Source organism: Pongo abelii, chromosome 18 (assembly GCF_028885655.2).
Source record: "Pongo abelii isolate AG06213 chromosome 18, NHGRI_mPonAbe1-v2.0_pri, whole genome shotgun sequence".
Classification (NCBI taxonomy): domain Eukaryota; kingdom Metazoa; phylum Chordata; class Mammalia; order Primates; family Hominidae; genus Pongo; species Pongo abelii.
The window spans coordinates 66,309,193-66,446,757 of record NC_072003.2 but is presented as its reverse complement, the minus strand read 5'-3'; the positions used below and the strand labels follow the sequence as shown (position 1 = coordinate 66,446,757).

The window sequence follows — 137,565 nt, the reverse complement described above, 5'->3', positions numbered from 1 at the left end:
TCTCCATGAAATCCTGTGCGTTCATCCCAAGATGACCACATCACTGACCCTAGGAAGTGGTGGCCAGTGACCCTGGGGTGCCACTCCGAGTGGGCAACCTGGCCTGAGGTGAGGGCTTGATATGGTTTGGATGTTTCGTCCCCTCCAAATCTCATGTTAAAATGTGAAAGAAAATAAAACAGTGATGATAATAGGACCCACCTCATAGCATTGAAGTGAGGGTAGATGTTTGCATGTGTGTGTGAGTGTGTGTGTGTGTGTGTGAAAACATGAGGCTTGGGACTGGGTGTGGTGGCTCATACCTGTAATCCCAGTGCTTTAGGAGGATGGGGCAGGAGGATCGCTTGAGCCCAGGAGTTTGAGACCAGCCTGGGCAACACAGGGAGACACGTCTCTAGAAAAAATAAAAAAATTAGCCAGGTGTGATGGTGCATGCCTGTGGTCCCAGCTACTTGGGAGGCTGAGGTGAGAGGATCACTTGAGCCCAGGTTGTCGAGACTGCAGTGAGCTGTGATAATGCCACTGCACTCTAGGCTAGGCTATAGAGCAAGATAAAGAAAGAGAGAAAGAGAGAGAGAAGAAAGAAAGGAGAGAGAGAAAGAAAAAGAGAGAGAAAGAAAAAGAGAGAAAGAAACAAAAAGAGAGAAAAAGAAAAATAGATAAAGAGAGAGAGAGAAAGAAAGAAAGAGACAGAGGGAGGGAGGGGAGGGGAGAGGAGGGGAGGGGCTTGGAGTCAGAACTCATGGAAGCCTGAGGAGAGGAGAGGCTGGGAACCAGAACTGATGGAAGCCTGCTCTTGACCGGGGCGGGGATCTGCAGGGCATCTGTCTCTCTGCTGGCTTAGGAGGCTCCCACCCCAAGGGAGGGCAGGACTCACTTCTGGGCCTCAGTGAGTCCATGGCTGGCTGGGAGTAGGCGGTGGGAGGCTGGATAGATATTTGCTGGCCCAGTGAAGGACAGAGTGAGGGTTGTGCCTAAACACGATGCCAGATCCTCTTCCGGGAAACCAGCTGGCACCCAGAGCTGAAGAGACAGGCTTTAGGATGAAATTTCCCTTCTGCCAAAAATAACTAGTGCCAGCTGGGCATTGTGGCACAAGTCTGTAGTCCCAGCTACTCAGGAGGCTGAGGCAGGAGGATTGCTTGAGCCCAGGAGCTTGAGGCCAGGTTGGGCAACATAGCAAGACTCTGTCTCTAAAAAAAAAAATCAGTAAAAAACCATTGCAGCTTCCTGAATCTTCCCTGGCAGCCTGGGGTGGGGTCTCCTTTTCAGAGCTGCCTCCAGAACTTTGTCCTTCCCTATTCCACCTTCTTCTTGTTGCCATCACAGCCCTGCCACTCCCCAGCCACACCTCCTTGATCATTTGCTGAAGATTTTAGCACCTGGCTCTGGCATGCTTTCCACCTTCAACACTCACATCAAGGCACCTGGATCTCTTCTCTGCCCGCAATCTTACCTTCCATCTTCAGGTATAGATGCTGTCAGGAGAGCTCTCCATCTGCTCCCAAGGCCAAGTTTCCCAACTCCCTGCAGCTAGGTCTGCCCTCCCTCCTAGCATTGTGGATGGGTCTACCAGGGCCAGGACTAGGGTGAGACAGGCCAGCAAGGCGCCCAGGGCATAAAACTTAAAGAGTCACTCACCCCCGGGGTCATACCAGTAGAGGGTCGGCACCTGAGAATGAATGCCTTCTAAATTTTACACTTGCTTGTCTTGCTCTAGTCCCAGCTCTGGGACCTACCCATGGACACTAGACCCTGGTCCCCTCCCACGTCCTCAGGGCTGTCTCTTCGGTAGTGGCATCCCTCCCATCAGCTGCAAACACAGCTTCTGTGTAAATGCCACCATCAAAGCCTGCCTTGACCCACTTTGCCTGCTAGCTATTGCTCCATTCTTCTGTTTTTTCCCCTTCCTTCCTTCCTTCCTCTATTCCTCTTTCTCTTTCTTTCTTTCTTTTTCTTTGTTTCTCTCCTTCTTTCTTTCTTTTCTTTCTTTCTCTTTCTTTTCTTTCTTTTTATTTCCTCTCTTTTCTTTATCTCTCTTTCTTTTCTTTCTCTCTTTCTTCTTTCTTTCTTTCCCTCCCCCCTACTTCCTTCCTTCCTTCCTCTCTTTCTTTCTTCTTCTTCTTTTTTGTTTTTTTGGAGACAGGGCATGATCTTGGCTCACTGCAGCCTCGATCTCCTGGGTTTAAGTGATCCTCTCACCTTGGCCTCCCAAGTAGCTGGGATTACAGGTGCACGCGTGCCATCATGCCTGGTTATTTTTTTACTTTTTGTATTTTTTGTAGAGATGGGATCTCCCTATGTTGTCCAGGCTGGTCTCGAACTCCTGGGCTCAAGCAATCCTCCTCCCTCCACCTCCCAAAGTGCCAGGATTACAGGCATGAGCCACCATGCATGGCCCTTCTGTTCTTATTTCTAGGAAAGCTAGTCATCCACCTTTGCTGTCTCCAGTTTCTCTCCTTCCAGTCTCCACCAGAAGTTGCTCTTGACCTTCACCCAAGAGCACGGCCTGTTGTTGATTCAATGTCTCCCATCCAACTCACTGTGGCCCCAGCCATCCTCCCAGCCTCCTGCCTTGGTAGATGCTAACTCTGCCCTTAATTCTCATGTTCTAATTAATACCTGGGCTGTGGGTGCTAAGAGGTCCCCAGCTCCTCCCAGCTCAGGGTCCAGTGACAAACTCCTTTACATTAACAGGTCAACTTCTTCCAAATCCCTGGGCTGCTGTCCATGACTACTGGGGTGGACGTGCCCATGTATTCCACCATTTACTGTGCTATGGTTCAGAGGTCTTGGCATTGATGATGACTGAGGGAATCATAAAAATGTGAAATGAAGGCCAGGCATGGTGGCTCACACCTGTAATCCCAGCACTTTGGGAGGCTGAGGCAGAAGGATCACTTGAGCTCAGGAGCTCGAGACCAGCCTGGGTAACATAGCGAGACCCTATCTCTACAGAATTTTTTTTTTTTAATCGCTGGGCTGGTGTTGCACGCCTTTAGTTGCAGCTACTCAGGAGGCTGAGGTGGGAGGATTGCCTGAGCCCTGGAAGTCAAGGCTGCAGTGAGCCATGATCGTGCCACTGCACTCCAGCCTGGGTAATAAAGGGAGACTCTGTCTCAAGAAAAAGAAGTGAAAGGAAAAGAAGAGTCATCTCGGAAGCACATTTCTCTATGTATGAGGAAATGTTACATATATAGTAAATGTAGAGAGGTAGAGAAACACAGAGAGAGATAAAGAGTCAAAAGCAGAGGCTAAAAGTCCAAGGAACCAATTGCAATGAGATGCCACTAAACACCCATTAACAAAAATCAGGGTCAGGTGTGATGGCTCAGACCTGTAATCCTAGCAATTTGGGAGGCCCAGGCAAGAGGATAGCTTGAGCCCAGGATTTTGAGATTAGCCTGGGCAACATAATGAGATCCCATCTCTACATTTTTTTTTTTTTTTTGAGACGGAGTCTCGCTCTGTCGCCAGGCTGGAGTGTAGTGGTGCAATCTTAGCTCACTGCAACCTCCACCTCCTGGGTTCAAGCAATTCTCCTGCCTCAGCCTCCAGAGTAGCTGGGACTACAGGTGCACACCACCACGCCCAGCTAATTTGTGTATTTTTAGTAGAGATGGGGTTTCACCATGTTGGCCAGGATGGTCTCGATCTCCTGACCTCATGATCTGCCTGCCTCAGGCTGCCAAAGTGCTGGGATTACAGGCATGAACCACCACACCTGGCCACAGAATTTTTAAAAATGCCTGTATTGCTAGCTACTCAGGAGGCTGAAGTAAGAGGATTCCTTGAGCCCGGGAGTTCAAGGTTACAGAGAGCTATGATCATGCCACTGCACTCTAGCCTTGGTGACAGAGAGACACTGAGTCTAAAAAAACAAAACACAAAACCTGAAAAAATCAGATTTAAGGCCCATAAGACCAAGTTTTGGTGAGGATAAAAGGCATCTGGAACCCTCACAGATGGCTGGTAAGGTTGCAAAAAGGATATAGTCATTTTGGAAAACAGTTTGGCATTTTATTTTTTTAAAAAATCAGCCTAGGTGACAGAGCAAGACTCCGTCATGAAAAAAAAAATCTATTTATTTATCGTGTAGTGTAGATATTTATTTATTTATTTATTTATTTATTTATTTATTTATTTATTTATTTTGAGAGTCTTGCTCTGTCGCCCAGGTTGGAGTGCAGTGGTGCAATCTCAGCTCATTGCAACCTGTGCCTTCTAGGTTCAAGCAATTCCCGTGCCTCAGCCTCTGAAGAAGCTGGGATTCAGGCATACGCCACCATGCCTGGCTAATTTTTGTATTTTTAGTAGAGATGGGGTTTTACCATGTTGGCCAGGCTGGTCTCGAACTCCTGACTTCAGGTGATCCACCTGCCTCAGCCTCCCAAAGTGCTAGGATTACGGCGTGAGCCACCCTGCCCAGCCTAGCGTAGATCTTTAAATAAGGGGCGTTTTCTTTAAAAGTGAAACACACCCTCACCATATGACCCAGAATAGCATTATATGGTGAGTGTCCACTCTCAGCTATCTACCCCAAAGAAATGAAAGACTTGTCTGAAAATGTTCACAGCAACTTTATAAAAATACCCCAAAAATGGAAGTCACTCAAATGTGCACTCACTGATTGTAGGGAAAAGAAAGAGAGATCAGACTGTTACTGTGTCTGTGTAGAAAGGGAAGATACAAGAAATTTCATTTTGACCTGTACCCTGAACAATTGCTTTGCCCTGAGATGCTGTTAATCTGTAACTTTGCCCCAGCCACTTTGCCCCAACCTCTTTGCCCCAACCTTGAGCTCACAAAAACATGTGTTGTATGGAATCAAGGTTTAAGGGATCTAGGGCTGTGCAGGATGTGCCTTGTTAACAAAATGTTTACAGGCAGTATGCTTGGTAAAAGTCATCGCCATTCTCTAGTCTCAATAAACCAGGGGCACAATGCACTGGGAAAAGCCTCTGGGACCTCTGCCTTGGAAAGCCGCGTATTGTCCAAGGTTTCTCCCCATGTGATAGTCTGAAATATGGTCTCGTGGGATGAGACAGACCTGACCATCCCCCAGCCCGACACCCGTAAAGGGTCTGTGCTGAGGAGGATTAGTAAAAGAGGAAGGCCTCTTGTAGTTGAGATAGAGGAAGGCCTCTGTCTCCTGCCTGCCCCTGGGAACGGAATGTCTTGGTATAAAACCCGATTGTACATTTGTTCAATTCTGAGATAGGAAAAAAATCGCCCTGTGGTGGGAGGCCAGACACGTTGGCAGCAATGCTGCTTGGTTATTTTTTACTCCACTGAGATGTTTGGGCAGAGAGAAACATAAATCTGGCCTACGTGCACATCCAGGCATAGTACCTCCCCTTGAACTTAATTATGACACAAATTCTTTTGCTCACATGTTTTCTTGCTGACCTTCTCCCCACTATCACCCTGCTCTTCTGCCGCATTCCTCTTGCTGAGATAGTGAAAATAATAATCAATAAAAACTGAGGGAACTCAGAGACCGGTGCCGGTGCAGGTCCTCCGTATGCTAAGCGTCGGTCTCCTGGGCCCACTTTTCTTTCTCTATACTTTGTCTTTGTGTCTTATTTCTTTTCTCAGTCTCTCGTCCCACCTGATGAAATATACCCACAGGTGTGGAGGGGCAGGCCACCCCTACACTGATGAATTAATAAAATTGCGTATATTGGCGAGGCACACTGGCTCACTTCTACAATCCCAGCACTTTGGGAGGCTGAGGCAGGAGGATTGTTTAAGCCCAGGAGTTCAAGACCAGCCTGAGCAACATAGCAAGACCCTGTCTCTAAAGAAAAAGAAAGGGGTTATATTTATACATGGAATACCAGTCCACAATAAAAGAAAAGAACTACTGGTTGAATTTCAAAAGCACAATTGACAGAAGCCAATCGCAAGTTATTTCATTTATATAATTAGTACTATCATATTAATTTATAATTTGTATTATTTCATTTGTATTCTAGAAAACGCAAACTATAGCAACGGAAAGCAATTTGATGGTTGCTTAGGAGCATGGATCAGGACGATTGACTGCAAAAGGGCTTGAGGGAATTTTGGAGTGATAGAAATATTGTAAAACTCCACGTGGTGGTGTTTGCATGTCTTATACATTTACTCAAAGTGATCAAACTGTACACTGAAAATGGGTGAGTTTAGGCCAAGCATAGTGGTTCACATCTGCCTGTAATCCTACCAGTTTGGGAGGCCTAGATGGAAAGATCATTTGATCCTAGGAGCCGGAGACCAGCTGGGTAACCTAGTGAGACTTCGCCTCTACCAAAAATAAAAAAAAAAAAAAATTAAGTTCTCCAGCCGTGGTGGCGTGTGCCTGTGGTCCTGGCTACTTGGGAGGCTGAGGTGGGGGATGGCTTGAGCCCAGGAGGTGGACGCTGCCGTGAGTTGCGATTGTGCCACTGCATTCCAGCCTGGGTGACAGAACGAGACCTTGTCTAAAGCAAAAAAAAAAGGGTGGGGGGAGCTAAATTTAATTGTAGGTTATTTCACTATAAAGCTGTCAAAAAATAACTATTAAGTCTAAACAGTAATCCTGGTAATGTATATTGGGAAAGTATATTGTACCTCTGCAGAATTGAAAAACATACAGAGACAGGCATGCAGCCGGTGTTCAATAAACGCTTTCAGAATGTAGTGGAAACGTTATGCACCAGTGTTTATTGAAAGGAAAGTCTCCCTACCCTCTCAAGTTCGTCAGCCCAGGTTTAACATTATCCTTGTCTGCCACCTGGTGGCCCAAATGGGCAAAGTGGGTGTCCTGGTCTTTCACTCCAAACTTCAAAAGGCCGTAGTTGGGCTTAAAGGCTGTGGCTGGAAAGAAGGGAGACTTTCCCCCTGGAAAACCGGTGCCCTGAGAGGCAAGTTGGTCAGAGGTAGGGGTATAAGGGGATTATTAGGGTCTATGGGACTAGAATACAGCCTCTTAATGACAGAGAGAATATACTTGGGTGAAACCAAGAGGCCGATTGACCACAATGGGCCACCTTTGCACACTGAGATAAAATATGAGAAGGATTTTTGCGGAGACAGGAAGGAGAAAAGTTTAGGGACAACAATGAGGTAAGTGGGAAAAGAATCATGGGGACACACATGGTGAGTTCGGGGATGCTCAGGGGGTTGAAAGGTTGGCAGGGGAGTTCTGAAAGGCAAGAGAACATCTCCCTGGGTGGAGAGGCTCCTGGGAGCCAGAGGACAGGAATCTCTTTTCTTAGATATGCCTGGACCTTTGGACCCTCAATCCCACTTCCAGGGCACACCTGACAGGTAAACATCTTCCTGAGTGTGCTACGATCCTGTGAGTAGGGGCCTTACAGTGTCTGTAGAATCACTGAGAAGAAGAGCACCCTTCAGGAGACGGGCCACTGAGGAAGCGGCTTGGCTTTCCTGGCCACTGTGCAGGAGGCCCAGGCTCAGGGGCCTATGGACAAGCCCAGTCTTGCTTCTTACAAAAATGGGGTGAGTCACCTCTGCAGGACACAGATAGGCGGGGAGGTAGCTTGTTTTTTTTTTTTGTTTGTTTTTGTTTTGTTTTTTTAGATAGAGTCTTGCTCTGTCACCCAGGCTGGAGTACAGTGGCACAATCTCAGCTCACTACAATCTCCGCCTCCAGGGTTCAAGCAATTCTCCTGGCTCAGCCTCCCAAGTAGCTGGGATTACAAGGATGTGCCACCACGCTTGGCTAATTTTTGTGTTTAGTAAAGACAGGTTTCACCGTGTTGGCCAGGCTGGTCTCAAAATGCTGACCTCAGGTGATCCACCTGGCTTGGCCTCCCAAAGTGCTGGGATTACAGGCATGAACCACCGCACCTGGCCTGTAAAGGTGGCTTGTTTTAAATGCCAATGATAGATGACATTTAGTGGGACAAAAGGGGAGTATAAGAACTTTTACATTTTCAGTAGTTGGTGACCTTGGTAGCTGAAATCTGGGAGCTCTAAGTGCTATGGTTTAAATGTTTGTATTGCCTCAAAAATTTGTATGGTGAAACCTCATCCCCAATGTGATGGTGTTAAGAGGTGGCGACTTCAGGAGGTGAAGGGGATTAGTGTCCTTACAAAGGAGGCCAGAGGGAGCTTGTTTTCTCTTTCCTCCAGGGGAGCACACAATGAGAGGCTGCCATCTATTAACCAGAGAAAAGTCCTTGCCAGACACCAAATCTGCTGACACCTTGATCCTGGACTTCTAAGCCTCCAGAACTGTAAATAATACATTTCTGTCAAATGAAGGCACCCAGTTTATAATATCAATCTGTAGATTTTTTTTTTAAGTTTTATATCAGTATAGGAAACTTTTTTTTTTGAGACAGGGTCTTGCTGTATTGCCCAGGCTGGAGTGTAGTGGCACAATCATGAGTCACTGCAGCTCTGACCTCTCAGGCTCAAGTGATCTGTCCACCTCAGCCCACTGAGTAACTGAGACTACAGGTGCGTGCCACCACATCCAGTCAATTTTTGAATTTTTTTTGTAGAGATGGCGTTTCTCCAAGCTGCCTAGGCTAGTGTCAAAGTCCTGGGCTCAAGTTCAGGAGGCCCACCTCGGCATCCAAAAGTGCTGGGATTACGGGCATGAGCCACCGTGCCTGGCCTAAACTGGTAGTATTTTTTTATTTATTTATTTTTTGAGACAGACTCTTGCTCTGTCACCCAGACTGGAGTGCAGTAGTGCGATCTTGGCTCACTGCAACCTCTGCTTCCTGGGTTCAAGTGATTCTTGTGTCTCAGCCTCCGGAATATGTAGGATTATAGGTGTGCACCACCAAGCCTGCCTAATTTTTGTATTTTTAGTAGAGACAGGGGTTCACCATGTTGGCCAGGCTGGTCTCAAACTCTGGGCCAGCTACTCAGCTACTCAGGAGACTAAGGCAGAAGGAATTCGACGCTGCATGAGCTATGATCCCGCCCTTGCACTCTAGTCTAGGCAACAAAGCAAGACCCAGTCTCCAGAAAAAACATAGTGTGACTGCTGTGGGGATCAGGGAGGGAGGATGTGATTGAAAATCGCCTAACAGAGAAAGTCAGTCCTCTTAATAGATAAAGAATTTTTACAAACAAAGAATATGTCACCTATACAACAGAAAAAGTAGCATAAGAATATGTTCAGAATAAGCAATACAAATCAGTGTCTTTCAAATAAACAAAGACATCTTTAACTCATTCATAGTAAGAGAAATGCACATTGAATTCTCACTGTGATGTCAACCACTCATTTTGTGGTATCACAACAAGCAAGACAATCAGATGTTACATATTTTCTATCAGAAGTATGCAGCACCACAGGTGAAGTAGCCCTCCAAAAAACAAAACAAAATAAAACCTAAAACCCAAATCTGATTTTGCTTCTAGAATATAAATACAAGTTTACAGGGCAGACAGGGGACAGAAGAACAGTTAAAAGACACCACTGGGATGCAATCAGCAAAACCTAAATGGTGGGATCCTCTCCAGAACAAATAAACTGGTTTCTTCAACATGCAACAAAATTTAGAAAGAAAATTAAAGGAGGCAGATGGTAAATCTGAAGACTGAAAGAGATTCAAGAAACACATAAAAATGACAGATAATAATAAGTGTTGGTAAGGATGCAGAAAACTTGGAAATTTCATACATTGCCAGGGGAAGGTAAAATGGTGCAGCTGCTTTGGAAAACAGTCTGGCAGTTTTTCAGGGGATTAAACATGGAGTTGCCATATGACTCAGCAATTCCACTCGTAACTATAAAGCCAAGACAATTGGCGGGCCTTGGAGGCTCCCGCCTGTAATCCAAGCACTTTAAGAGGTCAAGGTGGGTGGATCACCTGAGGCCAGGAGTTCGAAACCAGCCTGGCCGACGTGGTGAAACCCTATCTCTACTAAAAATACAAAAATTAGCCAGGCGTGGTGGCATATGCCTGTAATTCTAGCTACTTGGGAGCTGAGGCATGAGGATCCCTTGAACCCAAGAGGCAGAGGTTGCAGTGAGCCTGGGCGACAGAGTGAGACTCCATCTCAAAAAAAAAAAAAAGAAAAAAGAAAAAAGAAACGTCTACTTATTTGCAAAGTATGAACCTTATTTGAATCCTGATTTTAAAAAAAACACTTGTATTAATACAAATATCATTTATAAATACTAAAGAACACGACCATATATTTGATTAAATTGAGAACATATTATGTTGTGGAAATACACACATACATATATATGTTCCTTTTCTTTTAGTAGGACATGATGAAAAATTTACAGATGATATGATGTCTGGAATTTGTTTCAAATAATGATGCAAGAGAGAGGTGGCCATCCAGAAAACACCAGGTTATATTCAACCTGAGAAAGCTGATTTACAACAGAAACAAAAACAAGATCTTCGTCATTGCTGATGGTGGACAATGGGTATGTTGGATTTGTTATACTACTGTTTATACCTCAGACTTGGCTCATCCCTTTGTGCTGTGCAGCCCTTGAGCAGCCTTGACCCTCTCTGTGCCTCAGGGAGGTTCACCTGCTGTTCTTATTCCCGCCAGCTCCCACCTGCCTGGCACTTTCCCTTTTGGAATCTCAGGTTCTGCCTCTGTAGGATTTGGGAAATCTGAGCCCAGTTCCATAATAAAAAGTCAGAAAACAGGTCAGGTGCAGTGGGTGACTTTGGTAATCCCAGCACTTTGGGAGGCCGAGGTGGGTGGATCACTTGAGGTTAGGAGTTGGAGACCAGCCTGGCCAACATGGTGAAAGCCTGTCTCTACCAAAATATATAATATATTTGTCAGACACACATATATTTATAATATAATATAATATACATGTAAAATATTGGACTCCATCTGTTGCCCAGGCTGGAGTGCAGTGGTGTGATTACAGCTCACTGCAGCCTCCACCTCATGGGCTTGAGATCCCCCCACCTCAGCCTCCCAGGTAGTTGGGAATACAGGTGTGGGCCACCGTGCCTGAGTCCTTTTTTTTTTTTTTTTTTTTTTTTTGTAGAGACAATTGTTGTTGTCCAAGCTGGTTTCTAACTCCTAGCCTCGTGTGATCCTCCCATCTCTGCCTCTCACAGTGCTGGGATAACAGGTGTGAGCCACTGTGCCTGGTCCAAAATATTTCAAAAGGTAGCCATCTGTGAGTCCAGGCAGATCTTCCTGCTGGGCTCCTGGTGAATTCTAGAATGTGATCAAGGGCAGGCATGCGAGGAAGCCCTGCAGGAGTGCACCATGGGGCGGGGGGAATATGGACTCCACCTGGGCAGATTAAATTGGGAAAGGGCGGGAGAGGCAGTCAGATCATACACTTAGGAGAGTTTCAGGTGAGAGGACCAAAGGCCAAAAACAGTCCCGGAGCTTTGAAAAGGGCCTGGAGAAGCCTGGCAGGCACACAGAGCCTTCACTTTTGCCCTGGAAGCCAAGTTGTGCTCTTGCCCAGGATGAGGTAAATGGCGTGAGGGACACCACGAGCTCTTTGGCTCTTTTTTCTGGAGACAGATTTTTGCTTTTTCACCCAGGCTGGAGTGCAACAGTGTAATGAAGGCTCACTGCAGCCTCAAACTTCCGTGCTAAAGTGATTCTCCCACCTCAGCCTCCCAAGTAGCTGGGACTACGGGTCACAGGCCACCACAGCCCACTGATTTCCTTTAATTTTTTTGTACACTCTGAGTCTCACTATGTTGTCCAGGCTGGCCTCCAACTCCTGGGCTCAAGCGATTCTCCCCCTTGGCCTTCCAAAATGCTGGGAATGAGGAGTGAGCCAATCGCACTGCGGCCTCTTAGATCTGCTTTAGGATTTGGAGCCTGGGGGCTTCTGTTCCCCAAGGACCACTAACCTTGTCTGAGGCCCCTTTGGAGGGCTCAGCGCGCCCCCCTGGCCAAGGACGCCACACGCTGAGAGCCAGATGCTGCCAGAAGCTATTATTGTTATTACCGGCCGGCAGCACCGGCTACAGCCACAATCATAGGAGGGAAATGGACTGAATCCCGGCACTCCTAATCTCTCACCCACTCCGACCCCAGGCTGCCTACCCGGCCTGGCATGTCCCGGCGCTCCTGGGGCCCCTGTACTCCGCTGGTTCCTCGCCTTGGTGTACCCCAGCCCGACCCTTTCTATGCTTCTAGGAGCCCACCCTGGGCGGTGGGGAGGCGTCGCGTGGAGCTCAGGAGTTCCACGCTGTCATCTCCACCAGCTCCTACCTCCCAGGCGCCTGCCCTCCCGCACTGTCAGGTTCTGCCTCCGCAGCATTTGGCAGATCTGAGCCCGGTCCCTGTCACCCCTCCGCGGGAGCCTCATCGTGGCCCTGGAGGAGAAGCAGCAGGAGCCCACAGGCCACCGCGCTCAGCCGCACGTGAAGTCGGTGCAGCCGCATAGTCGGCTCGCTGGTCTCGGTTCTCTGCCGACGGTCACGCTGCTGTTCACCCAGAGGCTGCCCCGGGTCGGTCCAGCCTCGGAGTTTGGACTGGGCAGGGAGTGGGCGGGGTGCGCTGGCTTGGGCCGGGGAAAGGTGGGTGTGGTAGGAGAGCAGGACTGAGCAGTCATAGGTGGGTGGGGATCTAGTGGCAGGCAGGCCCGGGCACGGCCACTTCCCTTCTGCCCGGGCCCCTTTGGCATCCTCAGAAGGGGCTGCGCGGCTTCTGTAGTCCTCTGCGATTCAGAGAATCCTCTCCTCAAACCTGTCGTTGTCCACAGGCCCGATGAGCGTGCTGGGGGATCCATAGGAGGGAGCAATAAACTAGAATTGGAGAACCCAGGAGGGCTTCTCTGAGGAGGTGCATGTTCAGGATCCCCACAGATGGAGAAATGGGAAGGAACTTGATCAGGGTGAAGGAACCGCTTGAGCAAAGGAAGGGAGGCGTGACGGCCCCCTTTATTCTGGAAGTTCCTCCTTGCTTTCAGGACTCAGTTTCCTGGGTCCCCCTTCACGGCCCCTCATCCCCTTACAGTCCAGGGTCTGAGGGTCTCCGTGGTCCCCTCCCTACTCAGTTACGCCCTTCTTTTGAAACGTACATGTGACCACTGCACTTCTTAAGGACTGGCCCCCCTTTGCCTCGTGGCTTTCAGTTTCCTCACCTCCCGCGGAGACCACGGCCATGGTCATTTATCCTCTTGACGAACATTTCAAGAGCACCTGCCGCTCCGAGCGATGGGGACCCCGGCACTCCCGGGCCTATGGTGCAGCAGGGGAGGCAGGCGCGTCACCGGGAGGTCCCGAGACACTGGGAGCCCTGCCAGGCCAGAGGCGACCAACTGGTCTGGGCACCGGAGTGTACTATGGTCCTGTAACTATGGGCCTTACAGTGTCTGAAGCCCGGAGGTGGAGGCTGCAGTGATCTGTGATTGCGCTACTGCATTCTAGCCTAGGTGACAGGACGAGACCTTGTCTCAAAAAAAAAGGGGGAGCAGGGGGTAAATTTAATTGTAAGTTATTTCACCATAAAGCTGTTAAAAAAATAACTATTAAGTCTAAACAGTAATCCTGGGAACTGACTTTGGGAAGGTGTATTGTACACCTGCAGAACTGAAAAACATACAGAGGCATGCATGCAGCTGGTGCTCAATAAACGCTTTCAGAATGTAGTGGGAACATTATGCACCAATCAATGTTCATTGAGAGGAAAGTCTCCTCCCTCTCTCAAGTTCAAGTCATTCCAGGCTTAATATTATCCTTGTTTGCCACCTGATGGCCAAAATGGGCAATGTGGGTGTCCTGGTCTTTCACCCCAAACTTCAAAAGGCTCTGTAATTGGACTTAAGGGCCCTGGCTGGAAAGAAGGGAGACTTTCCCCCTGGACAACCGGTGCCCTGAGAGGCAAGTTGATCAGCAGTAGGGGCATAAGGGGATTATTAGGGTTTATGGGACAGAAATATAGCCTCTTAATGACAGAGAGAATATACTGTGGTGAAACCAAGAGGCCGATTGAACACAATTGGCCACCTTTGCACACTGAGATAAAATACGAGGTTTTTTACAGAGCTGGGAAGGAGAAAAGTCTAGGGACAACAATGAGGTAAGTAGGAAAAGTGATCATGTGGACACATATGGTGAATTTGGGGATGCTCAGGGGGTTGAAAGGTTGGCAGGGAAATTCTGAAACATGAGGGGACGTTTCCCTGGAAGGAGAGGCCCCTGGCAAGCAGCGGACAGGAATCTTTTAGCAGGTGTGCTAATATCCTGTGAGTAGGGGCCTTACAGTGTCTGCAGAACCACTGAGAAGAAGAGCAACCTTCAGGAGACGGGCCACTGAAGAAGCAGCTTGGCTTTCCCGGCCACTGTGCAGGCGGCCCAGGCTCAGGGGCCTATGAACAAGCCCGGTCTTGCTTCTGAAAAAGTGGGGTGAGTCACCTCTGCAGGACATCGATAGTTGGGTGGGTGGCTTCTTTTATTTTTTATTTTTGAGATAATGTCTCGTGCTGTCGCCCAGGCTGGAGTATAGTGCTGTGATCTCAGCTCACTGCAACCTCCGCCTCCCGGGATCAAGTCATTCTCCTGCCTCAGCCTCCTGAGTAGCTGGGAGTACAGTCGTCTGCCACCACGCCTGGCTAATTTTTGTATTTTAGTAGAGATGGGGTTTCACCATGTTGGCCAGGCTGGTCTTGAACTCCTGACCTCAGATGATACCCCACTTTGGCCTCCCAAAAGTACTGGGATTACAGGTGTGAGCCACCGCACCTGGCCTGAGATTGCCATCTATTAACCAGAGAACAAGTCCTTGCCAGACACCAAATCTGCTGGCACCTTGATCCTCGATGTCCAAGCCTTGAGAACTGTAAGCAATACATTTCTGTCATTATAAGGCACCCAGTTTATAATATTAACCTGTAGTATTTTAAGTTTTATATCAGTATTGGAAACCCTATTTTTTTGAGGCAGGGTCTTGCTGTGTTGCCCAGGCTGGAGTGTAGTGGTGCAATCACGACTCACTGCAGCCTTGACCTCCCAGGCTCAGTGATTCGCCTGCCTCAGCCTCCTGAGTAAGTGAGACTATAGGTGTGTGCCACCACATCAAAATAATTTTTCTATTTTTTTGTAGAGAGGACATTTTTCCATGCTGCCTAGGTTGGTCTGGAACTCCTGGGCTCAAGCTCAGGAGTCCCACCTTGGCCTCCAGTAGTGCTGGGATTACAGGCATGAGCCACTGCATCCGGCCTAACCGGTAATATTTATTTATTTGTTATTTGTTTATTTGTTTATTTACTTATTTTTGAGGCAGGGTCTCTCTCTGTCGCCCGGACTGGAGTGTAGTGGTGCAATCTCGGCTCACTGCAACTTGTGCCTCCTGGGTTCATGTGATACTAGTATCTCAGCCTCCCGAGTAGCTGATATTCTTTCTAGGTGTGCACCACAGAGCCTGGCTAATTTTTGTATTTTTAGTACAGACAGTGTTTCACCATGTTGCCAGGCTGGTCTCAAACTCCTGGGGTCAAGTGATCCGCCCACTTCGGCCTCCCAAAGTGTTGGCATGATGGGTGTGGGCCACTGCACCCGGTCTAATCGGTAGTATTTTTACTATAGCAACTGAATGGACTAAGACACTACGAATTTCGGTAACCAGGTTTCCTATTGGCCACTCACAGATTTTTTTTGTTTTTTGTTTTTGTTTCTTTGTTTGTTTGTTTGAGACTGAGTCTTGTTCTGTGGCCCAGGCAGGAGTGCAGTGGCACAATCTCATCTCACTGCAACCTCTGCCTCCCGGGTTCAAGGGATTCTCCTGTCTCAGCCCCCCTAGTAGCTGGGACTACAGGCGCGTGCCACTGTGCCAGGCTAATTTTTTGTACTTTCAGGAGAGACGGGGTTTCACCATGTTAGCCAGGATGGTCTCGATCTCCTGATGTGGTGATCCGCTACGCTGGCCTCCCAAAATGCTGGGATGACAGGCGTGAGCCACCGTGCCCGGCCTGGCCACTCACAGATGTAAGAGCACTTAGGGCTTGTGGAGAGGCAGACAGAGGCTTTTTTTATAATTTGTTTTTATTCCTTCAGACCTCTCAGGGATGAGTGGACATAGGCTTCTGACACTTAGGTGTGGGCAACATTCTTTGAAGCACCTCCCTCAAAGTGGAAAAGGCCTGGGGGCTCAGAGGAGAGAAGAGAGAAGGCAGGGAGAAGGTGGAGGTGAGGAAGGGAGGAGGGGGCCCAGGGCTCAGTGGGGTGTTGGGGAGGGTGGGATTCCACTGGGGTCTGCCCATCCACAGCTCAGTGGGGGGATCTATCGAGTGTGTCTAGCAAGAGAGGACCCATGGCAGGCTTGGTAACTAACATCATGCAGTAGCTTCTTCTATTCTCTCATTTTTTTGGAAATGGAGTTTCACTCTTGTTGCCCAGGCTGGAGTACAGTGGCACAATCTGAGCTTACTGCAACCTCTGCCTCCCAGGTTCAAGTGATTCTCCTGCCTCAGCCTCCTGAGTAGCTGGGATCACAGGTGGGCACCACCACTGTGCCCATCTGATTTTTGTATTTTTCATAGAGATGGGGTTTCACCGTGTTGGGCAGACTGGTCTCAAACTCCTGTCCTCAGGTGTTCTGCTCACCTTCACCTCCCAAAAGTGCTGGGATTACGGGCGTGAGCCACAGTGCCTGGCCGATTATTCTCTTTTTATTTTTATTTTTCTCATAGTTTTTTCCTTATATGTTGTTGTTTTTTTTTTCTTTTTAAAAATCTTTTTTATTTATCACTGACTTGAAGCTCAAAACTTTCCTATTTAGTTTCTAATAACATACTCTCTTTCTCTCTCTCTCTCTTTTTTTTTTTTTTGAGAAGGGGTCTCACTGTATTGCCCTGGCTGGTCTCAAACCTCAGGCCTCAAGCCATCCTCGCATCTCAGCCTTCCCAATAGCTGGGATTACAGGTATGAGCCCTCGTGCCTGAGTAAGTTCTTAATAAATGCTTTCTCAATGGATGGATGCAAGAATGAATGAATCGCTAAGTGAATGAAGGAATCAACTTCTTTCTCCTTAGTGGGTGTGTGTGGGCACAGCAGGCTGACCCTCGCCTGTCAGCGAGCCCACCCCCTCCTCCCCGGCACAGGGAGCTACAGCTCTGTGTGTCTCTCTTCAGGCTCCTTGAGCTCCTGGATCTCCTGGGGCCGCGCCTTCTTCCAGAACTGGAGCCTGTGGGCCTTCAGAGCCCGGCCCACCGCAGACTGTAGGTTCAGCTGCAGGTATTGCTCCTCCTGGTCAAACAGCGGCCAGTGTGGCAGACCCTTGCCGTTGGGGTTCCTGTAGACATGCCGTCCCAGCAGGGCGGTATGAGCGTCACTCTGAGCCCCTGGACCCCAGACCTGAGCACCCTGAATCTGGTCAGGCAAGGCAGCCAAGCACACCAGGTGGGCTTGGGGAATAAGCAGGGAGGCTTCCAGAAACAGGAAATAAGCTCCCTATGGCTAGTGTCATCACCAGTGGGGGCGGGGCAGCCAGCTCTGATGAGTCCCTCTCTCTGAGAGGGAGGCCCTGACGGTGGCACAGCACTGGCGCCCACCCTCCAGATAGACCAGAGAGATAGAGCGTGTCCACTGCCCCACGGCACCCCCACCCTGTCCGAGTGGGTCCCGGAGCTGGGGAAGGAGCTATCATGTGATGAAGGATGAGGATGTGCTCATGAGGTCACCCGAGACTAGGAGAGCACTGGATGGGCACAAGTCCCCCAATCGGGGAGGCTGAGGCAGGGGTGTGCTGTCTCACCCGTTTCGCGCAAAGTTGGCCCAGTACTTCATCATCTTCCTGCTTAGCTGCTCCTCCTCCTCAGTGAGTTTAACTGCCGAGAGGAAGAGGACATGTGTCTTCATCAGGATGTCCCACCTCAGCATCCCAGGTGGAGCTTGTCCTTGGCCCCCGAGACCTCGGTCCCCAGTCCTGCTTCTCTGCTTTTTCTTCCACTGCCCTCAGTAGCCAACCCTCCCCTTTTCCAAACTTTCCCCTCAGCTCTGGCTCTGGCTGACTCCATCCTGGGCTCCTTTGTGGCTCTGAAGGCCCCTTCTTCCTTCTGTCTCTGGGAGTCATTGAAGAAACAAACATGTCCCTGAAACACCTGTTCTGCACCAGGCCAGACACCCATGGATGGGGAGAGGCAGAGGGAGCACAGTTCACAGTCTGAAGAGTCGTGAATTCTAATCCTGGTGCAGATTTTGGAGCTATAAAACCTTGGACACCTGATCTCATCCTCTCTCTGAGCCTCAGTTTCCTTATCTTGGCAATGAGGACAATCAATCATCCCTCAGAGACCCAGCCAGAATCCCAGCCCACCTCCCGAGAAAGGAAGAAGACTCACTGTAGTTGCCCCCGAAGAAACTTCTGAAAACAAAAGGAATCTCATCACCATGGTCTGCCTTCACGTGCGGCGGCCTGATGTTCTTGACCCAGCTCGGCTGATGCTGGAACTCGTAGAAGTACACAGGGGCCCGGGAACCTGTGGGGTGGACAGCCCATGACACGGTGGCCCCTCCCCTGAAGACTTCTTGCCTCACCCATGGTGATAAGATACCTAGGTCCAAAGCTGGCTGGAATCTGGACAATGGGGTGGGGAGCCCCAGGCTGGGGCAGGAGCAGAGGAAGGGACTTGCGATTCTTTGCTGTGTCATCTTGGGCAAGTCACTGAAGGTCCCTAACTTCAATTTCCTCATGTGTGAAATAGGGGAAATGTCGGATTCTTGGGCTAGCCATGAGGATTTACTGCAATGATGGACGTCAAGTGTCCCTGGAGCCCAATAAACATGAGTGCGGACCCGGACAGCAGCAGGTCTCACCTGGGACCCACAGCCCTGAGCTGTACCCTGCCAGACAGGCTTTGGTCCAAATATACTCACGCTGAAAATGTGCTACTTGGAGTGCGGGGATCACGAACATGGAGTCCGCCATCATCTCCTGGAACTGGGCTTGGAGGGTCTGGGGATCCCCATTGTCCCCAATGTACTCCTCCATCAGCAGGTCACCAAATGTAGGAGGCAACATCTACCCCAGGTGGATCAGGAAGAGGCAGGTTAGACTGAATGCCAGAGGCAGGGAGGAGGTGGCCTCGGGCTTGGGGATGGCACAGGAAGAGGGAGCAAAGGCGAGGCTCTGAGGTGACCCCACCCCTAAACACACACACACCCAGGCCTTTGCTCATGGGGGTCACTACATAGGCAGGGTATCTGGGGGTTGGATTTCCTCTGCCTCAGGACAGGAGAGGAGCCCTTCTCCATTGGCGAGGGACCCCAGGAGCCTTACCATGAGCGTTAACATTTTCTGCAGAGCAGCCTGGGAGCCCTCTCTGTCCATTTCCTTCTGGGTATCATAGATCCTCATGACCTGGGTGGCCGGGAGAGAGTCTGTAGCTGGGGATGGGATGAGCCTAGAGCTCTGAAGCCCTAAACACCCCCCACTACCAGATGGGCTCCCCACGCACTTGAGGGCTTGGATTTGGCCTCACCTTGGGGATGATCCAGCCAAATTCATCGCTGTTGACACCAATGATGCTGGGGACAGGTTGAAAGTCGGCAGAAGCCAGCAGCTCCTGGGGGTGCCTGGGCAGGAAGATCCCATCCACCACTCCGGGGATTATCTTGAAAGGCTGAGGGGAAATGCAAGGTCAGGGAACAAGGTCAGGTCCCAGACATCTTCCGATGCTCTCTGAGTACCTTCCACTCCTTCCCGGTTTATCCCCGGATGCTCATATCCACCCCAGGAGGTCAATGCCTGGCTCAGACATGCAACAACCTTCAGTCCCCATCCAGGGCTATGAGACCCAGGCATGCAGATGAGGTAATGTGCTCAGGGAATATGAGGGGCATGCAGGCCTGCCAGCCCCATGCCTATTGCACCCCTTCCTCTACACCCACATCCGTTTAGACCGACCTTGTTAATTGCAAGAATCTCCTCTTTACTCTTGCCCCGCAGGCAGCCCACCAGGGCCTCAGAGTCAACGTGGTCACAGGCAGACAGATTGGCCACTACCTGCAAAGGGACCAGGCAGGGGCTGGCTCATCCTTCCCGGTAGAGGAGAGGAGTTTGCCCAAGGCCCTGGCCAAGGACAGGGGCACCCCAAATCTCACAGGGTACTGCGTATGAGTTCCTGCAGTTCTGACACTGTTCCAACTCGGAAGTCCCAGACAGAGGGGCCATCCCAACTGCCTAGAATATTCTCCTCATGGTGGCGATCCCTAGGGTGACAACTTTGCACAGAGGTCACAGAACAAGCTCGGCCTCTGCAATGGCAGAAGGGTGGGCATTCTGACCCTGGAGCCCCGCAGCAATTCCAAGGTAGGCGGCAGCTCCTGGGGCATGCTCCCGATGGCCCTTGTCATCCCCGTTTAACAGACAGAGGCTCTGAGGGGTATGAGGGGAGGGAGCAGGCCTAGGCCTCTGCAGCTGAGGGCACTCACCATGGAGATGACATCAGCCGAGCTGGCAATGAGGCCGGGCAGGAGGGCCACGCCACTCTCCATGATGGCTCCATGGAACAGTCCTTGGGATATGGGGGACACAACAAGCGAAGACACACTCGTGCCACCCGCAGACTCGCCAAAAATGGTGACACGGTCAGGGTTGCCTCCAAAGTGGGCGATATTCTGCCGGACCCAGCGTAGTGCAGCCACTTGGTCCAGGTAGCCCCAGTTGCCGGTTGCATGCTTGTCTCCAGTGCTGAGAAGTAGCAGAGACAGGGATCACAGGGCTGTCCTGGTGCCGCTCAGCCCCCATTGCCCAGCCCAGCCCTAGTCTCACCTGAAGAAGCCCAGGACACCCAGGCGGTACTGGATGATGACCACCACCACGTCCTCCAAGGCGGCCAGCATGGAACCATCATACATGGAAGCCATGCCAAAAACGAGCCCACCACCGTGGATCCACACCATCACCTGGGGAAATCAAGGCAGCTACCATGATGCTCCCACCCAGCCAGAACCCCACCAGGGCCACTACCTAGACCAACCAGTGCTTTGCCTCTGTCTACCTCCCCATTAGATCTCGAGCACAAATTCATTACATGGGCAAATGGTTAGGCACCCAAGATCTATCAGGAAGACCAGGCCTCCCAATCTTTGCAATCGAACCCCCCTGTATCAAAGCCTGGGTTCATTAGCCCCAGAAAACTCACCAAAGTGGAAGGAAAAGGGGAGTCTCCCTGATGGCTCCACATGAACATTAACCAAAAATGTCCTTAGCCTGAACCACAGAGTGAGACCCCGTCTCAACAGAAAATGTTTTAAAAATTAGCCAGGCATGGTGGAATAGGCCAGTAGTCCCAGCTACTCGGGAGGTTAACCTGGGAGGATCACCCCGGATTTCGAGGTTACAGAGAGGTATGTTCCTGCCACTGCATTCTAGCCTGGGCAACAGAGCATGATGCCATCTCTAAGAAAAAAAGTTTTTGTGTGTGCCCATTCTCATAGGCCCAACAGATTATCCATGGCTGGGGTTCTTGGTCACCTCAAGGTGCAGCCCTTGGGCACTTGAGTGGATCTCCTGGCATGAGTTGGCTGAGTGAGTCCTGGGTCCAGCCCAGAGCCACAGCCTTTGACCTCTGGGAGCAGCCAGAACTCTGTGATCCCACGTCCAGGGGCCAGCTGCCCAGTCTGGGTAAAGAGCATTTCTTGGACCTGATAGTGAGAAGTTTCTCAGCATGGTCCACTCTGCAGCAGGGCTTGAGCTAATATTGTCCTTTCTAGCTTCTTGCAGAAGAACTGTTCTCCAACCCCCAGTGAACTGTGTCCTGACACCCACCGGCAGGTTAGAGCCTTCATGGCTATGGGCCGGCGTGTAGATGCTGAGGTACAGGCAGTCCTCGGACATGGGGATGGAAGGGAAGGTCACATTGAACTGGCTAAGAAACTCTGACTCCACTGCGGTGAGGTCCTGCAGACACCTGGTAACCAGGGCAAATAATCAGTCCAGGGGCCGGGCTGTGGCCAAAACCAGACCCTGGGTTCAGATGTGCTCCCAGCCACCCTCAGCCCCTTCCCACAATACCCTGTGCACACGTGATCCCTCTCAAAAATCCCTTCCCACCAAGTTACAGGCCACAGGCTCTGGGGAAGCTGGGATGGAGCTTGGACTTCCAGGGAGGCCTCAAGGTTATTGAGGACCTTGGGTACCATTCTTTCCGATGCTGGAAACTTTGACTCTTAGGGGTTTCTATGAGAACCATTGGCTTCATGTGTTGACATTCACCACTATATTGCTGTACCCCCTCAGGCGTGGGACAGGGGAGTAGCCCACATATGTGTGCTACATGAGTGAATGGATGTTAATTTCTCATGAGAAGGGCAGTGGGATGTCCCTCATCCCAAGTCTCAACTCTCAAAAACTCATCATTCCACATGGCCTCCAGTTGGAAACATATACATATACATATACGTGTCTCTTGGCCAATGGCTCCTGACCCTGTCAGTGGACACAGTGACTGTGGAGAGTGCGGGTCCCCAGAAAGCTACCACTACTGTTCTCTTCAGCTATTTGCAGCATCTGCCACTACAGTTAGGGGCTCCTACAAGGTTCATAGAGCCAACCTGAACCATTTCCAGAGACACCTGCCACTGGTGGCAGAGAAAGCTTGGCACAGAATCTGGGGAGATATGTGTCTCTGCCCGTCCCTTCACCACCTGGAGCCAATGTCTTCTGAATGCCAAGCCTTCAGCCAGGAGTCTGAAAAGTTATTCTGCCCTCCCGAGCCTCAGCATGCTGATCAGAAAAATGCACATGGGTATCCATGAAACCCAGAAGGAAAACTGGCTGTGGGGGTTTAGATGAAATGATAACTGCAGCCTAGCTGAGTTCAGAGCACCCCAACCCGTGCCCCAGTGTCTGGAGTTCCCTGGACTCCTGGGAGAGCTTACATGGCCGGATGGGTGGTTCCATCCCTCACACCACTCCAAGATTCAGGGGGCTCAGGAGGTGCAAATCGCAGCAGACCTAGAGGTGGCTTGGCAAAGGGAATTCCCAGGAAGGTTTGGACTGCGGCATCGGTGCCCTTCACGTGGACAAGACTCCCCAGCACTTGCCCTGCGTGTGTGGTCCGGATGGGACTGGCAGAGTCCTGGCCTGTGGGCAGAGAGACAGACATCACAGTTGGGTTTGACCAATCCACTGCCCTCCCAGACTGTTGGTATTGCTGCTTCCTTGCCATTGTCAGCTCAGCTCAAGGGACCCTGATCTATAAACATGGGCTTTACAGACTTCCTGCCTGTAACACTCCCTTCCCGCTCTGGCTTCCTGGGCCTGTCTCCATCCCACCAGGCTGAGGCTCCTTGGGGCCCGGCATCATCATTCAGCCCTAGGACCTTCAAACAAAGGGTCACATGCCCTTGATGGTACTAGAGTGTCCTTCAACTGTGTGCCAGGTCATGTGACAGTAGGATGATGGTGGGAATTGGGCAGACAAGGTTCCTGTCCTCAGGGATGCCCAAGGTGGCAAGAAATGACATAAAGAAAGCATCCTCGAAACCGTGAGTGATGTTGGTGAAAAGCAGTGCAAGAGAAAAGTATGGCTGTGGCTGGGATATAAAAAGCACAGCGGCTGGCTTGGGAACCATAGTGGGACTCTGTCTCTGCAAAAACATCAAGGAAATAAATTGGTGGAGTATGGTGGCGCATGCTTGTAGTCCCAGCTATTTGGCAAACTGAGGTCAGAGGATTGCTTGAGCCTGGGAGGTTGAGGCTACTTTGAGCCGTATCGTGTCACTGCACTCCAGCATGGGTGACACAGTGAGAACCTGCCTCAAAAAAAAAAAAAAAGCACAGCCTATCTTCTGTGGGGATGAGGGAGGGAGGAAGGGATAGAAAGTCACCAAACAGAGAAAGTCAGTCCTCTTAATAGATAAAGAATTTCTACAAACAAAGAATATGCCAGAGACACAAAAGGAAAAGCAGCATAGGAATATGTTAGCAATAAGCGATACAAATCAGTGTCTCTCCAATAAACAAAGAGATCTTTACCTCATTCATAGTAAAAGAAATGCACATTAGGCTGGGCGGGGTGGCTCACGCCTGTAATCCCAGCACTTTCAGAGGCCGAGGTGGGAGGATCACAAGGTCAGGAGATCGAGACCAACCTGGCTAACATGGTGAAACCCTGTCTCTACTAAAAATACAAAAAAATTAGCAGGGCGTGGTGGCAGGCGCCTGTAGTCCCAGCTACTGGGGAGGCTGAGGCAGGAGAATGGCGTGAACCCGGGAGGCGGAGCTTGCAGTGAGCCGAGATTGTGCTGCTGCACTCTGCACTCCAGCCTGGGCGACAGAACAAGACTCCATCTCAAAAAAAAAAAAAAAAAAAAAAAGAAATGCACATTGAATTCTCACTGTGATGTCAACCACTCATTTTGTGGTATCACAAAAAGCAGGACAATCAGACATTACATATTTTCTATCAGAAGTACACAGCACCACATGTGAAGTAGTCCTCCAAAAAACAAAACAAAGCAAAACAAAACAAAACCTAAAACCCAAATCTGATTATGCTTCTAGAATATAAATACAAGTTTACATGGTAGACAGGGGACAGAAGAACAGTTAAAAGACACCACTGGGATACAATCAACAAAACCTGAATGTTGGGATCCTCTCCAGAACAAATAAACTGGTTTCTTTAACACAAAACAAAATTTAGAAAGAAAATAAAAGGGAAGCAGAGGGAATATCTGAAGATTGAAAGAGATTCAAGAAACAAATAAAAATGACAGATAATAATAAATATTGGTAAGGATGTGGAAAACCTGGAACTTTCATACATTGCCAGTGGGAAGGTAAAATGGGGCAGCTGCTTTGGAAAACAGTCTGGCAGTTTTTCAGGGGATTAAACATAGGGCTGCCATATGACTCAGCAATTCCACTCCTAAGTATAAAGCCCAGAGAACTGGCAGGACATGGAGGCTCATGCCTGTAATCCCAACACTTTGGGAGGTCGAGGTGGGTGGATCACCTGAGGCCAGGAGTTCGAAACCAGCGTGGTCAACATGGAGAAACCCTGTCTCTACTAAAAATACAAAAATTAGCCATTCATGGTGGCATGTGCCTGTAATTCTAGCTACTTGGGAGGCTGAGGCATGAGGATCCCTTGAACCCGGGAGGTGGAGGATGCAGTGAGCTGGGCGCAGAGTGAGGCTGTGTCTCAAAAAAAAAAAAAAATCTACCAATTTGCAAAGTATGAACCTTATTTAAATCCTGATTTTTAAAAAAAAAAAAACACTTGGCAGGCACGGTTTCTCACGCCTGTAACCCCAGCACTTTGGGAGGCCGAGGTGGACGGATCACGAGGTCAGGAGATCGAGACCATCCTGGCTAAAACAGTGAAACCCCGTCTCTACTAAAAATACAAAAAAAATTAGCCAGGCGTGGTGGCGGACACCTGTAGTCCCAGCTACTCGGGGGGCTGAGGCAGGAGAATGGCATGAACCCAGGAGGCGGAGCTTGCAGTGAGCTGAGATCATGCCACTGCACTCCAGCCTGGGCGACAGAGAGAGACTCCGTCTCAAAAAAAAAACACAAAAAAACAAAACAAAACAAACAAAACAAAAAATACACTTGCATTAATAAAAGTATCATTTATAAATATTAAGGAACATTTGACTATATATTTTATTAAATTGAGAACATATTACATTGTGGAAATACACACATATATATATATGTTCCTTTTCTTTAGTAGGACATGATGAAAAATTTACAGATGATATGATGTCTGGGATTTGTTTCAAATAATGATGCAAGAGAGAGGTGGCCATCCAGAAAACACCAGGTTATATTCAACATGAGAAAGCTGATTTAAAACAAAAACAAAAACAAGATCTTCGTCATTGCTGAAGGTGGACAATGGGTAAATTGGATTTGTTATACTACTGTTTCTACCTCAGACTTGGCTTATCCCTTGGTGCTGTGCATCCCTCGAGCAGCCTTGACCCTCTCTGTGCCTCAGGGAGATTCACCTGCTATTGTTATTCGCATCGGCTCCCACCTGCCTCGCACCTTGCCTTTTGGAATCTCAGATTCTGCTTCTGTAGGGTTTGGGAAATCTGAGCCCAGCTCCATAATAAAAAGTCAAAAAACAGACCAGGTGCAGTGGCGGACGTCTGAAATCCCAGCACTTTGGGAGACTGAGGCAGGTGGATCACTTGAGGTTAGGAGTTCGAGACTAGCCTGGCCAACATGGTGAAACCCTGTCTCTACCAAAAGATACAACAATTAGCTGGGCATGGTGGCACGTGCCTGTAGACTCAGCTATTTGGGAGGCTGAGGCATGAGAATCTCTTGAACCTGGGAAGCAGAGGTTGCAGTAATTCGACATGGCACCGTGCACTCCCGCCTGGGCAACAGAGTGAGACCCTGTTCCAAGAAAAAAAAAAAGTCAAAAAATGAAAGCAGCCTAAGGGAGCTAATGCCACCCTACACCTGTCAGTTCAACATGGATCAATATGTTTGATGCCACCTGGTGATGTTTACAGGCACCAGAGAGGACATTTTAACAATGTCTCCAAGTCAAAGGCCCACTCGTCTCCCCAGTAACATGCTCCTACACACGATTCCTTGCTGGAGGGGATGTCTATCCCAGTAATTCCCTGTGGCCACTGGCCACTGATGCCTGATGTTTGTTACAGCAAAGGACATCACCTGCTGAAATGTCCCTGATTAGAGACCTGGTACATCAACTTCATGGAATAAAGAGATTCATTACTTGCTTCATCTTGGAGAGAAGCTCTTCCATTAATCAGTATGAAGAAGCTCTGCCATGTAAGGGTGTGTGGAGGCCAGGCCCCTTTGTATTAGAAAGTGGAAAAGCCTGGCCCCAGAAAGTGGATGAGTTTATGACTGTTTGGATGAAAATCAAGGACAAGTGCACACATCTATTCTTGTGTAAACTGCTGGGCATTGTGTGTACTGCAGTGTCAACAAGCAGTTTCCAGTGTGGGCCATGGGGACTTTGATGGCCACTGAGGAGACGCCAAGACTTGTTAGGACAAAAGAGGATGGCACACATCACCTGTACCCTCCTGTGGCTTGTCAATTATTTTTTCTGAATGTGGGTCCAACCCAAAATTTTGTATATATATAATATTTTGTATATATATAATATTTTGTGTATATATAATTTTTGTGTATATATAATAATTTACATATATAACTATATAAATTATTATATATCAATATAAAAATTATATATAATATAATTTTTGTATATATAAAATATTTATTTGTATTATATAATTTGTATTATATAATTATATAATAAATATTATATATTTATTTGTATTATATATTGTATATAATAATTATATATATTTGTGTATATATAATATTTTGTATATATAATATTTTTGTATATGTGTAATTTTTTGTATATATATAATTTATATATATAAATTATATATGAATATATAAATTATATATAATATAATTTTTTGTATATATATAATATTTATTTGTCAGACAAGGTCTCCGTCTGTTGCCCAGGCTGGAGTGTAGTGATGTGGTAACAGCTCACTGCAGCCTCCACCTCCTGGGCTTGAGATCCTCCCGCCTCAGCCTTCCGAGTAGCTGGGAGTACAGGTGTGTGCCACCACGCCTGAGTCCTGTTTTTTTTTTTTTTTTTTGGTAGAGACAAGTCTTGTTGCCCAAGCTGGTCTGTAACTCCTAGCCTCAAGCGATCCTCCTATCTCTGCCTCTCAAAGTGCTGGGATAACAGGTGTGAGCCACTGTGCCTGGCCCAAATTATTTTGAAAGGTAGCCATCTGTGAGGCCAGGCAGATCTTCCTGCTGGGCTCCTGGTGAATTCTAGAATGTGGTCAAGGGCAGGCACGGGAGGAAGCCCTGCAGGAGTGCACCATGGGGCGGGGGTATGGACTCCACCTGGGCAGATTAAATTGGGAAAGGGTCGGGAGAGGCAGTCAGATCATACACTTAGGAGAGTTTCAGGTGAGAGGACCAAAGGCCGAAACACTCCCCCAGCTTCTGATAAGGGCCTGGAGAAGCCTGGCAGGCACACAGAGCCATCACCTTTGCCCTGGAAGCCAAGATGTGCCCTTGCCCAGGATGAGGTAAATGGCGTGAGGGACACCACGAGCTCTTTGGCTCTTGTTTCTGGAGACAGATTTTTGCTTTTTCACCCAGGCTGGAGTGCAATACTGTGATGAAGGCTCACTGCAGCCTCAACCTCCCCTGCTAAAGTGATCCTCCCACCTCAGCCTCCCAAGTAGCTTGGACTACAGGTCACAGGCCACCACAGCCCACTAATTTCTTTTAATATTTTGTACACTCCGAGTCTCATTATGTTGCCCAGGCTGGCCTCCAACTCCTGGGCTCGAGGAATTCTCCCCCTCGGCCTTCCAAAGTGGCAGGTTTACAGGCATGAGTCAATCGCACCCAGCCACTGTGTCCTTATGGATCCGCTTCAAAGTTGGCGCCTGGGGGCTTTGTTCCCCAAGGACCACTGTCCTTATCTGAGGCCCCTTTGGAGGGGTCAGGGCGCCCCCCTGGCCAAAGACGCCACACACTCAGAGCCAGATGCTGCGAGAAGCTATTATTGTTATTACCGGCCGGCAGCACTGGCTGCAGCCACAATCACAAGAGGGAAATGGACTGAATCCCCGCACCCCCAATCCCTCACCCACTCCGGCCCAAGGCTGCCGACCCGGCCTGGCATGTCCCGGCGCTCCTGGGGCCCCTGTACTCCGCTGGTTCCTCGCCGTGGTGTCCCGCAGCCCGACCCTTTCTGTGCTTCTAGGAGCCCACCTTGGGCGGCGGGGAGGCGTCGCGTGGGTCTCAGAGTTCCACGCTGTCATCTCCATCAGCTCCTACCTCTCAAGTGCCTTCCCTCCCATACTATCAGGTCCTGCCTCCGCAGCATTCGGCAGATCTGAGCCCGGTCCCTGTCGCCCCTCCGCGGGAACCTCACCCTGGCCCCGGACAAGAAGCAACAGGAGCCCAAAAGCCACCGCGCTCAGCCGCGCGCGAAGTCGGTGCAGCCGCATGGTCGGCTCGCTGGTCTCGGTTCTCTGCGGGTGGACACGCTGCTGTTCACCCAGAGGCTGCCCCGGGTCGGTCCAGCCGTGGATCAGTGCCTTGCCCAGCCTTGGAGTTTGGACTGGGCAGGGAGTGGGCGGGGTGCGCTGGCTTGGGCAGGGAAAGGTGGGTCTGGCAGGAGAGCAGGACTGAGCAGTCATAGGTGGATGGGGATCTAGTGACAGGCAGGCCCGGGCACGGCCACTTCCCTTCTGCCCGGGCCCCTTTGGCATCCGCGGAAAGGGTTGTGCGGCTTCTGTAGCCCCTCCGCGATCCAGGGAATCCTCTCCTCAAACCTGTCCTTGTCCACAGGCCCGATGAGCGTGCTGGGGGATCGATAGGAGGGGGCAATAAACTAGAATTTGAGAACTCAGGAGGGCTTCTCTGAGGAGGTGCACGTTCAGGATCCCCATAGATGGAGAAATGAGAAAGAACTTGATCGGGATGAAAGAACTTCTTGAGCAAAGGCAGGGAGGCGTGATGGCGCCCCTCATTCTGGAAGCTCCTCCTTGCTTTCAGGACTCAGTTTCCTGGGTTCCCCTTTACAGCCCCTCATCCCCTTACAGTCCAGGGTCTGAGGGTCTCCGCGGTCCCCTCCCTACTCAGTCACGCCCTTCTTTTGAAACGTACACGTGACCGCGGCACTTCTTAAGGAGCGCCCCCCTTTGCCTCGGTGGCTTTCAGTTTCCTCACCTCCCGCGGAGACCACGGCCATGGTCATTTATCCACTTGACGAACATTTCACGAGCACCTGCTGCTCCGAGCGATGGGGACCCGACACTCCCGGGCCTCTGTTGCAGCAGGGGAGGCACGCGCGTCACCGGGAGGTCCCGAGACACTGGCAGCCCTGCCAGGCAAGAGGCGACCAACCGGCCTGGGTACTGGAGTGTGCTATGGCCATGTAACTATGGGCCGTAGTGTCTGAAGCCCAGAGGTGGAGGCTGCAGTGATCTGTGATGGCACCACTGCATTCTAGCCTGGGTGACAGAACGAGACCTTGTCTCAAAAAAAAAAAAAAAAAAAGTGGAGGCAGGGGATAAATTTAATTGTAAGTTATTCCACCAGAAAGCCGTTAAAACTATAACTATTGAGTCTAAACAGTAATTCTGAAAGCCGATTTTGGGAAAGTATATTGTACGTCTGCAGAACTGAAAAACAGACAGAGACATGCATGCAGCTGGTGCTCAATAAACGCTTTCAGAATGTAGTGGGAACATTATGCACCAATCAATGTTAATTGAAAGGAAAGTCGGCCTCACGCAAGTTCGTCAGTCCCGGCTTAATATTATCCTTGACTGCCACCTGGTGGTCAATGTGGGCAATGTAGGTGTCCTGGTCTTCGTCCCAAACTTCATAGGGCTCTGTGGTTGGGCTTAAAGGATGTGGATGGAAAGAAGGGAGACATCCCCCCTGGAAAACTGGTGCCCTGAAAGGCAAGTTGGTCAGAGGTAGGGGCGTAAGGGGATTCTTAGGGTCTATGGGACAGGAATACAGCCTCTTAATGACAGAGAGAATATACTTGGGTGAAACCAAGAGGCCGATTAAACGCAATTGGCCACTTTTGCACACTGAGATAAAATATGAGTTTTTTTGCAGAGCGGGGAAGGAGAAAGTTTAGGGACAACAATGAAGTAAGTAGGAAAAGTAATCATGTGGGCACACATGGTGAGTTTGGGGATGCTCAGGGAGTTGAAAGGTTGGCAGGGGAATTCTGAAGTCGAGAGGACATCTCCCTGGATGGAGAGGCCCCTGGGAGCCAGGGGACAGGAATCTCTTAGCAGGTGTGCTAATATCCTGTGAGTAGGGGCCTTACAGTGTCTGCAGAACCACTGAGAAGAAGAGCACCCTTCAGGAGACGGGCCACTGAGGAAGCAGCTTGGCTTTCCTGGCCACTGTGCAGGCGGCCCAGGCTCAGGGGCCTATGGACAAGCCCGGTCTTGTTGCTTACAAAAATGGGTGAGTCACCTCTGCAGGACATTGATACATTGATAATTGTATGCAGTTGGCTGCATTGTTGTTTTTTTTTTTTTTTTTGAGATGGTGACTCGAACTGTCACCCAGGCTGGAGTGTAGTGCTGTGATCTCAGCTCACTGCAACCCCCTCCTCCCGGGATCAAGCCATTCTCCTACCTCAGCCTCCTGAGTAGCTGGAATTACAGTGGCCTGCCACCATGCCTGCCTAATTTTTGTATTTTTTGGTAGAGCAGGGGTTTCACCGTGTTGGCCAGGCTGGTCTTGAACTCCTGACCTCAGGTCTTCCCCCCACCTTGGCCTCTCAAAAGTGCTGGGATTACAGGTGTGAGCCACCGCACCAGGCATGAGGTTGCCATCTACTAACCAGAGAACAAGTCCTTGCCAGACACCAAATCTGCTGGCACCTTCATCCTGGATGTCCAAGCCTTGAGAACTGTAAGCAATACATTTTTGTCTTTATAAGGCATCCAGTTTATAATAGCAACCTGTAGTATTTTGTTTAAATTTTATATCGGTATAGGAAACCCTGTTTTTTGAGACAGGGTCTTGCTGTGTTGCCCAGGCTGGAGTGTAGTGGTGCAATCACAACTCACTGCGGCCTTGACCTCCCAGGCTCAGTGATTTGCCCGCCTCAGCCTCTTGAGTAACTGAGACTACAGGTGTGTGCCACAACATGAGACTAATTTTTGTATTTTTTTGTAGAGATGGCATTTCCCCATGCTGCCTAGGCTGGTCTGGAACTCCTGGGCTCAAGCTCAGGAGGCCCACCCCAGCCTCCAAAAGTGCTGGGATTATGGGCATGAGCCACCGCACCCGACCTAACTGGTAATATTTATTTATTTTATTTATTTTTGAGGCTGGGTCTCGCCCCGCCACCCAGACTGGAGTGCAGTGGTGCAATCTCGGCTCACTGCGACCTCTGACTCCTGGGTTCAAGTGATTCTCATGTCTCAGCCTCTCAGGTAGCTGACATTCTAAGTGTGCACCACAAAGCCTGGCTAATTTTTGTATTTTTAGTAGAGACAGCGTTTCACCATGTTGGCCAGGCTGGTCTCAAACTCCTGGACTCAACTGATCCGCCTACCTCGGCCTCCCAAAGTGCTGGGATTATAGGTGTGGGCCATTGCATCTAGCCTAGCCTAGCCAGTAGTATTTTTGCTATAGCACCTGAATGGACTAAGACACTAGGCATTCCGGTATCCAGGTTTGCTATTGGCCACTCACAGATACAAGAGCACTTAGGGCTTGTGGAGAGGCAGACAGAGGCTTTTCTTAGAATTTATTTTTATTTTTTCAGACCTCTCAGAGATGAACGGACATAGGCTTCTGATACTCAGGTGTGGGCAACATTCTGCAAAGGACCTCCTCAAAGTGGGAAAAGCCTGGGGGCTCAGGGAAGAGAGAAGGCAGGGAGAAGGTGGAGGTGAGGAAGGGAGGAGGGGGCCCAGGGCTCAGTGCGGTGTTGGGGAGGGTGGGATTCCACTCGGGGTTGCCCATCCACAGCTCAGTGGGGGATCTATCGAGTATGTCTAACGAGAGAGCCCATGGCAGGCTTGGTAACTAACATCATGCAGTAGCTTCTTCTATTCCCTCTCTTTTTTTTTTTTTTTTTTTTTTTCTGAAACGGAGTCTTGCTCTTGTTGCCAAGGCTGGAGTGCAGTGACCCAGTCTTGGCTTACTGCAACCTCTGCCTCCCGGGTTCAAGTGATTCTCCTACCTCAGCCTCCTGAGTAGCTGGGATTACAGGTGGGCACCACCGTGCACATCTAATTTTTGTGTTCTTCGCAGAGATGCTGTTTTACCATGTTGGCCAGGCTGGTCTCAAACTCCTGTCCTCAGGTGATCTGCTCACCTTGACCTCCCAAAAGTGCTGGGATCACGGGCATGAGCCACAGTGCCTGGCCTATTATTATCTTTTTATTTTTATTTTTCTCATACTTTTTTCTTTATTTTATTTTATTTTTTTTTTGCTTTTTAAAAATCTTTTTTACTTATCACTGACTTGAAGCTCAAAACTTTCCTATTTAGTTTCTAATCACACACATACTCTCTCTCTCTCTTTTTTTTTTTTTTTTTTTGAGAAGGTATCTCACTGCATTGCCCTGGCTGGTCTCAAACCTCAGGCCTCAAGCCATCCTCCCATCTCAGCCTTCCCAATAGCTGGGATTACAGGTATGGGCCATCATGCCTGAGTAAGTTCTTCATAAATGCTTTCTGAATGGATGGATGCAAGAATGAATGAATGGCTAAGTGAATGAAGGAATCAACTTCTTTCTCCTTAGTGGGTGTGTGTGGGCACAGCAGGCTGACCTCGCCTGTCAGTGAGCCCACCCCCTTCTCCCCGGCACAGGGAACTACAGCTCTGTGTGTCTCTCTTCAGGCTCCTTGAGCTCCTGGATCTTCTGGGGCAGTGGCTTCTGGTTTGGGGCAGTGTCCAAAACAAGACCCTGGGTTCAGGTGTGCTCCCAGCCACCCTCAGCCCCTTCCCATAATATCCTGCTCACACATGATCCCTCTCAAAAATCTCTTCCCACCAAGTTACAGGCCACAGGCTCTGGGGAAGCTGGGATGGAGCTTGGACTTCCAGGGAGGCCTCGAGGTTATTGAGGACCTTGGGTATCATTCCTCCCAACGCTGGAAACCTTGACTCTTAGGGGTTTCTATGAGAACCATTGGCTTCATGTGTTGATATTCACCACTATATCGCCGTACCCCCACAGGCCTGGAACAGGGGAGTAGCCCACATATGTGTGCTACATGAGTGAATGGATGTTAATTTCTCATGAGAAGGGCAGTGGGATGTCCCTCATCCCAAGTCTCAACTCCCAAAAACTCATCATTCCCACATGGCCTCCAGTTGGAAACATATACATATATATGTCTCTTGGCCAGTGGCTCCTGGTCCTGTCGGTGGACACAGTGACTATGGAGAGTGCGGGTCCCCAGAAAGCTACGACTACTGTTCTCTTCAGCTATTTGCAACATCTGCCACTAGAGTTAGGAGCTCCTACAAGGTTCATAGAGCCAACCCGAACCTTTCCCAGGGACACCTGCCACTGGTGGCAGAGAAGGCTCGGCATAACCAGAATCTGGGGAGATATGTGTCTCCGCCCCTCCCTTCAGCACCTGGAGCCAATGTCTTCTGAATGCCAAGCCCTCAGCCAGGAGTTTGAGAAGTTATTCTGCCCTCCTGAGCCTCGGCACGCTCATCGGAAAAATGCACATGGGAATCCATGAAACTCAGAAGGAAAACTGGCTGTGGGGGTTTAGATGAAATGATAACTTCAGCCTAGCTGAGCTCAGAGCACCCTCACCTCTGCCCCAGGGCCTGGAGTTCCCTGGACCCCTGGGAGAGCTTACACAGCCGGATGGGTGGTTCCATCCCTCACACCATTCCAAGATTCAGGGGGCTCAGGGGGTACAAATCATAGTGGACCTAGAGGTGGCTTGGCAAATGGAATTCACAGGAAGGTTTGGACCCCAGCATTGGCGCCCTTCACGTGGACAAGACTCCCCGGGACTGGCAGAGTCCTGGCCTGTGGGCAGAGAGACAGACATCACGGTTGGGTCTGTCCAATCAGCTGCCCTCCCAGACTGTTGGTATTGCCGCCTCCTTACCATCCTCACCTCAGCTCAAGGGACCCTGATCTATAAACATGGGCTTTACAAACTTCCTGCCTGTAACACTCCCTTCCCCCTCTGGCTTCCTGGGACTGTCTCCATCCCACCAGGCTGAGGCTCCCTGGGGCCCGGCATCATCATTCAACCCTAGGACCTTCAAACAAAGGGTCACATGCCCTTGATGGGACTAGAGTGTCCTTTCAACTGTGTGCCAGGTCATGTGACAGTAGGATGATGGTGGGAATTGGGCAGGCAGGTTTCCTGTCCTCAGGGATGTCATGCCCAAGGTGGCAAGAAATGACATAAAGAAAGCATCATCCAAACCGTGAGTGATGTTGGTGAAAAGAGCTACAAGAGAGAAGTATGGCTGTGGCTGGGACATAAAAAAGCACAGCGGCTGGCCTGGGGACCATAGTGGGACTCTATCTCTGCAAAAAAATCAAGAAAATAAATTGATGTGGTGTGGTGGCACATGTCTGTATTCCCAGCATGATCTCGGCTCACTGCAACCTCTGCCTCCTGGGCTCAGGTGATTCTCCCACCGTAGCCGCCTGAGCAGCTGGGATTACAGGTGCATGCCACCACACCCAGCTAATTTTTGTATTTTGTGTAGAGACAGGGTTTCACCATGTTGGCCAGGCTGGTCTCAAACTCGTGAGCTCACGTGATCTGCCCGCCTTGGCCTGCCAAAGTGCTGGGAATACAGGCATGAGCCACCACTCCCGGCCACATATTTTCCATATTTATTTATGTATTTATTTTTTGAGATGGAGTTTCACTCATGTTGCCTAGGCCGGAATGCAATAGCATGATCTTGGCTCACTGCAATCTCCACTTCTTGGGTTCAAGCGATTCTCCTGCCTCAGCCTCCTGAGTAGCTGGAAATTCATGTGCTCACCACCACAGCCAGCTAATTTTTCTAATTTTAGTAGCATGTTTACTATGTTAGCCAGAATAATCTCGAACTCCTGACTTCAGGTGATCCACCTGCCTCAGCCTCCCAAAGTGGTATTTTCCATATTTAAAAAAAAACATTAGTTGACGGTTCAGTCAGTGTGAGGTTTAAAGGAGCAGGGATGGAAGGACAGGGTGGGCAGGACCAGGAAAGCAGGGACTACCAGCAGCTCCACCTGGCCTGGACCACATCTCTCTCTGTTGACTGCCTGCCTATCCTCACAGCCTCATTCTGCCAGGTTCTCTTATAGGCTGTGGCCACATCAACAGGAGTATGGATATTAGGCTTTGGGAGGTGAGGAAGCTGGTTGTTTTGCTGCCCAGCATCTGACAAAGTTCAGAAGGCACAGGACAAAGTTCAGAATGCACAGGACAAGCTGTTGGGCGGAGGACAGGGGAAGGGGGCAGTGGGGAAGACAGACAAGACTGTGAATCCACCTGCTAGGCCTAGGGGCCAGTCACACATAGATTCCCCCACTCAGCTATGCAGCTCCTTGGCCACATCTGTGTGGGCCTCAAGGATGAGTTCTGCCAACCTCTGGCTCTGCTTCTGCCACCTGTGCCTGGGGAAGCAACAACCTTTCACCCAGCCCATATGGGAAGCAGTCGTGCCAGGCCAGGTACCGTGATGAGGTGCCCAGGACACATGCGTGCCCCATCTGATGCTCACATGGGGCACAGGGGATGTTGAGTGGGCAGCCACGTCAGCCAGGTAGTCCTGGTACAGTATCATCTTTTCTGAGAATCAGCCTTTTCTCAGAAAGCCTGGGTGTTACTTGCCTGAGTCTCTTAGCAGAGTTTTCATTCAGGTAGTCCTGGTACAGCATCATCTTTTCCGAGAATCAGTCTTTTCTCAGAAAGCCTGGATGTTATTTGCCTGAGTCTCTTAGTAGAATTTTCTTGAGAACATGCCTATGTATCTTGGTTGAGCAAAGGGAAGGAACTAGTGCTGGGGAATGAGCATTGATCTGAGTCTGACTGATGTAGGCCCCAGTAGGCCAGGCGCGGTGGCTCACGCCTGTAATCCCAGCACTTTGGGAGGCCAAGGTGGTGGATCACCTGAGGTCAGGAGTTCAAGATCAGCCTGCCTAACATGGTGAAACCTCATCTCTACTAAAAATACAAAAATTAACTCGGTGTGGTAGCACACGCCTGTAATCCCAGCAACTTGGGAGGCTGAGGCAGGAGAATCATTTGAACCGGAGGGGTGGAGGATGCAGGTTGAGATCGCACCACTACACTCCAGCCTGGATGACAGAACCAGACTCCATCTCAAAAAACAAAAAACAAAAAAACCAGATGTAGGTTCCAAGCTCACTTAGTCTCTTACTATCCATGTGTCCCAGGAGACCTTTCTGAGCTTTAATTGTCCCATCTGTAAAACAGAGCTAACAATGACTAATTGTGAGGGTTGTTGTCAGGATTAAACAAATTGCGGTTAAGTGGGCGGGACTGCATGGGGCACACCACAGCGTGGTAGAGATTGTGATGTCTGTGTAATTCCCCGTATCTGTGGCTTTTTTATTGCTTAAAGAGGAAAGTTGTAATTATAAAACACAGAATAAATGTGTTTTTTTCCTTTTTTAAAAAACCTTAACTTAAAACAGCAATTTATAAAAGATTTAAAGCAAAAATTGACCAAGGCAATTTATAAAAGAATGTGCATAAAGTGTATTATTGGGCCTGTAACATGTAGAAATTTAATATATTCGCCAATGACAACACAAAGGAGGTGGGTGGAAGTAAGCTGCATTGGGGTAACAAAATGAAAACCATAAAATAACAATCATACAATGTATTTTTGGGTTTGTAACATTAATAGATATAATACATATAACAATGATACCACAAAAGGGTGAAAAGTGAATAGGGATATATAGGAATAATGTTTCTATATCTCACTGGAATGAAGCTAGTAGAGATAGGGCCAGGCACTGTGGCTCACACCTATGACCCCAACACTTTGGGAGGCCAAGGTGGGTGGATTGCTTGAGCCCAGGAGTTCAAGACCAGCCTTGGCAGCATGGTGAAACCTTGTCTGTACTAAAAATAGAAAAAACAATTAGCTGGGGGTGGTGGTGCACACCTGTAGTCCCAGCTACTTGGGAGGCTGAGGTGGGAGGATCACCTGAGCCCAGGAGATGGAGGTGGCAGTGAGCCGAGATCATGCCACTGCACTCCAGCCTGGGCAACAGAGTGAAACCCTGTCTCAAAACAAGACAAAAGAAAACAAAACAAAACAAAAAACCTCTGAAGCTGATTCTCTTTAGGTAAAATGAATATGGTAAACCCTAAAACAACCACTAAAAACAACAATGATGACAACAAAACTAAAAATATACAGTGATATTAATTATTAAAGAAATTTAAATACTTCACTAGAAAATATTTACTTAAAACAAAGAAAGCAGTAAAGGATAAATAGAAGACAAAAAAGACATAAGACACATGGAAAACAAGAAGTAAAATGCCAGCAGTAAATCCAACTATGTCAGGAATAACATTAAATGTGAGTGGATTAAACAATCCAGTCAAAAGGCAGAGACTGTAAGATGGGATTTTTAAAAAAATTTTGTTTATTCATTTTTTGGAGACAAAGTCTTGGTCTGTCACACAGGCTGGAAGTGCAGTGGCACGAGCTTGGTTCACTGCAACCTTCGCATCCTGGGTTCAAGTGATTCTCCTGCCTCAGCCTCCCGAGTAGCTGGGATTGCAGGCATGTGATACAACACCCAGCTAATTTTTTTTTTTGTTTGGCATTTTTAGTAGAGATGGGGTTTCACCATATTGGCTAGGCTGGTCTTCAACTCCTGACCTTAAGTGATCCACCAGCCTTGGCCTCCCAAAGTGCTGGGATTACAGGCGTGAGCCACCACACTCAGCCCAGATTGGATTTTTTAAAAAGTCCCCTATATGCTGTCTACAGGAGACAGACTTTAGAGTCAAAGATACAAATCAATTGAAAAGAAGAGAATGGGAAAACGTATATCATGGACACAGTAACCACAAGAAAATTGGAGTGGCTACACTAGTACCAGGTAATGTAGACTTTTAAAATATTACTAGAGATAAAGAAGGGTATTTTATATTGATAAAAATGTCAATCTATCAAGAAAACATGCAATTATAAACATATATGTACCAGATAACAGAGCACTAAAATATATGAAGCAAAAAGTGACAGAAGTGGCCAGGCATGGTGGCTCATGTCTGTAATCCCAGCACTTTGAGATGCCAAGGCAGGAGGATCACTTGAGCTCAGGAGTTTGAGACCAGCCTGGGCCACATAGTGCGATCCCTTCTCTACAAAAAATAAAAGGAAATTAGCCGGGTGTGGTGGCATATGTCTGTGGTCCCACTTCAAGCAAAACAATCTTGAAAAGGAACAAAGTAGAAGAACTCACACGTCCCTACTTCAAAACTTATGAGGAAGAAATGCTATGAAGAGAGTGTGGTACTGGGCAGGGCGCGGTGGCTCACGCCTGTAATCCCAGCACTTTGGGAGGCCGAGGCGGGCGGATCACGAGGTCAGGAGACCGAGACCATTCCTGGCTAACACGGTGAAACCCCATCTCTACTAAAAATACAAAAAAAAAAAAAAAAACCCTTATATCAAAGCATGTACAAAAATTAACTCAATATGAATCAAAGTCCTAAATGTAAGAGGTAAAACTATAAAACTCTTAGAGGACATAGAGGTAAATCTTCATGGTTTAGTGACGTATTCTTAGATGTGATACCAAAAGCATGAGAAACAACAACAAAAATAGGTAATTCGGACTTCATCAAATTGAAAAACTTTTGTGTTGCAAAGGCCACTATGGAAAAATGGAAAAGACAACCCACAGAATGAGAGAAAAGATTTGCAAATTATGTGGGCTTGTATGTGGAATATATAAAGGTCTCTTACAATTCAACAACAAAAAGACAACTTAACTTTTTAAATGGGCAGAGGATTTGAGTAAACCTTTCTCCCAGGAATATAAAAAGAGCCAGCAAGAACATGAAAAGATGCTCGACATCATTAGCCATCAGGGAAATGCAAATCAAACCAATATTAGCCACTACTACTTCATACCTACTAGGATGGCTAGAATTAAAGAGTCAGATAATAAGGCCAGGCATGGTGGCTCACGCCTGTAATCACAGCACTTTGGGAGGCTGAGGCAGGTGGATCACTTGAGGTCAGGAGTTGGAGACCAGCCTGGCCAACATGGTGAAACCCCGTCTCTTCTAAAATTACAAAAATTAGCTGCGTGTGGTGGTGGGCGCCTGTAATCCCAGATACTTGGGAGGCTGATGCAGAAGAATTGCTTGAGTCTCAGAGGCAGAGTTTGCAGTGAGCCAAGACCATGCCATTGCACTCCAGCCTGGGTGATAGAGCAAGACTCTACCTCAAAAAAAAAAAAAAAAAAGTCAGACAATAAATTTTGGCAAAGAAGTGAAGAAATCAAAACCCTTATAGATCGCTGATGGGAATATAAAATGGTATAGAAAACAGTGGTTTTAGAAAACAGTTTGGCAGTTCCTCAAATGATGAAACATAGAGTTACCATATAACCCAACAATTCCATTCCTAAGTATACAGTTGACCCTTGAACAATGTGGGTGTTAGGGGCATTGACTGCCATGCAGTTGAAAATCTGCATGTAACTTTTGACACGCAATAAACTTTACTAATAGCATACTGTTGTCTGGAAGCCTTACTGATAACATAGTTGTCGATTAACACGTTTTTTGTTTGTTTTTTATTTTTGACACCCAGGCTAGAATGCAGTGGCGCGATCTCGGCTTCACTGCAACCTCCGCCTCCCAGGTTCAAGCAATTTTTCTGCCTCAGCCTCCTGAGTAGCTGGGATTACAGGTGCCCGCCACCATGCACAGCTAATTTTTGTATTTTTAGTAGAGACGGGGTTTCACCACGTTGGCCAGGTTGGTCTCGAACTCCTGACCTCAAGTGATCTGCCTGCCTCAGCCTCCCAAAGTGCTGGGATAATGGGCGTGAGCCACCATGCCTGGCCTAATTTCTTTAATGATTTATTTCACTGTGTATTTTTAGTTTTGTTTTTGTCATCATTGTTTTAAATGTTTGTTTTAGGGCTTACCATACACATTTTACCTAATCAGAATAAGCTTCAGTTTTGTTTTCTGTTTTTTTGTTTTAGACAGGAAGGAAGGAGAGAGAGAGCGAGAAAGAAAAAGAAAAGAAAGGAAGGAAGGAAGGGGAAAGAAAGAATAGAAAAGAAAAGAAAGGGAGAGAAAGAAGAAAATACAAAGACTCCAGCCTAGGTGACAGAGCAAGACCTTGTCACAAAAAAGACGGAAAGAGAGAGAGAGAGAGAAGAAAACACAAAGGAAAAGAAAGGGGTCGGGGGAATTTTACGGAAGGACTGACTCCTGACAGAGCGCTAAGCTACAAAGGGTCTTGGAAGGGACAGATGAACTAGTTATCCTGCAAAACCCAGCTCGTGTCCTTCCAGGGTGCCTTGGAGGCCAGGAGTGATCTGCTGAAGCCCCTCAGTCCTGTAAAAGGACAGGATCTCACTCTGTCGCCCAGGCTGGAGTGCAATGACACCATCACAGCTCACTGCAGCCCTGACCTCCTGGGTTCAAGGATCCTCCCACTTCACCCTCCCAAGTAGCTGGGATCACAGGCATGAGCCACTATGCCTGGCTAATTTTTTTGTAGAGACAGGGGTCTCACTATGTTGCCTAGGCTGGTCTCAAACTCCTGGGCTCAAGCAATCCTTCCACGTTGGCCTCCCAAAGTGTTGGGATTGCAGGCATGAGCCACTGTGCTTGGCCCAATGCTGTCTCTTACCTAGAATTCTGGCCCCACTCCCCAGCCCCACTCCCCAGGCTCAGGCCAAGACCCAGGTATGCCTCCAGCTAGCCACATGGGGACCGAGGTGCAGCCCTGTACTAACGTCAGTCATAGGGCACGATGAGGGTCCGGGAGGTGGGCCAGGGCCAGGAGCCTGGCTGTGTTGTGGTCTGGGGGTCACAGAGAAACAGACAGGGCCTGACCAGGACAAGCCCTAGGCATATGGCAAGTCAGATTGCTTCCAGGCCTTCCTTGGGGTGGCAACTTTAGGTGGCTCCCACCCCAGGGGATGGTCCTGGCCAAGGCTGGGCACTGACTCCTGGGGCTTGTCCTGTGTCATCACAGTGGTGCCTCAGGAGGTGGGAGCAGGTGGAGGTGAGGGGCTCTGGCTGCTCACCTGGTCAGCCTTATTACTCTGAGACCCCGTGGTGATTCTGGGTCTGCTCTGAGGGTTACCTGGTCTACTGGGAGGCCTGGGGGTTTCATCGCCTCCTACGGCTGCTCATCTCCTCCCAGAGTTGATATGTCCTGGATCAGGATCTTCTCTTCCTTGGGCCCTCGGATGGTGCTCGAGGGTAATAAGGTCTAGAGGCCCACCCTCCTTGGGTAGGGAAGCTCAACATGGCCCTTCCCTCCGCAGGCTCCCGTGCACCTGCACACTCCTCTGCACCTGCACACCTGGTTGGTAGGGACTGAGGCCCTGCAGTCTGGCTGGAGTAGCACTGTGCACGCTGACAAACTCCAGGAGCCACAGTCCAGGCCCAAAAGTCAGAGGGAACTCACGAAGGCATCTGAGGGAGAGCAGGGCTGGCCCCTGTCATTTCCCTGCGGGCTGTCCAGCCCCAGTCTGAAGCCACTGCCTTGCAAAACCCCTCCTCTGGACCTCCCTTGCTGGCCTAACTAGAATCGCAGTCCCCCCACCTAAGTCAGCCCACTACACCCCAACTCCAGCACCTGGAAAGCCCACCCTAGACACGAGGGCACATTCTGGAGGGGAAGGACTTGCAGTTTGAAGGCCAGTAAACTTGGGTGTGAGTCCTGGCTTTGTACTCACTCTGTGTGGCCTCAGGCACGGTACTGCCCCTCTCTGATTCTAATTTCCTCATCTGAAAGGTGGGGTCCTCTCAGAACCCCAGAGGAACACCCAGAGGCCTGCGGGAGAGGCCGGGTATGAGTAAGCTTGGGCTCAGAGGAGAGCTCAGTGGGTGGCTGGGAGAAGCCTGGACCTCACCCCGACCTGCATCACCAGCGATTGACTTGTTTCCTGGGGACCTGGTCAAGGTCCGAAGAGTGGGAAGGGGCCAGCTTGGGGGCAGCAGGGAGGGGCAACCTCACCTGAAGAGAGGCTCTAGTGGCAATGATGCCCCAAAGTGTGGGAGGTCTGGGGGTGATGGGAAGGAAGGCAGGCAGGCTAGGGCAAGGAAAGAAGGCCAAGGAAAGAAGGTGCCACTACAAGAACCAGAGCTGGCGTTCCCCTGCCAAGTTCTTTCCTGTTCTTGCAATAGCCTTCCCAGAGCCTGGGCAGACCAGACTGGAAACTGGGGTGGAGATGGGGGGGCGGGTGCAGAAGTGGAGATGGGGGGTGGCTAAAACCCAGGAGGTGGGGCTATAGACAGACTGGGGAGGAGCTTGAACCTGGCTTCCCTGAAGTCCCCAGGGAGGGACACAGACTCTATATGACACTCAACCTGCCATTCAGAGCCTCCCAGGGGTCCACCTGCCAATTCTTTCGGGCAGCTACAGGCCCAGAAGTTATTTATTTACTTAGAGACAGAGTCTCACTCTGTTGCCCAGCCTGGAGTGTTGTGGCTCAATCAGCTCACTGTAACCTCAAACTCCTGGGCTCAAGCCAGCCTCCTGCCTCACACTACTATAGGTGTGAGACACAACATCTGGCTAATTTTTAAAACTTTTTGTACAGATGGGGCCTTGCTATGTTGCCCAGGCTCATCTTAAATTCCTGGCCTCAAGTGATCCTCCAACCTCGGCTTCCCAAAGTGCTGGGGTTACAGGCGTGAGCAACTGCACCTAGTCCCAGAAGTTATTTTAAGGTGGAAGAGACTCATGCCAATATTATGATGCCCCCTGACATACCCCAATTCTTCCATGTTTGAGTTGTAGTCGAGGAGCCATATGATTTTTTTGGACATTGCGAGCGGAGTGTTTATACCTGTGCCAGGGAGCACTTATTTAGCACTGGCTGTGTGTCAAGCACGACTCTAGGTGCTTTATGCTAATGATGTTTCAGTACTCACAGCCAGACCTAGGAAGGGAGTCACTAACTTTCCTCTCATTTTACAGATGAGAAAACTGAGGAACAAAGAGGAGACACAGCTTACTCAAAGATACACATCTGTGGTCGAGTGCAGTGGCTCATGCCTGTAATCCCAGCACTTTGGGAGGCCGAGGTGGGTGGATCTCTTGGGGCCAAGAGTTCGAGACCAGCCTGGCCAACATGGTGAAACCTCGTCTCTACTAAAAATACAAAAAATAGCCGGGTGTGGTGGTGCGTGCCTGTAATCCCAGCTACTTGGGAGGCTGAGAATCATTTAACCCTGGAGACAGAGGTTGCAGTGAACCAAGATCGCACCACTGCACCCTGGCCTGGGTGAGAGAGTGAGACTCTATCTCAACAAAAATAAAAAATAGAAATAAAATAAAGAAAAGACACACACCCAGTAAATGGTGGAACTCGTAAGAACCCTATCCGTGAGCGTGTGTGTGAGACCATCGGGTTGTGTGAGTAACCAAGGTTGGCCTTGGATAGATACTGGAAGCATCTGCTAGGACCTCATCCTGTGGTGGGGTCCAGGTGTGCACGTCTGATCCTGCAGCGCCCCCTGGTGCTCACACTCCTACACTGTTCACTTGGCCGTTCCTGTGGCCCTACCAGTGGGAGGCTCCCGGGTCCACCAGTCCCTGTCCTGCAGGGCCACGCCTGTCTGAGTCTTTGGCTTGCTCCCTTCAGCTCTGCATGGCTGCTGGGTCCTAGGGCATGGAGGGGCCCTCAGGGAGCCTCAGAGAAGAGAGAATAGAGAGGTATGAGGCCTGGAATCCCCTCTGTCTGGCAGGTCATATCCCCCGGCCCCTGGGGCGGTACCATTCTCCTCCCTCCCCGGGTGAAGGATGCCCTTGGCGGAGAGGGCTGGAGCTAGGACAGGGTCTGAGGCCTCAGCAGCCGGCTTGCCCACCCTCTCCAGGGCCTGCTGGTGTTGGCGATACCCAACCTGGTAACACCCCCACACCCCCATGGCTGCCCTGTGGGGGCCACCGTCAGGTCCGGAGGAAGAGGCCTCTTTGTACATCCATGGTGGCCCACGGCAGACCCCTGATTTCCGGGTCTGCTCCTGCTTGCCTTAAGGCTGCCCTAGCGGGGCTTCTTTTCCCTGACCTCTGTGTCTGGTCAGTCGCCCGGTCTTGTCTGCGGACTCTAAATCTAGAGCCCACCAGTGCCTCTCCATCCACCTGGCAGCCCACCCTGGTGCCCTCCGTGTTCTCGCTGCTCTCCTGCTCCTCTCCCCTCTCCCAGCCACCCTCCTCCATACAACAGGGCTTCCATGAGTTTCAAGTCCATGCCGCTCCCCACCGACGCAGCCCACAAGTCCTCTCATGTCTGCTCTTTGCTGACCTCTCCAGCCCTGCAGAGCGGCGATTCCTCCACACATTGCATCCTTCAGGCCTCTGCTCCTGTTGTTCCCTCTGCCAGGCACGCCCTTCCCCCGCTCCCCACCCTTCCAGTCTTCTACGCTGGTCTACACAGTTGAGTAACCTCTGTTTATTCCTTGGGTCTCAGCTGAGCTGTCCCTCCTTCCCTGTCTCCCAAGTCTGGGCTGGTCTACGTCTCTGTGTCCACACAGCCCTTCGTGTCCCAGTTACACACTGTATTATTGGGGCCTCTTTTGTTTTGTTTTGTTTTTGAGACAGGCTCTCACTCTGTCACCCAGGCTGGAGTGCAGTGGCATGATCTCGGCTCACTGCAACCTCTGCCTCCCGGGTTCATGTGATTCTCCTGGCTCAGCCTATCTAGTAGCTGGGACTACAGGTGCACACTAGCACGCCTGGCTAATTTCTGTATTTTTAGTACAGACAAGCTTTCGCCATGTTGGCCAGGCTGGTCTCGAACTCCTGACCTCAGGTGATCCGCCTGCCTCGGCTTCCCAAAGTGCTGGGATTACAGGCCTGAGCCACCGTGCCCAGCCAGGGCCTGTCTACTTGTCAAGCTCTACCAGCTTGTGGGGATGAACTTCCCTTTTGGAAGGAAAGGGATGAGAATAGCAGGACTTCAGTGGCACGTGGAGAACTTGGACTTGTCCTAAGGGAGACAGGGAGTCAACAGGAGCTTTCAAGCAGGGGAATGACATGACTCACAGCCCTTCTGGCTTGCTGTCTCTCCTTCCTCCCCAAAATGGACTTCCCAGAACAGAGCTGGTTCCAGTTGGAAATGAAAATGCTGGCCGGGCGCGGTGGCTCACGCCTGTAATCCCAGCACTTTGGGAGGCCGAGGTGGGTGGATCATCTGAAGTCAGGAGATCGAGACCAGCCTGGCCAACATGGTGAAATCCTGTCTCTACTAAAAATACAAAAAATTTAGCTGGGCATGATGGTGGGAGCCTGTTATCCCAGCTACTCGGGAGGCTGATGCAGGAGAATTGCTTGGACCTGGGAGGTGGAGGTTGCAGTGGGCTGAGACCGTGTCATTGCACTCCAGCCTGGGCAACAAGAGTGAAACTCCGTCTCAAAAAAAAAGACAGAAAGAAAGGAAGAAAGAAAAAAGAAAATGAAAATGCTTTTCACACACCCATCAGCAGCCAGCAGCTCAGTCTGACTGAGGAAGGGCATTTGTGCGCATCCTTCCTGGAGCTGGTAGGATGGCATAATGGAGGCAGGGAAGACTCTGGGATATGTATTGAAATCCAGGTGTTGGCTGGGCACAGTGGGTCACACCTGCAATCCCAGTGTTTTGGAAGGCCGAGCCGGGAAGATCATTTGAGGCCAGGAGTTTGAGGCCAGTCTCGGCAACATGGTGAGACCATGTCCCTACAAAAACGAAAAAAATTATCCAGGCATGGCGACACTCGCTTGCAGTCCCCACTACTTGGGAGGCTGAGGTGGGAGAATCGCTTGATCGAGTTCGAGGCTGCAGTGAGTTCGAGGAGTTCAAGGCTGCAGAGAGCTACAATCGTGCCACTGCAGTCCAGCATGCACAGCAGAGTGGACCCTGTCTCTAAAACTAAAACAAAAACAAACCCAGATGTTTTAAGGTAGTGGTACATTGATCCTCAAAGCAAGAAATGTTTACTTCTGTGTCTGGAATTGGTGGGTTCTTGGTCTTAGGGACTTCAAGAATGAAGCCGCGGACCCTCGCGGTGAGTGTTACAGTTCTTAAAGGCGGCATGTCTGGAGTTGATTCCTTCTGATGTTCAGATGTGTTCGGAGTTTCTTCCTTCTGGTGGGTTCGTGGTCTCGCTGGCTCAGGAGTGAAGCTGCAGATCTTCGCAGTGAGTGTTACAGACCTTCGCAGTGAGTGTTACAGCTCATAAAGGCAGTGTGGACCCAAAGAGTCCACACTGAGCAGTAGCAAGATTTATTGCAAAGAGCAAAAGAACAAAGCTTCCACAGTGTGGGAGGGGACCCGAGGGGGTTGCCACTGCTGGTTGGGGCGGCCTGCTTTTATTCTCTTATCTGGCCCCACCCACATCCTGCTGATTGTTCTATTTTACAGAGAGCCGAGTGGTCTGTTTTGATAGGGTGCTGATTGGTGCGTTTACAATCCCTGAGCTAGACACAAAGGTTCTCCACATCCCCACTAGATTAGCTAGATACAGAGTGTGGACACAAAGGTTCTCCAAGTCCCCACCAGAATAGCTAGATACAGAGTGTCAATTGGTGCATTCACAAACCCTGAGCTAGACACAGGGTGCTGATTGGTGTGTTTACAAACCTTGAGCTAGATACAGAGTGCCAATTGGTGTATTTACAATCCCTTAGCTAGACATAAAGGTTCTCCAAGTCCCCACCAGACTCAGGAGCCCAGCTGGCTTCACCCAGTGGATCCCACAGCAGGGCAGCAGGTGGGGCTGCCTGCCAGTCCTGCACTGTGTGCCCGCACTCCTCAGCCCTTCGGTGGTCAATGGGACTGGGGACTGTGGAGCAGGGGTTGGTGCTCATCGGGGAGGCTCGGGCCACACAGGAGCCCACGGGGGGGTGTGGGGAAGCTCAGGCATGGCGGGCTACAGGTCCCGAGCCCTGCCCCGCAGGGAGGCAGCTAAGGCCCGGCAAGAAGCCGAGCACAGCAGCTGCTGGCCCAGGTGCTAAGCTCCTCACTGCCTGAGGCCGGCGGGCTGGCCAGCCGCTCCAAGTGTCGGGCCCGCTGAGCCCATGCCCACCCGGAACTGGCACTGTCCCTCAAGCGCCCCGTGCAGCCCTGGTTCCCGCCCGTGCCTCTCCCTCCACACCTCCCTGCAAGCTGAGGGAGCCGGCTCCGGCCTTGGCCAGCCCAGAAAGGGGCTCCCACAGTGCAGCGGTGGGTTGAAGGGCTCCTCAAGTGCTGCCAAAGTGGGAGCCCAGGCAGAGGAGGCACCGAGAGTGAGGGAGGGCTGTGAGGGCTACCAGCACACTGTCACCTCTCACTTCCACTCTGAAAACCTCTTGGTGCTTTTCACCTTTTGCAGCCTGAGTGGGTGGGTCTCCTCTTTTCTCTGTGACAATAGCCCGACTGCTGCCCTGGTCCAGATGCTCTCCCCTGGCCTGTTCTGCTGTGTCTTGGTGGGTGCTCTTGGAGCTGTGCTAAGCTCCCCGGAAACTGGTCTCCCCAAGCCAGGAAGGGAGGGAGGACCCGGCACTGGGGCTGGGAGCTGGCATCCAGCATCCTGAGGATCAGGGCTGGAATTGGTGAGGGTCAGGTCTGGGTGACACTCATGGCCCTGATGGATTCTGTTGTCTTGTGCAGGGGCCAGGACTGGGCAGCAGAGAGGAGGAGACCCCTCCTGCCCTAGTCTGAGGCCTTAGTCAGGGGCTAAGGTCTGGTCTAGGCTGGATCCCCTGGCGCCCCAGGACTTCTCCCATCCCAGGTCTCTGCCATTGGCAGGCACCCTTCTGGCCAGGGTGGACGATGTCTGTGGGGGCCTGAGTATGGCTTTGGCACCTGAAGGCTCTGGGTTCAAGTTCAGCAGCTGCCATTCCCATACTCTGTGTTTCACTCACTCACTCAGCAAACACCCCCTAGCTCCAGGTCCCGCCTGATCCTGGTGTGGGTGACAGAGTGGGGTTAGGCTAATCCCCACTTTCAGAGAGCTCCTCTGAGGGGGAGGCAGACACAGACACAGTGCTAGCCTCGGGTGGATTGTGCTCTAATGGATGCAGACTCGGGGCCGCACAGCCCAGAGAAAGCAGGGAAGGCTTCCTGGGGGAGTGAGTCCTCCAGGAAGCTAGAGGAATGTGCTAGAACCTACCACGATGAAAGCAGGAAAGGCACTTCAGGGAAAGGGAAGAACTTGTACAATGGCCCAGAGGTGGGAGGCAGCCTTGTGACGTTTCGAAAGAGCATAATGCCAGTCACAGAGCGGCCGACGCTTTAAGGAACATGACTCCATGTAGGACTGGTTGAGATTAAAGTCTCAGCAGCGGGAGAGGCGGGCTGCCCTGCTGGGAATCTGCCACCACTTGAAGAATGGTTTGCCCCAGCCAAGAAGGTTCAGGCCCGGCCTCAGAGGTCCTCCTGGGCCTTCCTGTTCTTCTGCTTCTGCTGCCACTGTTGTATCTTGCTGGGGAGCGTCTCTGACCAGAACTGCATCCGGGTCTCCCTGAACTTCTGTCCGGCCCGTGGCACTGGGTTGATCTCCAGATATTGTTCCGCCTGGTTGAATCGGGGCCAAGGAGGCAGACCCTTGCTATTGGGGTCCCTGGGTGGGAGGAATGAATGAGGACCAAGGCTTCCCGTGCTGTCCCCCAGAGGGGCCAACCTGAGCATCCCAGGCCCAAAGCCAGCTATGCCGTGTCACTCACTCACCCTGTCCGGGCAAAGTGGGTCCACTGGGCCATCATGGTGAGGCTTAGCTGCTTTTCCTCTTCTGTGGCCTCTGGAAAGGCTGGAAAGGTGAGAGGGACAGAACTGAATGAGAGTCAGGTGGGACCTGGAAGGGACCCAAGGATCCTCAGTGCTGACTGGAGACCTGTGTTCCCGCAAGCCCTGCCCAGGCCCCTTGGAGTCTGGCAGCCTAGGGATCACATGTCTGTCTGTCTGTCCTCACCCAGGCGGGAGCTCTCGTCCATGAGGAAGGGACCTCCGAACACAAAAGCACCCTCAGCCGCATGATCAGCCTTCACCCAGGCAGGTTTGATCTTCGCAAAAGAACTGGGTCGATGCTGGAACTCATAGAAAAAGACAGGGCTTCCAGAATCTACGAAAAAAGGATGGGATGCGAGTTAGGCACTCATAGCCTGATTCGATGCTGCCTTTGGCAGCACATGCTCGTAATAACACCAGTTTCCATGATGATGATGATGATGATGATGATGATAAAATGACTAGCTGCAAACATTTACTGAGCGCTTGCTAGGTGTCAGGCACAATTCTGCGTGCTTTGTGTCATCATTTTAATTTAATTTAATATTTTTATTTTAATCTTTGAAATGGTCTCGCTGTCGACCGGGCTGGAGTGCAGTGGTATGATCATAGCTCACTGCAGCCTGAGACTCCTGCGCTCAAGTGATCTTCCCACTTCAGCTTCCCAAGTATCTGGGACTACAGGTGGGTACTACCATGCCCGGCTAATTTTTAAAAAATTTGTGTAGAGATTGGGGTCAATATGTTGCCCAGGCTGGTCTTGAACTCCTGGGCTCAAGCGATCCTCCCGCTTCTCCCAAAGTACTGGGATCACAAGCTTGAGCCACCCACCGCGCCTGACCAGTGTCATCATTTATTGAATCCCCATCACAATAGATTAGATTCTGTATTAATAGAATTAATAGATTAGATTCTATTATTATTTCCATTTTACAAAGGAGGAAACTGAGGCACAGAAGGGGTAGGTATCTTGCCCAAGATCACAAAGTTTAAAACTTAGAACTGTTCCCGGTCTGCGTCAGGGATTAGCTACTAGGCTTGAAGGAAGCAGGACTTTCCCCCAAGAAGTGCTGAAAGAGGATGAAATCACCCAATTGAGTGAATCCCTGAGAATTATTGATAGGCCCTGCTGGGTGACCTTTGGCGAGTCATTGTACCTCTCTGAGCCTGGGTTTTTCTCCTCTGCATAGTTTCCTGCTGGAGACACCTCTCATTACTATGACACTGCATCCCAGAGAAAGATGGGTTTTGGGGGGGGCAGTGGGGTGTGGGGTGCAAGGCATCGGGGGAACCAGCACCCTATCATGCCATGTCACCTGTGATGACCCCGCTCCTGGGCCCAAGTGGGAGGGGTTGGGCAGGTGGCCAGGGATAGGCTTACCTCGAAGGTATCTTGAAAAACTGAAGGTGGGAATGTTGATGAATACGTCACCCATGAATTCCTGGAACGCCAGGAATTTGGCTTGTGCGTCCGAGTTGCTGCCTAGGTATTCATCTATGACGGTGGGCATCATCTCAGGGGGCACATCCTGGGGCAAGAGGCCAGGCTCAGGCCTGCTCAGGGTGCACAGCTGTGGCAGACCCTCCCAGGAAGCCCCAAACTCTCCAGCATAGCTTCCCTCATGTCCCAGGGCTCATGGTCCAGGGGGCAGCCAGCTGCCTCTCTGCCTCCCTGGGAGTTTGGCATAAGCTCAGGTTTGGAGTCAAATCTTAGCTCTGCAACCACTGCTTGGCTGTGTGATCTCAGACAGGTGGCTAAACCTCTCTGAAAGTCAGTCTCTGCCTGGCAGCCTATGTGAACTCCCCAGCAAAGGGTCTGGCCTGGAAGCAGGTGCTCGGTTGAAGTTAACCGGGAAGTAAGTGAGAGCAGAAATGATAGGGGCTCCCCTCAGCTCCAGAGGGCAGTGATGAGATTGTGTGAATGGGCAGGGTTCTGGGGCTTCCAAAGAAGGGAAATGGACAAAGATTGAACAGCCCCTGGTATTGAGATCCCAGGTAGACTCTTCAAATGCAACGTCTAGTCTCCTTACGACAGCCCAGGAGAGTGGGCAGTATCATCCCCATGTGTAGATGAAGAGATGGGCTTAGAGGGGATAGGATAACTGGGCAAGTGCCCAGGGCTGGGATTTGGCCCCAGGTCTATCTAGCTCCACGTCTGACAGCTGAGGCTCTGGGGTCAGAAAGAACTGGCTTAAACTCTGCCTCTGCTCCTTCCCCACCATGACACCTCAAGCCTCAGTTTCCTCATGTGTAAAATGGGGCTGGTGAAAATTCCTCTGTAAAGAGTTGCAGTGCCGGGCGCGGTGGCTCCATGCCTGCAATCCCAGCACTTTGGGAGGCCGAGGCGGGTGAATCACCTGAGGTCAGGAGTGTGAGACCAGCCTGGCCAACATGGTGAAACCCTGTCTCTACTAAATACAAAAATTAGCCGGGCATGGTGGCAGGAGCCTGTAATCCCAGCTACTCGGGAGGCTGAGGCAGGAGAATCGCTTGAATGAGGAAGGTGGATGTTGCAGTGAACCGAAATCGGGCCACTGCACTCCAGCCTCGGCGACAGAGCAAGACTCTGCCTCAAAAAAAAAAGAAAAGAAAAGAAAAGAAAAAAGAGTTTCAGTGAGGATTGAAGGAGATGAATCCCTCACCCGGCGCTCAGTACACCATAGTCCCTGGCACGTAATATGTGCTCATTAACGGGCAGTTTCACCTTGACGATGATGGTGATAATGGTTTTCCTTTCAGAACCACACTGGCTCATATCTAAGGAGATTCCGGAGTGGAAGTAAAATTGATCAGTTAGACAAAGGGCTTGGTGGTAGGTGGGTAGCTGTGGGTGTCGGAAGGTAGGGGCAGAGACTGTGCTGTTGGATGGGATACCCACTAGCCTCCTCCCTCCTGCTTCTTGTCTCACCAGACTGGTCAAGACGGGTGTTGAGATGGCCAGCATGTCCTCCCGGCTCATCTGCTCCATTGTATCCAGGAGACCCCAGCCCTGTGTGGACACCAAGGCCCTCTCAGTGGAGCCTGACCACTGGCTCACCCCGACTCCCAGTCCTGGGCAAGAGAGTGTTCACAGCCCTGAGGCCAGAAACTCATCATGGAGCACTTGGCCAAAATGGGGCCGAAAAGTCCACAGACCCAAGAAGATAAACCTCAAATTGGTGGGAGGTGGTGGGTGTGGGTGGGGACAGCAGCCCCAAATACAACAGGCAAGTGGTTAAAGGCGACTGTAGAGAATGAAAGAATTTCTTCAACATTTTTTTTTTTGAGACAGAGACTCGCTCCGTTGCCCAGGCTGGAGTGCAGTGGCGCAATCTCAGCTCACTGCAACCTCCACCTCCCGGGTTCAAGCTATTCTCCTGCCTCAGCCTCCCGAGTAGCTGGCACTGCAGACATGCACCACCATGCCTGGCTAATTTTTGTATTTTTAGTAGAGGTGGGGTTTTGCCATATTGGCCAGGCTGGTCTCAAACTCCTGGCCTCGAGTGATACACCTGCCTTGGCCTCCCAAAGTGCTGGGATTAAAGGCATGAGCCACCGGGCCCAGCCTGAGTCACCCAACTTCTAAGAAACATTCTCAGCAACAAGTCCTCGGCACAGCCTTCCACGCCAGGCAGATCTCCCCAGGTCCTGGGGCACAGCCAGGTTGGGGTTCCCTTGGTTTCACTCATACAACTGTAAGTTGATGGTGTGGGGTTAAGGCTGCCTTCCAGAGTCTAGGGCATTGACCTGAAAACTTTTACAAGCTTTGTCTTTTGTGAGACAGTGTCTCACTCTGTCACCCAGGCTGGAGTATAGTGGCACAGTCTCAGCTCACTGCAGCCTCTGCCTCCTGGGTTCAAGTGATTCTCATGCCTCAGCCTCCTGAGTAGCTGGGATTACAGGCATGCACCACCACGCCCAGCTAATTTTTGTATTTTTAGTACAGATGGGGTTTCACCATGTTGGCTAGGCTGGTCTCGAACACCTGACTTCAAGTGAGGCACCCACCTCAGCCTCCCAAAGTGCTGGGATTACAGGCATGAGCCACTGCACCCGGCTTAAGCTATGTCTTTGAGTGTCAAGATTGCATGAGCCTCTCTCTCACATACCAAGGGACCAATATTAGGGGATTGATTCCAAAGGGCTAAGTCAGAGGACAAAAGCTATGGACACGAAGACATTCCCTGCGCTATTAGCCTCAGTGGTAAAAACTAGAAGTTGCCAGGGCTGGTTGCGGCCTCATGCCTGTAATCCCAGCACTTCGGGAGGCCAAGGCTGGTGGATCACCTGAGTTCAGGAGTTCTAGATCAGCCTGACCAACATGGAGAAACCCCATCTCTACTGAAAAGAAATACAAAAATTAGCCAGGCATGGTGGCAGATGCCTGTAATCCCAGCTACTCAGGAGGCTGAGGCAGGAGAATCACTTGAACCCGGGCGGCAGAGGTTGCGGTGCGGTGAGCTAAGATTGCGCCATTGCACTCCAGCCTGGGCAACAAGAGCGAAACTCGGCCTCAAAAACAAAACAAAAAAACTAGAAGTTGCCCAAATGCCAAGATGAAAGAACAATGTAATGAGACCCTCCATTTGTGGAAGATTTGCAGCCATTAAAAGTGGTTGCTGGCTGGGTGCTATGGCTCATGCCTGTAATCCCAGCACTGTGGGAGGTCGAGGCAGGAGGATTGCTTCAGGCCAGGTGCTCTAGACCAGCTTGGGCAACAGAGGGAGACCTGCCTATACACGGGAAAAAAAAAAAAGTTAGCAGAGTGTGGTGGCACAGAGCTGAGGCCCCAGCTACTCAGGAAGCTGGGAGGATTGCTCAGGCCTGAGAGGTTGTGGCAGTAGTGAGTCATGATGGCGCTGCTGCACTGCAGCCTGGATGATGGATCGAGACTCTGTCTCAAAAAACAAAAAAACACACAAACAACAACAACAAAAAAACCGATTGCTTTGTCTTAGGGTGTGCAATGGGCCAAGATGAAAAAAAAAAAGAAAAGTGAAAAAAACGATTGCCGTGAAGATGGATAGAAGAATAAGAATGACAGAAACAAGATGCTTGGGATGAAAGCACAGTGCTGACACTCTTGTGGGAAGTTCTATGCACCTGGAAAGGACTGGAAGGCACTTGGCTCATGAGGTCCCCGGTGGCTTGATATCTAAAACCTGAGAGTCTTAGTCAACTGCTCTGGCACAGAGTCACACTAACCAGTCTCATAGAGCCTGAGGTATAAAACAGACGCCAAGGCAGGAATATGCTGCCCAGATCAGCACTGCCCAGAAGGCCAGTTTGTGCAAAAGCCTGGTTCCCCAAAAGAAAACATTTGCTTTATTGAAGTGGCCCACGCCTGTAATCCCAACACTTCGGAAGGCCAAAGCAGGCGAATTACTGGAGGTCGGGAGTTCGAGACCAGCCTGGCCAATGTGGTGAAACCTCATCTCTATAAAAATACAAAAATTAGCCGGGTGTGGTGGCATGTGCCTGTAATCCCAGCTGCTTGGGAGGCTGAGGCAGGAGAAACTCTTGAACCCAGGAGGTGGAGTTTGCAGTGAGCTGAGATCGCACCACTGCACTCCAGCGTGGGTGACAGAGGGAGACTCTGTCTAAAAAAAAACAACAAGCAAAATCAGAAAACAAAACAAAACAACAACAACAACACAACAAAACAAAGCTGGGTGACCTTGGGCAAGTCCCTCAAACCTTTCTGGGCCTCTGCTTTCTCACTTATCAAATGGGAGTACCAGGAGTACTCAGTTCACAAGGCTGTAGTGTTGATGTTGGGGTGGGAGGTACTGACTGGGGCAGGGCCTTGAAGGGCACAGGGGCAGGAGCAACTCACCCTGGGGATGAGCCAGCTGAACTCATGGTTGTTGACACCCATGAGGAAGGGCACCGAGTGGAAGGGCTTCTCCTTCAGGAGTTCCTTGGGGCTTTTGGGGAAGACAGTGCCATCAACGGTGAGAGGATAGATAGTACTTTTCTGCAGGAGAAAGCAATGCAGGAGGCTCCCAAGTTAGGGCCAAGCCTCAAAGGCTAGGACCCCAGGAGCCACTAAGCCGCAGACCTGAGTGGCTGAGCCTGGAGGGAAGGTGAAGAGATGGAGATCACCAGGGCTAAGGGGGTCGGGGGAACCGGGAGATCAGGGCAACGGATGCTTCCAGTTTCTTTCCTAGAAGACAGGCCTGCTGTGGGGATGGAGATGGCCCTCCATTTCTGTCTCCAAGCCCTCAGCCCCTTCCCCTCATGAGCTGCTGTCCCCAGCCCCACCTGGGAGTAGACTGCCCCTCTGCTCCTGCAAGGGATGGATAGAACCCCTTCTGTGCCATTGCCCGGCGCCATCCCCAAAAGGGTGGCCGTACCAGCTTCTTGCTAAGGACCAGCTCTTCTCCTTCCTTCTGCCGAAGGCACTGCACCATCTCAGCCGGGGAGCTGGAGCTGCAGGCCAAGGTGTTTGTGATTTTCTGGGGACAAATGAAAGAGTCATGCCTCCCTCTCAGCCACACAGCCCCACCTTGCAGCCCTCTGCCTCCCACAGAGAGGGTGCATCTGTAGGACAGCTGGACGTGATGTCACAGATGGGCCCCGAGACTGGTCATAGACGTGCCACCACTCCTGAGAAGCCTGCCCTGCCCGTCAGCTTGGGTGGTCCCAAGGGCCCCCTTGCGTCCCCTATTATACCATAATTTTATTATCTAGGGGAATGGGGGCGCTGAGTCCTCATTGCCCTCTAAGAATAGTGTCATTATCTTTTATTTATTTATTTTTTTGAGACGGACTCTCACTCTGTCACCCTGGCTGGAGTGCAGTCGTGTGATCTCAGCTCACTGAAAGCTCTGCCTCCCAGGTTCACGCCATTCTCCTGCCTCAGCCTCCTGAGTAGCTGAGACTACAGGCACCTGCCACCACGCCCAGCTAATTTTTTGTATTTTTAGTAGAGATGGGGTTTCACAATGTTAGCCAGGATCTCCTCGATCTCCTGAACTTGTGATCCGCCCGCCTCAGCCTTGCGCTGTGTTTTTCTTTGGAGACAGGGGATGATCTCAAGTCTGAGGTCGAGAAAATCTCTCCTGGCCACGGGGAGAGGATGGATTGGGGAGGTTGAGAGGTGGATGCTGTTGTCCATACAAGAGTCAGCATGCCCACACAGAGGTTCCAGAATCGTCTTGTACCCAGTGGTTACAATGCCCAGCCCACTCTGCCTTGGCCACCATCTGGGGCCAGGTGAGGGAAATGACCCAGCCTTCCAAATCCTGCTCACATTTGCCCCCTCTCCCACCGATGGCTCTATCCCTATTCCATCCTGTCTCTTTCTCCTGGACTCTGCCCTGGTCATTTCACTGGCCTCTTGAGCTTCAGGACGGCTCCCTCCAACCCACCTTCTACTCCAAGTAGCTCAACCTTGTCATTGCCCAACTTCTTCCTGCCCTCTGGATAAAGTCCAGATTCCCAGGCATGGCCCCCACTTCTCCAGCGCCTTCACTTCCTGCCCTGTTCCCTAACCTGCGAGCTTGCTGCTGCAGGACCTGTCACTCTCTCCCACACCTGCAGCCTTTGCAGATGCAGTTCCCACTGTGACTTCCCTCCCCTGGATTCTCTTCACAAGGCCTTACAATGAAGATCTAGGGTGGGGATCTGGAGCCTGAATGGAGAGCTCTCAGGCAGCAGGTGGCTGGCAATGGAGACTCCCTTCACCATGCTGCCCGGGGCAGAGAGGGGTGCTCCTGAAGACCTCACCCTGGAGAAAGGGCCAACGATGATATGCTTCAGGGTGGCCTCCTTCAGGAAGCCCTCCCTGACTGCCAACATGCTGGAATGCAGCAGTTGTTTCCTCTGATGCTCCTTCGTCTTATTGGGCTCCTCTTTGTTAACAGGGAGCTCCCTGCCAGCAACCCCCGCTACTCTGAGACCCCAGGGCCAGCACAGAGTGGGGTATGGGAGGCACACATAGAGTAAGAGAGGGAAGGAAATGCAGACCTGAGCTAGGGGCCAGGGGTGAGACTCGATGATCCCTGGGGTGGTGATGACCCCACTCTGTGTGATGGCTCTGTGGAACAGCCCTGCAGCCATCGGGGACAGGACCTGGGTGCATTGGAGAGAGTAGGTGGCTGTCAGAGGAGGGCAGAGGAGCTGGGAGTTCTGAGACCACCGGAGCCCTCCTGGCCACCATCACTAGCCCCCTATGGTGACTTACCAGGCCAGAGACGATGCTTCCACCGGCGGATCCACCAAAGACGGTGACACAGTTGAGGTCACCCCCGAAGGGGGTGATGTTTCCTTGCACCCAGCGCAGAGCAGCTACCACATCCAGGAAGCCCTGGTTGCCAGGTGCATGCTCATCTCCAGTGCTGGGGGCAGTGTTGGGGCAACGGTTAGTTCAGCCTGGCTCCTCGCCAGCCTCTGCAGGTTTGCTTTGAATTAGCCACCAGGATGCCAGACCCTTCTCTGCTCCCCAGGTCTGGCCTGTCTGGGAGCCATGGTTGGCATCTCCAGAGCCTGTTGCTCTTTGTCCCATATCCTGCTGGAACCTGGGCTTCAGCCCAGGAATCAATGCCCTCTGCCCAAGGGACCAAGTTCACTGTATAATTCTGGCTTTGGCTGGACCCCTCTCCCAGGGTGGAGGCTTGGGGGGTGCCCTTCTCTGCCCCAGACAGCATGGGTAAGTGGCCCTCCATTCAGGTTCCGGACCCCAGCCTAGATCCCCAGTTGCTCTGGTGAGCTGGCCTCTCCTCGGCGCAGGCAGTGCTCTGGCCAGGCCTGTCATCTCACCTGAAGAAGCCAAGGACCCCAAGGCGGTACTGGACTGTAACCACGACCACATCCCCATAGGCAGCCAGGGCTGATCCATCGTAGGAGGTGGCAGCGCCAGTTATCAGAGCGCCTCCATGGACCCATACCATGACCTGCAGAGGTGGCCATGGGGCACTGACCCCCAAGCTCCTGAGACCTCAGCTGCCCACCTGCCAGCCCAGGGCAGTCTCAGGACCTCTAGGGTGCTTTGGAAACAGGGACGGGGAGGGGACAGGTGGGCATAGGGGAGCTGGATCAGGTGGACAGGGCCCTCTGGGGTGCCTACCGGCCTGCCGGCCCCTGCGGTGGCCTCAGCTGGGCTATAGATGTTGAGGACCAGGCAGTCCTCTGAAACAGAGAAGATCTGCTGTTTTCCGTTGAGGACAAATCTGCTGTTGTTCATGCTCTCCACGTCTTGTAGGCACCTGTGGCCAAGGGTGGGCCTGAGGTCCAGCTGTTCAGCCCCACAAGCCCCAGCAGCAGGATTCTCCTGCAACCTGCCTGTTTGCCCGCCTCCACCAGCACTACTCACATTGGGGGCGCGGCGCTGGCATCCCGCACACCCTCCCAGGGCTGTGCTGGGTGTGGGGCTGAGAAGCGGTCAGGCCCCAGTGGCGGCTGGGCAAATGGAATGCCCAGAAAGACATTCACAAGGCGGTCTGTGCCCTTCACGCCCACCTGCCGGCCTCGCACACGACCCAGGGTGGTGTCTACTTCAGGCTGAACAATTTCGGGCCCTGAGGGAAGGACAGAAAGGCCACGGGGTGAGTTTGCAGCCCCCATGAGGGGAAGGAGTGAAAGACAGACACTCAGGCTGTTCTCAGTACTTACCACACAGCATCTTGGTAACCCTCCCAGCAAGCCGGTGAGCCTGGTCTTAGGTTGACACCCAACTTCCTCCTCCCTGCCTGCCTGAGAGTCACTACCACTCCACTCCAGGCCAGACCGGGCCTGCCACTAGGGCCTTGAGCCTTGGGGCCAGCCACTTGCCCTTTTGTTTGTTTTCATTTTTTGTGTTTGAGACAGGGTCTAGCTCTGTTGACCAAGCTGGAGTGCAGTGGCACGATCTTGGCTCACTGCAACATCTGACTCCCGGGTTCAGGCGACTCCAGGGCCTCAGCCTCCCAAGTAGCTGGGATTACAGGTGTGCACCACAACGCCTGGCTAATTTTTGTATTTTTAGTAGAGACGGGGTTTCACCATGTTGGCCAGGCTGATGTCGAAATCCTGACCTCAAGTAATCCATCCACCTGGGGCTCCCAAAGTGCTGGGATTACAGGCATGAGCCATCATGCCCAGCCCTGAATTATTTTTTAAAAAGTAGAGTCTGGGTCTCATTATGTTGCCCAGGCTGGTCTCAAACTCCTGGGCTCAAGCAATCCTTTCACCTCAGTCTCCCCAAGTGCTGGGATTACAGGTGTGAGCCATCATGCCCAGCTGGCACCACATTTCTTGTACGACCTGCAGAACTGTGGGCTAATTAAACTTCTTTTCTTTGTGAATTACCCAGCTTCCTGTATTCTTTTACAACAACACAAACAGACTAAGACTGGAGGACTGCCTCTCTCAGGCTAGACAATTCCTAGAGATAGGAGGCAGCTCTCTGGGGAGTTGGAATTGGCAGGCAACTCTCGAGAGCAAAGGCAAACCAGTCCAGAGCCATACCACAACCACCTCCTTTATACAGCTCTCAGCTCCTGGCTGCCATCCACCAGCCATAATCACCGCAGAGCCAGGTACCAGGAAGCTGGCTGGGGACAGCCCCTTTCCCCAGAGCCTGCTGCCAATCGTAAACCTCTTTAGCCTGCCTTGCCTATTCCTTCCCGAGGCAACCGTGGCAAAGGGGCTTGCCCACATTTTCCCCCTGCTCCCTCTGCCTCCTGGCCGCTGCCACCTGGTGCTTCCCTCTGTGGCCCTGTGTGGCATGGCCTGCTTCCTGTTCACAGGGAACTACGAGCAAACTCCTTCCCTCGTGATAGTCATTTGCATATCTGCTTGTCTTACTATACTTCATTCAAACAAACCTCAGGCCCCCTTAAGACATAAAGACAGGCCAGGTGCGGTGGCTCACGCCTGTAATCCCAGCACTTTGGGAGGCCGAGGCAGGTGGGTCACCTGAGGTCAGGCGTTTGAGACCAGCCTGGCCCACATGGTGAAACCCCATCTCTGCTCCAAATACAAAAATTAGCCGGCCATGTGGCAGGTGCCTGTAATCCCAGCTACTCAGGAGGCTGAGGCAGGACAATCACTTGAATCCAGGAGGCCGAGGTTGCAGTGAGCCGAGATCGCTCCATTGCACTCCAGCCTGGGCAACAAGAGCGAAACTCTGTCTCAAACAACAACAACAACAACGAAACAAATATAGCAAGAGCAGAGCGTCTGCCCAGAGAGAATGCACAACCCCTGGTCTGCCTCCAAACAGGACTCTTTCCTGAGCGGTCTGCCCACTGCTCCCTGTCCCTGTGTCACTCTTGACTCCTCCACACCAAGTCCCTCTGCAGGCCCAGCAGGTGTGTCTTACCAGTGGCTGTGGCAGGGCATGCCACGAGCAGACAAACCACCCCGACCAGGACCCCGGACTCCACTCTCACTGCTGCCTCCATTCTCCTTACAACTGGTTTGACAGAAGCTTCAGAAGGTAGAATAAGATCCCTGCCCTTCAGCACCACCGATCTCTAAAGGGCTGTGATATAGAACCTCCAAGGACAGCGCCGCCTAGCTGGTGGCCAGCCCCATGCTCAGGCTGAGCCAGAGGCAGGGCTAGATGAGTGCCCTGCAGAGGCCTGGTTGATATGACAGCCCTCCCTGACCCACTGTTTTCAAATTCCAGCTCTCCTGACTTGGTGATCTCCATGAAATCCTGTGCATTCATCCCAAGATGACCACATCACTGACCCTAGGAAGTGGTGGCCAGTGACCCTGGGGTGCCACTCCGAGTGGGCAACCCGGCCTGAAGTGAGGGCTTGATATGGTTTGGATGTTTTGTCGCCTCCAAATCTCATGTTAAAATGTGAAAGAAAATAAAACAGTGATGATAATAGGACCCACCTCATGGCATTGAAGTGAGGGTAGATGTTTGCGTGTGTGTGTGTGTGTGAAAACATGAGGCTTGGGACTGGGTGTGGTGGCTCATACCTGTAATCCCAGTGCTTTAGGAGGATGGGGCAGGAGGATCGCTTGAGCCCAGGAGTTTGAGACCAGCCTGGGCAACACAGGGAGACACGTCTCTAGAAAAAATAAAAAAATTAGCCAGGTGTGATGGTGCATGCCTGTGGTCCCAGCTACTTGGGAGGCTGAGGTGAGAGGATCACTTGAGCCCAGGTTGTCGAGACTGCAGTGAGCTGTGATAATGCCACTGCACTCTAGGCTAGGCTATAGAGCAAGACAAAGAAAGAGAGAAGGAGAGAAAGAGAGAGAGAGAAGAAAGAAAGGAGAGAGAGAAAAAAGGAGAGAGAGAAAGAAGGAGAGAGAAAGAAACAAAAAGAGAGAAAAAGAAAAATAGATAAAGAGAAAGAGAGAAAGAAAGAAAGAAAGGGAGGGAGGGAGGGGAGGGGAGAGGAGGGGAGGGGCTTGGAGTCAGAACTCATGGAAGTCTGAGGAGAGGAGAGGCTGGGAACCAGAACTGATGGAAGCCTGCTCTTGACTGGGGTGGGGATCTGCAGGGCATCTGTCTCTCTGCTGGCTTAGGAGGCTCCCACCCCAAGGGAGGGCAGGACTCACTTCTGGGCCTCAGTGAGTCCATGGCTGGCTGGGAGTAGGCGGTGGGAGGCTGGATAGATATTTGCTGGCCCAGTGAAGGACAGAGTGAGGGTTGTGCCTAAACACGATGCCAGATCCTCTTCCAGGAATCCAGCTGGCACCCAGAGCTGAAGAGACAGGCTTTAGGATGAAATTTCCCTTCTGCCAAAAATAACTAGTGCCAGCTGGGCATTGTGGCACAAGTCTGTAGTCCCAGCTACTCAGGAGGCTGAGGCAGGAGGATTGCTTGAGCCCAGGAGCTTGAGGCCAGGTTGGGCAACATAGCAAGACTCTGTCTCTAAAAAAAAAATCAATAAAAAACCATCGCAGCTTCCTGAGTCTTCCCTGGCAGCCTGGGGTGGGGTTTCCTTTTCAGAGCTGCCTCCAGACCTTTGTCCTTCCCTATTTCACCTTTCTCTTCTTGTTGCCATCACAGCCCTGCCACCCCCCAGCCACACCCCCTTGATCATCTGCTGAAGATTTTAGCACCTGGCTCTGGCATGCTTTCCACCTTCAACACTCACATCAAGGCACCTGGATCTCTTCTCCGCCCGCAATCTTACCTTCCATCTTCAGGTATAGATGCTGTCAGGAGAGCTCTCCATCTGCTCCCAAGGCCAAGTTTCCCAACTCCCTGCAGCTAGGTCTGCCCTCCCTCCTAGCACTGTGGATGGGCCTACCAGGGCCAGGACTAGGGTGAGACAGGCCAGCAAGGCGCCCAGGGCATAAAACTTAAAGAGTCACTCACCCCCGGGGTCATACCAGTAGAGGGTCGGCACCTGAGAATGAATGCCTTCTAAATTTTACACTTGCTTGTCTTGCTGTAGTCCCAGCTCTGGGACCTACCCATGGACTCTAGACCCTGGTCCCCTCCCATGTCTTCAGGGCTGTCTCTTTGGTAGCGGCATCCCTCCCATCAGCTGCAAACACAGCTTCTGTGTAAATGCCACCATCAAAGCCTGCCTTGACCCACTTTGCCCTCTAGCTGTTGCTCCATTTTTCTGTTTTTTCTCCTTCCTTCCTTTCTTTCATTCTTTCTCTTTCTTTCTTTCTCTCTCTCTTTCCTTTCTTTTTCCTTTTCTTTCTTTCTTTCTTTTCTTTCTTTTTATTTCCTGTCTTTTCTTTCTCTCTTTGTTTGCTTTCTCTCTTCTTTCTTTCTTGCTTTCTTTCCCTCCCCCCTACTTCCTTCCTTCCTTCCTCTCTTTCTTTCTTCTTCTTCTTTTTTTATTTTTATTTTTGGAGATAGGGTCTCACTCTGTCACCCAGGGTAGAGTATAGTGGCATGATCTTGGCTCACCGTAGCCTCGATCTCCTGGGTTTAAGTGATCCTCCCACCTTGGCCTCCCAAGTAGCTGGGATTACAGGTGCATGCGTGTCATCATGCCTGGTTATTTTTTTACTTTTTGTGTTTTTTGTAGAGATGGGATCTCCCTATGTTGTCCAGGCTGGTCTCGAACTCCTGGGCTCAAGCAATCCTCCTCCCTCCACCTCCCAAAGTGCCAGGATTACAGGTGTGAGCCACCACGCCTGGCCCTCCTGTTCTTATTTCTAGGAAAGCTAGTCATCCACCTTTGCTGTCTCCAGTTTCTCTCCTTCCAGTCTCCACCAGAAGTTGCTCTTGACCTCCACCCAAGAGCACGGCCTGTTGTTGATTCAATGTCTCCCATCCAACTCACTGTGGCCCCAGCCATCCTCCCAGCCTCCTGCCTTGGTAGATGCTAACTCTGCCCTTAATTCCCATGCCCTAATTAATACCTGGGCTGTGGGTGCTAACAGGTCCCCAGCTCCTCCCGGCTCAGAGTCCAGTGACAAACTCCTTTACATTAACAGGTCAACTTCTTCCAAATCCCTGGGCTGCTGTCCATGACTACTGGGGTGGACGTGCCCATGTATTCCACCATTTACTGTGCTATGGTTCAGAGGTCTTGGCATTGATGATGACTGAGGGAATCATAAAAATGTGAAATGAAGGCCAGGCATGGTGGCTCACACCTGTAATCCCAGCACTTTGGGAGGCTGAGGCAGAAGGATCACTTGAGCTCAGGAGCTCGAGACCAGCCTGGGTAACATAGCGAGACCCTATCTCTACAGAATTTTTTTTTTTTAATCGCTGGGCTGGTGTTGCACGCCTTTAGTTGCAGCTACTCAGGAGGCTGAGGTGGGAGGATTGCCTGAGCCCAGGAAGTCAAGGCTGCAGTGAGCCATGATCGTGCCACTGCACTCCAGCCTGGGTAATAAAGGGAGACTCTGTCTCAAGAAAAAGAAGTGAAAGGAAAAGAAGAGTCATCTCGGAAGCACATTTCTCTGTGTATGAGGAAATGTTACATATATAGTAAATGTAGAGAGGTAGAGACACACAGAGAGAGATAAAGAGTCAAAAGCAGAGGCTAAAAGTCCAAGGAACCAATTGCAATGAGATGCCACTAAACACCCATTAACAAAAATCAGGGTCAGGTGTGATGGCTCAGACCTGTAATCCTAGCAATTTGGGAGGCCCAGGCAAGAGGATAGCTTGAGCCCAGGATTTTGAGATTAGCCTGGGCAACATAATGAGATCCCATCTCTACATTTTTTTTTTTTTTTTGAGACGGAGTCTCGCTCTGTTGCCAGGCTGGAGTGTAGTGGTGCAATCTCAGCTCACTGCAACCTCCACCTCCTGGGTTCAAGCAATTCTCCTGCCTCAGCCTCCAGAGTAGCTGGGACTACAGGTGCACACCACCATGCCCAGCTAATTTTTGTATTTTTAGTAGAGACGGGGTTTCACCATGTTGGCCAGGATGGTCTTGATCTCCTGACTTCGTGATCTGCCTGCCTCAGGCTGCCAAAGTGCTGGGATTACAGGCATGAACCACTGCGCCCGGCCACAGAATTTTTAAAAATGCCTGTATTGCTAGCTACTCAGGAGGCTGAAGTAGGAGGATTCCTTGAGCCCGGGAGTTCAAGGTTACAGAGAGCTATGATCATGCCACTGCACTCTAGCCTTGGTGACAGAGAGACACTGAGTCTAAAAAAACAAAACACAAAACCTGAAAAAATCAGATTTCAGGCCCGTAAGACCAAGTTTTGGTGAGGATAGAAGGCATCTGGAACCCTCACAGATGGCTGGTAAGGTTGCAAAAATGATATAGTCATTTTGGAAAAGAGTTTGGCATTTTATTTTTTTAAAAAATCAGCCTAGGTGACAGAGCAAGTCTCCGTCATGAAAAAAAAATCTATTTATTTATCGTGTAGTGTAGATATATATTTATTTATTTATTTCGAGAGTCTTGCTCTGTCGCCCAGGTTGGAGTGCAGTGGTGCAATCTCGGTTCATTGCAACCTGTGCCTCCTAGGTTCAAGCAATTCCCGTGCCTCAGCCTCTGAAGAAGCTGGGATTAGAGGCATGCGCCACCATGCCCGGCTAATTTTTGTATTTTTAGTAGAGATGGGGTTTTACCATGTTGGCCAGGCTGGTCTCGAACTCCTGACTTCAGGTGATCCACCTGCCTCGGCCTCCCAAAGTGCTGGGATTACGGCATGAGCCACCGCGCCCAGCCTAGCGTAGATCTTTAAATAAGGGGCATTTTCTTTAAAAGTGAAACACACCCTCGCCATATGACCCAGAATGGCATTATATGGTGAGTGTCCACTCTCAGCTATCTACCCCAAAGAAATGAAAGACTTGTCTGAAAATGTTCACGGCAGCTTTATAAAAATACCCCAAAAATGGAAGTCACTCAAATGTGCACCCACTGATTGTAGGGAAAAGAAAGAGAGATCAGACTGTTACTGTGTCTGTGTAGAAAGGGAAGATACAAGAAATTTCATTTTGACCTATACCCTGAACAATTGCTTTGCCCTGAGATGCTGTTAATCTGTAACTTTGCCCCAGCCACTTTGCCTCAACCTCTTTGCCCCAACCTTGAGCTCACAAAAACATGTGTTGTATGGAATCAAGGTTTAAGGGATCTAGGGCTGTGCAGGACGTGCCTTGTTAACAAAATGTTTACAAGCAGTATGCTTGGTAAAAGTCATCGCCATTCTCTAGTCTCAATAAACCAGGGGCACAATGCACTGCGAAAAGCCACACGGACCTCTGCCTTGGAAAGCCGGGTATTGTCCAAGGTTTCTCCCCATGTGATAGTCTGAAATATGGTCTCGTGGGATGAGACAGACCTGACTGTCCCCCAGCCCGACACCCGTAAAGGGTCTGTGCCTAGGAGGATTAGTAAAAGAGGAAGGCCTCTTGCAGTTGAGATAAGAGGAAGGCCTCTGTCTCCTGCCTGCCCCTGGGAACGGAATGTCTTGGTATAAAACCCGATTGTACATTTGTTCAATTCTGAGATAGGAAAAAAACCACCCTGTGGCGGGAGGCCAGACATGTTGGCAGCAATACTGCTTTGTTATGTTTTACTCCACTGAGATGTTTGGGCAGAGAGAAACATAAATCTGGCCTACGTGCACATCCAGGCATAGTACCTCCCCTTGAACTTAATTATGACACAAATTCTTTTGCTCACATGTTTTCTTGCTGACCTTCTCCCCACTATCACCCTGCTCTCCTGCCACATTCCTCTTGCTGAGATAGTGAAAATAATAACCAATAAAAACTGAGGGAACTCAGAGACTGGTGCTGGTGCAGGTCCTCCGTATGCTGAGCGCCTGTCTCCTGGGCCCACTTTTCTTTCTCTATACTTTGTCTTTGTGTCTTATTTCTTTTCTCAGTCTCTCGTCCCACCTGATGAAATATACCCACAGGTGTGGAGGGGCAGGCCACCCCTACACTGATGAATTAATAAAATTGCGTATATTGGCGAGGCACACTGGCTCACTTCTACAATCCCAGCACTTTGGGAGGCTGAGGCAGGAGGATTGTTTAAGCCCAGGAGTTCAAGACCAGCCTGAGCAACATAGCAAGACCCTGTCTCTAAAGAAAAAGAAAGGGGGTATATTTATACATGGAATACCACTCCACAATAAAAGAAAAGAACTACTGGTTGAATTTCAAAAGCACAATTGACAGAAGCCAATCGCAAGTTATTTCATTTATATAATTAGTACTATCATATTAATTTATAATTTGTATTATTTCATTTGTATTCTAGAAAACGCAAACTATAGCAATGGAAAGCAATTTGATGGTTGCTTAGGAGCATGGATCAGGACGATTGACTGCAAAAGGGCTTGAGGGAATTTTGGAGTGATAGAAATATTGTAAAACTCCACGTGGTGGTGTTTGCATGTCTTATACATTTACTCAAAGTGATCAAACTTCACACTGAAAATGGGTGAGTTTAGGCCAAGCACAGTGGTTCACATCTGCCTGTAATCCTACCAATTTGGGAGGCCTAGATGGAAAGATCACTTGATCCTAGGAGCTGGAGACCAGCTAGGTAACCTAGTGAGACTTTGCCTCTACCAAAAATAAAAAATAAAAAAATTTAAGTTCTCCAGCCGTGGTGGCGTGTGCCTGTGGTCCTGGCTACTTGGGAGGCTGAGGTGGGGGATGGCTTGAGGCCAGGAAGTGGGCGCTGCCGTGAGCTGTGATTGCGCCACTGCATTCCAGTCTAGGTGACAGAACGAGACCTTGTCTCAAAAAAAAAAAAAAAAAAAAAAGGGTGTGGGGAGGTAAATTTAATTGTAAGTTATTTCACTATAAAGCTGTTAAAAAATAACTATTAAGTCTAAACAGTAATCCTAGGAATGTATATTGTACCTCTGCAGAATTGAAAAACATACAGAGACAGGCATGCAGCCGGTGTTCAATAAACGCTTTCAGAATGTAGTGGAAACGTTATGCACCAGTGTTTATTGAAAGGAAAGTCTCCCTGCTCTCTCAAGTGCGTCAGCCCAGGTTTAACATTATCCTTGTCTGCCACCTGGTGGCCCAAATGGGCAAAGTGGGTGTCCTGGTCTTTCACTCCAAACTTCAAAAGGCCGTAGTTGGGCTTGAAGGCTGTGGCTGGAAAGAAGGGAGACTTTCCCCCTGGAAAACCGGTGCCCTGAGAGGCAAGTTGGTCAGAGGTAGGGGTATAAGGGGATTATTAGGGTCTATGGGACTAGAATACAGCCTCTTAATGACAGAGAGAATATACTTGGGTGAAACCAAGAGGCCGATTGACCACAACGGGCCACCTTTGCACACTGAGATAAAATATGAGAAGGATTTTTGCGGAGCCAGGAAGGAGAAAAGTTTAGGGACAACAATGAGGTAAGTGGGAAAAGAATCATGGGGACACACATGGTGAGTTCGGGGATGCTCAGGGGGTTGAAAGGTTGGCAGGGGAGTTCTGAAAGGCAAGAGAACATCTCCCTGGGTGGAGAGGCTCCTGGGAGCCAGAGGACAGGAATCTCTTTTCTTAGATATGCCTGGACCTTTGGACCCTCAATCCCACTTCCAGGGCACACCTGACAGGTAAACATCTTCCCGAGTGTGCTACGATCCTGTGAGTAGGGGCCTTACAGTGTCTGTAGAACCACTGAGAAGAAGAGCACCCTTCAGGAGACGGGCCACTGAGGAAGCGGCTTGGCTTTCCTGGCCACTGTGCAGGAGGCCCAGGCTCAGGGACCTATGGACAAGCCCAGTTTTGCTTCTTACAAAAATGGGGTGAGTCACCTCTGCAGGACACAGATAGGCGGGGAGGTAGCTTGTTTTTTTTTTGTTTGTTTGTTTTTGTTTTGTTTTTTTTAGATAGAGTCTTGCTCTGTCACCCAGGCTGGAGTATAGTGGCACAGTCTCAGCTTACTACAATCTCCGCCTCCAGGGTTCAAGCAATTCTCCTGGCTCAGCCTCCCAAGTAGCTGGGATTACAAGGATGTGCCACCACGCCTGGCTAATTTTTGTGTTTAGTAAAGACAGGGTTTCACCATGTTGGCCAGGCTGGTATCGAAATCCTGACCTCAGGTGATCCACCTGGCTTGGCCTCCCAAAGTGCTGGGATTACAGGCATGAACCACCGCACCTGGCCTGTAAAGGTGGCTTGTTTTACATGTCAATGATAGATGACATTTAGTGGGACAAAAGGGGAGTATAAGAACTTTTACATTTTCAGTAGTTGGTGACCTTGGTGGCTGAAATCTGGGAGCTCTAAGTGCTATGGTTTAAATGTTTGTATTGCCTCAAAAATTTGTATGGTGAAACCTCATCCCCAATGTGATGGTGTTAAGAGGTGGTGACTTCAGGAGGTGAAGGGGATTAGTGTCCTTACAAAGGAGGCCAGAGGGAGCTTGTTCTCCCTTTCCTCCAGGGGAGCACACAGTGAGAGACTGCCATCTATTAACCAGAGAAAAGTCCTTGCCAGACACCAAATCTGCTGACACCTTGATCCTGGACTTCTAAGCCTCCAGAACTGTAAATAATACATTTCTGTCACATGAAGGCACCCAGTTTATAATAGCAACCTGCAGAATTTTTTTTAAGTTTTATATCATTATAGGAAACTCTTTTTTTTTTTTTTTTTGAGACAGGGTCTTACTGTATTGCCCAGGCTGGAGTGTAGTGGCACAATCACGACTCATTGCAGCTCTGACCTCCCAGGCTCAAGTAATCTGCCCGCCTCAGCCTGCTGAGTAACTGAGACTACAGGAGCGTGCCACGACATGACATCCAGCTAATTTTTAAATTTTTTTTGTAGAGATGGTATTTCTCCATGCTGCCTAGGCTAGTCTCAAACTCCTGGGCTCAAGTTCAGGAGGCCCACCTGGGCATCCAAAAGTTCTGGGATTATGGGCATGAGCCACTGCGCCTGGCCTAACTGGTAGTATTTATTTATTTATTTTTTTTGAGACAGACAGTCGCTCTGTCACCCAGAGTGGAGTGCAGTAGTGCAATCTTGGTTCACTGCAACCTCCACTTCCTGGGTTCAAGTGATTCTTGTGTCTCAGCCTCTCGAATATGTAGGATTATAGGTGTGCACCACCAAGCCTGGCTAATTTTTGTATTTTTAGTAGAGACAGGGGTTCACCATGTTGGACAGGCTGGTCTCAAACTCCGGGCCAGCTACTCAGCTACTCAGGAGGCTAAGGCAGAAGGATTTCAATGCTGGATGAGCTATGATCCCGCACTTGCACGCTAACCTAGGCAACAAAGCAAGACCCAGTCTCCAAAAAAAAAAACATAGCATGACTGCTGTGGGCATCAGGGAGGGAGGAAGCGATTGAAAATCACCTAACAGAGAAAGTCAGTCCTCTTAATAGATACAGAATTTCTACAAACAAAGAATATGTCACCTATACAACAGAAAAAGTAGCATAAGAATATGTTCAGAATAAGCAATACAAATCAGTGTCTCTCAAATAAACAAAGACATCTTTAACTCATTCATAGTAAGGGAAATGCACATTGAATTCTCACTGTGATGTCAACCACTCATTTTGTGGTATCACAACAAGCAAGACAATCAGATGTTACATATTTTCTATCAGAAGTATGCAGCACCACAGGTGAAGTAGCCCTCCAAAAAACAAAACAAAATAAAACCTAAAACCCAAATCTTATTATGCCTCTAGAATACAAATACAAGTTTACACAGTAGACAGGGGACAGAAGAACAGTTAAAAGACACCACCGGAATGCAGTCAGCAAAACCTAAATGGTGGGATCCTCTCCAGAACAAATCAACTGGTTTCTTTGACATGCAACAAAATTTAGAAAGAAAATAAAAGAGAGGCAGAGGGTAAATCTGAAGACTGAAAGAGACTCAAGAAACAAATAAAAATGACAGATGATAATAAACGTTGGTAAGGATGTGGAAAAATGGGAACTTTCATACATTGCCAGTGGGAAGGTAAAATGGTGCAGCTGCTTTGGAAAACAGTCTGGCAGTTTTTCAGGGGATTAAACATGGAGCTGCCATATAACTCAGCAATTCCAATCCTAACTATAAAGCCAAGAGAATTGGTGGGGCATGGAGGCTTACGCCTGTAATCCCAGCAGTTTAAGAGGTGAAGGTAGGTGGATCACCTGAGGTCAGGAGTTCGAAACCAACCTGGCTGACATGGTGAAACCCTATCTCTACTAAAGATACAAAAATTAGCCAGGTGTGGTGGCGTGTGCCTATAATTCCAGCCACTTGGGACGCTGAGGTATGAGGCTCCCTTGAACCTGAGAGGCAGAGGTTGCAGTGAGCCTGGGCAACAGAGTGAGACTCCATCTCAAAAAAAGAAAGAAGGAAGGAAGGAAGGAAGGAAAGAAAGAAAGATCTACTTATTTGCAAAGTATGAACCTTATTTGAATCCTGATTTTAAAAAAAATACTTGTATTAACATGAGTATCATTTATAAATACTAAAGAACACAACCATATATTTGATAAAATTGAGAACATAATATTTTGTGGAAATACACACATACATATATGTGTTCTTTTTCTTTAGTAGGACATGATGAAAAATTTACAGATGATATGATGTCTGCGATTTATTTCAAATAATGATGCAAGAGAGAGGTGGCCATCCAGAAAACACCAGGTTATATTCAACCTGAGAAAGCTGATTTAAAACAAAAACAAAAACAAGATCTTCGTCATTGCTGAAGGTGGACAATGGGTATGTTGGATTTGTTATACTACTGTTTATACCTCAGACTTGGCTTATCCCTTGGTGCTGTGCAGGCCTCGAGCAGCCTTGACCCTCTCTGTGCCTCAGGGAGGTTCACCTGCTGTTGTAATTCCTACCAGCTCCCTACCTGCCTGGCACCTTCCCTTTTGGAATCTCAGGTTCTGTTGCTGCAGGATTTGGGAAATCTGAGCCCAGTTCCATAATAAAAAGTCAGAAAACAAGTCAGGTGAGGTGGCTGATGTCTTTAATCCCAACACTTTGGGAGGCCGAGGTGGGTGGATCACTTGAGGTTAGGAGTTCAAGACCAGCCTGGCCAACATGGTGAAATCCTGTCTCTACCAAAATAGATAATATATTTGTCAGACACACATATATTTATAATATAATATAATATAATATAATATATATGTAAAACCTTGGACTCCATCTGTTGCCCAGGCTGGAGTGCAGTGGTGTGATTACAGCTCACTGCAGCCTCCACCTCCTGGGCTTGAGATCCTCCCACCTCAGCCTCCCAAGTAGCTGGGAGTACAGCTGTGTGCCACCACGCCTGAGTCCTTTTTATTTTTTTTTTAGTAGAGGCAAGTCTTGTTGCCCAAGCTGGTCTGTAACTCCTAGCCTCGTGTGATCCTACCATCTCTGCCTCTCACAGTGCTGGGATAACAGGTGTGAGCCACTGTGCCTGGCCCAAAGTATTTTAAAAGGTAGCCATCTGTGAGGCCAGGCAGATCTTCCTGCTGGGCTCCTGGTGAACTCTAGAACGTGGTCAAGGGCAGTCACGGGAGGAAGCCCTGCAGGAGTGCACCATGGGGCGGGGGCAGTATGGACTCCACCTGGGCAGATTAAATTGGGAAAGGGTCGGGAGAGACAGTCAGATCATACACTTAGGAGAGTTTCAGGTGAGAGGACTGAAGGCTGAAACACTCCCCCAGCTTCTGATAAGGGCCTGGAGAAGCCTGGCAGTCACACAGAGCCATCACCTTTGCCCTGGAAACCAAGATGTGCCCTTGCCCAGGATGAGGTAAATGGCATGAGGGACACCACGAGCTCTTTGGCTCTTGTTTCTGGAGACAGATTTTTGCTTTTTCACTCAGGCTGGAGTGCAATAGTGTGATGAAGGCTCACTGTAGCCTCAACCTCCCCTGCTAAAGTGATCCTCCCACCTCAGCCTCCCAAGTAGCTGGGACTACAGGTCACAGGCCACCACAGCCCACTAATTTATTTTAATATTTTGTACACTCCGAGTCTTCTCATTATGTTGCCCAGGCTGGCCTCCAACTCCTGGGCTCGAGGAATTCTCCCCCTCGGCCTTCCAAAGTGGCAGGTTTACAGGCATGAGTCAATCGCACCCAGCCACTGTGGCCTTATGGATCCGCTTCAAAGTTGGCACCTGGGGGCTTTGTTCCCCAAGGACCACTGTCCTTATCTGAGGCCCCTTTGGAGGGGTCAAGGCGCCCCCCTGGCCAAAGACGCCACACACTCAGAGCCAGATGCTGCCAGAAGCTATTATTGTTATTACCGGCCGGCAGCACTGGCTACAGCCACAATCATAAGAGGGAAATGGACTGAATCCCCCCACCCCCAATCCCTCACCCACTCCGGCCCAAGGCTGCCGACCCGGCCTGGCATGTCCCGGCGCTCCTGGGGCCCCTGTACTCCGCTGGTTCCTCGCCGTGGTGTCCCGCAGCCCGACCCTTTCTGCGCTTCTAGGAACCCACCCTGGGCGGCGGGGAGGCGTCGCGTGGGGCTCAAGAGTTCCACGCTGTCATCTCCATCAGCTCCTACCTCCCAGGCGCCTTCCCTCCCGCACTGTCAGGTCCTGCCTCCGCAGCATTTGGCAGATCTGAGCCCGATCCCTGTCGCCCCTCCGCGGGAGCCTCACCCTGGCCGTAGACTAGAAGCAGCAGGAGCCCAAAAGCCACCGCGTTCAGCCGCGCGCGAAGTCGGTGCAGCCGCATGGTCGGCTCGCTGGTCTCGGTTCTCTGTGGGTGGACACGCTGCTGTTCACCCAGAGGCTGCCCCGGGTCGGTCCAGCCGTGGATCAGTGCCTCGCCCAGCCTCGGAATTTGGACTGGGCAGGGAGTGGGCGGGGTGCACTGGCTTGGGCCGGGGAAAGGTGGGTCTGGCAGAGCAAGACTGAGCAGTCATAGGTGGGTGGGGATCTAGTGGCAGGCAGGCCCGGGCACGGCCACTTCCCTTCTGTCTGGGCCCCTTTGGCATCCTGGGAAGGGGCTGCGCGGCTTCTGCAGTCCCTCCGCGATCCAGGGAATCCTCTCCTCAAACCTGTCGTTGTCCACAGGCCCGATGAGCGTGCTGGGGGATCGATAGGAGGGGGCAATAAACTAGAATTGGAGAACTCAGGAGGGCTTCTCTGAGGAGGTGCACGTTCAGGATTCCCATAGATGGAGAAATGGGAAAGAACTTGATCGGGGTGAAGGAACCGCTTGAGCAAAGGCAGGGAGGCCTGACGGCACCCTTCATTCTGGAAGCTCCCCCTTGCTTTCGGGACTCAGTTTCCTGGGTCCCCCTTCACGGCCCCTCATCCCCTTACAGTCCAGGGTCTGAAGGTCTTCGCGGTCCCTTCCCTACTCAATCACGCCCTTCTTTTGAAACGTACATGTGACTGCAACACTTCCTAAGGAGCGCCCCCCTTTGCCTCGGTGGCTTTCAGTTTCCTCACCTCCCGCGGAGACCACGGCTATGGTCATTCATCCACCTGACGAAAATTTCACCAGTGCCTTCCGGCCTAAGCGCTGGGGACCCAACACTCCCGGGCCTGTGTTGCAGCAGGGGAGGCAGGCGCGTCACCGGGAGATCCCGAGACACTGGGAGCCCTGCCGGGCCAGAGGCGACCAACCGGTCTGGGCACGGGAGTGTGCTATGGTCCTGTAACTATGGGCCTTACAGTGTCTGAAGCCCGCAGGTGGAGGCTGCAGTGATCTGCGATGGCACCACTGCATTCTAGCTCGGGTGACAGAATGAGACCTTGTCTAAAAAAAAAAAAAGAAAAAAAGAAAAAAAAGGTGGGGGGCAGGGGGTAAATTTAATTGTAAGTTATTTCACCATAAAGCCGTTAAAAAAATAACCATTAAGGCTAAACAATAATCCTGGGAGTGGACTTTGGGAAAGTATATTGTACATCTTCAGAACTGAAAAACATACAGAGACATGCATGCAGCTGGTGCTCAATAAATGCTTTCAGAATGTAGTGGGAACATTATGCACCAATCAGTGTTCATTGAAAGGAAATTCTCCTCCCTCTCTCAAGTTCAAGTCAGTCCAGGTTTAATATTATCCTTGTCTACCACCTGGTGGCCAAAATGGGCAATGTGGGTGTCCTGGTCTTTCACCGCAAACTTCATAAGTCTCTGTAGTTGGGCTTAAAGGCTGTGGCTGGAAAGAAGGGAGATTTTCCCCATGGAAAACCGGTGCCCTGAGAGGCAAGTCATTCAGAGGTAGATTCATAAGGGGATTCTTAGGGTCTATGGGACAGGAATACAGCCTCTTAATGACAGAGAGAATATACTTTGGTGAAACCAAATTGGTTTGAACAAAATTGTCCACCTTTGCACACTGATATAAAATATGAGGTTTTTTGCAGAGGGGAGAAGGAGAAAAGTTTAGGGACAACAACGAGGTAAGTAGGAAAAGTAATCATGTGGATACACATGGTGAGTTTGGGGATGGTAAGGGAGTTGAAAGGTTGGCAGGGGAATTCTGAAAGGTGAAAGGACATTTCCCTGGATGGAGAGGCCCCTGGACGCCAGCGGACAGGAATCTCTTAACAGGTGTGCTAATATCCTGTGAGTAGGGGCCTTACAGTGTCTGTAGAACCACTGAGAAGAAGAGCAACCTTCAGGAGACAGGCCACTGAGGAAGCAGCTTGGGTTTCTGGGCCACTGTGCAGGTGGCCCAGCCTCAGGGGCCTATGGACAAGCCCAATCTTGCTTCTTACAAAAATGAGGTGAGTCACCTCTGCAGGACATCGATAGTTGGGTGGGTGGCTTGTTTTATTTATTTATTTTTTTTTAGATGGTGTCTTGCGCTGTCACCCAGGCTGGAGTGTAGTGTTGTGATCTCAGTTCACTGCAACCTCCGCCTCCTGGGTTCAAGCCATTCTTCTACCTCAGCCTCCTGAGTAGCTGGGATTACAGTCGCCTGCCGCCACGCCTGTCTAATTTTTGTATTTTTAGTAGAGATGGGGTTTCACCATGTTGGCCAGGCTGGTCTTGAACTCCTGACCTCAGGTGATCCCCCCGCCTTGGCCTCCCAAAAGTGCTGGGATTACAGATGTGAGCCACCACAGCTGGTCCAAGGTTGCCATCTATTAACCAGAGAACAAGTCCTTGCCAGACACCAAATCTGCTGGCACCTTGATCCTCGATGTCCAAGCCTCCAGAACTGTAAGCAATACATTTCTGTCATTATAAGGCACCCAGTTTATAATAGCAACCTATAGTATTTTGTTTAAGTTTTATATCAGCATAGGAAACTATTTTTTTGAGACAGGGTCTTGTTGTGTTGCCCAGGCTGGTGTGTAGTGGTGCAATCTCAGCTCACTGCAACTTCTGCCTCCTGCATTCATGTGATACTCGTGTCTCAGCCTCCTGAGTAGCTGATATTCGAGGTGTGCACCACAGAGCCTGGCTAATTTTTGTATTTTTAGTAGAGACAGTGTTTCACCATGTTGGCCAGGCTGGTCTCAAACTCCTGGGGTCAAGTGATCCACCCACCTCGGCCTCCCAAAGTGTTGGGATGATGGGTGTGGGCCACTGCACCCGGTCTAATCGGCAGTATTTTTGCGATAGCAACTGAATGGACTAAGACACTGGGAATTCCGGTAACCAGGTTTCCTATTGGCCACTCACAGATTTTCTTTGTTTTGTTGTTGTTTCTTTGTCTGTTTGTTTGTTTGAGACTGAGTCTTGTTCTGTGGCCCAGGCAGGAGTGCAGTGGCACAATCTCATCTCACTGCAACCTCTGCCTCCCAGGTTCAAGGGATTCTTCTGCCTCAGTCTCCCTAGTAGCTGGGACTACAGGCATGTGCCACTGCGCCAAGCTAATTTTTTGTGCTTTTAGTAGAGACGGGGTTTCATCATGTTAGCCAGGATGGTCTTGATCTCCTGACCTGGTGATCCACCTACGTTGGCCTCCCAAAATGCTGGGATTACAGGCGTGAATCACCGCGCCCGGCCTGGCCACTCACAGATGTAAGAGCATTTGGGGCTTGTGGAAAGGCAGACAGAGGCTTTTTTTAGAATTTATTTTTATTCTTTCAGACCTCTCAGGGATGAACGGACATAGGCTTCTGACACTTAGGTGTGGGCAACATTCTTTGAAGCACCTCCCTCAAAGTGGAAAAGGCCTGGGGGCTCAGAGGAGAGAAGAGAGAAGGCAGGGAGAAGGTGGAGGTGAGGAAGGGAGGAGGGGGCCCAGGGCTCAGTGGGGTGTTGGGGAGGGTGGGATTCCACTGGGGTCTGCCCATCCACAGCTCAGTGGGGGGATCTATCGAGTGTGTCTAACAAGAGAGGACCCGTGGCAGGCTTGGTAACTAACATCATGCAGTAGCTTCTTCTAGTCTCTCTTTTTTTTTTGGAAACGGAGTCTCACTCTTGTTGCCCAGGCTGGAGTGCAGTGGCACAATCTCAGCTCGCTGCAACCTCTGCCTCCCAGGTTCAAGTGATTCTCCTGCCTCAGCCTGCTGAGTAGCTGGGATCACAGGTGGGCACCACCACTGTGCCCGTCTATTTTTGTACTTTTCATAGAGATGGGGTTTCACCATGTTGGCCAGGCTGGTCTCAAACTCCTGTCCTCAGGTGTTCTGCCCACCTTGACCTCCCAAAAGTGCTGGGATTGCGGGCATGAGCCACAGTGCCTGGCCGATTATTCTCTGTTTATTTTTCTCGTGTTTTTTTCCCTTATATTTTGTTTTCTTTGCTTTTTAAAAATCTTTTTTACTCCTCACTAACTTGAAGCTCAAAACTTTCCTATTTAGCTTCTAATCTCAATCACACACTCTCTTTCTCTCTCTCTCTTTTTTTTTTTTTTTTTTTTTTTTTTTGAGAAGGGGTCTCACTGTGTTGCCCTGGCTGGTCTCAAATCTCTGGCCTCAAGCCATCCTCCCATCTCAGCCTTCCCAATAGCTGGGATTACAGGTATGAGCCCTCATGCCTGAGTAAGTTCTTCATAAATGCTTTCTGAATGGATGGATGCAAGAATGAATGAATGGCTAAGTGAATGAAGGAATCAACTTCTTTCTCCTTAGTGGGTGTGTGTGGGCACAGCAGGCTGACCCTCGCCTGTCAGCAAGCCCACCCCCTCCTCCCCGGCACAGGGAGCTACAGCTCTGTGTGTCTCTCTTCAGGCTCCTTGAGCTCCTGGATCTTCTGGGGCAGCACCTTCTTCCAGAACTGGAGCCTGTGGGCCTTCAGAGCCCGGCCCACCGCAGGCTGTAGGTTCAGCTGCAGGTATTGCTCCTCCTGGTCGAACAGCGGCCAGTGTAGCAGACCCTCGCCGTTGGGGTTCCTGTAGACATGCCGTCCCAGCAGGGCGGTATGAGGGTCACTCTGAGCCCCCGGAGCCCAGACCTGAGCACCCTGAGTCTGGTCAGGCAAGGCAGCCAAGCAGGCCAGGTGGGCTTGGGGAATGAGCGGGGAGGCTTCCAGAAACAGGAAACAAACTCCCTCCAGCTAGTGTCAGCACCAGTGGAGGCGGGGCGGCCGGCTCTGTTGTGTCCCTCTCTCTGAGAGGGAGGCCCTGACGGTGGCACAGCACTGGCGCCCACCCTCCAGGTAGACCGGAGAGATGGAGCGTGTCCACTGCCCCACAGCACCCCCACCCTGTCCAAGTGGGTCCCGGAGCTGAGGAAGGGGCTATCATGTGACGAAGGATGCGGGTGTGCTCGTGAGGTCACCCCGACTAGGAGATTGCTGGATAGGCACAAGTCCCCCAACCCAGGGAGGTTGAGGCAGGGGTGTACAGTCTCACCCGTTACGAGCAAAGTTGGCCCAGTACTTCATCATCTTCCTGCTTAGCCGCTCCTCCTCCTCAGTGAATTTAACTGCAGAGAGAACGGGGACATGTGTCTTGGTCAGGATGTCCCACCTCAGCATCCCAGGTGGAGCTTGTCCTTGGCCCATTTGCCCTCTGTCCCCAGTCCCGCTTCTCTGCTTTTTCTCCCACTGCCCTTAGGAGCCAGCCCTCCCCTTTTCCAAACTTTCCCCTTAGTCCAAGCTCTGGCTGACTCCATCCTGGGCTCCTTCCTGGCCCTGAAGGCCCCTTCTTCCTTCTGACACTGGGAGTCATTGAAGAAACAAACATGTCCGTGAAACACCTGCTCTGCACCAGGCCAGACACCCATGGGTGGGGAGAGGCGGAGGGAGCACAGGCCACAGTCTGAAGAGTAGTTAATTCTAATCCTGGCGCAGCCTTTGGAGCTGCAAAACCTTGGACACATGATCTCATCCTCTCTCTGAGCCTCAGTTTCCTTATCTGGGCAGTGAGGACAATCAATCACCCTTCAGGGACCCAGCCAGGGTCCCGGCCCACCTCCGGGGAAAGGAAGAAGACTCACCGTAGTTGCCCCAGAAGAAAGTTCCAAAAACAAAAGGAAGTTCATCACCATGGTCTGCCTTCACGTGCGGCGGCCTGATGTTCTTGAGCCAGCTCGGCTGATGCTGGAACTCGTAGAAGTACACAGGGGCCCGGGAACCTGTGGGATGGACAGCCCATGACACGGTGGCCCCTCCCCTGAAGACTTCTTGCCTCACCTATGGTGATAAGATACCTAGGTCCAAAGCTGGCTGGAATCTGGACAGTGGGGTGTGGAGCCCCAGGCTGGGGAAGGAGCAGAGGAAGAGACTTGGGATAAATCATGGCCTCGGACTTCTTAGCTGTGTCATCTTGGGCAAGTCACTGAAGGTCCCTAACTTCAATTTCCTCATGTGTGAAATGGGGAAATGTCTGTCTCTTGGGCTAGCCATGAGGATTTACTGCAATGATGGACGTCAAGTGTCTCAGGGGCCCAATAAAAATGAGTGGGGACCTGGAAAGCAACAGGTCTCACCTGGAACCCACAGCCCTGAGCTGTACCCTGACAGCCAGGCCTTAGGTCCAAATATACTCACGCTGAAAATGTGCTACTTGGAGTGCAGGGATCACAAACATGGAGTCCGCCATCAACTCCTGGAACTGGGCTTGGAGGGTCTTGGGATCCCCATTGTCCTCAATGTACTCCTCCATCAGCAGGTCACCAAATGTAGGAGGCAACATCTACCCCAGGTGGATCAGGAAAAGGCAGGTTAGACTGAATGCCAGAGGCAGGGAGGAGGTGGCCTCGGGCTTGGGGAGATGGACCATGAGATGCAATAGGAAGGGGGAGCAAAGGCGAGGCTCTGAGGTGACCCCACCCCCAAGCACACACATACCCAGGCCTTTGCTCATGGGGGTCACTACATAGGCAGGGTATCTGGGGGTTGGATTTCCTCTGCCTCAGGACAGGAGAGGAGCCCGTCTCCATTGACGAGGGACCCCAGGAGCCTTACCATTAGCCTTAACATTTCCTGCAGAGCAGCCTGGGAGGCCTCTCTGTGCATTTCCTTCTGGGTGTCATAGATACTTGTGACCTAGGAGGCCAGGAGAGAGTCAGTAGTTGGGGATGGAATAAGCCTGGAGCTCTGAAGCCCTGAACACCCCCCACTACCAGATGGGCTCCCCAGGCACTTGAGGGCTTGGATTTGGCCTCACCTTGGGGATAATCCAGCCGAATTCATCATTGTTGACACCAATGATGCTGGGAACATGTTGAAAGTCGGCAGAGGCCAGCAGCTCCTGGGGGTGCCTGGGCATGAAGATCCCATCCACCACTCCGGGGATCATCATGTCGAAAGGCTGAGGGGAAATGCAAGGTTAGGGAACAAGATCAGGTCCCAGACATCTTCTGATGCCGTCTGAGTACCTTCCACTCCTTCCCGGTTCATCCCCGGATGCTCATATCCACCCCAGGAGGTCAATGCCTGGCTCAGGCATGCAACAACCTTCAGTCCCCACCCAGGGCTATGACACCCAGGCAAGCAGATGAGGTAATGTGCTCAGGGAATATGAGGGGCATGCAGGCCTGCCAGCCCCATGCCTATTGCACCCCTTCCTCTACACCCACATCCCTTTAGACGAACCTTGTTAATTGCAAGAATCTCCTCTTTACTCTTGCCCCGCAGGCAGCCCACCAGGGCCTCAGAGTCAACGTGGTCACAGGCAGACAGATTGGCCACCACCTGCAAAGGGACCAGGCAGGGGCTGGCTCATCCTTCCAGGTAGAGGAGAGGAGTTTGCCCAAGGCCCTGGCCAAGGATAGGGGCACCCCAAATCTCAGAGGGTACTGTGTATGAATTCCTGCAGTTCTGATACTGTTCCAACTCAGAAGTCCCAGACAGAGGGGCCATCCCATCTGCCTAAATGGTTCTCCTCATGATGGGGATCCCTGGGGTGACAACTTTGCACAGAGGTCACAGAACAAACTCGGCCTCTGCAATGGCAGAAGGATGCGCATTCTGACCCTGGAGCCCCCCAGCAATTCCACGGTAGGCAGCAGCTCCTGGATCATGCTCTCCGATGGCCCTTGTCACCCCTGTTTAACAGACAGAGGCTCTGAGGAGTATGAGGGGAGGTAGCAGGCCTAGGCCTCTGCAGCTGAGGGCACTCACCATGGAGATGACATCAGCCGAGCTGGCAATGAGGCCAGGCAGGAGGGCCACGCCACTCTCCATGATGGCCCCATGGAAGAGTCCTTGGGATATAGGGGACAAAACAAGTGAAGATACACTCGTGCCACCTGCAGACTCGCCAAAAATGGTGACACGGTCAGGGTTGCCTCCAAAGTGGGCGATATTCTGCCGGACCCAGCGTAGTGCGGCCACTTGGTCCAGGTAGCCCCAGTTGCCGGTTGCATGTTTGTCTCCAGTGCTGAGAAGTAGCAGAGACAGGGATCACAGGGCTGTCCTGGCCCCACTCAACCCACATTGCTGAGCCCAGCCCTAGTCTCACCTGAAGAAGCCCAGGACACCCAGGCGGTACTGGATGGTGACCACCACCACGTCCTCCAAGGCGGCCAGCATGGAACCATCATACATGGAAGCCATGCCAAAAGCAAGCCCACCACCGTGGATCCACACCATCACCTGGGGAAATCAAGGCAGCTACCACCATGCTCCCACCCAGCCAGAACCCCACCAGGGCCACTACCTAGACCAACCAGTGCTTTGCCTCTGTCTACCTCCCCATTAGAACCCCAGCACAAATTCATTACGTGGGCCACAGACTAGGCACCCAAGATCTATCAGGAAGACCAGGACTCACATCTTTTGGGATCGACCACCTGTATCAAAGCCTGGTTTCATTAGCCCCAGAAAACTCACAAAAGTGAAAAGAAAAGGGTTATCTCCCTGATGGCTCCACATGAACATTAATCAAAAATGTCCTTAGCCTGAACCACAGAGTGAGACCCTGTTTCAACAGAAAATGTTTTAAAAATTAGCCAGGCATAGTGGAATAGGCCAGTAGTCCCAGCCACTCGAGAGGCTCAGATGGGAGGATCATCCAGGAATTCGAGGCTACAGAGAGCTACGTTCATGCCACTGCATTCTAGCCTGGGCAACAGAGCATGATGCCATCTCTAACAAAAAAGTTTTTGTGTGTGCCCATTCTCATAGGCCCAACAGATTATCCATGGCTGGGGTTGTTGGTCACCTTGGGCACTTGAGTGGATCTCCTGGCATGAGTTGGCTGGGTGAGTCCTGGGTCCAGCCCAGAGCCACAGCCTTTGACCTCTGGGAGCAGCCAGAACTCTGTGATCCCACGTCCAGGGGCCAGCTGCCCAGCCTGGGTAAGGAGCATTTCTTGGACCTGGTAGTGAGAAGCTTCTCAGCAGCATCCACTCTGCAGCAGGGCCTGAGCTAATATTGCCTTTCTAGCTTCTTGCAGAAGAACTGTCCTCCAACCTGCAGGGAACTGTGTGTCCAGACACCCACCGGCAGGTTAGAGCCTTCATGGCTATGGGCCGGCGTGTAGATGCTGAGGTACAGGCAGTCCTCGGACATGGAGATGGAAGGGATGGTCACGTTGACTTGGTTCTGAACCTCTGAATCCATTGTGGTGAGGTCCTGCAGACACCTGGTAACCAGGGCAAACAATCAGTCCAGCAGCCAGATCGTGGCCAAAATGAGACCCTCGATTCAGATGTGCTCCCAGCCACCCTCAGCCCCTTCCCACAATACCCTGTTCACACATGATCCCTCTCAAAAATCTCTTCCCACCAAGTTACAGGCCACAGGCTCTGGGGAAGCTGGGATGGAGCTTGGACTTCCAGGGAGGCCTCGAGGTTATTGAGGACCTTGGGTATCATTCCTCCCGACGCTGGAAACCTTGACTCTTAGGGGTTTCTATGAGAACCATTGGCTGCATGTGTTGATATTCACCACTATATCGCTGTACCCCCACAGGCCTGGAACAGGGGAGTAGCCCACATATGTGTGCTACATGAGTGAATGGATGTTAATTTCTCATGAGAAGGGCAGTGGGATGTCCCTCATCCCAAGTCTAAACTCTCAAAAACTCATCATTCCACACGGCCTCCAGTTGGAAAAATATACACGTCTCTTGGCAAATGGCTCCTGGCCCTGTCAGTGGACACAGTGACTATGGAGAGTGCGGGTCCCCAGAAAGCTACCACTACTGTTCTCTTCAGCTATTTGCAACATCTGCCACTAGAGTCAGGGGCTCCTACAAGATTCATAGAGCCAACACGAACCTTTCCCAGGGACACCTGCCACTGGTGGCAGAGAACGCTCGGCATAACCAGAATCTGGGGAGATATGTGTGTCTCTGCCCCTCCCTTCACCACCTGGAGCCAATGTCCTCTGAATGCCAAGCTCTGATCCAGGAGTCTGAGAAGTTATTCTGCCCTCCCAAGCCTCAGCACGCTCATTGGAAAAATGCACGTGGGAATCCACGAAACTCAGAAGGAAAACTGGCTATGGGGGTTTAGATGAAATGACAACTGCAGCCTAGCTGAGCTCAGAGCACCCCAACCCGTGCCCCAGGGCCTGGAATTCCCTGGACCCCTGGGAGAGCTTACACAGCCGGATGGGTGGTTCCATCCCTCACACCACTCCAAGATTCAGGGGGCTCAGGGGGTGCAAATCGCAGCAGACCTAGAGGTGGCTTGGCAAAGGGAATTCCCAGGAAGGTATGGACCCCGGCATCGGCGCCCTTGACATGGACAAGACTGCCCACCACCTGCCCCGTGTGTGTGGTCCGGATGGGACTGGTAGAGTCCTGGCCTGTAGGCAGAGAGATAGACAACATTGTTGGGTTTGACCAATCAGCTGCCCTCCCAGACTGTTGGTATTGCCGCCTCCTTGCCATCGTCAGCTCAGCTCAAGGGACCCTGATCTATAAACACGGGCTTTACAAACTTCCTGCCTGTAACACTCCCTTCCCCCTCTGGCTTCCTGGGCTTGTCTCCATCCCACCAGGCTGAGGCTCCTTGGGGCCGGGCATCATCATTCAGCCCTACGACCTTCAAACAAAGGGTCACATGCCCTTGATGGGACTAGAGTGTCCTTCAACCGTAGGCCAGGTCATGTGACAGTAGGATGATGGTGGGAATTGGGCAGGCAGGTTTCCTGTCCTCAGGGATGTCATGCCCAAGGTGGCAAGAAATGACATAAAGAAAGCATCCTCGAAACCGTGAGTGATGTTGGTGAAAAGAGCTACAAGAGAGAAGTATGGCTGTGGCTGGGACAGAAAAACCACTGCACCTGGCCTGGGGACCCTAGTGGAACTCTGTCTCTGCAACAAAATCAAGAAAATAAATTAGCGGGATGTGGTGGTGCATGCCTGTAGTCCCAGCTATTTAGCAAGCTGAGGTGGAAAGACTGCATGAGCCTGGGAGGTTGAGACTACATTGAACCGTGATCGCGTCACTACACTCCAGCCTGGGTGACAGAGTGAGAACCTGTCTCAAAAAAAAAAAAAAAAAAACGAAAAAAAAAAAAAACACAGCCTACTTGCTGTGGGGATCAGGGAGGGAGCAAGTAATTGAAAATCACCTAAGAGAGAAAGTTAGTCCTCTTAATAGATACAGAATTTCTACAAAGAATATGCCAGCTACACAAAAGGAAAAGCAGCATAGGAATATGTTCAGAATAAGTGATACAAATTCAGTGCCTCTCAAATAAACAAAGAGAGCTTTATCTAATTTATAGTAAGAGAAATGCACATTGAATTCTCACTGTGATGTCAACCACTCATTTTGTGGTATCCCAACAAGCAAGACAATCAGATGTTACATATTTTCTATCAGAAGTATGCAGCACCACAGGTGAAGCAGCCCTCCAAAAAACAAAACAAAATAAAATAAATAAAACCTAAAACCCAAATCTGATTATGCCTCTAGAATATAAATACAAGTTTACAGGGTCGACAGGGGACAGAAGAACAGTTAAGAAGACTCTGCCGGGATGCAATCAGCAAAACCTGAATGGTGGGATCCTCTCCAGAACAAATAAACTGGTTTCTTCAACATGCAACAAAATTTAGAAAGAAAATAAAAGAGAGGCAGAGGGTAAATCTGAAGACTGAAAGAGATTCAAGAAGCACATAAAAATGACAGATAATAATAAGTGTTGGTAAGGATGTGGAAAACTTGGAACTTTCATACATTGCCAGTGGGAAGGTAAAATGGTGCAGCTGCTTTGGAAAACAGTCTGGCAGTTTTTCTGAGATTAAACATAGAGTTGCCATATGACTGAGCAATTCTACTCCTAAGTACAAAACAAGAGAATTGGCCATGCATGGAGGCTTATGCCTATAATCCCAGCACTTTGGGAGGTCAAGGTGGGTGGATCCCCTGAGGTCAGGAGTTCGAAACCAGCCTGGTCAACACGGTGAAACCCTATCTCTACTAAAAATACAAAAAGTACTCACGTGTGGTGGTGTGTGCCTGTAATTAAAGCCGCTTGGGAGGCTGAGGCATGAGGATCCCTTGAACCCTGGAGATGGATGCTGCAGTGAGCCTGGGTGACAGAGTGAGACTCCATCTCAAAAAAAAAAAAAAACTACCAATTTGCAAATTATGAACCTTATTTAATCCTGATTTATTTTTTAAAAACTTGTATTAATACAAGTATCATTTATAAATATTAAAAAACACTTGACTATATATTTGATTAAATTGAGAACAGATTATGTTGTGGAAATACACACATACATATATATGTTCCTTTTCTTTTAGTAGGACATGATGAAAGATTTACAGATGATATCATGTCTGGGATTTGTTTCAAATGATGGTGAAAGAGAGAGGTGGCCATCCAGAAAACACCAGCTTATATTCAACCTGAGAAAGCTAATTTAAAACAGAAACAAGATCTTCGTCATTGCTGAAGGTGGACAATGGGTACACTGGATTTGTTATACTACTCTTTCTACCTCAGACTTGGCTCATCCTTTGGTGCTATGCAGCCCTCGAGCAGCCTTGACCCTCTCTGTGCCTCAGGGAGGTTCACCTGCTGTTGTTATTGCCACTAGCTCCCACCTGCTTGGCATCTTCCCTTTTGGAATCTCAGGTTCTGCCTTCTGTAAGATCTGAGCCCAGTTCCATAATAAAAAGTCAAAAAACAGGCCAGTCATGGTGGCGGACGTCTGTAATCCCAGCACTTTGGGAGGCCGAGGCGGGTGGATCACTTGAGGTTAGGAGTTCGAGACTAGCCTGGCCGACATGGTGAAACCCCATCTCTACCAAAAGATACAAAAATTAGCTGGGCATGGTGGCCCGTGCCTGTAGACCCAGGTATTCGGGAGGCTGAGGCATGAGAATCGCTTGAACCGGGGAAGCAGAGGTTGCAGTAACTCGAGATGGCACCACTGCACTCCAGCGTGGGTGACAAAGTGAGACTCTGTCTCAAGAAAAAAAAAAAAAGTCAAAAAGCGAAAACGGCCTTAGGGAGCTAATGCCACCCTACACCTGTCAGTTCAACATGGATCAATATGTTTGATGCCACCCGGTGTGGGTGAGGCCAGGGTCAGTAGACATTTACAGACACCAGAGAGGACATTTTAACAATGTCTCCAAGTCAAAAGACCCATTCCTCTCCCGAGTAACACGCTCCTACACACGATTCCTTGCTGGAGGGGATGTCTATCCAGGTAATTCTCTGTGGCCACTGGCCACTGATGCCTGATGTTTGTTACAGCAAAGGACATCACCTGCTGAGATGTCCCTGGTTAGAGATCTGTTACATCAACTCATGTAATAAAGAGATTCATTACTTGCTTCATCCTTGAGAGAAGCCCTTCCACTAATCAGTATGAAGAAGCTCTACCATGTAGGGGTGTGTGGAGGCCACCCCTCGTGTTAGAAAGTGGAAAAGCCTGGCCCCAGAAAGTGGGTGAGTTTATGACCGTTTGGATGAAAATCAAGGACAAGTGCACACATCTATTCTTGTGTAAACTGCTGGGCACTGTGTGTACTGCAGTGTCAACAAGCAGTTTCCAGTGTGGGCCATGGGGACTTTGATGGCCACTGAGAAGCCAGGACTGGTTGGGTAAAAAGAGTATGGCACACATCACCTGTACCCTCCTATGGCTTGCCAATTATTTTTTCTGATTGTGGGTCCAACCCAAAATGTGTGTATATATATATGTATATATATATGTGTATATATATGTATATATGTATATATGTATATGTGTGTATATATGTATATATGTATATGTGTGTATATATGTATATATGTATACATGTATGTATATATGTATGTATATATGTGTATATATATGTGTATATATATGTGTGTGTGTGTATATATATATATATGTATATATATATATATTTGTCAGACAAGGTCTCTATCTGTTGCCCAGGTTGGAGGGCAGTAGTGTGATTACAGCTCTCCACCTCCTGGGCTTGAGATCCTCCCACCTCAGCCTCCTGAGTGGCTAGGAGTACAGCTGTCTGCCACCATGCCTGATTTTTTTTTTTTTTTTTTTTTTTTTTTTGGTAGAAACCAGTCTTGTTGCCCAATCTGGTCTCTAACTCCTAGCCTCAAGCGATCCTCCTATCTCTGCCTCTCAAAGTGCTGGGATAACAGGTGTGAGCCACTGTGCCTGGCCCAAAGTATTCTAAAAGGTAGCCATCTGTGAGGCCAGGCAGATCTTCCTGCTGGGCTCCTGGTGAACTCTAGAACGTGGTCAAGGGCAGGCACGGGAGGAAGCCCTGCAGGAGTACACCATGGGGCGGGGGGAGTATGGACTCCACCTGGGCAGATTAAATTAGGAAAGGGTCGGGAGAGGCAGTCAGATCATACACTTAGGAGAGTTTTAGGTGAGAGGACAAAAGCCCAGAACACTCCGGAGCTTCTGATAAGGGCCTGGAGAAGCCTGGCAGTCACACAGAGCCTTCACCTTTGCCCTGGAAGCTAAGCTGTGCCCTTCCCCAGGCTGAGATAAATGGTGTCAGGGACACCACGAGCTTTTTGGCTTTTTTTTTTTTTTTTTTTGAGACAGATTTTTGCTTTTTCACCCAGGCTGGAGTGCAATAGTGCAATGAAGGCTCACTGCAGCCTCAACCTCCCCTGCTAAAGTGATCCTCCCACCTCAGCCTCCCAAGTAGCTGGGACTACAGGTCACAGGCACCACAGCCTACTAATTTCTTCTAATTTTTTGTACACACCGAGCGAGTCTCACTATGTTGCCCAGGCTGGCCTCCAAATCCTGGGCTCAAGTGATTCTCCTCCTCGGCCTTCCAATGTGCTGGGATTACAGGCGTAAGCCAACCGCACCCAACCACTTCAGCATCTTAGATCTGTTTTCGGATTTGGGGCCTGGAGGCTTCTGTTCCCCAAGGACCACTAACCTTTTCTGAGGCCCCTTTGGAGGGGTCAGAGCGCCCCCCTGGCCAATGACGCCACATACTCACAGCCAGATGCTGCGAGAAGCTGTTATTGTTATTACCGCCCAGCAGCACTGGCTACAGCCCCAATCATAAGAGGGAAATGGACTGAATCCCCGCACCCCCAATCCCTCACCCACTCCGGCCCAAGGCTGCCGACCCGGCCTGGCATGTCCCGGCGCTCCTGGGGCCCCTGTACTCCGCTGGCTCCTCGCCGTGGTGTCCCGCAGCCCGACCCTTTCTGCGCTTCTAGGAGCCCACCTTGGGCGGCGGGGAGGCGTCGCGTGGGGCTCACGAGTTCCACGCTGTCATCTCCACCAGCTCCTACCTCTCAGGCACCTTCCCTCCCCGCACTGTCAGGTTCTGCCTCCGCAGCATTTGGCAGATCTGAGCCCAGTCTCTGTCGCCCCTCCGCGGGAGCCTCACCCTGGCCGTAGACTAGAAGCAGCAGGAGCCCACAGGCCACCGCGCTCAGCCTCGCGCGAAGTCGGTGCAGCCTCATGGTCGGCTCGCTGGTCTCGGTTCTCTGCCGGCGGTCACGCTGCTATTCACCCAGAGGCTGCCCCAGGTCGTTCCAGCTGTGGATCAGTGCCTCGCCCAGCCTCGGAGTTTGGACTGGGCAGGGAGTGGGCGGGGTGCGCTGGCTTGGGCCAAGGAAAGGTGGGTCTGGTAGGAGAGCAGGACAGCAGGACTGAGCAGTCATAGGTGGGTGGGGATCTAGTGGCAGGCAGGCCCGGGCACGGCCACTTCCCTTCTGCCCAGGCCCCTTTGGCATCCTGGGAAGGGGCTGCGCGGCTTCTGTAGTCCCTCCGCGATCCAGAGAATCCTCTCCTCAAACCGGTCCTTGTCCACAGGCCCGATGAGCGTGCTGGGGGATCTTAGGAGGGAGCAATAAACTAGAACTGGAGACCCAAGGAGGGCTTCTCTGAGGAGGTGCACGTTCAGGATCCCCACAGGTGGAGAAATGGGAAAGAACTTGATCGGGGTGAAGGAACGGCTTGAGCAAAGGCAGGGAGGCGTGATGGCGCCCTTCATTCTGGAAGCTCCTCCTTGCTTTCAGGACTCAGTTTCCTGGGTTCCCCTTCACGGCCCCTCATCCCTTTACAGTCCAGGGTCTGAGGGTCTCCGCGGTCCCTTCCCTACTCAGTCACGCCCTTCTTTTGAAACGTACACGTGACCGCGGCACTTCTTAAGGAGCGCCCCCCTTTGCCTTGGTGGCTTTCAGTTTCCTCACCTCCCGCGGAGACCACGGCCATGGTCATTTATCCACTTGACAAACATTTCACGAGCGCCTGCCGGTCCGAGCGATGGGGACGCCGTACTCCCGGGGCTATGGTGCAGCAGGGGAGGCAGGCGCGTCACCGGGAGGTCCCGAGACACTAGGAGACCTGCCAGGCCAGAGGCGACCAACCGCCCTGGATACGGGAGCTCCCGGCCAGCCTGACTTTCAGGAGGAAGCGGTGTGGGGATCACCTCCGACCGCCTTTGGTGCCCCCTAAGACCTGGCTCTGGCCTCTACGTTTCAGCCCGCTACTGGCTCGCACGACCCAGCGCCGCCAGGGTCCCTTCTCAGCGTCTTTGCTCCAGCGACCATCATGTTCCCGTGTCCCAGCAGCCAGCGCCGTGGTCACCGCTTCTCTCACACCTCAGGCGGAGAACCCACAACGCGGCGTGACCCTCGCGCGACCCCGTCGCCACACCACGCCCCCTTCCCGTTCTCCGGAAGTGCGCGGGTAGGAGCGGAAGCGCACGCCTGCTATGATCTGCGGTGGTGGTTCCGCGATGGTAGGCGGCGGCGTGGTCGGCGGCGGGGTCGGCGGCGGCCTCCTGGAGAATGCCAACCCCCTCATCTACCAGCGCTCTGGGGAGCGGCCCGTGACGGCGGGCGAGGAGGACGAGCAGGTTCCCGACAGCATCGACGCACGCGAGATCTTCGATATCCGCCGCTGCTGGGCGCGGGCGGGTTCCGGGGGCTTGCGGTGGGGGGAGCAGTGTTGTAGAGCAGCTGGTGGAGCCGCATTCCAGCAGGGCGTTCCTGACACAGGATTCTGAGTGGGCAAGGGCGCAGTGTCCCTTTTCCTTCACTTCCCACATCTGATTCGCTCCATCAATGACCCGGAGCATCCACTGACGCTAGAGGAGTTGAACGTAGTAGAGCAGGTGCGGGTTCAGGTGAGTCACTTCCGAGGGGAGCGAGTTGTTCCAGAGAGTCAGAAAGGTTTCTGTGCACCAGGAGCTGGTGTGCTCTACGCTCACGAACACCGAAGGGTATCTTTGGGAAGGGAGATTGTGCCTATTTTATGGGTGTTGAAACTGAGGCCCATAGAAGTTGGATGATTTGCCCAAAGCAACAAACTAAGAAGAGGGGCCTTGGGCTGAGGGTGGTTGACTCTTGACATCTCCCCTCCACAACCAGGTTAGCGACCCCGAGAGTACAGTGGCTGTGGCCTTCACACCAACCATTCCGCACTGCAGCATGGCCACCCTTATTGGCCTGTCCATCAAGGTCAAGCTTCTGCGCTCCCTTCCTCAGCGTTTCAAGGTCAGTTGGAGCTGAGCCCCGGGAGTGGGACCAGGCATTGAGGGTCTACTGCTGAGGATGGGGACTAGGAGAGCATGAACATGGAGAGGACATCAGAGTGGGGCCTGGAAGGATCCCCATTAGCAGAGAGGAAACTGGGAGGAAGCTTTCCAACTCGATGTGACAAGAATAAAGATCTGAGCTGGAAAGTGGAGAAAAGTATTGAAGAGTGTGGCAGGAAGGGCAGCAGGGAGCGGCAGATGGGTTTGGACCGGGGTGGGGCACAGGCAGGCCTTTAAATCAGCAGTAGTGGGCCAGTTCTTTGGATAGAATTGGAATAGCTAGGGCCGGGCGCGGTGGCTCACGCCTGTAATCCCAGCACTTTGGGAGGCTGAGGTGGGTGGATCACCTGAGGTTAGGAGTTGGAGACCAGCCTAGCCAACATGGTGAAACCTCATCTCTACTAAAAATACAAAAATTAGCGGGACGTGGTGGCGTGTGCCTGTGGTCCCAGCTACACGGGTGGCTGAGGAAGGAGAATCAAATTGAACCTGGGAGACAGAGGTTGCAGTGAGCCAAGATCGCACTACTGCACTCCAGCCTGGGCAACAGAGCAAGACTCAGTCTCGGAAAAAAAAAGAAAAAAGAAAAAAGAATTGGAATGCTTGTGGATGGGTTTGGGGTGTAACGGAAGGGCCAGAGTCCAAAGGCATGATTAGGAGGAAGGATCAGCTGGAGATGGTGCCTGAGGGTCTGGGGGCTGCAGGGAAAAGTGTGGGTCGGTGGGTGGGTGTTCAGGCCCTGGTTATCTCCCTCCCAGATGGACGTGCACATTACTCCGGGGACCCATGCCTCAGAGCATGCAGGTAAGTGTGGACTGGTGGTGAGGGTGTTGGCCCGGGCACCCCCTAAGCAGTCTGAGACTTCCCCCTTGCACAGGAGTCTATGGGCAAGATGGGATGGGTAACTGCATGAGTGAAATTGCCAGACTCCTCAGTGTAGGTTATAGCCTAGACCAAAGCTGGCCTGACAAGACTCTCCTGTGCTTACCATGTCCTCTTCTCCCAAATCCCCTCTCACCAAATATACAGGACCAGAGTGTGTCAGGCTTCAGCAGCGCAGGAGGTAGCCGGGGGGAGGGATCCTAAGAAGGCAGATTAGGTGGGCTCAGGTGGTTGAAGTAGCCTTATCAAGATGTGTGGTCCTGGGAAGGAGGTGACAGGAGGGCTCTGTTGCCGCGGGGGACAGATCCTATACAGAGGTTCAGAGGTAGGGCTGGCTAGCACTCTGGCCAGAGCCTAGCTTTGACTCTGCCTTCTCCATACCCTCCTTCCAACCTAGTGAACAAGCAACTTGCAGATAAGGAGCGGGTGGCAGCTGCCCTGGAGAACACCCACCTCCTGGAGGTTGTGAATCAGTGCCTGTCAGCCCGCTCCTGAGCCTGGCCTTTGGCCCCTCAGCCTGCATACTGGTATCCTGGTCCCAGCTCCTGCCAGGGCTCTTACCCTTGTTTTCTTGAACCACTCACAATGAGAAACTAACATTTTGCTTTTTGTAATAAAGTTAATTTATATTCAGTTCCCAGCATGCCTTGGTGTCTTTCATCTTGGTGGAGTCATTTGGAGTTTGAGGGGGGATGGTGGTAGTCAGTGCCTCTGAAGGGTGGTGTACTTGCAACTTTTCGTAAAATAAAATCAAAATGGAAAGAGTAGTGTACGAATGTGCCTGTATGCCCACCACCACCATTAGAGTCAACAGTCGTTGACATATTGCAACACTGGCCTTATTTATGTGTGCATATATAAATATCAGTAAGGAAGCTGCAGAGACTTGACTCTTCACTTTGAAGTACTGCAGCTCCTTTAGTCAATATAAGCCTGTATAGCCACAATACTTTTATCTGATCAGAAAATGAACAGTTCCTCAACACCATTTAATACCCAGGCATATCTGGATTTCCCTAATGTGTCATTCATAGTTGTTTTTGTTTTGTGTTTGAGACAAGGTCTTACCCTGTTGCCCAGGCCCAGGTGCAGTGGCAAGATTGTAGCTCACTGCAGCCTCCAACTCCTGGGTTCAAGCAGTCCTCCAGCCTTGGCCTCCCAAGTAGCTTGGATTACAGGCATACACCACCATTCCTGGCCAAATTTTTTTTTCTTTGATGGGACAGAGTCTTGCTCTGTTGCCCATGCTGGAATACAGCGGCACAATTATACCTTTCGCAGCCTTGACCTCCTGGGCTCAAGCGATCCTCCCACTTCAGCCTCCCGAATAGCTGGGACTGCAGGCATGCACCACTGTGCCTGGCTAATTTTTAATTTTCTTGTAGAGACAGGGTCTCCTAGGTTGCCCAGGCCGGTCTCTAGCTCCTGGGCTTAAGTGATCCTCCTGCCTCATCCTCCCAAAATGTTGGGATTACAGGTATGAGCCACCCTAACCAGCCCAATTAAAAAATATATATATATTTATTTATTTATTTATTTTTGGGTAGAGATGAGGCCTTGCTGTGTTGCCCAGCCTGGTCTCAAATTCTTGTCCTCAAGCAATTCTCTCACCTGGTCTGCCAAAGCACTGGGATTACAGGCTTGAGTATCACACCTAGCTGTTTTTCAGTTTTTTTTAATTCAAAAAAACATTTTGTTAAGAGGTAAGTGTATTGCTCTGCCACCCAGGCTGGAGTGCAGTGATATGATCAGAGCTCACTGTAGCCTCAACCTCCTAAGCCCAAGTGATCCTCTTGCCTCAGTCTCCCAAGTAGCTGGGACTACAGGTGTGTGCTACCATGCCAGGCTAATTTTTTAATTTTTTGTAGAGACTGGGTCTCCCTGTGTTGCCTAAGCTGGTGTCAAACTCCCAGGCTCAAGCCTCACAGAGTGCTGGGATTACAGGTGTGAACACCACGCCCGGCCCTTTGTCTTTTTTCACAGTGACTTTTTGGAAAAGTTCAGAGAAGTCCCAGTCCTGCAGTCTGATTTGTTCCTGATAGGTGTTGCCTGTAACTGGAAATTGGTCTAAAGGCCTCAATGAGTCCAGGTTTGAGCTTTTTGATGAAAACCCTGCCCAGGAGTGGCATATATATTTTATAAACCCACTAGTAGGTGTGTGATGCCAGCTTTTCCTGCTGTTAGTGATGGCTGTCTGGTCCCTGGTAAGGGCAGTGACATCAGACTTCTCTGTTGAAGGGAACCTGAGGCACCCTCTCAATCAGCCCTCCCAAAGGCGTGTGTCACCCGCAGTGTTGAGTAAGAGGGAAGCTCAGCACCGTGAAGTGATGTGCTCGGGTCTAAGTCCTCTGCCTCCCCTTGGCCCTGTGCCCAGATTGCATTTGGTCACCTGGACAGACTGTAGGGCTTAGCCGGTTAGGATCGCTTTCCCAGGGGGAACATCCTTCCTGCCTTAGTCTCATTCTGTGAGGATAAATGGCAATATTGAGAAGCAGTGCCCAACCCCACCTCATCCCTACTGAGGCCCGAATGTGACTGTGGGCAGAGAAGCCTCAGTAGGGATCCTGGCCATTTTGCACATCTGTTCTTGAGGGCCTGCTGACAGCATTGAGCCTATCCTAAGAGTGGAATTCAGCCGAGGGCTTTACACTTACTATCTAGTCAGTTCTCCATCCAGCCCTATGCGGCAATTGCTATCCTCTCTCTCTTTTTTTTTTTTTTTTTTTTTTTTTTTTGAGACACAGGACCTCGCTATGTTGCCCAGGCTGGAGTACGGTGACTATCCATAAGTATGATTATAGCACACTACAGCCTTGAATGCCTGGGTTCCAGGGATTCTCTTGCCTCAGCCTCCTGAATACTTGGGACTACAGGCGTGTGCCATCACACCTAGCTTGCTATTCTTTATCCCCAGTTTTTGGACAGGAAATAGGCTTCTAGAATAAATGTAGTCAGACCTCCATTATGCATGGGTTCTACATCTACGGGTACAACCCACTGTGGATCGAAAATGTAATTAGGCCTAGGATGACTGTGTCTGTACTGGACATGTACAAACTTTTTTTCTTGTTGTTATTCCCTAAACAATGCAGTCTAACAACAACTTACATAGCATTTACATTGTATTAGGTATTACAGTAGTAATCCGGAGATGACTTAAAATATATGGAAGAATGTGCAGAGGTTAAATGCAGATACTGTGCCATTTTATATAAGAGACTTGATCTCAGCCACTGAAGTTGAGTTTAAAAAATAAAGTAAAAAAAATATGTAAAGGAGTTAAGTATTCATGGATTTTGGGATTCATGGGGATCCTGGAACCAATCCCCTGTGGATACCAAGGGACAACTCTAATTTACTTCTCAAGATGTCTAGCTGGGCACGGTGGCTCACACTTGTAATCCCAGCATTTTGGGAGGCTGATGTGAGAGGATCGCCTGAGCCCAGCAGTTTGAGGCAAGCCTGGGCAACATAGCAAGATCCTGTCTCTAAAATAAAATTTTTGTGTGTAATTAGTGGGGCATGGTGGTGCGTGCCTGTGGTTCCAGCTACTCGGGAGGCGGAGGTGGGAGGATCGCTTGAGCCCAGGAGGTTGAGGCTGCAGTGAGCTATGATTGTGGCACTGCACTCCATCCTGGGTGACAGAGCAAGACCCTGTCTCAAAAAAAAAAGACAGCTAGGGAGTAAAGGAGGCCCTGAGCAGCTTGATAGGTGCTGTGCAGCTGGCAGGGGGCGCCATTGCCTACAGAAGGGGCTAAGCCCATCCTGAACCCCAACTCCTATTGCCCCGACTCAGCTCACTCTTAGGAGGGAGTGGCCTCGCCACCTAATGACCAAGAGGAGGTGCTGGATCTGGCTACCTAAGATCAGAGAGGTGAAGCCATCAGCCCCTGTTGCCCAGAGCTGCTTCATCTGTGATAGGGGGATAGTCACGGCAACCACTCGGGACTGCTCTTGGGAGATTTAAGTGGGTCTAGGCCTAGCTCTGATGATCTAGGCACTGTATCCCACACAGATGAGGAAGCTGAGGGCTCCAGAGAGGCAGGGTGAGCAGCTGAGCCCCAGGGAGCCTTCCCGAGCTGAAGGCCTCACACCCTGCGACGTGTGTACCTTCTGCCTGACAGTCCTTGTCTGAGGTGGCCATGGTGTCTGTGTTGAGCTGAGGACGAAGGGAGTCATGGGGGCAGCAGGTGTGGTTGAGTCATTTGGCTGGCCTTCCTGGCAGCCAGTCCATGGTGGGTGAGGGACACCAAACTGCTCATGCCACAGCTGACATATCAGATAGTTCTCTTGTCACTCTTGACTCATCAGTGCCTGGCCCCTGGCTGCCTGCAGGGCCACCATCTGTGCATCCTGGGCCAGTGCCCAGGGAACTTTCTGGAACCCCAGATGCTATCTGAGGACACAGGGGTACAGGGGGGTGGTGAAGTTTGAGGTTCCTGAAACCCTCTACCAGGTATGTCTGGCTCTGCTGTTTCTGGCCTGTGACCCCTCAGGCCTTGGTTACCATGTCTACAAAATGGGAACAACAAATCATAGCTGAGTTTGACCCAGGGATTAGATGACATGTATGAACATGCCCAGCCACGTCTATTTTTGCTTATCATCCTGCCCCCAGCACAAGGGCCTGGCACACAGTAGGTATTTAGTACAGGACCGCGGAATGAATGAATGCATTGGGCCTTAGAACACAGCAGAGGTCCTGGGGCCTCAAGGCTGTGGTGTGAGGAGGGGGTGGGGACACTGAAGCCCAGCCCAGTTCCCTCTGCAACATCTTGTCACCTGAGGGAGGGGGAAGAGTGTGGGGACCTACAGAGAGGAGACATGGGTATGGGGCTAGGGGAGAGGTATCTGCATTGTTCCTGAGACCTCTGCCCCACTCCTGGACAGACCACCGTCCTGGAGAGAGTGGAGCAGAAACAGAAGAGGGACCACAAATTCACCTAACCTGCCCCATCCAACCAAGGATGATGATGATAAACATGCTCTTAGTGAGATATTACTGTGTGCCCGACTTGAACCAACTACTGTGCCTCTGCATTTCATGTTTGTTTTGTTTCATAAATAACCGTCAGGAAGAGATGATCCCTGTTCTACACTGGAGAAACTGAGGCTCAGCCTAGATAAATGGACACAAGTGAAACAGCTAGCAAGGAGCACAGCTGGGATCTGAAGCCTGGGCGGACCTAGGAGTGGTTCTAGCCTAGTTTATTCCTCCTGGGCAGCCATGCTCAGCCCAGAGAGCTGGGAGGACCAGGTGGTGGGAGTGGGGGTGTCTCAAGGTTGTGTCCTGGTGTTAATCCCTGGGGCCCCTGGCCATATCTAGCTTGTGGTGAGTGTCTCTGGCCTGTTGGAGCAGCCACTGGAATGCCTGGGGCTTGAGTGGCCCTTTGTGGATGCAGTTCCCTTGGCAATGAAGAAACACTGCTGAGGTCAAGAGCTCAGATTGCCAGAGGGGAAACCCAGCCCTCCTTCTTTGCATGGCCCCCTGCTGGGAAGGGCCACAGCTACCCACAGCTACCACAGCTACCACAGCTACCCACAGCTACCCCCCACCCTCGCCCTCTGCCAGACACCCAGGGGCACAGTCGTGGAGTTGGAGGGGGCACAGGCAGCCCAGCCAGGATTCCTCATGGGAAGTGTGTACTGGCTCTTTAGACTTGTGTGCTAACGGGAGGCTCTGCCCATAACTCCCTCTTCCCACTGGAGTTCGTTCAGGAAGCCAGAACCAGCATGGGGATGCTCAGGCCTCCAAGATCCCCTAGGACCATGGGCAGGCCACCCCTCAGCCCAGCTTTTGCCTACTTTGAAGACCTCAAGGACAAGAGGGCCCTAATCTTAGCGAGCCAGGCCCTCCTCAATCCAAGGCCTTCTTAGGCGTTGCCAAGGAAACTGATGCAGCAGCCAAAGAGCCTGGCCCAGGTCTCCATGACAACCTACCACAGCCCACCAGGGTCCATCCATCTGTGATGTCACCTGAGCCCCAAATGGATGCCCTCCCACCCCCACCACACTTGTCACAATCAGATGTCACAGTCTGATAGCAGGTCCCTATTACAAAATACCTCACAGCCTGACCTGCAACCCTCACACCCCTGAGAGATAAGCAGGGAGCTAAGACACTCTTCATGCCTTGACCACACCCTGTGTTTATGCCCCTCTTGGGTGGGGGCCTGAACCTCCAGGCCCTGGATGTGCCCTGGGTGGCTGGCTCAGCCTGCAGCTAGAGGGAAGAAGTGAGACCTTGACGACTCAAAGTGGCTGGCTCCTGCTGGCATTCAACACCCATTGGCCTGGATTTCCCCAACTCTGGGCAACTTCCAGTCCAGGAGCAGAATAACCAGGGCCAGGGCCAGGACCAGGGCTGGGGCAGATTATTTATTTTTAGCAGAGTTGCTGGCAGCTGCCTGGTGGGTGCTGGGAGGTGGGATGGGGACTGAGTTTAATCCCTTCCCTCTTCTGGGCTGGGGTTTCCTCCCCAGGATTCAAGCAGGCATCTCCACCTGAAACACTGTCAGAGCTGCCCCCACCCCCAGCAGCCCTCTCAGGGCCCCCAGGGGCTCATAGGGTGACACCAACCCTCACACTGAAGGGTAGGCTCATTAGGGAGAATCTTCAACTCCAGGATGGGGAGGGAGTGGAAAGGATTTTGTGTGAATTTAGGACACCCCCTAAATTCTAGCTCAGACCTGAGCCTATGGGGAGTGGGTGTCATGGGCAGAGAAGGGGGATCTCTGTCCAGCCTATAACTAGTTTACTTGCTAAGAGGACGAGCCAGGACTAGGGGAGAGGAAAGGGAGAATTCACTCTCACGGGGCCAGACCGAATTCTTCTCCAGAGGGCAGTTGCTGCTCTTGGCTGGTTGGGTTTACCCCGCTGCCTGCCTCCCCATCACGTACTCCCCCCGCAACCTCGCTCTCTCTCTCCTTCTCACACACACACCCTCAGCCCCGGACCTCGCCTACCGGTCAGCCCCTCTATTCCCAGACAGCTACGGCTACTCCCCTGGCGAGTAGGGCGGGGTGTCGGGGATGTGAAGTCCGAGGAGGAGGGTGGGGGATTCCCCTGGTGGGGGTGGACAGACACGTCAGCCCCCGCAGCAGCGTGGACCGGGGGCGGGAGCGGGGGCGGGTGGAGGCTTAAATAGGCGGCTCTGGAGCCAGAGCCCAGTACGGGCTGAGAAGGCGGTGGCTGCAGCAGCAGCGGCGGCGGAAACCCTAGAGTCCGAGTCCGGACTACGAGTGGGTGGCATCCTAATCCGGATCCTAGTCCCGAGCGTGTCTGTGTGCGAGTGGGTGAGTGTCCTGGCGGAGCGGGGTCGGGGCGGCTGCAGATGGATGCGCCAGGTCCGGAGGGGTCCCGGGTGAGGGTGCCGCGACCTCGGTGCTGGGGGAGGGCTGCGGCGGGACCTCGGCCGGAGCATCCCGCCTGACTCCGGGTTGGGCAGCTGCGCCCCGGGTTCCGCCTCCCTCGCGGCTTACACGGCCACTCGGGTTCCTGATCCCCTAGACGGTCCCGGACGCGATGACCCTGAACGGCGGCGGCAGCGGAGCGGGCGGGAGCCGCGGCGGGGGCCAGGAGCGCGAGCGCCGTCGGGGCAGCACACCCTGGGGCCCCGCCCCACCGCTCCACCGCCGCAGCATGCCGGTTGACGAGCGCGACCTGCAGGCGGCGCTGGCCCCGGGTGCCCTGGCGGCGGCCGCGGCCGGGACGGGGACCCAGGGTCCCAGGCTGGACTGGCCGGAGGACTCCGAGGACTCGCTCAGCTCAGGGGGCAGCGACTCAGACGAGAGCGTTTACAAGGTGCTGCTGCTGGGGGCGCCCGGCGTGGGCAAGAGCGCCCTGGCGCGCATCTTCGGCGGTGTGGAGGACGGGCCTGAAGCAGAGGCAGCAGGTGAGGGGACCCAGCTGTTCAGGGGAGGGGAGATCCCGGGGCTAGGACTAGGGGCTGAGACCGGGACTCAAAGCCGCAAATACCGTGGAATTATTGTTGTTGTTGTTGTTATTATTATTATTATTATTATTATTATTTTGAGACGGAGTTTCGCTCTTTTGCCCAGGCTGGAGTGCAGTGGCCTCGATCTAGGCTCACTGCAACCTCCGCCTTCAGGTTTCAAGGGATTCTCCTGCCTCAGCCTCCAGAGTAGCTAGGATTACAGGCGCCTGCTACCACGCCCGGCTAATATTTGTGTTTTTAGTAGAGTTGGGGTTTCACCATGTTGGCCAGGCTGGTCTCGAACTTCTGACCTCGTGATCTGCCCATCTTGGCTTCCCAAAGTGCTGGGATTACAGGCGTGAGCCACCGTGCCTGGCCAATACTGTGGAATTCTATTGGCGCTTTCAGAATCATGCCTCTACCTACCCATTTCATAAATGGGGAAAGGAAAGGAGAAGGGACACCCCCCAGCCTTTGGTAGGGAAGAAATGCCCAGAGTAGAAGGCCAGGGCATAGATATGGCTACTCTGTGGGATGGGACCAGACATCCCTCCCTGCCTATCAGGGACAGGTCAGAGTTTCTAACCAGAGGGATTTCTAAGAGAGGAGCCCCAGGTGGCCAAGGTCCCCAGGGGGCGCATGTGGGTGGAGGTCAGGCACACCATGCCCTCCATGCCCCCACTTCCCTGCCTGGCACTGCTGTTGCCACATACCAGCATCTGCAAGTGGAGTGGAGGGTAAGGAGGGCTCTGGGGAGGAGTTGGAGGGTGTGGCCAGAACAAGAAACCTGGCAACAGGGGCTTTGACAACCAGCTGGTAACTGTCTACTGGCCTTCTGCCTAGGGCACACCTATGATCGCTCCATTGTAGTGGACGGAGAAGAGGCATCACTCATGGTCTACGACATTTGGGAGCAGGTAGGGTGCAGGCTGAGACCCAGGGCAGGGGAGGGAGGAGTGAGTTGGGTTAGGGGTCTGGGAGTGCCAGGCTCGTGTCAGGGGCATGAGGACTGTTGGGCAGATGTGTGTGTGTGTTCTCCAGGATGGGGGCCGCTGGTTGCCCGGCCACTGCATGGCCATGGGGGATGCCTATGTCATCGTGTACTCAGTGACGGACAAGGGCAGCTTCGAGAAGGCCTCAGAACTGCGCGTCCAGCTGCGGCGTGCACGGCAAACAGATGATGTGCCCATCATCCTTGTGGGCAACAAGAGCGACCTGGTGCGCTCTCGTGAGGTCTCGGTGGATGGTGAGTAGGCGGCAGGTTGCAGGGGGAGGAAGCACCCAGCTGGGCCCTGATCCAGGCAGTCTTGGCTCAGCTTGAGTCCCCAGGGATCATCAGAGGCTAAAAATGTTCAGAAAGAAAACTGGTGGGGAGGGAAATGGGAGAGAGCGGATGCCTGCTCACAGGGCTCCAGAAGGCCCCAGAGGGCTGGGGAAAGAACCAAATCTGATAGGGCAGCTGGGCACCGCAGGGCCCTCCTCTCCTGCCCCTCTTGGTCCTGGCCTGGCTGGTTGGGGGGTAAGTGGGTGGAAGAGAGTGTAGGGGAACAGGCCAGGAGGTCAGAGCCTGTGTCCTAGGTCTGGGCCATTCTTAGAGTAGACTTGGCCCTGGGGAAGACCCTTCCCACTTGGCCTCAGCATCCTTTTCGGTGGGCCCCAGTACTGAGCCCCTCAGAGGAACCCAGCAGTGACTTGGTGACCTTGCCCCCGCAACCCCAGTCCACTGGATCATTCATCATGATATAACCTCGAATTAAAAAATACTAAGTTGTGCCGGGCGCAGGCCAGGGGGTGGCTAACACCTGTAATCCCAGCACTTTGGGAGGCCAAGGCGGGTGGATCACGAGGTCAGGAGATCGAGACCATCCTGACTAGCATGGTGACACCCCATCTCTACTAAAAATACAAAAATTAGCCGGGCATGGTGGCAGGCGCCTGTAGTCCCAGCTACTCGGGAGGCTGAGGCAGGAGAATGGCGTGAACCCCGGAGGCGGAGCTTGCAGTGAGCCGAGATTGTGCCACTGCACTCCAGCCTGGGAGACAGCGAGACTCCGTCTCAGAAAAATAAAATAAAATAAAATACTAAGTTGTCCAACATAGTTCTCATTTTCCTGTGTTTACTACTGTCGTACTTTGTTTAAATATCAGGCTTCAAATTATTTCAATAAATGGATCTCCTTTTGAGGGCCACTGTTTTGGGGGCTCCTTAAACGCAGGCACTCTGCTACTGGGTGACGCAGCAGTGCCCAGTACCCTCAGTACAGGAGCTGGGGTCTCTGTGTTTTCCGGGAGGACCTTGCAAATTCTCGAGTGGCAGCTTCCATGGGTGGCCAGTGTTGGAGGGGACTCCTCACTCACCCACCCTTTATTTACTGGTGCCTGCCTTTCCCCACCCACACAGAGGGCCGGGCCTGCGCGGTGGTCTTTGACTGCAAGTTCATTGAGACATCAGCGGCGTTGCACCACAATGTCCAGGCGCTGTTTGAAGGTGTCGTGCGCCAGATACGCCTGCGCAGGGACAGCAAAGAAGCCAACGCGCGACGGCAAGCAGGCACCCGGAGGCGAGAGAGCCTTGGCAAAAAGGCGAAGCGCTTCTTGGGCCGCATCGTAGCTCGTAACAGCCGCAAGATGGCCTTTCGCGCCAAGTCCAAGTCCTGCCACGACCTTTCGGTTCTCTAGGTCCCACCTGCTCCCACTATGGTGGGAGACGAACGGAAGGGTTGGTGGGCTGGCCCAGCCAACTGCCCCAGGTGCCTCAGAGCAGGCTCAGACTCTGGGTCCCTCGGAGCTGCCAGCCGCACCCCCAACCTCATGGTCATGGACAGATAGACAGTGCTGCCCTGCGAGGTGGCTCCCAGAGGCCAGTGAGGGCTGGGCCCACAGAGATGCATGCGCAGGCTCATATGCGTCCCAAGCAGCCGCAGCGCAGCCGCCGGGCAGGCCTGCGTGCCGGGAGAGAGGACTCCTGCCTTTTTTCACAGCCCGGGTGTGCCTGCCCTGGAGGGAGGCTGTTCAGTGCGGTGGCTATTTGTTTACATGCAGATTTTTGTAATAAAGGCTATTTCCTGATAGTCATGGCTGTTGACTCTCTTTCCTCCTATCTGGGCGCTTCAGGAGCTGGAAGGATTTCTGAAGTTGAGGGATGGGGGCTCACTGCCCCACCCTAGTGTGTGGCCATGATGTGTTAATGTGAGGGTCCAGATACAGCCAGCTGGGATGGGCATCGGGTCTGGTTAGGGGTTCAAGGAGCAGGAGACACAAACCCCTCCCAGTCCCTGTTATCCAGATTCTTCTCTTTCTGCACTGGGGCCTGGCGTTGCCCAACTGATTGAGAGTTCAATCACCTCACTGTCCATAAAGGGAAACTGAGGCTGCTCAAGGGAGCACATTCTGCCCTGGGTCTCACAACCAGGCAGGAACCCTGGGTCTCACAACCAGGCAGGATCTGGCTCCACATCTGGTATTTCTGCCCTGTTCCCTCTTGAGGGGCTGGAAGCAGCTGAGGTTGGGGATAGAGACCTCCGAGGGGTGGTTTGTGAAGGCACACACAGCTCCACATGGCTCCTCCACCACTTCGCTGGGGTTGAGCTACTGAGGAGGCCCTCACTATTCTCTCTACCATGAGTATCCAGGCCAGAACATTCCATGCTCAGCATTGGCTAATTCAGTTTTGGTGGGAACAGCTGCCGGGAGCCCGCCCTGCCTGGAATGAGAGGTCTTGCATTTGTATAGGAAGGTGTACTCGTGCTTATGTTTAAGGATGCACCTGTCTCCCTGCCCGCCCATGCCCATGGCTCCCTCACTCTCAGCAGAAGTGCTGCTAAGAGTTTTTATCTACATGGTCTCAGGAAAAACCATGCCCATTTGGTGCTGGGTGGGAAGTGGCTGAGTGGGGACTGGTATACAGGTCTGCCCATCTCCAAAGCCTGGAGGCAGCCTGGGGCGAGGTGGGGGGCAGTTTCTAAGAAGGTTCTGGGCCAAGGTCCATACATTCCTTCCTTAGTTCAATTTAATCATTCCAAAGACTCCAGGGAGCCCTGGCAACCTGGTTAGAATCCTGATTGCAGCTTGTTGAATGGCAGGAGGAGGCTTGAGGGCTGCCCCTCCATGTACAGGGGAGCACTGAGATTCACCCACGTGCTCCCCAGGGCAGAGGTAACTGCTCAGAGCTGTTGCTGCTCTGCCCCTCCTCCCCACATGCTTCAAGGAATGCAGAAGGCATGGTATTTTCAGATCAAGTGAGGGTCCCCAGGCCTTCCTGGCTCTGTCACTTATTGACTGTGTGAGCCTAGGCAAACCACTCAGCTTCTCTGTGCCCCAGCGTGTGACATGGGCCCAATGCCCCTTCAGAACGCAGTATGTGGCATAATGAAGGTATGTGCTCAGAGCAGTGCTGGGCGCAGAGCAGGAGCTTAACATGTGTGAAACCCCCTTCAACCTCCCTACACTGCACTGCTCCAGGCTGGGTGCCAGAGTGACCCTGAAGCAGGCACTCAGCTTGTGACAAGGCTGGGGGCAGCTGGGGGTAGCTTCTGGCCTGAGAGACTCATCAGATGTACAGCGGGAAGGACTTCGTGGGGACCATGGGAAGCTCCAAGGGCTGGGGAGGGACTGGAGACCTTCTTCCCACCCTCTTCCCTCGTTCCAGACTCCCCGGCCCCAGAAGCATCTCCTGGCTCTGCTTGGCTGCCCTCATTGTGGGGAGAGCCCCTGTTCAGCCCTGCAACTCCCTCAAGGTCACCTGAGCCAGTTTAATCTTCTTAGAGGCACAAGACTGCCCACTGTCTCAGCCCTGTCACTGTTGAGTGGCCAGTGTAAGGACTTCGGGAGCTCATAGGCTGCTGCACTCCCCCACTACAGGTCCCCCTGGGGGGGGTGGTCTGGAGCCCCAATACCCACTTCCACTCATGCACTGCTCACCCATCCTTTGCAACCTCCAGCTCCTTGTCTTAGTTCCACAAGCCATGGGGAGCTGCCAGGGCAGAACGAGAGCCAGGTCATTCCTGAGTCCCTGGGTTCTGCTCTCAAAGGGCTCCCAGTCTAATGGAAGAGGCAGACAATGACAATGTGGTGTCCTCTGTGTATTAATAGAAATAGCACATAGCATGGAGTGAGGGGGAGGGGCATTCCCAGAAGAGGCTCCTGAACAAGCCTGGGAACATAGGGGAAGTTTCCTGGAAAAAGGAATATTTGAGCTGAGCACTGAAGCATGAGCAGGTGCTTACCACACAGATGAATGAGTGGGAAGGGTGTCCCATGCAAAAGGAACAGAATGTGCAAAGGTGTGGCTGCAGACGCTGGAGCCTGGGAGATAAGTGAGACTAAGTCTGGAGCCACAGAAAAAGTGGTGTCCAGACCCAGAGGGCCAAGAAAAACCTCCTGGGCTGTGCTGGGGTCGAGGGAGTGCCAGGCCAACCATCTCCGCATCTCCTGGGGCTGGCAGTCACGGATGCTGAGCAGCTCCTAGCTTTCCAAAGTCAATGAGTAACTTGGGGGGCTGGGCGGGGCCAGGCCTGCTGCTGTGGGCCCAGTGGCCTTTTCCACTCCTGAGCAAGTGTGGCTGAACCCTCCTACCTGCTCAAGTGCCCTGCCTTGCCCCACCCAGCCCAGCCTGGCCAGATCCCCCTGGAGAAGGAGCCCTCTTGCTTGGCAGCTGGACCAAAGGAGCCAGTCTTGGGCGCTGGAGGGTGAGGGGCTGGGAGTGGAGGGGAGGACATGGCTGAGGCTGGGGTTGGTGGCAGGGAAAGGAGAAACACTGCCCTGTCCTCGCCATCTGGGAAAGAATTCCCAGGGCCTCATCTTAGAGAGGTTGTCGATTTGTTGCTGCTCTGCCTGCCCAGCTCCATGACAAGGGCCGGAAAATGATGAGACAAGGGCCGGGCTTCTGCTCCGGGGGTTCTGCTTGTCTAGAAGGTGGCAGTGGGAGGCAGGACAGTCCCGGAGGCCCTGAGCTAGGAGGACTCCTCCTGTGGTCAAGTCCTCTGTGACCTTGGCCAGACCCCAGCCTTCAGGCCTTGCCTGCAACAAGAGGTGACTTCAGGAAGTGACCCTCCAAGTCTTCAGGAACTTTCCAGCTTCAAACTTTTGTGATTTGAGGGGTTGCTAGAAAATTACCACTTTGGGATCTGTGACCTGGAGAGGCTATGGCGAGAAGGAGCTGGAGGTCTAGAGGTGAAATTCTGATAGAGTGCTTGATGGGCCAAGAGCCTAGACACAGGGTGGCTGGGCCTGGGGGCCTTGGTGGGCCTGGCCGAGGAGCAGGGCACTACCCTGCAGGAGATGGGGAGCCTTAGCTCCTTTAGAGGGGAGGAAGAGAAGACTAGTCTGCAGTACAATCCCACTAGTTGTGTGTGTGGGATGGAAAGCCCCTCCCCACCCACCTGGGCTGGATCCTCACTGCTGTGTCCCTCAGGCCTGTCCTGACCATGGTCCCTGCCTGGCTGTGGCTGCTTTGTGTCTCCGTCCCCCAGGTGAGCTGGGCCCTGCCCCCTCTCCTTCAGGTCTTGGCCTTGGGGGTTGACACCCTTGCCCCCAACTCCACCCGGACCAATTGCACTGACCATGAGAATGGTCGGTGCAAGGCATGGGAGGGATCAGAGGTGGGACTACAGAGCTACCGTGGAATGAGGAGGTCAAAGGCCAGAGCGCGGGTGGATGGACTAAGGTACGGCCAGGCCCTGGGAAGGAGCAGAAATTCCCCTCTTCTGTTGGGTCCCAGTGCCCACGCAGGAAGATAGAGCCTGGTGACAAGGTGAGAATCCTCCCACAGGCTCTCCCGGAGGCCCAGCCTGCAGAGCTGTCTGTGGACGTTCCAGAAAACTATGGTGGAAATTTCCCTTTATACCTGACCAAGGTGAACCAGAAAGCTGGGGTTGGGGCCGGGGGGATCCCTCCCCACAAAGTCCTGCTTCTCCTTCCTCTGGCACCCTTCCTCTTGCTGTTTCTCTTTGAAACCCTGCTTTCCAGAGAGTATGTACATGTTACACAGGTTGAGTGTCCCCTATCTGAAATGCTTGGGACCAGAAGTGTTTCAGATTTTGGATTTTTTTTTTTTTTTCAGATTTTGGAATATTTGCATATATATCATGAGATATCTTGGGGAATGGAACCTAAATCTAGATACGAAATTCATTTATGTTTCATATACACCTTATACACATAGCCTGAAGGTAACGTTATACATTTTTTTTTCTTTTGAGACGAAGTTTCGCTCTTGTCGCCCAGGCTGGAGTGCAGTAGCATGTTCTCAGCTCACTGCAACTTCCACATCCTGGGTTCAAGAGATTCTCCTGCCTCAGCCTCCTGAGTAGCTGGGACTACAGGCATGCACCACCACTCCTGGCTAATTTTTTTTTCTTTTTTTTTGTATTTTTAGTAGAGACAGAGTTTCGCCATGTTGGCCAGGCTGGTCTTGAACACCTGACCTCAGGTGAGCCGCCCGCCTTGGGCTCCCAAAGTGCTGGGATTACCACTTTGGGATTTGTGAGCTGGGGAGGCTATGGCGAGAAGGAGCTGACAGTATAGAGGTGAAATTCCGATAGAATCCTTGAGGGGCCAAGAGCCCAGTGTGAATCTGCTCCTGGGCGAATATTTTTAATGATTTTGTGCATGAAACAAAGTTCTGACTGTGTTGACTGTGACCTGTCACATGAGGTCAGATGCGGCATTCTCCACTTGTCACGTCATGTTGGCGCTCAAAAAGTTGCAGATTTTGAGTATTTCAGATTTCAGATTTTCGGGTTAGAGATGCTCAACCTGCAGTGGGAATGACTAACAGATTTTAATCCTAGTGGAGAGCAGAGCTTTAGGTTAAAGAACGAAATCTCGGTGATGAGGTTTCAAGCTTCAGAAAGAAGGGCAGAGAGTTTTGGGGAGCATCAGGTCCAGGAGAAAGAGTTCTGGCTCTGAGTCTCAGTCCTGATGCTTACTGGCTGTGTGACCTCAGGCAGGAGCCAGATGTCTCTGAGACTCAGTCTCCCCACATGTAAAATGAGGCCAGCATGTGGAGGGGGGGCATCTCCCAGGCCTGGCCACCGCTCCCTTCACTTCTGTTCACTTCCATCAGTTGCCACTACCCCGTGAGGGGGCTGAAGGCCAGATCGTGCTGTCAGGGGACTCAGGTAAGGCAGCTGAGGGCCCATTTGCTATGGATCCAGATTCTGGCTTCCTGCTGGTGACCAGGGCCCTGGACCGAGAGGAGCAGGCAGAGTACCAGCTACAGGTATGGCTGGGCCGGGTGTAGGGGAGAGCAGGCAAGGCAGGGCCAGACGCTGACTCCCCTTCCCTGCCAGGTCACCCTGGAGACGCAGGATGGACGTGTCTTGTGGGGTCCACAGCTTGTGCTTGTGCATGTGAAGGATGAGAATGACCAGGTGCCCCGTTTCTCTCAAGCCATCTACAGAGCTCACCTGAGCCGGGATACCAGGCCTGGTGAGTGACCAGGGCAGCCAATTTACAGTAAAGTCAGGTGGGCCTTGATGGAACAGCAGAGAGCGAAGAGATGGCCAGACAGTTGGCATAGGACAGGGCAGCCATTTCTGTCCCATTTCTTTTTTCTTTTCTTTTCTTTTTTTCCTTTTCTTTCTTTTTTTTTTTTTTTTTTTTTTTTGAGATGGAGTCTCACTCTGTCACCAAGGCTGGAGTGGAGTGCAATGGCGCGATCTCAGCTCACTGCAACCTCTACCTCCTAGGTTTAAGCAATTCTCCTGCTTCAGCCTCCCAAGTAGCTGGGATTGCAGGCACCCACCACCATGCCCGGCTAATTTTTTTGTATTTTAAAAAGAGATGGGGTTTCGCCTTGTTGGCCAGGCTGGTCTCGAACTCCTGGCCTCAGGTGGTCCGCCCGCCTCGGCCTCCCAAAGTGCTGGAATTACAGGCAAGAGCCACCGCGCCTGGCCCATCCTGTACCATTTCTGTCACACCTTGTTCCTCCCTACTCCACTGAGAGTGCCATCCACCCTTGGCTTCAGTTTGCTCATTTGGGAAGTAAGACGAAAAGCCGTGGCTCATCTCCAGAGTCCTGATGTGATGATGGATAGGGAAGAAAGGACAGAGGAGAAATAGGAGAGGCATGGGAGACTCTCCCCACCCTCTCTATCCCTTACAGTTTGCCCTCCCACCGTGAACCAGGCATCCCCTTCCTCTTCCTTGAGGCTTCAGACTGGGATGAGCCAGGCACAGCCAACTCGGATCTTCGATTCCACGTCCTGAGCCAGACTCCAGCCCAGCCTTCTCCAGACATGTTCCAGCTGGAGCCTCGGCTGGGGGCTCTGGCCCTCAGCCCCAAAGGTGAGCCCGAGCAGGGTGTGCTGGGGAGGGAGGGTCAGAGAAAGCTGGAGAAGGTGGTATCTGAGCCATAAGACAAGCATGGGTGGGAGCTTGAGAGGTAAAAAGGGAGGGAAGGGCACTCTAGGTGGAGACAGCAACAAGGCAGGGGGCTGTGGAGGCAGGCCAGGCATGGAGAGCTAGGAAATGGTGTGAATGGAGGGCCTCAGCTCCACGCTCCACGGAGACCTGGGCCTAAGGGACAAGGATAGGAACAGTCTAAGGGGTTGTAGCCTAAGATGCTGCTGAGCAACCTTGCGACTGATGGCAGAAGAGACCTGGACCTGGAAGCTCAGACCAGAGGCATGAACTAGGGATGGAAAGAAAAGTGAATCAGACATCATCATAGCCAGCCACGCATTCACCCATCTACCACCCAGCCACCTACACAGTCCATCCAACCACCCATCACTCATCCAAACACTCTTCTGTTCACACACTCAAACTCCCATCCACCTACCAAGTCAACCACCCATTCATCCAACCACTCTCCTATTCACACACTCAAACTCCCATCCACCTACCAAGTCAACCACCCATTCATCCAACCAACCCATCATCTACCATCTACCCACCTCCTCATCCTGGTCATCCACCTACCTCTCTAGTCTATCACGCATTCATTGTGTGAAGAGATATGGAGGTGGCTTTGCAAACTGTCATGTCCTTGTTGGAGGCTCACAACAGTGCTTAAATTTCCTCTCTTCCCTTGGCCAAAAGAATGTCCCAATCACCTGCCGTATGCTTGGTTTTGTGTCTGGTATCTTGCTGAGAATGATGCCCTGGCCCCTGCTCCGTGGCTGCCTGCTCAGCTGACCATCCTCCCTGTTCTAGGGAGCACCAGCCTTGACCATGCCCTGGAGAGGACCTACCAGCTGTTGGTACAGGTCAAGGACATGGGCGACCAGGTCTCAGGCCACCAGGCCACTGCCACCGTGGAAGTCTCCATCACAGAGAGCACCTGGGTGCCCCTAGAACCTATCCACCTGGCAGAGAATCTCAAAGTCCTATACCCGCACCACATGGCCCAGGTGAGTAAGTGGCTGTCAGTAGCTGAAGCAGCCCCATGGATGGTGCAGCCAGGCCTGAGTCTCATGGATATTTGGGGGCTGGGTCTGGAACCCACCTGACCCCTCTCCTCCCTCCACTCTTCCCATTACTTCCCACTGTGGACTGGGGTGTTCAAGGCCCCAGATGCAGGCCCACAGCCCCTCGCCTGCCCTGCCATCCTCTGGCAGGCGTGACTCTGTGCTCTGACCTCTTGAACTTGCCCAAGGCTTCCTCAGGGAGAACAGCTGCCACCTCTTGCTGCCATGGGGATTGTCACCCTGGACCAGGAATGTCTCAGGCCTCTTCTAGGAATGCCCTGGGGTCAGGCCCAGGCTGAGAGGGCAGAAAATAAAGTAACCTGGTCACTCAGGCACTTTGGCCAGGGTCCAGGCTTGGATCAGGGCAAGGCCACTAACAACATGTGCCCTGAACAGAAGGATCCACCTGGACTCCAGGCCCAGGGAGGGAAGCACCTTGCCTGGGTCACACAGTTGGGGCTCAGGCTCCTCAACCAGAAATCAGATGGGGCGCAAAGGCTGACATGGATTGTTCCTGCCCCTTGGCCCGGGGTGTCCCCCCCAGGTACACTGGAGTGGGGGTGATGTGCACTATCACCTGGAGAGCCATCCCCCGGGACCCTTTGATGTGAATGCAGAGGGAAACCTCTACGTGACCAGAGAGCTGGACAGAGAAGCCCAGGCTGAGGTGATATGAATGGGGAGCCAGGGATGCAGGCTGGGGGTGCTTGGTCAGTGTCCAGTTGGCTTTTGGGGGTGTCACAACTACAACAGAGGCTGAGGCAGTGGGAAAGAGCCCTGAAGAGCTGGAGCTGGCCCACTGGAAGGAAACTCAGAGCCAGGCAAGGCTGGAGCTGCCCTTGGTCCTGACCTGAAGCCCCCTACTGCCCACCGCAGTACCTGCTCCAGGTGCGGGCTCAGAATTCCCGTGGCGAGGACTATGCAGCCCCTCTGGAGCTGCACGTGCTGGTGATGGATGAGAATGACAACGTGCCTGTCTGCCCTCCCCGTGACCCCGCAGTCAGCATCCCTGAGCTCAGCCCCCCAGGTAAGCTACGGGATGGGAAAGGGACGAAGTCTCTATTAACCACCTGGTCTTGCTCTTCTCTGGGATAAGGACCTAGCCTCAGGCCCCCATGTCAATGCCCCTCCGTAACACACACACACACACACACACACACACACACACACACACACACACGAGCTCAAGTTCAGTTTAGTTCGGCACAAAATAAGGAGTGGGTGGGGTAAGGCCTCCAGGCTAGGCTGTGGTCCTATTCAGGCGGGTGCTGTCTTACAGGTACTGAAGTGACTAGACTGTCAGCAGAGGATGCAGATGCCCCTGGCTCCCCCAATTCCCACATTGTGTATCAGCTCCTGAGCCCTGAACCTGAGGATGGGGTAGAGGGGAGAGCCTTCCAGGTGGACCCCACTTCAGGCAGTGTGACACTGGGGGTGCTCCCACTCCGAGCTGGCCAGAACATCCTGCTTCTGGTGCTGGCCATGGACCTGGCAGGCACAGAGGGTGGTAAGTGCCCTGATTGGTGACCCAGGCCCCCTGTCGCCTCTGTTCCTACCCTGACCTCACCAACACGTCCACCTCTGCCCTAGGCTTCAGCAGCACGTGTGAGGTCGAAGTCACAGTCACAGACATCAATGATCACGCCCCTGAGTTCATCACTTCCCAGGTAAGCAGACGCAGGGGAGAAGACCTTGGGAAGGATGCTGGTGGGGGGCTCACCATCCCTCCTCCTTCTCCAGATTGGGCCTATAAGCCTCCCTGAGGATGTGGAACCCGGGACTCTGGTGGCCATGCTCACGGCCACTGATGCTGACCTCGAGCCCGCCTTCCGCCTCATGGATTTTGCCATTGAGAGGGGAGACACGGAAGGGATCTTTGGCCTGGATTGGGAGCCAGACTCTGGGCATGTTAGACTCAGACTCTGCAAGGTGAGGGCCAGGGTGGCTGGGAAAGGGGCCCACACATGCACACATGCATGCACGTGTGCCTTGCCCAGGCCCGCACAGTGACCTGGGCCTCCTGGTTCCAGAACCTCAGTTATGAGGCAGCTCCAAGTCATGAGGTGGTGGTGGTGGTGCGGAGTGTGGCGAAGCTGGTGGGGCCAGGCCCAGGCCCTGGAGCCACAGCCATGGTGACTGTGCTGGTGGAGAGAGTGATGCCACCCCCCAAGTTGGACCAGGAGAGCTACGAGGCCAGTGTCCCCATCAGTGCCCCAGCCGGCTCTCTCCTGCTGACAATCCAGCCCTCTGACCCCATCAGCCGAACCCTCAGGTGAGCTAAAATCCCAGCCCCTTACCTGGACTGGATTGCCCCTGCTCCCTGGGGATGACCCTAGGGCCTCAGAGGGGACTCACATTATCTACAGCCTGCAATATTTCTCAAACTATGGCAAATGCCAAGGTTGTGACTCCTGGCAGGGATCGGGGCTGGATGGACTGGGTGGGGCATGGAGAGGGGTGTTTTGGACCCCATGAGAGCTCAGATTATGCCTCAGCACCTGGAGGGAGGACCAGGCCCTCCTCCAATGCCCCCCAACAGATTGCAGACAGACAAGGTTATTCCTAGACTCTGATTCCCTTGCAGGGTGACCTGGAGTGAGCAAAGTTGAAATGGGTCTCCCAGGCTCTGAGAGTTTCTCCCCTACCCACATGATCTGTTTTTCATCCCACACCCACCACCACCACAACAAAAAATCCTGAAGCTGGAGAGAGAGACTGGGCCCCCAGGCTTTGCTGTGGCCCCTGAGTCACAGAGAGGGTGTGGAATTTAAGCAAGTCACACAGCCCTGGGGGATTCTGAACAACACCCTATATGTAGTCCCAGTACCCCCTCACCTCCTTCCTTGGGCGGCAGGTTCTCCCTAGTCAATGACTCAGAGGGCTGGCTCTGCATTGAGAAGGTCTCCGGGGAGGTGCACACCGCCCAGTCCCTGCAGGGCGCCCAGCCTGGGGACACCTACACAGTGCTCGTGGAGGCCCAGGATACAGGTATGGCCAGGCAGTGATGGGAGCCCCTGGGAGGGGGTACAAACCTCAGACACACAGACAGCAGGACAGAGCTTCCTCCCAGAGGCCCTCACTGGCAACCCCCAGCCCCAAGCAGGAGAGGAAGATATGAAGCTGGGTTCAATGTTATTCTCTGAGAATGGATCTGCTCCTCCAGTGGGCAAGTCTGGTGTCTGCCTCTCCTCTCTGACCACTCTCCTAGATCGACACACAAAATCTCCCAACCCTGTCCTTTAGCCCCTGGAGGGCCTCTCAGGGTGTCAGCTTCAGGGACTGGTACAGGGCCGGGGAGGTGGCAGGAGGACCAGGGGCTGCCCCTGGGGAAGGAGTGCTGGACTGAATGGGCCACTGGAGCCGGGTGTGGAGGACTCTGAACACGGCTCAGGGCAGAGAGCTGGCCCTGGGGTGGGGAGCCCCGGGAGGCAGGTTTCAACTCTGAGCTGGGCTGTGATACAGGGCAGACCCAGCAGCAGTGAGCTCCGCCAAAGTCAGGGATGTCCACAGTGGCATGGGGGTGATGACAGGTGGAGAGAAGCATGGAGGGAGAGTGGCAGGGGAGTCTATAAGGTGAGGCTCATGGGCTGTGGGAGCAGCCCAGGGACCTCAGAGCTCACCCTCCCCCTGACAACACCCGGCCAGCTCAGCACTGCCTCCTCTGCAGATGAGCCGAGACTGAGCACCTCTGCACCCCTGGTGATCCACTTCCTGAAGGCCCCTCCTGCCCAAGCCCTGACTCCTGCCCCTGTGCCCTCCCGACACCTCTGCACGCCCCGCCAAGACCATGGCTTGATCGTGAGTGGACCCAGCAAGGACCCCGATCTGGCCAGTGGGCACGGTCCCTACAGCTTCACCCTTGGTCCCAACCCCACGGTGCAACGGGATTGGCGCCTCCAGACTCTCAATGGTGTGTGGTGGAGAAAGGGAGGGAGGCTGTGGCCAAGGCAGGGAGGGGGTGTCACTTGGAAGTGAGATGCCCTTCTACCATGGGGGTGGGGCTAGGCCTAGGGGGAGCAGCCCCCAGAGGGCCCGTCCAGGCTGGTGACCCTGGTCTTTGCCTGCTGTCCCGAAAGGTTCCCATGCCTACCTCACCTTGGCCCTGCATTGGGTGGAGCCACGTGAACACATAATCCCCGTGGTGGTCAGCCACAATGCCCAGATGTGGCAGCTCCTGGTTCGAGGTGAGGTTGGGCTTGGGTGCAGCCTGCAGTTCCTGAGGGAACTGCTGGGATGCAAGAGGAGGGAGCTGGGTACACATGCATATGGGCTGCTCATATGGGCTGCTCATATGTGGACAGCACATGCCTGTGCACACTTGCACACCTATGGCTGGGCACACATACCTGGGCACACAGGAACAGGCACAGAGGCATATACATTTTTTTGGGGGACAGTCTCACTCTGTCACCCAGGCTGGAGTGTAGTGGCATGATCTCGACTCACTACAACTTCCGCCTCCCAGATTCAAGCAATTCCTCTGCCTCAGCCTCCCAAGTAGCTGGGATTACAGGTGTGCACCATCATGCCCAGCTAATTTTTGTATTTTTAGTAGAGATGGGGTTTCACCATGTCAGCCATGAACTCCTGGCTTAAGTGATCCACCCATTTCGGCCTCCCAAAGGGCTGGGATTACAGGTGTGAGCCACTACGCCTGGCTAGCGCATATATCTTCACACACACATGAATACACACATGTGCAGAAACACACACATATCAGCCAGGTGGCTGGGCTGGGGGCTCTGAGCAGCGGGGGAGCCCTCTCCTCCCTACTCTTACCTTCCTCCCCTCTCCCCCCAGTGATCGTGTGTCGCTGCAACGTGGAGGGGCAGTGCATGCGCAAGGTGGGCCACATGAAGGGCATGCCCACGAAGCTGTCGGCAGTGGGCATCCTTGTAGGCACCCTGGTAGCAATAGGTAATGGAGGTTGGACATTACCTGCATGGGCGAGGGCGATGGGTGGTTGGAACCACAGCCTCCAAATAAACACCTTTGTCCCCATGGTGCCCCCAGCTCTGAAAAAGGAAGCCCCCAACTCTCCTAGTCATTATGCGCCTGCCCCTTTGATCATAGTCATTGTCATCATCATTGATAATAGCATCTACGGTTACATGATTGCACATTGACTGTGTGGCAGGGACTATTGCTGGGAATCCTCCCAGCAACCCTATGAGGTAGATCCTGTTATCTCCCCATTTTGCAGATGAGGTAATTGAGGCTCAGAGAGGTTAAGTGACTGGTCCAAGGTTACACAGTCAGGTTGTGACAGAACCCAGGTCTTTCTAGCCTAATTGTGTCAGTCTAAGCCACCCCTTCCATCCCCTTTATTTCTTTAGCCCCTGAAATTTTCTCCTTGCTGGTTTTCCTTGCTGGTTCTAGCACACTGCTGTGATGAGCCTTTCTCTTGGAGGTCCGTGGAATTGGGATCCAACTTACTGGTTCCCCGATGTCCCCCAGAGAAGGGGACTTTGGAGGCTGAGTATACTGGGTCAGCCTCAGAGGGGTAGGGGCCAAGCAGGCCGAGCAGTCAAGCTTCTCCAGGCACCAGGACCACAGAGTCATACCCAGCCCAGCCTCGGGATGCTGTCCAGGAAACTCATCTCTTCATTAATCCAATGCCAATCACAGGAAGTCCCTCGTGATGAACAAGTCCCACAGCCCCTTCTGAGGCCTGATCCATCCCTCTTGGGCCCCACAGGAATCTTCCTCATCCTCATTTTCACCCACTGGACCATGTCAAGGAAGAAGGACCCGGATCAACCAGCAGACAGCGTGCCCCTGAAGGCGACCGTCTGAATGGCCCAGGTAGCTCTAGCTGGGAACTTGGCCTCTGGCTCCATCCGAGTCCCCTGGGAGAGAGCCCGGCACCCGAGATCCAGCAGGGGACAGGAAAGAGTAGAAGCCTCTCCATTTGCCCTGGGGTGGAGTCACCATCACCATCACCAGACATGTCTCCAGAGCCTGGACACCGACTTTATGGACTGCCCATGGGAGTGCTCCAAATGTCAGGATGTTTGCCCAATAATAAAGCCCCAGAGAGCTGGGCTGGGCCCTATGGGATTGGTATGTCTGTGTTTCAGTGTCTATGTGTGCATGTGTGTGTGTGAGTGTGCACAAACCTGCTTTTTCATCCCTTCCCCATCTCCTGCCACATAGAAAGGGTCTGGGCTTGAAGGACAAGACTGAGGTCCCCTGCAGGGAAGGACATGAAGACATCATATGGGCTATTGGTGAAAGCTTGGGGCCACAGCAAAGTGGGTCATTTTTGTGGGCATCCAGAGCCCACCAGCTACAGACCCTGGATGGGTGAACTATATGCAGGTGATGGTCAAGGAGGGGTGTCTTTGAGGGTGTCATCTCTGTGTTTTCATGGATGTCATCTTTGCTATGGGAAGGCAAAACCTTGTGAGTCCCCATCTTCTGCTCATGTGTGAGCACCTTGTGCTCCTGTGCATGAGTCACCTACACCCAGGGATGGGCAGAGGCCCCTCAGTCTCTGCAGGGCCCTGGGTAGGATGGTGAGGCCCCATGGGTCAGAAGCATGAGAGGTGAAGCTGGGGATATGTCCTTCTGCCCCAGTGTAGGCTCCAAGGCACTGCTGTGTTTCACACACAGGTTGGTGAGTGCCTGAGGGCATCTGCAGGAAATCAGAGAAGGGGAGTCACTTAGATGGAGACAATCGGAGCGGGACAGGCACCCCCGTGGCTTACTCTGGAGCTGCCCCTCTGAGGTGAACCCCTGACCCTGGCCCAAGATTAAGCCATGACCTGATGCTCTGCTGAGCCCGGCTGAGCCCTGCTAAGAGCTGAGCTCTCCAGATTGACCTCTAATCCCTGATCTGTGGGTGACCCCAGATACATGCTGATCCCCTATGTCCCCTTCTCAATCATCTCTGGGGAGTCAGGGTGGGACTTGCTGTCCCATGCACCATGAGCTGATGATGGTAAATCACGGGAAAGGGAGAAAAACAACCTCTGTGGGGCCCAGGCCCTATTTTTAGGAGATAATCTCTCCACTACTGGCAGATTCTGTGGGATAGAGGCCAAGCTCAGCTAAGAGAGACAGGGCGGGCAACTTGGCAAAGACTCAGCCAGGATCCCCAGCCCAGGGGTTGGACTCTGAGGCTGGCCCCTGTCATCCTGGCTCAGGTACCCCCACTGGAGGCTCTGCTGGCTACCCTCATCCAGGCAAGGCTTCCCTGCCCCTCTGCCAGGATATCCTCTGCTCGGCCTGCATGCACTCAGAAGTCTTCTGGGTGCAAACCTTCTGGAGGTAGTGTCTCATCTAATCTTCCTATCAACCTACGAGGGTGGATTATTGGCCCCATTTTGCATTGGAGGATCTTGAAGTTCAGGGAGGTTAAGGGCCGCAGCTGGGAGTCTTAGAACCACAGCACATGGCGTAAATATCTGGCCAAGGTCTGTGTTACCTCTCTGGAAATGTCCACAGCGTTGAGGTGGTCTCTGCTCCCTCAAGATTTCCCAGCAGAGCCTTAGAGATCACCCAGATCAGCTCCTTCTTGTAAAGATGGAAAGGTGAATTGCAAAGAGAAGGAGGGAAATTTCTCGGTTCATACAGCCATAAGATGTGTCACTTGAGCTATAACCACCACTTTCTGGCCCTTATCCTAGATGGATAAGTAGGGAGATAGGAGGGTGTGTGGGTGAATGGATAAGTGGATGGCTAGGCAGACGCATGGCCGGATGGATTGGTGGGTAGATGGATGGGTGGGTTGGTAATCAGGTGGGTGGGAGACCCACAGACGAAAGGGTGGATGACAGGATACCAGGGCAAATGAAGGCATCTGCTCTAGTTTGAGGGTTTCTTCCTCGGACCTCCAGGCCCCAGACCACTCTTGGTTGTCAGTGCTGGAGCTGACCGCCAGGTCCACAAGCCACTTCTCCACAGACAAGGGCCCAGGTTCCTTGGGCATCTGGGGACATAAAACTGTCCTGTATCCTCAGCCCCATTCTGCAGAGGAAGGTGGCCAGGTGTGGTGGCTCACACCTGTAATCCCGGCACTTTGGGAGGCCAGGGTGAGAGGATTGCTTGAAGCCAGGAGTTCAAGGCCAGCCTAGGCAACAAAGTGAAACCCTGTCTCTACATAAATAGAGAAAGAGAGAAAGGTGAGGATCAGAGAGGGGGTGTGGCTTATCCTGGGTCGCAAACGAAGAGAGACACAAAGCTGATTGGTCTCTAGGCTTGGCAGTGGGCCAGTGAATGCCTGTAGAGATTAATGCTAGGCAGGCTTCATTCTGCAGGCAGGGCCTCGCCCCTGCTAGAGCAAGGTGGGGGCCAACCAATAGCTCTATGGGTAGAAGAGCATGTGTTGTGCTTATCCATGCTATGTGTTCCCAGGAAAACTGCTTCACCTCTCTGAGCCTTGGCTTACTTGGTGATACAAGTTTTTGTCCTTAGGAAAACTCCATGAGATAATCCCTGCACAATGCATTTAGCAGAGTGCCAGGTACTGCAGGGCTCAGTAAATGTGACTTTCCCCAGTGCATGGATTGTTGAGGGACCTATAGCCCCACACTTACACACACTCCCTAGAGGTCCCAAGAGGCCCAGGCTTTTGGGAGGGAGTTTGGAGAGGAGCCCCAGCTCCAGCCCCAACGCAAGAGTGCAAGACACCCCTTCCAGCCCCAGCTCCCTTCCAGTGCCCAGGTGCTCACTGGGTCTGTGATGTCCAGGGTCTCACGGGGTTCTGGGCTGGAGCTGGAGGGGGTTGAGGGGTCAGCCCCAGCAGAGGCCTCATGCTCCCCATCTCCCAGGCCCCTTCCAGAGGCACTGGGCCAGATCAAAGGGACCCAGCACGGAGGATCGGGAGGCAGCTTGGAAAGAATGTAAACATGAGGATATTTTTAAACTTTTTCCAGCCCCAGCGATTAGGGCTCTTAAAGCCAGAGGCCCAGAGGTCAGTCTGGCCCTCACCCACAAAGAAAGCAACAGTCTCGGGCCCTCAGAGACCCCACCCCACCCACATCTACCTACACCCACCCAGGACTCTAGCTGGGGCCTCGGGGCAGAAGTTCTTCCTAGGGTGTCACCGCCAGACACGCTGCTGCAGCGGGAGGAAGCGTTTCTAAAGTGAGGGCCTCGGCGGCGTGGGGCCCTGACTTAAGGGGTGGTGGGGGCCTACCAGACAGGGCTGGTGTTGGAAGACTGAGCTTGGGAGACTTCTTAGTGGCCCGGTCACTCTACCAGGCGTGTGTGCACACGTGTGTCTGTGGGTGTATAAGTATATGCTGCAGTCTGGTCTGTGTGATGCATACATCAGAATGTGTGAGTGTGCGAGGAGCTTGCCTCGGCCCACCCTTCCTCGTTCTTCCCTAGCATCCCTGACCTCCTCCCTGGGACCCTTTTGGTAGGTGGGTGACATGGGGGGGACAAAAAAGGAAGAGTCGCCTGGGAACAGGGAGGACACGAGGAGAGAAAGGCGCCAGAGCCAGGGGCAAGTAGGCTGGGGATACCAGGTCTGGGGCCATGAAATGAGTCAGGCTGTGAGAGCTGCAGGAGTCACTGACGTGGGGACTGGGACTCGGCTCCCTCCATCACCCCCATGTGTCACAGTTGGAGATGAGGCTCCCTGGATCTCCCGATTCCAGTGTCACAACTATGCTCACCATGGGTTCCATGACAACAGCCTCTTACCTTGCAGTGATGCAGCCACCCTCACACCCTCACAGGAGTGTCACAGGACTCATGCAGGGCCCCCTCAACACCACCCGGTGGTCGTATCCCAGTGACCCCTATCTGTGAGACATGAGGACCCTCACCCTCTTCACATCCCCACTGACCAGAAAGTCAGAGTTCACAGGGGCACTCAGAAGCCAGACTAGACTGTGGTCACCAGGACAACGGGGGATGCAGCCCCTGGAGAGGCCTTGGCTGGCTGTCTCATTCTCCAGCGGCTGCTGTTCCACCTTGCCCTGCTTGTGGGCCCTGAGAGGGACAATGTCCAGCTCCATGTCATACAGCTCCCCAGTGAAGGGCAGGGCTCAGTCCCCAGCTCAGGATCAATGTGGCGATGGCATCCCCTCCAGACTCCCTCTGCTGAGGCAGCAGCCGCAAGGGATGAGGCTTGGAGTTTTACCCTAAGATGTGGTAGGATTTTGGGCCCGGGATGATGGGGGAGCTAGGTGGGGCTGGAACTGATGAAAAGGGGACCCTGGAGACTCATCCTCAGTCTGAGGCTGAGGCTGGACACCTAAAGACATGGTTGGTGTCACTGTGGGTGCCCACTCACTGGGGCTGTTGCTATTCTTATCCACCTCCCAGTGGCGGTGGCAGTGGTGGTGGCAGTCGGGTCAGAGATAGCTGCTGGGTGGGAGAGAGTCATGAGCACCAGCCCTTTATCTGACACATTCCCTGGAAACTTGGCAGGGCCTGCCAGCCTCTGGGGGCCTGGGCGGGGCAGGGCGTGAGGTGGTCACAGGGATAGGATGAGGGGGCTGGGCTGGGCTCAGTGCCAAGGAGGACCCGCTCCAGCCGCCTCTCCCACAGCCAGGCAAGGTCCCCTCAGAACTGGCCGGGGGGGTTCTAGTGAGATTTCTTCCCATGCAGAGACTAAGACCACAGGTCACCCTCAGCTCCTACTCACCCTCAGTCCAACCCAGAACACCCCACCATTGGCCCCATCTCTGAGCTTTGGGCACTCCAGAGAACAATGTATTGGCTTCCTCAGTGACGCGGCTTCCTCCATGGGAGAGCACTGGACTGTGAGCCACCGTGGTCCCATCTGGCGGCTGTCCTGCCCACTTCCCAGCCATGTGACCTTGGGCAAGTCAATTCCCTTCTCTGAGCCTCAATTTCCTCATCCCTCTCCTGGGTTGTGGTGGAGATGACAGGGTCCAGTGGTCAGGAAGCAGGCTAAGGGCTGCAAAATGTGAGTGTGTGTGCACGTGAGCACTTGGGCGGGGGGGGCCGGAGTGGGGAGAGGGAGGCACATGGGTCTCCCACTTTGGGAGACTCCCGCCCTATGGATTTTCCGTTGGCACGTCGGCACCCTCTCCCCTAAAATAGGCTCTACGAGCCGTGTGCGACAGAGCCCAGACTGAGGGGCCTTTTTTTAGCTGGCCTTTGATTGTCAGCTCTCGAGCGGCTGCTATTTTGAGCCCCAACGCCTAGAGGAGTAGGGCCAAGTGGAGGCTGAGGTTAGCTCAGTGGGCCTGGCTGGCTCCCGGAAGGCATCCCCAAGGGGGGCTGGCCATGCCGTCTCACACCCTGCATTGCTGGCAGGGAGAGCATAACATCTCCTACAGATGGGGCCTAAGGGCTCTTCTGTCTACCTCTGCAGAAGCTGCAGACTTGGCAGAAAACAATCACATTTATAGAGCTCACCCCACAGGCCACTGCCCACCCACCCCCACCCAGAGAAGAGCACGCTGTGGGGATTAACTGAGATAATACAAGCAAAGCCCTTACTTAGCACAGAGGCTGGCACATACTTGGCTCTCAAAAAATGGAACAGCTTCTGTTATTATTGTCATTACAGCTGCAGTCATTCCTGGTTTTGTTGTTATAGTTATGTTTTTACCAGATTTCTTTCCAGTCTTTTTTCTATGCATTTATTTTATGTTACTGGGTTCGGGACATGACCCTTCCCACCCCATCCCCATACATGTGTACACGCCTGGTTTCAGCACAAAGCAGCCCCTCTCAGTCTGCTGGGGTGCCCTCTATGTCTCTGTGCTCCACTCCATACAGGAATCATCCCTTCTATAAAAGCCTTTTGGGGTTGACCCTCGAGATGGCACTTGACCTTTCAGAGTGGATGTAGTCGTGCCCACAGCTTCTGTGATTTCTTCAAATGCCATCAGCCACTGCCCCATAGGATTCCAGGCCCGCAATTCTGAAGGTCCAGTTCTAGATGCTAGATCCCTGGCTGGCCGCTGTACCTGGGTTCTAGAGCCCTCTGACTGGAACCTGAGGAAATGGGCTTGGTCTACAGCTAGATGTGAGAAAGTGGCATTGCCACTGCATAAGGCGTGGCAATGGATCCTAAGGACAAATGCAGATGCTCTGGGCACCCTGGTTATAGGGGGTGTGTGTGTGTGTGTGTGTGTGTGTGTGTGTGTGTGTGTGTGTGTGTGTGTGTGTGTGTGTGTGTGTGTGTGTGTGTGTGTGTGTGTGTGCAGGGGTATGGGCTGCTGAGAAGAGGGGGATGAGGGTAGGAAGCCAAGTTCTGGGAAGTGGCTGGAGCAGGCCCTCCCCTTCCCTATTGGGGTCACTTCCCGGCCGGGCAGCAAGATCAGCTGGGGTTGGGGGGTCACATGTTCCATCCTTGTCCCAAATGGTTACTGCACAAGGTGAGACTTCCTTGTTACCCGAAGGACAAAAATAGGTCCCAGGTGATGGGCCACGATCCATGCCCACAACCACAAGGGTTATTCTGAGTGGCAGGCACAGGGCCAGGCCTGGCCTCAGTCAGGTGGACCTGAGCTGGCAGTGGCGTCCTCAGCCTGAAGGCTCACGCTGCCCATTCAGGGACCCTAAATGCAGGTAGGGGGCTGGAACCGCATGCAGGCTGACCCTCGATTGGTAGGGGCTTGAGTCCCGACTCAGCTATGTGACCTTGGGTAAGCCACTTGGCATCTCCGAGCATCTACCTCCTTCCCAAATGATGGGAACCCTGATCCTTGCCTCTCAGGGTGGGTGAGAGAATTTAGTGAGGCTGACAGAGGGCACTCAATAGATGCATGAATCCCTGCTCATCTGTCCTGGAGTCTAGGCCCAGGGGTCCAGAGAGGGTAAGGGCCTTGCCCGAATTGCCTAGCAGCAGAAAAGTCCCTTCTCCTCCAACTCTGAAGAAGCCAGAGCCAGGCACAAAAGCACATTTCTGGGAGGGCATATAGGGATTTTCCAGGAACAGCTCCATCCAACTGGAGAATTCCATTCCCAGCCCTGCTGCCCAGGGCCCAGGCTAAGGAGGAGACACTCTAGCTCACTCTGGTTCTGTCCAGTTCCTGCTCCTCGCTGGCAGAGCCCAGGCAGAGTGCCCCACACCCTGTTCTCTTGCTGTTTGCTGTGGGGTTTGAGGGGCTCCTAGGTGCCCCCCTCGAGGCCCTGGCACAGAACAGCTGGTCTGAGCACACAGTTGGTCCTCTCCCAACACCTGACCCCTTCCAGGAGCCCACCGTTTCCTTCATCCAGCATGTCCTAGAATTTTCCCTGGACCGAGCTCCTGCCCTCAGGCTCACCCCAGATGAACATAGACAAGCTGACATGATGGACGCTGACTTGGGGACAGATGGCACCTGACCCAGCTCCAGGGTGGGGGTTGACAAAGGCAGCTGGAGAGGGGAAAGGTGGTCAGGCTGGGACAACTGTCTGGGCAAAGGCTCAGAGGTGTGGCTGTGCTCAGGGGATTGGGACACACTGCAAAGTTTCCTTAAGGCTGGAAGTCGCCTGATAGGCACCGGCGGGTGGGAGAGTGGGGGCGTGGGAGGTAGGGGGCAGGCAGCAAGTTGAACTGAATAGTTATTTGCTGAGCTGGAATTGAGCCCTAGTCCCTTTCCCAGCACGGACTTCTCTTTTCCCCCCAAAACCATCCCCACCAGAATTTTGGCCAGAAACAAGGGGAGTCCTGTCTGAGGAGAGCCCTGCTGGCTGATTGGAATCCCAAGACATGCCAAGGTGTTAGAGGCACTGCCAGGGAGACCCCTCAGCTCTTCACACAGTGGCTATCCTCTGGGATATTCCTGTATCCACAAAATGCACTTTCTGCACACACAGGTCCCTGGGAAATGACAGGACACCCAGATCTGCTGGGAGCAAACTTCTCATAGGGTCCCAGCTGAGCCCTGGAACTCCCCAGACCCCCTCTGCCACTCCATCTCTGCGTCAGCCCAGCACCTGTGCCCTATCCGGCTTTAGCCACCATCTCCACCCTGGGGAGGGGGAGCATAACCCCCCTCTAGCCTGAGGCTGGCGCCAAGGTTTAGGAGCCAGCACAGAAGCCTCTGAGAGCCATAAGGGTGGAAAAAGTTACCCAGTACTAAATCAGCCAGCCTTGGGTGATCTCATCCACTTCCCAAGATAAGTCCCCTCCCCCACCCTCTGGCCACTGGCCAATAGGGTAAGTCACGAGGGAGCTGGTGGAAGAGTGTGTGTGAGGGCTGGGGGAAGGATTTCAACTTGGGGTCACACTGTACATTCTGTTTTGTGATCAGTTCCCCTCGACATTTGCAGTATTGACAATTAGCATGCTGTTTCCTGTCAGATAAACTATAAAGATCTTCCCCCATCACTTTTTCTTTTCCTAATTATTTCTAAAGTCTGCCAGGATGGACACATCAGAATCTCTTTGTCCAGCCCTTGAGGAGGACATGTCAACGGTGTCCAGTTTCCGTTTCTTACAAACACCAGTGCCATAACCATTTTTGTTCAAATCCTCTTACGCAATTGCCTCCCTCTCTCTCTCTGTCTCTCTCTCTCTCTCTCCCTCTGTCTATTTCTCACTCAGTTGAGATAAATTCTGACTGGTAGCAGGTGGGAGGGCAGGCCTCACTGTGTGCCTGCATAGTTCTGGGCCCTTCCCCAAGCCAGAGATGCCAGGCCCAGGGCAGAGGCCAGTCCAGGGCCACAGGGTCAGGACAGTGGACAGGCTGTGGTCTGCTGGACTCTGCCTGCTCGAGGCGGGCTCCCCAAGCTTCCACCTGCTCTTGCCCACCCCCAGCCCCAAGGACTAGGCTGGCCTGGACACAGGGAAAGGCCCTATACAGGGTATCCCATGACCCATGCGTGCACACAGCCCCCAATCCCAGGCATAGGCAGAGGTCCCGCCTCAGGGTGGGGCCCCCACACTCTGTCCAATTCACATCTTGCCTAGTGTTCCCCAGCTCTTGCTAGAATGCTTCCATAGACCAACAGCTCACTCTCCTTCCTAAGTTGCTGCCAGGCCTTTGGGGAGCAGGTGGAGCACGTGCTTCTCATCAAATCAATACATATTCAGTGGAATCACATTATTGCTGAGGAAGCTTTGGAGTCAGATGCCAGGGTTTCAAACTCGACTCTGCATTTGCTATTTTTGTGACCTTGGGCACATCCTTTTACCTGCCCAGGCTCAGTTTCTTCATCTTCAAAATGGGTTAATAATACTTGATCATAGGGTTGCATGAAGATTAAATGAGATAATACATGCAAACTGCTAGCACAGCTCTGTGCTGAGCATAGGCTCATAGATGTGACCTAGTTTATGATCACAGATTATCACAAATTGAGTCCCTACTATGTCCAGTTAACAGAGAGACTCCCTCGCCGGAAGCAACTCAGAGTGGCTGAAGCACAGAAGTGGTAGAGGTATGAGATGGGGTTGAAGAGTGGGCAGGGCCAGGTCACACTCAGCCTCGCACATCATGAAGGGATTGTGACATTTTTCTGACTCCTTGGAAGCAGGGGAGGATGTTGGGAGGCAGGACTGGGAGGATGTCACTGAAAGTTTTTATTTTTTTTTTAATGATTTGTTTGTTTGTTTGTTTTAGAGACAGGTCTCCCTCTATTGCTCAGGCTGGAGTGCAGTGGCATGATCATAGCTCACTGTAACCTCAAACTCCTGGGTTCAAGCGATCCTTCTGCCTCAGCCTCCCAAGTAGCTGGAACTACAGGGGTGTGCAACCACTCCTGGCTCATTTTGTTCAACATTATTGTGTTACAACATTAATGAAGAAAAAAATCTATTTCTGGCTGGGGCTACTGTCTGTGTGGAGTCTGTAGTGGACTTTCTCCGGGTACTCTGGTTTCTTCCCCATCCCAAGGATGTGCATGTTAGATTAACTAGCTTGTCTGCATGCTCCCAGTCTGCATGAGTGTGAGTGTACTCAAGGCAATGGCATCCTGTCTAGGCCTGGTTCCCGCCTGGCACCCTGAGCTGCTGGGATAGGCTCCAGCCATCCATGACCTTGAACGGGAATAACTGGATAAATAATTGTATTACTTGTTTTTATTAATCTTTCTTTCTTTCTTTTTTTTTTTTTTTTTTGAGATGGAGTTTCGTTCTTGTTGCCCAGGCTGGAGTGCAATGACACAATCTTGGTTCACTGCAACCTCTGCCTCTTGGATTCAAGCAATTCTCCTGCCTCAGCCTCCTGAGCAGCTGGGATTACAGGTGCCCACCACCAAGCCCGGCTAATTTTTGTATTTTTAGGAGAAACAGGGTTTCGCCATGTTGGCCAGGCTGGTCTCAAATCCCTGACCTCAGGTGATCCGCCTTCCCCAGCCTCCCAAAGTGCTGGGATTACAGGCATGAGCCACCACGCCTGGCCTTGTTTCTATTAGTCTTTCTTACATGTGTTTCAATGTTTAATATGAGAAGCATTTGGGTCTTTATTTAGAAGTTTGATGATATTTCTATGACCAGAAATATGCTGTGGGAACTTAACTCTGGTTTATGTCAATTAGCCTATGACAAAATTGGTTTCCTTGTACGTCATTTTGCTTAAAGCTGCAATTTCCAAGAACCACATTAAGTGAGGATATTATATAAAGACTTACTATATTCTACTAGTTATTGTCAGGCCTCTGAGCTCAAGCTAAGCCATCACATCCCTTGTGACCTGCACTTATACATCCAGATGGCCTGAAGCAACTGAAGATCCACAAAAGAAGTGAAAATAGCCTTAACTGATGACATTCCACCATTGTGATTTGTTTCTGCCCCACCCTGACTGATCAATGTACTTTGTAATCTCCCCCACTCTTAAGAAGGTTCTTTGTAATTCTCCCCACCCTTGAGACTGTACTTTGTGAGATCCACCCCCTGCCTGCCAAACATTGCTCCTAACTCCACTGCCTATCCCCAAACCTATAAGAACTAATGATAATCCCACCACCCTTGCTGACTCCTTTTTCGGACTCAGCCCGCCTTGAGTCCAAAATAAATAAACAGCCTTGTTGCTCACACAGAGCCTGTTTGGTGGACTCTCTTCACATGGACACGCATGAGACAGTTATAAGCAAGCTTCTAAGGCCAGCCCAGATTCAAGAGGAGAGGAATTAGACCCCACTCCTTGATGGAAAGAGTGTCAAGGAATTTGTGGTTATCCTTAAAACCATAACAGGGCCAGCTGGGGCAACATGGCGAAACCTCATCTCTACAAAAAATACAAAAATTAGCCAGGTGATGGTGCACGCCTGTAGCCCCAGCTACTCAGAAGGCTGAGGTGGGAGGATCACCTGAGCCAGGGGAAGTTTGTCTCATGTGTCCGTGTGAAGAGACCACCAAACAGGCTTTGTGTGAGCAACAAGGCTGTTTATTTCACCTGGGTGCAGGTGGGCTGAGTCCAAAAAGAGAGTCAGCAAAGAAAGGGTGGTGGATTAATCATTAGTTCTTAAAGGTTTTGGGATAGGCGGTGGAGTTAGGAGCAATGTTTGGCGGGCAGGGGGTGGATCCCACAAAGTATATTCTCAAAGGTGCGGACTTCTTAAGGGTAGGGCAGATTACAAAGTACATTGATCAGTTAGGGTGGGGCAGAAACAAATCACAATGGTGGAATGTCATCAGTTAAGGCTATTTTCACTTCTTTTGTGGATCTTCAATTGCTTCAGGTGATCTGGATGTATACGTGCCGGTCACAAGGGATATGATGGCTTAGCTTGGGCTCAAAGGCCGGACATTGTTGAGGCTGCAGTGAGCCATGATCGTGCCACTGCACTCCAGCCTGGGCAACAGAATGAGACTGTCTCAGAACAAAAAGCCCATAGCAAGAAGCAAAAGGTGGAGGGTTCTGGGCTCCATCCCAGGGATAATCAGGGCACAGGCCCAGTGCTTGCAAGAGGTGACTTCAGCTTGTGAGGAAAGACAAGGACCACTTTCTCTTTTCCCACTCTTTCCTCCCTAACATTTTAAATGCATGTGCAAGTGCCTACTTCATACCAGGCACTCGGCTGATCCCTGGGTACTCAGAGGAGAGTCAGAGGAGGTCCCTGGTGCTGCCAAGAGGGCAGACAGACTGACAGACATGGGGGAGCTATCTGAGGAGATGTGATGGAGGTCCCAGTGCCATGGGAACTGGAGACAGGAGCTGGTACTGCCTGGAAAGCCAGAAAGTCTTTCCAGGGCAGGGGATGCTTCAGTAGAGTCATGCTGAGTCGCAGGAACAAGCCAGGTGGAGGTGGATGGTGCAGTGGTAGGTGTTCCAGCGGAGGGAACAGCAAGGCCAAAGGCCTGGCATGTTCTAGGAAGATGTGACGGCCATGCCCACCCTGCTGGGAGCAGATGGAGGAGGCTGGAGAGGCCACCCTGGGGAGAGGGAGTCTGAGCTTTCCTCCTTAGGGTGAGGGGGAGCCATGGTTCAGAGCAAAGGAGTGACATGGTCAGGATGACTGTGGTATGATGGGTGGAACTGACTAGACGGACAGCTGTCATTTGGGGTGGTGGAAGATAAAGGTGGTGTGGTCCATTATTGGAACTGGGACAGGGGAGGACAGATGGGAATAGCCCTCCGGGCTGCTGGAAGAGTGGCTGTGGGGACTGGCTGTAGGGAATGGGGTAGGGAGGATGGGGGTCAGAGGCATGGGGCGGTTCACAGAGGAGAACAGCCATGCAGGGGAAGATGGTCAAGGTGGCAGCCACTCCCCCACCATCTGGAGCCCACTGCCTGGCTCCGGCTCCTCCTGGGACCCCAGCAGTTCCTTCCCTACAAGACAGGGCTGGGTGACCACAGGACCCGGCCCTTCCTCTACCCACACTTGTTCCCAGCCCCAAAGACATCCCGAGTCCCAGGAGGCTTCCCAAAGGTGCTCCAGGCTGCAGTCGCCGGGAGGCCCAGCTTGGGCTGGGGACAGGCCTCAGGCCGCATCTCATGAACACTTTCCTCCAACGCCACTCAGCTGACGCCAGTGTGGTCAGATGGTGACATCTAGAGGCAACTTCTGCTTCATACTGCCTCACTCACAGAACCCCATAGCCAAAGGCTCCCCACTGGTGTTCTCATCATGCCGCCCTCAGGATTTAGTAACCAAGACACCAGTCAGAGCTTGGAAGAGCTTCTCCACCCCTTCATGCCAAAGCCCAGTACAGGGCTGGCAAGGTCCCTGGGACCCCAAGTGAACCGTGGACGCTCTCCCCTTCCACAGGCCCAGGAGCATGCTGGCTGGTTGACAACCTTCCCCTCCCCATCCCTGCACTGCTTCGTTTCAGAGGCCGCTCAGCCAACTCTCCGCTCATACAGCAATGTCCTCACCTCCGCCTCACCATCCGGGATCATCCTGTGTCCAGGGCCCTGAGTGAGAACACAGAATGGCTCTCACCTTTCTGTAGTGTTCCCCCTTTTCTGTTTTTGTTTGTTTGTTTTGTCTTGTTTTGTTCTGGAGACAGGAACTCATTCTGTCACCCAAGCTGCAGTGCAGTGGTGCGATCATCTCTCTTCGCAGCCTTGACCTCCTGGGCTCAAGCGATCCTCACACTTCAGCCTCCCAAGTAGCTGGAACCACAGGCATGCACTACTACACCTGGCTATGTAGTGTTCTTTTTTTGGCGAATTGTTCATTTCCATCCACCCACACCCAAAGCCCCTCTGGTACTGGACACTCCTCACCAACTTTCCTTGCTTTTCACAACCATGCAGCCACTCACTGTTTGCCTCCTTCTCTCTCACCTGCTCCTCCCTTAATTGTCTATCCACCGCTCCAACAGTCCTCCCATCCTTCCTCACTCATTCCACAGGCAGCCTGTGCACCCCCAGGGCAGGACAGGGGACCAGGACTGCAGCCACAGGGATGGGGATGAGGAGGAGGAAAACGAGGAAACAAGGACAAATACCCAAAAGCCCTGGTATCAACATGCAGGGAAAGTGGGGGATTGAGGCAGGACTTTCTGCTTTGCCCCCTCCCTACCTCTATGCTGATGAAGAGCCAGCCACGCCCCCAGCCCTTCCTGAGGCCACCACATGACCTTGCTTATTTTTCCCATTCCAGGAGTTCACCTGCAGGGCTCCTCCCACCTAGCCACATTGGCTAGTCCCGCTGCCTCCACAGTGGCCCTGCAGCCCCATCCCAGACCCACTGCACGGGGCCACAAGCTTGTGCAGGGTGGACAGAGCAGTAGTTCATGGCAGACATTCCTTTTGTTCATCTGTTGCAGGGAAAATGGGGTGAGGCATGGGAGGGCTTCCCAGAATCCCAGAAAGGCAGGAGGAGTTGAGATCTGAGACAGAGTAGGCTTTGGAGACTCCCTCTATAGACCACTCTCCCAGGGGTTAGGTTAATGGGGCTGCTTTGGGAAGCCGGGGCAGGTGGTCACCTGAGGTCAGGAGTTCGAGACCAGCCTGGCCAACATGGTGAAACCCCATCTCTACTAAAATACAAAAATTAGCCAGGTGTGGTGGCACATGCCTGTAGTCCCAGCCACCTGGGAGGCTGAGGCACGAGAATCACTTGAACTCAGGAGGTGGAAGTTGCAGTGAGCCAAGATCATGTCACTACACTCCAGCCTGGGTGACACAGTGAGTCTCAAAAAAAGAAAAAAAAAAAAAAAAAAAAAGAACTGGGGCTGGACATGGTGGCTCACATCTGTAATTCCAGCACTTTGAGAGCCTGAGCCTGAGGCAGAAGGATCACTTGAGGCCAGGAGTTCGAGGCTGTAGTGAGCCATGACTGCACCACTGCACTCCAGCCTGGGCAATAGAGCAAGACCCTGCTAAAAAAAAATATATATATATATATCAGAACTGGAGGCCAGGCCTCCGCAGCCCCGCTCCCCCACTCCACCCTCCCTCCCACTTCCTGCCTTGCTCCTCCCAGCTAGGTGATTTCCCAGATCAAGGCTGCTTGCTGGTAGAGAAAGTCAGGGGCCAATGGAGCAAAGACATTCTGACCCACAGACGTCAGTAAAGGTTCATCCATCCCAGAGAGCTGATTGGAGCACTGGCCACCAACAATTCAGAGGATCACTAAGCTGGGGACCATTTAAGGGCATTTAGTAGCATCAAGTAAAATGGAAAGAGAAACTCTAGAGATGGGCCAGGCATGGAGGCTCACACCTGGAATCCTAGCACTTTGGGAGGCCGAGGCAAGAGGGTCACTTGAGACCAAGAGTTTGAGACCAGCCTGGATGACATGGCAAAACCCCATCTCTACAAAATACAAAAAAAATTAGCTGGGCATGGTGGCACATACTTGTAGTTTCAGCTATTCTGGAGGCTGAGGTGGGAGGATGGTTTGAGCCCAGGAGGCAGAGGTTGCAGTAAGAAGATATCATGCCATTGCACTCCAGCCTGGGTGACAGAGCCAGATCCTATCTCAAAAAACCAACAAACAAACAAACGAACAAACCTATAGAGATGAAAGGCAAAAAATAAGTCTATAAATTTAATTCCTCCCTGCTCTATTTAAAGAGGTCAAACAGCTCAATTTAAAAATTTTAATTCTGGCCAGATGCGGTGGCTCAAGCCTATAATCCCAGCACTTTGGGAGGCCGAGGTGGCAGATCACCTGAGGTCAGGAGTTTGAGACCAGCCTGAGCAACGTGGAGAAACCCCATCTCTACTAAAAATTAGCCAGATGTGGTGGTGCATACCTGTAATCCAAGCTACTCAGGAGGCTGAGGCAGGAGAATCGCTTGAACCTGGGAGACGGAGGTTGTGGTGAGCTGAGATTATGCCATTGCACTCCAGCCTGAGCAACAAGAGCAAAATTCTGTCTCAAAAAAAAAAAAATTTAATTCTCCCTGTGTTCCCCTCATCATGTTCTAAAACGATGGGACATTGGCATGTGTATAAGTTAAACATATGTAGCTTTACTCATAAGAGCCAAAGCATTATCAGAGTCCACAGAGCTATTTTATTTTATTATTATTATTATTATTATTTTTGAGACTGAGTCTCGCTCTGTTGCCCAGGCGGGAGTGCAGTGGCATCATCTTGGCTCACTACAACCTCTGCCTCCCGGGTTCAAGCAATTCTCCTGCCTCAGCCTCCCAAGTAGCTGGAATTACAGGTGTGTGCCACCACACCCATTTAATTTTTGTATTTTTAGCAGAGACAGGGTTTCACCATGTTATCCAGGCTGCTCTCGAACTTCTGACCTCAGGTGATCTGCTCACCTTGGCCTCTCAAAGTGCTGGGATTACAGGCATGAGCCACAGCACCCAGCCTTATTTTATTATTATTATTTTTGAGACAAGGTCTCGCTTGGCTGCACAGGCTGAAGTGGATTGGTACAATCATGGCTCATTGAAGACTCCACCTCCTGGGCTCAAGCAACCCTCCCATCTCAGCCCCCCAAGTAGCTGGGACTACAGGAACACACCACCTTGCCTGGCTAATTTTTATTTTTATTTTTGTAGAGATGGGGGGGGGGGTCTCACTATGTTGCCCGGGCTGGTCTCGAACTCCTGGGCTTAAGCAATCCTCCCACCTTGGCCTCCCAAAGTGCTGGGATTACAGGTGTGAGCCACCACACTCTGCCCATAGAACTATGCTATTATCAGCAATAACCCCCAAAAAGCCTTCTAGCTTCCTTTCAGTACCACCAACCTCTCCTCCCAGCCCCACCCATTCCAGGCCAAAATTGTGCAAAAAACTGTGCATAATTATCCCTTCCTGAAAGCCCAGTATTGGGACTTTGGACTTGGTTCAAATCCTGGCCCTACCGCTGTGTCGTGGGTGTTTTTCAACCTCTGGGCATCAATTTGATCTCGCTGAAAAGGAGGGTTGGCTGGGCATGATGGCATGAGCCACTGCACCCTTCCACTTCCGCCCACTTCTCTCTTCCGGGGCGGGGGGGGTAATGTGCCAAGTTGGTTTTAATGTCTCAAGTTAAATAGTATGAAATTCTGGCAGGCTTTGGCCCTGAGTGTGTGGAGACCCTCACAACAAAAGCCTTCACTTCTTTTCAGGTCTCCACACACATGGTCAACACTAAATGAGGATTTCCTGGGCAACAGCCACCAAAACTTTGCAGAGCAGCATACTTCTCTTTTGGCTGGACTCTTGAACAGCCTAAAATCTTCCACGGTCAGATAAAGGTGGTGAAAAAAAGGTTGGCCTCATCTAGTACCCCAAGGACTGAAAAAAAATTAGGATTCAAACCAAAAGAAACCAAATTTCATTTTGTTTCTTTCATTTACAAGTTTTAATTAAATATCTCTAATGGTTAGAAAATCAATGTCAAATACGAACATTGGTATACAGCTTAAAATACAAATGTCAGTAACTATTAAAGAACATGATTAATCATTGTTCCAAGTAAATGCTAGATCAGTATTTCCCAGGAGGCAAGTTAAGCGTCAGGTGCCTGAGGGGTAAGGGACAGGGCTTCAGTCGGCTCAGATAGCTGCATGGCTGTCCCAATGAGCTTTCCACTCAGAGGGTGCCAGGGGCAGCTCTCATCACAGGCTGGCTCACTGGCCTTTATCCCCAGCTACGAGGAAACACCAGGGCTTTTTCTGCCACAAGTCATGTTTCAGAGTCAAATGATCCACTTTAAGACAAAATTTGGACAGCTCAGTTCCAGAATATTCTAGTTTAACCCGGGAAGTTAAGACTTCCCAAAGGCTGAAGATAGGCTACTAGGGGCTGATGGACAAGAGTCAGGCCAGAGTCACTCTAAACACATTTTTGTGTTGTTCTGTATGATTAATTATACTGTATCTTCTTTAAGTAACTCAAGTTCAAGCTCTCTATATTTCACTTATGTTTAAAAGATGCCAATTTGATTGCGTCTGAACTGAACTTTACCCAGTGTGCTGAATACTAAAAACCTTTTAGGCCAAAGGTACTTCTGGGAAAAAGATGTTTATATATTAACATACCTCAAAGTTTACATTTTCATTATAATAAATTAGCCTTAATGTTAACAAATAACATCTCAGAAAGTTGAATTTAAGTAACCTGATCTATCATGCTAATTTGACTTTGTTTTTTGTTTTTGTTTTTTTGAGACAGAGTTTCGCTCATGTTGCCCAGGCTGGAGTGCAATGGCACAATCTCAGCTCACTGCAACCTCTGCCTCCCGGGTTCAAGGGATTCTCCTGCCTCAGCCTCACAAGTAGCTGGGATTACAGGCTTGCGCCACCATTCCAGGCTAATTTTTGTATTTTTAGTAGAGATGGAGTTTTACCATGTTGGTCAGGCTGGTCTCAAACTCCTGACCTCAGGTGATCCACCCACTTTGGCCTCCGAAAGTGCTGAGATCACAGGCATGAGCCACCGTGCACAGCCGACTTTTTTTTTTTTTTTAATTCAAACTTTTTTTTTAGACACAGTCTCACTCTGTCACTCAGTCTGGAGTGCAATGGCACGATCACAGCTCACTCTGGCCTAGACCTCCTGGGCTCAAGAGATCCTCTCATTTCAGCCTTCCAAGCAGCTGAGACTACAGGCATGTGCCACACCTGGCTATTTTTTTTTTTTTTTTTTTTTTGTAGAGGCAAGATCTATGTTGCCCAGGCTGGTCTCATACTGTACGCAAGTGAGTCTTCTGTCTTGGAATCCCAAAGTGCTGGGATTGCAGGTGTGGGCCACTGTGCTTAGCCATGAATTTGAATTTAGGATACTATCTTATCTATCCATTTTGACCAAGCCCCAGAATCAACAGAGATGCAGTTATATATTTTTTAAAAATCTGGTGAGATGTGGTGGCTCATGCCTGTAATGCTAGCACTTCGGGAAGCTGAGGTGGGAGGATCACTTGAGCTCAGGAGTTTGCAGCCTGGCCAACATGGCGAAACTCTGTCTCTACTAAAAATACAAAAAATTAGTGGTGTGTGGTGGTGCATGCCTGTAATCCCAGCTACTCGGTGGCAGCAGCACGAGAGTCACTTCAACCTGGGAGGCAGACGTTGCAGTGAGCTGAGATTGTGCCACTGCACTTCAGCCTGGCGACTGAGTGAGACTGTCTCAAAAAAAAGAAAGAAAGAAAGTAAATCTAAATTATGCCAATATTACCAAAGTTTCTTACCTAAAATCATATACAATTTTAAGCACCAAAGCATACTTTCTTCAAAAGTTACATCCAAAATATTGAATGTTCAATCTCATTTTTCAGTTCATTTTAAGTCTCAATACTGAAATCTCTGTATAAAAGGAATAATAAATGCTTTGAAAGACCTGACAAGTACCACTAACCTCCTCTCAAATCCCAGTGTCCTGGGGCAGTAGCCCATGTGCTTCACGAAGTCCACTGACAGCAGAATAGTGGTCAGGGAGACGGGAGTTTAATCAGGAGGTTCTCCCCAGAATGTTCATGGAAAGAACTGATGATTCACAGTGGAAAAAAAGCAAATGATAAATAAGCCTTTCTTCTTTCTCAATATTACTAACTACAAAGCAGGAAAATCTATTAGGCGGAGAAAAACCAGATATGCCTGGAGACACAGGTAAGGAGTCTGTGTTCTCTCAGCTGTCTCACAAGTTAATGAATCAGATACATTTATGACCCATGCTAGGCTCCAAAGTAAGATTCAGGTACTCTGTATGCCATTAAAGGCTTCAAGGGTACTCCAGGGTTTAGCTGGTATAAAGAATAAAGGACAAAGAAAATGTCAGACAACCAGCCTGAGCAACATAGTAAGATCACGTTTTCACCAAAAAAAAATTTTTGTAATTATCTGGGCCTGATGGTTCATGCCTGTAGACCCAGCTACTTGGGAGGCTAAAAGGGGAGGGAACATTGGAGTCCAGGAGTTTGACAGTGAGTTATAATGATGCCACTGCACTCCAGCCTGGGCGACAAAGCAAGACTTTGTCTCAAAAAACAACAAAAAGTAAATGTCAGATAGAATCCTCAATTTTAGCAACAAACCCTCATGCTAGCAGAATGGAAGTGATTTACATTTTATTTTTGATTCAAGATCTAGGAGATAGGCTGGGTGCGGTGGCTCATGCCTATAATCCTAGCACTTTGGGAGGCCGAGGTGGGCAGATTGCTTGAGTCTAGGAGTTCGAGACCAGCCTGGGCAACATGGCAAAACCTTGTCTCTACAAAAAATTTAAAAAATTAGCCAGGCATGGTGGTGCATAGTCCCAGCTACTCGGGAGGCTGAGGCAGGAGGATCGTTTGAGCCTGGGCTGCAGAGGTTGCAGTGAGCCAAGATCATGCCGTTGCACTCCAGCCTGGCTACAGGGAGTCCCTGTCAAGAAGGAAAGAAAGAAAGAAAGAGAGAGAGAGAGAGGGGAAGGCAGGCAGGCAGGCAGGCAGGCAGGCAGGCAGGCAGGCAGGAAGGAAGGAAGGACTAAGAGATAAGATGGATTTTTTTTTTTTTTTTTTTGAGACAGAGTTTCACTCTTATTGCCCAGGCTGGAGTGCAATGGTGCGATCTTGGCTCACCGCAACCTCCGCCTCCCAGGTTCAAGCGATTTTCCTGCCTCAGCCTCCCGAGTAGCTGGGATTACAGGCATGCACCACCACACCCGGCTAATTTTGTATTTTTAGTAGAGACGGAGTTTCCCCATGTTGGTCAGGCTGGTCTCGAATTCCCGACCTCAGGTGATCTATTCGCCTCGGCCTCCCACAGTGCTGGGATTACAGGCGTGAGCCACCACACCCAGCCAAGAAGGAATATTAATGGTTTCAGAATAAAAGGATCAAGGCTTAAATATTCAAAATATAATTTCTTAGATGAAAACACATGACTAAACAGTTGCACTGAAAAATGTACAGAGAAACACCACCAAATTAGAAGTATCCCAACATTTGACTGAATGTCAGCTGGGACATAGACAAAAAACAGGAAACCAAACCCAGCTATTTGCTTTTCTTTTCAGTAGGTGGCATAAAGGGGTAAGGTGAGAAAAGGGATCAACAAATGTAGTTCAGCTTAATTGAAGAATTCTGCCTGATGTAGTAGAGGCAAATAAAATTGTTGGTTTTGTGGGATTATATTTGTTTCCATTTAGGGACACATTTCCTGTTGTTTAAATGCCACAGCAACTCATGAGATGAAATTCATCTCCAAAATGGATCCACATGACTGAATTTCCAAGTAAATACAAAGAGTCTACAGCCCACAGAAACCATTACAAATTACACTTTTATTTTTGCCCCAACTCCTATACTAAATATGGTCTAATTCCTGAGGACTAGCAATGGTGGTTTATCCCACAGTCTTGGGGCAAGCATCCCATCTGATAAGTCTTACTCCTCCTTCTTCCACACCACCTCTCAGGAAAGGATTCAGAGAACCTTGGTTAGAAACTGTTGTCCTTAAGCCTCTGTATTTTCACCTCTCCAGATAGAGGTTGAATCTTAAGTCCACAATCCGTTAAATTAACGTGTCCTGTCTAAACATCTAACACCACAACTACCACATGCAATCACATTTTCTCCTTTCCTGCAGCCATAGGAAGCAGGAACATGTGAAAGATTCTTTCAGACAGTATTTTGCAGTTGGCAGGTGCAGGGTGAATGAGGGGTTCAGCATAGCAGAGGTAGAAGGATTGTGTGG

General features: G+C 51.6%; 7 protein-coding genes across 17 annotated transcripts in view; 3 read left to right on the top strand and 4 right to left on the bottom strand.

The window, feature by feature from the left end:
• Nucleotides 1-15,941: 15,941 nt before the first annotated feature.
• On the bottom strand, nt 15,942-29,831 carry LOC100431215 (cocaine esterase). Its single transcript, XM_002826510.5, has 12 exons — nt 28,838-29,831; nt 22,791-22,995; nt 21,679-21,820; nt 20,680-20,813; nt 20,340-20,598; nt 19,813-19,911; nt 19,388-19,528; nt 19,186-19,266; nt 18,783-18,927; nt 18,248-18,385; nt 17,662-17,734; nt 15,942-17,199 (listed from the first exon to the last, which is right to left on the bottom strand). The coding sequence occupies exons 1-12, from the start codon at nt 29,175-29,177 to the stop codon at nt 17,013-17,015; spliced, it is 1,944 nt and encodes a 647-aa protein (XP_002826556.5). The 5' UTR covers nt 29,178-29,831; the 3' UTR covers nt 15,942-17,012.
• A 17,016-nt stretch (nt 29,832-46,847) lies between these two features.
• Nucleotides 46,848-73,461, bottom strand: CES3 (carboxylesterase 3). 2 transcript variants are annotated; one of them, XM_024233007.2, is made up of 13 exons: nt 60,667-60,790; nt 58,678-58,882; nt 58,432-58,570; nt 58,125-58,258; nt 57,550-57,703; nt 57,333-57,437; nt 55,718-55,819; nt 55,198-55,338; nt 52,291-52,371; nt 50,764-50,911; nt 49,567-49,716; nt 49,326-49,404; nt 46,848-49,218 (listed from the first exon to the last, which is right to left on the bottom strand). In XM_024233007.2, exons 1-13 carry the CDS (start codon nt 60,746-60,748, stop codon nt 49,023-49,025), a joined length of 1,716 nt encoding a protein of 571 aa, XP_024088775.2. In that variant the 5' UTR covers nt 60,749-60,790; the 3' UTR covers nt 46,848-49,022.
• Nucleotides 73,462-75,821: 2,360 nt separating this feature from the next.
• CES2 (carboxylesterase 2) lies at nt 75,822-90,227 on the bottom strand. Of its 6 annotated transcripts, none has more exons than XM_054534904.2 (12): nt 88,794-90,227; nt 83,550-83,754; nt 82,444-82,585; nt 81,461-81,594; nt 81,121-81,379; nt 80,593-80,691; nt 80,165-80,308; nt 79,963-80,043; nt 79,546-79,690; nt 78,993-79,130; nt 78,407-78,479; nt 75,825-77,944 (listed from the first exon to the last, which is right to left on the bottom strand). In XM_054534904.2, exons 1-12 carry the CDS (start codon nt 88,867-88,869, stop codon nt 77,758-77,760), a joined length of 1,683 nt encoding a protein of 560 aa, XP_054390879.1. In that variant the 5' UTR covers nt 88,870-90,227; the 3' UTR covers nt 75,825-77,757. The 6 variants fall into 6 exon arrangements, with proteins under 6 accessions (XP_063573410.1, XP_054390879.1, XP_054390880.1 ...); XM_054534905.2 differs by having other exon boundaries at nt 75,830-77,944; nt 88,629-90,095; XM_054534907.2 differs by lacking the exon at nt 88,794-90,227 and adding an exon at nt 88,504-88,671 and having other exon boundaries at nt 75,830-77,944.
• CIAO2B (cytosolic iron-sulfur assembly component 2B) lies at nt 90,100-92,475 on the top strand. The gene is made up of 5 exons (XM_054534909.2): nt 90,100-90,305; nt 90,462-90,539; nt 90,784-90,909; nt 91,709-91,754; nt 92,230-92,475. Exons 1-5 carry the CDS (start codon nt 90,126-90,128, stop codon nt 92,325-92,327), a joined length of 528 nt encoding a protein of 175 aa, XP_054390884.1. The 5' UTR covers nt 90,100-90,125; the 3' UTR covers nt 92,328-92,475.
• Nucleotides 92,476-98,916: 6,441 nt separating this feature from the next.
• Nucleotides 98,917-102,839, top strand: RRAD (RRAD, Ras related glycolysis inhibitor and calcium channel regulator). Of its 2 annotated transcripts, none has more exons than XM_009250800.3 (5): nt 98,917-99,073; nt 99,342-99,726; nt 100,612-100,685; nt 100,810-101,014; nt 102,170-102,839. In XM_009250800.3, the coding sequence occupies exons 2-5, from the start codon at nt 99,357-99,359 to the stop codon at nt 102,445-102,447; spliced, it is 927 nt and encodes a 308-aa protein (XP_009249075.1). In that variant the 5' UTR covers nt 98,917-99,073; nt 99,342-99,356; the 3' UTR covers nt 102,448-102,839. The 2 variants fall into 2 exon arrangements, with proteins under 2 accessions (XP_009249075.1, XP_002826559.1); XM_002826513.5 differs by having other exon boundaries at nt 98,929-99,127.
• Nucleotides 102,840-105,387: 2,548 nt separating this feature from the next.
• On the top strand, nt 105,388-116,244 carry CDH16 (cadherin 16; the record flags this gene model as incomplete). The annotated part of the gene is given in 16 exon segments (NM_001133326.1): nt 105,388-105,455; nt 106,181-106,238; nt 108,060-108,198; nt 108,898-109,056; nt 109,927-110,123; nt 110,725-110,847; nt 111,057-111,207; nt 111,460-111,687; nt 111,771-111,847; nt 111,921-112,109; nt 112,211-112,452; nt 113,035-113,168; nt 113,848-114,090; nt 114,257-114,364; nt 114,981-115,097; nt 115,879-116,244. Coding segments are annotated over 15 exon segments (2,250 nt in total). The 3' UTR covers nt 115,977-116,244.
• A 20,116-nt stretch (nt 116,245-136,360) lies between these two features.
• The window catches only part of PDP2 (pyruvate dehydrogenase phosphatase catalytic subunit 2), an 8,279-nt gene continuing 7,074 nt past the window's right edge, over nt 136,361-137,565 (bottom strand). For 3 of the 4 annotated variants that reach the window (XM_024233035.3, XM_024233037.3, XM_024233034.3), the window contains exon 2: nt 136,361-137,565. This exon is cut by the window's right edge and continues 2,544 nt beyond it. The gene's annotated coding sequence lies outside the window, so the exon portion shown is untranslated. 4 annotated transcript variants of the gene reach the window in all.

Coding starts and splice junctions, on each gene's coding strand:
- LOC100431215 (XM_002826510.5), bottom strand. CDS start 29,177: ATGCCAAAGGGGCCCGGGCAGAAGGGAAGTGGCCGTGCCCGGGCCTGC. Junction 22,996..28,837: donor GCTTCTTGTCCGGGGCCAGG/GTGAGGTTCCCG, acceptor CTCTGCCCACAG/GCCAGGACTCTGCCAGTCCC. Junction 20,814..21,678: donor ATGAAGGCTCTAACCTGCCG/GTGGGTGTCAGG, acceptor TGATTTCCCCAG/GTGATGGTGTGGATCCACGG.
- CES3 (XM_024233007.2), bottom strand. CDS start 60,748: ATGGAGGCAGCAGTGAGAGTGGAGTCCGGGGTCCTGGTCGGGGTGGTT. Junction 57,438..57,549: donor GAAGCATCGTCTCTGGCCTG/GTAAGTCACCAT, acceptor CAATGCACCCAG/GTCCTGTCCCCGATGGCTGC. Junction 55,820..57,332: donor ACCCCTGGCCCCTAGCTCAG/GTCTGCATTTCC, acceptor ATTTGTCCCCAG/AAAATCACAAACACCTTGGC.
- CES2 (XM_054534904.2), bottom strand. CDS start 88,869: ATGAGGCTGCACCGACTTCGCGCGAGGCTGAGCGCGGTGGCCTGTGGG. Junction 82,586..83,549: donor GGAACCACCCATCCGGCTGT/GTAAGCTCTCCC, acceptor CCTGGTTACCAG/GTGTCTGCAGGACCTCACCA. Junction 78,480..78,992: donor TTTCTTCTGGGGCAACTACG/GTGAGTCTTCTT, acceptor TTCTCTCTGCAG/TTAAATTCACTGAGGAGGAG.
- CIAO2B (XM_054534909.2), top strand. CDS start 90,126: ATGATCTGCGGTGGTGGTTCCGCGATGGTAGGCGGCGGCGTGGTCGGC. Junction 90,540..90,783: donor TAGAGCAGGTGCGGGTTCAG/GTGAGTCACTTC, acceptor CTCCACAACCAG/GTTAGCGACCCCGAGAGTAC. Junction 90,910..91,708: donor CCCTTCCTCAGCGTTTCAAG/GTCAGTTGGAGC, acceptor TCTCCCTCCCAG/ATGGACGTGCACATTACTCC.
- RRAD (XM_009250800.3), top strand. CDS start 99,357: ATGACCCTGAACGGCGGCGGCAGCGGAGCGGGCGGGAGCCGCGGCGGG. Junction 99,727..100,611: donor GCCTGAAGCAGAGGCAGCAG/GTGAGGGGACCC, acceptor CCTTCTGCCTAG/GGCACACCTATGATCGCTCC. Junction 100,686..100,809: donor TCTACGACATTTGGGAGCAG/GTAGGGTGCAGG, acceptor TGTGTTCTCCAG/GATGGGGGCCGCTGGTTGCC.